The sequence below is a fragment of the Xyrauchen texanus genome, chromosome 19 (genome assembly GCF_025860055.1).
Source record: "Xyrauchen texanus isolate HMW12.3.18 chromosome 19, RBS_HiC_50CHRs, whole genome shotgun sequence".
Classification (NCBI taxonomy): domain Eukaryota; kingdom Metazoa; phylum Chordata; class Actinopteri; order Cypriniformes; family Catostomidae; genus Xyrauchen; species Xyrauchen texanus.
In genome coordinates this window covers 4,652,555-4,796,733 of record NC_068294.1, presented here as the reverse complement: position 1 = coordinate 4,796,733, position 144,179 = coordinate 4,652,555, and the positions used below count along the sequence as shown (strand labels likewise).

Sequence of the window (144,179 nt, the reverse complement as noted above, 5' to 3'; positions counted from 1 at the left end):
CGATGATTGCATAGATAGTTTATGGTTCAGCATACCCTCAAATTTGCCAACGATACTGTACTAGTGAGTTTGTTGAAGGACGATGAAATGACTCATGGTGCTGTTGTAGAGTATTTTTAAAGTGGTGTCAAGATGCTTTCTTGGAGTTGAATGCATTTAAAACCAAAGATATGTGTTTTGATATTAGATGGCAACAATCAGCTCCTGCAAACACCCACATCAATGGTCAATCCATAGATTTAGTAGACAGCTATATAGATCTGGGTACTATAATTTACAGTAAGTTGTCCTTAGAAATGAATACAGAGAGTCTGTGTAAGATGAGTTATCAACACCTCTGCTGTCTGAGGAAACTGCCAAAGCTTCAGATGGATAGGTCATTGATGACTCACAGAACCTATATTGAGTCTTTACTTACTTCTTCTTTGCTTTGTTGGTTTGCATCATTATGTGTAAATCACAAAAATGCATTAAGAATGATTGTTCACACTGAACTGATTGGCAAAGTCAGGACTAGCTAAGTTGTGACAGCACTCGGAGAAGCATCATTCTTTTGACATCAATGTGACATGGAAACTGACAACACAAGTGAGTCAAGACATTACAGTTAATAATATAAACACAAAGCAGACTGTAGAAAAATGACATAATCATTTTAATCTCACTATATTTGTCTATTTTGGTGCATTGTGACATGAATCATAAAATATGACATTTGATGTTTATAACTAATATGACTAAGTGTATTATAAAGCATTTCAAACATGTAAATCAAAAAGTTCACTATTTGGCAAGTATTGCATGAAAGTTGCCCTTTTTATTCATGTTGTTAAAATAACAGTATTATGGATTTTTTATGACTTATTAATCATTAATAAAACTCTTTATAAACCCTTAAGAACATTCATGTAAAGTGTTACCATATGTTGCAGTAATGAATATAAACAGAAAGTGCACTGAAGTAAAATTACATAATCCATCCTTTTAATGTTAATTACTGTAAGAATAAGTGCATTTATTAAGCATTTATAACATGTGAGGTAAAACGGCTCACTATTATTAGTCATTAATGAATCCCTTTATAAACCCTTAACAAAAGGAAGAGATTTACATTTTTGATGTTTCAGTAATTGCTTTGTTTTTTTTTTAGCATATTAATTTATCTTAAAATCCTAAAATACAGGTGAAACTCGAAAAATTAGAATATCATGCAAAAGTTCATTAATTTCAGTAATTCAACTTAAATGGTGAAACTAATATATTATATAGACTCATTACAAGCAAAGTAAGATATTTCAAGCCTTTATTTGATATAATTTTGATGATTATGGCTTACAGCTTATGAAAACCCCAAATTCAGAACTCAGAAAATTAGAATATTGTGAAAAGGTTCAGTATTGTAGCTCAAAGTGTCACACTCTAATCAGCTAAACACCTGCAAAGGGTTCCTGAGCCTTTAAATGGTCTCTCAGTCTGGTTCAGTTGAATTCACAATCATGGGGAAGACTGCTGACCTGACAGTTGTGTAGAAAACCATCATTGACACCCTCCACAAGGAGGGAAAGCCTCAAAAGGTAATTGCAAAAGAAGTTGGATGTTCTCAAAGTGCTGTATCAAAGCACATTAATAGAAAGTTAAGTGGAAGGGAAAAGTGTGGAAGAAAAAGGTGCACAAGCAGCAGGGATGACCGTAGCCTGGAGAGGATTGTCAGGAAAAGGCCATTCAAATGTGTGGGGAGCTTCACAAGGAGTGGACTGAGGCTGGAGTTACTGCATCAAGAGCCACCACACACAGACGGGTCCTGGACATGGGCTTCAAATGTCAAACGTCTTACCTGGGCTAAAGAAAAAAAGAACTGGTCTGTTGCTCAGTGGTCCAAAGTCCTCTTTTCTGATGAGAGCAAATTTTGCATCTCATTTGGAAACCAAGGTCCCAGAGTCTGGAGGAAGAATGGAGAGGCACACAATCCAAGATGCTTGAAGTCCAGTGTGAAGTTTCCACAATCTGTGTTGGTTTGGGGAGCTATGTCATCGGCTGGTGTTGGTCCACTGTGCTTTATTAAGTCCAGAGTCAACGCAGCCGTCTACCGGGACATTTTAGAGCACTTCATGCTTCCTTCAGCAGACAAGCTTTATGGAGATGCTGACTTCATTTTCCAGCAGGACTTGGCACCTGCCCACACTGCCAAAAGTACCAAAACCTGGTTCAATGACCATGGTATTACTGTGCTTGATTGGCCAGCAAACTCGCCTGACCTGAACCCCATAGAGAATCTATGGGGCATTGCCAAGAGAAAGATGAGAGACATGAGACCAAACAATGCAGAAGAGCTGAAGGCCGCTATTGAAGCATCCTGGTCTTCCATAACACCTCAGCAGTGCCACAGGCTGATAGCATCCATGCCACGCCACATTGAGGCAGTAATTAATGCAAAAGGGGCCCAAACCAAGTACTGAGTACATATGCATGATTATACTTTTCAGAGGGCCGACATTTCTGTATTTAAAATCCTTTTTTATTGATTTCGTGTAATATTCTAATTTTCTGAGATTCTGAATTTGGGGTTTTCATAAGCTGTAAGCCATAATCATCAAAATTATATCAAATAAAGGCTTGAAATATCTTACTTTGCTTGTAACGAGTCTATATAATATATTAGTTTCATCTTTTAAGTTGAATTACTGAAATTAATGAACTTTTGCACAATATTCTAATTTTTCGAGTTTCACCTGTAGGTTGTGTAACTGAAGGTTCCATTGTGACAACTTACCCCATAGAGTGTGACAACATGCCATTCTTTTGGAGCATCTTATCGCAAAAGGTCAACTCATTTTTTTTCTGGCAATACTGGATGAAATGTAATATGTGGAATTAAAAAATGTACTTTTCTTTTTTTTTTTGACTACCTTAATTCAAAACCTTAATTAGGAGGGTCGGACCTCTGTAATTTGCATTCTGGTTCCTTTTCATTCAGTTTGCATTTCTGCTTTCCCTATTCCCCTCTCTTTCTTTGCATCTGAATGTGAAGGCACTATAAATCATACTTGATGAATAAAGTGCTCAGATATCAGGCAAATAAATAAAAAGCCACTAACGCAGGTTTCCTGCAGTGTGATGAATGTGCTGAAGTTCAGTGCTGAAAGGTTTTTTGCCTCATTTTATGAAAGTAATGGTTCACCCAAAAATGAAATTGTTTTCTTTTACACCCCCTCATGTTGTTGTAAACCTGTATGACCTTCTTGCTTATTGTGTGACGATTTTGACAGAAATGTAAGTTCTTATTCACTGATAATCTTCCTCTGTGCCAAAATGGACCACAAACATGGTATTGACTTAAAGAGACAGTTCACCCATCCCAGATGTGTATGACTTTCTTTCCTCTGCTGAACACAAAAAAAGATTTTTAAAAGAATAATTCAGCTCTGTAAGTTTGTCCAATGCAAGTTAATGGTGACTGGACATTTCAAGCTCCAGAAATCACATAAAGGAAACATAAAAGTGGTTAAATATCTGTCTTCAGAAGCAATATGATACAGAAACAGATCCTGTTTTACTATAAATTAGATTAATAGTAGAAAAGGATTGAAATATTGATCTGTTTCTTACTCAGAGTGATTGCATGCCTTCAGAAGACATGGATTAAATCACTGGAGTCGTATGGATTACTTTTATGCTGAGATCTGTGTAGCTTGAAAGGTGTAGTCACCATTCACTTCATTTCAAAATCTTCATTTGTGCTCTCCTGAAGAAAGTCATACACATCTGGGATGGCATGAGTGTCAGTAAATGATGAGAGAATTTTCATTTTTGGGTGAACGATTTCTTAAAAAATGTTATGTTCACACCATTTGTCGCCATAAGTTCTTGCAAGTCTTGTGACCAAACATCATATATATTAATGGTGCCACACTTTATTTAAAGCTAACAGCGGAGGTGAAGATTTTCAGTGAATAATGACCTACATTTTGATTTGCTCCTTACACAAAGCTATCATATGGCTTCAATAGACATATAGCACACAAATATGGACTATTTTTATAGTGCTTTAATTTTTTTATTTTTTTCATGTTGAAGATTGACAGACCAAGTCCCCATTCACTTTCATTATGAAAAAGTGGCCAGTGTTGTGAAGTTTTTCTACAAAAGAGCAATTGATTGCATCTCAATCTCTTGCTCTCACACAAACGCAACCATCCACAATGCGTTCACAATAAACATACAAACACACTTAATGAATAATTATAAATTCATATATACATACTAAATACACTCCATAATGAATTCATACATACATTATGGATACTTCCACAAACAGTCCAAATTTACATAACTGTGCTCACAGCTGCAAACACTTTTCATTGCTAATATTAGTGTTGTTCAATAAATATCTTTATGTAAACATTTGATGTTGCAGAAGCATTGAAATTGCGTTGAGGCTGAGAGACTGACAGATGCAAACACAAAGCAGCAGCGAGCCTGACTAGGAGAAATATCAACCAGTGGCTGATTTCAAAACCTGCAAGTCATTTCTCATTTGATTTCTTATTGAAGCAATATTCAGAGGGACCTGCTCACTGTGAGTGGGCTGTTATGTTGCCATGGTAATGATTTTCTTCCCGCTTATTGACTGCTTTGTCAGTTGTGTTTAGGTGACACCATGTGGGAAACAAGAGACAATACACAGCATTAACAGCCATAATAGAATAGATTAGAACACAACAGAAAGTGTTATTTTTGATTATTATGTTCTAATCTTTTCTATTTTATTCTAATCATTCTATTTTTGCCAGAATCATGTTATTATAGAGTATTTATTATATTGTAATCATTCTACTTGGCCCTAAAGGTGTTTTTGAAATGCATTAATGCATAATTAAGGTATATACAAACTGTACCAAGAAGAACTATTAACAAGTGAACTGTAAAACTTTGAAAAAGAACTTTGTATTTATTATGGTTTAAAGGGTGCAGTTTATTCACTTTCATTCTTTACATCTTGTCATTGCAGTCTCTTCCAATAGCGCCATCTAGCATTCTGGACATGGCTGGACTGGTAATCTGGCATACCGGGCATTTTCCCAGTGGGCCGACGCACTTTGGGGCCAATCAGGGGCGGAATGGCCATCGGGAGAACCGATCGGGCCGGTGGGCCGGCCACGAAGCTTGCTGAATGGGCCGCGATAAGCTAAAATGAGCCGTCGCGTTATGCAGAGAGGAACACAAAACAGCGCCGCGATATGCAGAAAAGGACAGCTCAACAAGTTTTGGGCCAGTTGCCATGTAAATTCCCTCGACAAGCGTCAAGCACAAGGAAGTGTAATCGAGCTTGAAGTCATGAACGCAAAGGAGACTGTTGTCAAGATGTACAGTAAAAAAGGAGTTATATTTTGGTCTGTTCTGTATATTTTTATTTTATTTTGCAAAGCAGTGTAATCTTTGATTTATTCTTTTGTTGTCGGAGCAAACGGGTAAGCAAAAATCAAATTTGTTGTGGTCCCCCATTCAAAGCCATTCAAGTTAAGCCAACAATGACGATTTCATCTTCGCGGCACGTGGATGTGTGGAAAGGGTCCGTTGGCTAGCTTCAGAAGACATGGATTAAACCACCGGAGTCGTATGGATTACTTTTATGCTGACTTTAACTCCTTTTTGAAGCTTTTGCAGTTTTGGTCAATGTTCACTTGCACTGAATTGACCTACAGAGCTGAAATGTTCTTCTAAATATCTTTGTTTGTGTTTTACTGAAGAAAGAAAGTCATACACATCTAGGATGACATGAGGGTGAGTAAATGATGAGAGAATTTGTATTTTTGGGTGAACTATCCCTTTAAGAATTCTTATAGGTCAGAATCATTGAGGCAAAGTAATGCCTAAAGAAAATCAAACTTGAGTTTCTGATTTGAGTTTAACTGATGAAAGTTTGCATTAATAAATATAATATTTTACCATAAATATTATCACATTAACTATATATTGGTGGTGTGGTGGTGGCGTAAAACACATAACTGTTAATCAGAAGGTCGCTGGTTCGATCCCCATGGCCACCACCATTGTGTCCTTGAGCAAGGCACTTATATCCATGTTGCTCTGGGGGGATTGTCCCTGTAATAAGGGCACTGTAAGTCACTTTGGATACAAGTGTCTGCCAATTGCATAAACGTAAATGTATATTCTATGCAAGGACTACAAAGACAAAAATAACTAGTTGCATAGCATAGTATTAGGGCAAACTAGTGTCCAGATTTTAAGGCAAAAAATCTTGCTAAATCCCAAAATATTGAACATCTGGATATTTACTGACATTTACTGACTGAAAAGTCACTTCACAGAAATGACCATTCAAATGATCATTTCTGAATTTAGAAACAATATCAATTTTAGGATATACAGTATTTTATGTAAAATGTTAAGGTGTACTTCTCTAAATTCATTGGGGATATAGAATTTGTTTGGTAGAAGCCATGCCTTTTTTTTTTTAATGAACAATTTTATAAGTGAATTACAAAAGTCTGCCCACCTAACTACATTTCCCACAATTCCTAGCGTGACGCGAGATGATGACCAGCTATAGCAGCCCACTGCGGCAATCACACTGAAGCACACAATACTGTTGTACAGTAAAATATTTGCTTTTGAATTAGTCTTATAATCGATAGGTATTTTTAGATGGCAAGAGATGTTCGGCATCCAATCCAAAGTGATAATATTGATTGTTTATAGCGGAATAATATGTTAGAAAACTGCTAGAGATGATCTGTCTCGGTTTAGAAGCAAATGGCTCTTACTGCTCTTAATTAAACGCTGTCCGAGTATTAAATATTCCGCATTAAACGGAGATGAAAGGGAAACATCAGCACATGTGCTGTGATCAGACACAAGTGGATGAAAAGGGCATGTTTGAGCATCAGTCCTGTGAGAGAGTTCCGCACAGTGCAACTGAGGGGGTTGTAATTACCCTGACATGTTAAGGTTTCACGAGATTCGCAGAAATACTCTTTCAGTCGATATTTTAATATACAACTATTTTAATTTTACAGTACCAAAAAGTACGATTTTTAGAAGAATATTTCAGCTCTGTTGGTCCATACAATGCAAGTGAATGGTGACCAAAAATATGAAGCTCCAAAAAGCACAGAAAGTCAGCATAAAAGTAATCTATATAATAGTAAAAAAGTGATCTTAATAACAGATTATATCTGATGAAACCGCATATGAATGCACACAACCCGACTGCAGCCAATGGCGACTTGATTTTTAATTATTGTCGCAATCAAATATTTTTGTTCATATTTGCGACCATTTTTGGCCATCCCAGATACATATGACCGCCTTTCTTCTACAGAACACTAATGAAGATTAGTGTGTAAGATTACAATGCAAGTGAATGGTGACCAAAACTTTGGAGCGCCAAAAAAGCACATAAAAGTAGCTTTAAAGTAATCCATGAGAATCCAGCAGTTAATCTGGTTAGTCGTGATTTCAAGATCGATTACACTTCCTAGCGGCATCTAGCGCTCTTTGTATGCATCAAGCACAAGGAAGTGTAAACGTGCTTGAAATCATGATCGCCAAGGAGACATATTACGATTTATTGTGAAAAAGGAGTCGTATTTTGGCCGGTTCTCACCCAAAACCGATTGGATCGCTTCAGAAAATATGGATTTAACCACTGGAGTCTTATAGATACAGGAGGAGTGTGTCAGGGTAAGCTCTAATAAAATATGTGTTAACATAATCATCTTTTTTGTCTGGATATCTCTCTATTCATCTTTTGATATTATGGCCTGTGATTGTGGTGATACTTGATGTGATGGATTCCCCGGTCACCACAAGAGAGCACTCTTCACACAGTATTCAAGATCAGCACAGCCTGTCTGTCCATGACACCTTTCTAAACAGAATTGTGTAAGCAGTGAGAGGCTGTTAATGTGATAAATCATTCACTATATGTGACACAATTGAGATTTACAAATGTAGAAAATATTTCAAATCTCTTGATATGTGATGTGAAATATTTATGTTAATTTGCACTGAGCTGGTGTCTACTTCTGTACCGTATACATCTGCACTATTATTATATACAGTATATATACATATATATTGCTATATGCACTTCTGGTTAGATGCTAACTATATCTCATTGGCTCTGTACTCTGTACAATTGAATCTAATCTAATGTGGAAAAGAACAGAAGGTTTCGTGACATCCTAATGAGTGTACCGATGTTATCTAGGGTGTATTTGATTACAACATTTTGTAATCTGTTACATTATTTTAATGAAAATGAATCACGTTTTCTCCACAATTTCCAATACAAAAAAGTGATTCTTTAAACTTAAATTAGTCATATTTATCATTTTTTAATGATACATTTTTAATAGTATTACATTAATCAAGTATTTAATACATTTGTTGTACTGCCTTTATGCTACTTTTGTAACTCATTGTATTACAGTAGTAGTTTTATTAGTGAAATGACAGTAATGATAATGTCATGAGAAACAACATTTTAGCTTGTTTTGAAAACTATTATGAAACCTATTTTATATTAAGAACTTCAACTCTGTTACATTAATTTAATTACAATTAATCATATTTTCTTCCCAATTTCTAATTATTGTTATGTGAAAAATAGGATTCTTTAAAAGATTCATTTAGACTTTTTAAATGATCAATTATTTAATAGTATTTAATGCGATCAAGTAGAATGTTGTATTTAATTAATCAAGTATTTAATACATTCTACTGCCTTTATTCAGATTTTTTATTCATTGTATCACAGTTGTCTTTTTTAGGATAATTAGAGTAAAGATAATCTGATGAGAATCACAATTGAAGATTATTTTGTACCCATTATGAATCCTATTTTGTATTAAGAACTTTTATATTGAGACATTTTTAAATAATTTTTAATCATGTTTTCTTCCCAATATTTAATTACAGTAATGTGAAAAAAGGATTCTTTAACTTTTTAAATAAGATTGTTATTTTATGCATGATTTAATAGTATTTAGTAATAAATAGTATTTCCAAAAAATTACTGTATTACAGTAATAAGAAACTAAGGAAAACTGATAATAATGAAAATAAAGTAAAATGTCAGATGCATTATAATAATGATTATTTTAAGAAAAAACTATGCCAGTTTTAATTAAAATAATGTCTAATATACACTTGCGGCCAAAAGTTTGGAATAATGTACAGATTTTGCTCTTGTGGAAAAAATTAGTGCTTTTATTCACCAAAGTTGCATTCAACTGATCACAATGTATAGTCAGAACATTAATAATGTGAAAAATTACTATTACAATTTGAAAAAACAAAAAATCTGAACTTTTTAAACTACTTCAAAGAGTTCTCATCAAAATCCTCCACGTGTGGCAATGACAGCTCTGTAGATCCTTGATATTCTAGCGGTCAAGTTTGTCCAGATACTCAGGTGATATTTCACCCCACACTTCCTGTAGCACTTGTCATAGATGTGATTGTCTTGTCGGGAATTTATAGTCTAGCTGATCCCACAAAAGCTCAATGGGGTTAAGATCCATAACACTCTTTTCCAATTATCTGTTGTCCAATGTCTGTGTTTCTTTGCCCACTCTAAACTTTTCTTTTTGATTTTCTGTTTCAAAAGTGATTTTTTCTTTGCAGTTCTTCCCATAAGGCCTGCACCCCTGAGTCTTTTCTTTACTGTTGTACATGAAACTGGTGTTGAGTGGGTACAATTCAATGAAGCTGTCAGCTGAGGACATGTGAGGTGTCTATTTCTCAAACTAGAGACTCTGATGTACTTATTCTCTTGTTTAGTTGTACATCTGGTCTTCCACATCTCTCTGTCCTTGTTAGAGCCAGTTGTCCTTTGTCTTTGAAGATTGTATTTTTCACCTTTGTATGAAATCTATTTTGACATGTCAGTCTATTGCATACTGTGGCAAATAAAAAACAAACACAAAGACAATGTTAAGCTTCATTTAATGAACCAAATATCTTTCAACTGTGTTTAATATAATGGCAAGTGACAACATTGTTTCCGCCCACCTGGGAAAGACATATGAGGTCAGCTTGGTGTTCTGAGACCCGATGAACACCCGATAGAGACACTGTGTGAACACACACCTACACTGACTTTATAAACAGATCTGTGTGTACAACTATCCACCAGATACATAGCAATGTGAAATCTCAAATCCCGATCTAACAAACTGGTGTAGGCAGACTTCCAAGGCACCTCAACATCACTTTCATTTGGAACATTAACTAACATTAGTACATTTTAAGGGAGACCGAGGCTGGTTGACACACGGGGAAGTTGTCACAAGGGGTATATCGCAGTAAGAGTAAGATTTCGTGACAAAAGTCACATTGTGCAAATGTGTGTTTTCTCTAGCAGAGGTTTTCTATGTTGGTTTCAGACAACTCTTAAATTAGAATAATGTTTGTGAATTCTACCTTGCAAAAGTACATTTTCACTATCATGATATATTTGTAGCTTTTCAGGAAACGAGCGAACATAATCAAACCACACTGGCATACTTAATGAAGACCGATTCTTTCCAAAATACATACGTGTACTTTGGACAAAGGTATTTTTCATGAAAGTCAAATTGGGATATAAGTGTTGGCACATTTGTATCGGTGCAGGTTGTTACACGCTTTAAAAAATTTATTATCAATCAATTTGTACCTTTTCCATTTTTGTTGTTTTGTGAATCATATTGTGCTTCAAAATTGTTTTACTTATTCAATTTGGGTAACAAGAACAAAAAAGCCTTTAATAGGCTGATTAATGCAGGTGTAAATGTAAAGAGATTTTGTTTAGGTTGTTGTGATGGTTGGGACACATTCTCATGGAAAAATGTGCCAATGGTTTAATGGCAGGTTCCATTGTGACAACTTGCCCCATATAGTTTGACAGTTGGTCAAACATGTGTTCAATGAACTGTATCTTTTTTTTCCTATGTTTATTTATTTTTGTTATTGCCAAGACTTCAAGGTATTTGGCTATGCAGAAATTGACTTTCAAAAATAAACCTACCATGAGAAATATTCACTGGAGTAAAACGCATGACAACTAGCCCCGGTCTCCCCTGTAATACTTAAAGATCATTTGTTAGAAATGAGTTCATAGCTATTAACAGTTAGAAATCTCATGACCATTTAAGATAAGTCCATGGTTTATAGACAGTGAGGACCAAAATTTCACATTCAAAATCATGGATTCAAAAAATTTATTATTTTTATTAATATTTAAGATTCTGGGGTGGCATTACAGTAACTTCCTACCTGAATCTTAACTTAAAGGAATATACCGTGTTCAATACAAGTTGAGCTCAATCAACAGCATTTGTGGCAAGATATTGATTACCACAAACATTTATTTTAACTCATCCCTCCTTTTCTTTAAAAACAAAAAACAACAACCATATTTATGACAACATGATTTCAGTGTGATAAAATTGCTTTTTAACCTTCTCTGTGTAAAGTTATAACAACATAACAGCTTAAATCCTAAAACTTTCAATCAACTGTAAAAATCTTTACAACTCATTACATGAATTATTCTGTTAAAACTTGCATATTAAGTCATTAATGCTTCACATATCTGCCCCTACAAAAATTGGCCTCGTTCACTTCCATTGTAAGCACCTCTTAACGGACAAGTCGAAATCATTTTTTGTGGTAATCAACATTATGCGACAAATGCGGTCGATTGAACTCAACTTGTATTGAACCCAGAATATTCCTTTAAGATCTGCCAAGTTAAACGGCATTGTAACTAATGTTAGGATGTTTCTGTAATACGAGCATTGCTCTGTTTCGAGGTCACTCATCAAATACCAAATTTGTGCTATTGATCGTGTTACTCCTTTGTATGGAAGGTCAGATTTCCTTGCTTCTATTGAAGTACACAAGATGCTCTTTGGTACTTTCTAAGTATAATGTATATTTTTTTATTAAACTTTACACTCAAACTGTTTTTCTCATAATATAATACGAAGTGTAAATATTTTAATTTAATTAGAAAAATACTAAATAATACAGGGCTCAACAATAAGGATTTTTGTGGTCTGGGTAGCTCAGCGAGTATTGACGCTGACTACCACACCTGGAGTCACGAGTTTGAATCCAGGGTGTGCGGAGTGACTCCAGCCAGGTCTCCTAAGCAACCAAATTGGCGCGGTTGCTAGGGAGGGTAGAGTCACATGGGGTAACCTCCTCGTGGTCATGATTAGTGGTTCTCGCACTTAATGGGGCGTGTGGTAAATTGTGTGTGGATCGTGGAGAGTAGCATGAGCCTCCACATGCTGTGAGTCTCTGCGGTGTCATGCACAACGAGTCACATGATAAGATGCGCAGATTGACGGTCTCAGAAGCGGAGGCAACTGAGACTTGTCCTCCAACACACAGATTGAGGGGAGTAACTGTGCCACCACGAGGACCTACTAAGTCGTGGGAATTGGGCATTCCCAAATTAGAGAGAAAAGGGGGATAAAAAAAAAGAAATGTAAAAAAACAATAAGGATTTTTTTGTGCTGGCCCATCAAGATATTACTGAGGTTCGGTGGTTGGTGGAAAGAAAAAAAATTGTATTTTGACCTTTTTTTTATTAATTAATTTGTAATTTGCAATAATAGTTTATTAACTTATACAGCTATAATGTAATCCCATGATAACTATGCATCCATAAATCACTTCTACAAATCACTGATTGGTTTATAATTTAATTTAATACATTTTTAAAACATTTTTACTGATCTAACTAAGACTATCACAATTCATTCTTGCAACACTGACAAGACCATAACTAACAAGTTTAGTACAGGTTTTAGGAAAATTTGCTACAACATTGTTCAATATAGCTGCAAGCAGCAATGCCCAACCATAAAGCACATTACAAAGAGCTCCGGCTAAACAGAGTCACACATTTAAACCAGCTGAGGTAGGTATCGAACTGAAGACCAGAGCTCTAATCAATGCCCCACACAATCAACAAACATCAAAGAGACATTGTAGGTTGTTAAAGACAGTTTAAGAAAAGGTTAATTGAAGCAAGAATTATGCAATATAGTACAGTCTGCATTGTATTAAGCACAATATGAAGACTAAGAGATAAACAAAAATACACATTTTAAAACAGCTCTTTCCTGGACTCAAACTCACAACCTTTTGACCTGTACTACAGTCTGTTAACCACTGGTCCATTCAGTTGACACAGCTCAAAAGTGCCAAAGAGACATTCCATGCTAGGAGCAGTAGGTTTTCAATAATAATAATAAAAAAAAATAATAATAAAAAGTTAATTTCCAAAATTTTCTTAAGACTTAGATTTAAGAAGTTTTGTTTGAAGTGGATAAGCAACTTTGTAGTTCATCTCTACAGCTTGCTGGTACAGCGAACTGACTACTAAGCTACACAGACACACATTGTGCGGATGCTAAAGAGATATGCCAAGCTGAAAGTCACCAGGTTTAAAAAAAAAAAAAAAGAAAGAAATGCATCTCCAATTTCAGAAGACTTATTTCAATTTTCTCCAATTTGAGTTTAATGATACATTTAAAGTTTTGTTTAAATTGACTGAGCATTTTAACCACTATATGATGCTGTCTCCAAACCGCTTAGGTACCCTCAGGACATGATTTCGAAGACCCCTTCCAATTTTCATTCAAATCGGACAAAGCATTTAAAATATACATGACTTTTTCTTAAAATAAACAATTGCGGAGAGGTTATATGGCTGATGAAATCCTCATGACCTAAGGAATCCTCAGACACCAACACCATGATTTTTGGATATACAGTTCAAAAATTTTCTTTTGGCCCATTGGTGCCACTCTCACGATACACTACACATGTGCCCTCAGACTAGGGATGCACCGATACCACTTTTTCTCTTCCGATCCGATTCCAATATCGGAAATCTCAGTATCAGCCGATACCAATCCCGATCCGATACGTGTTGTTGTTTTTTTGCATAATCAGTTCATAATATCTTTACATTATTGTGTGGAACTAATTGGGAGAAATCTTTATTATGTAAAGAAACACAAACCTCTAACTACACATTATTTCAATATAAATGTATAGCTTACTAAGAAACACTTTATTATTAACTAGTATAATGGATAATTTAGCAGCAAAATTAACAGTTATTCCAGTATAAGTGTTCAGTAGAAAAGAAGGCAGTTTTTTTTTTTTTTAAGACAAATTGTTGCCGAGATACAGCCTCACATCCATTTTCACATCTACCTTGTTAATTTTGCGTTGGCATAATTTCTCAACGGTAGCACAGATTAAAATGGTTTCTGGTCAGTCCTGTGCGGCTTGGTCTGGAGATTATTTTGACCTATTGTTTGGGCAAATCAGAACAAGTTTAAAGGATGTGAACATTTGAACTGTAAACATCATAATCCAAGATGGCACTGTAATGGGCGGAGTTTTAGTCATTAAGAATTTGAATCATTAAGAGGAGAGTAATAAGAAGAATGGTGTCTCTAGGACAAACTGTTCAAAAGATACACACAAAAGAAACATAAATTTTTAACTGGTGGTGGTGCTGTAGAGTATGACCTAGAGACCCCATATTTGTTATAGGTGCTATTCATGACCACCCCATCAGTGTGCCAAATTTCATCATTCTCCTATGTATAGTTCATAGGGCTGCCATAGACTTAATGGCGGAATAATAATAATAAGAAAATATTATTTTATGTAATATACTACCACCCCTCCAGTGAGGTCTCCGATGCAACTAAATTGGCCCTAGGGAGGGTAGAGTCACATGGGGAAGCTTGAAGTTGGAAGGTTTCACAGGCCCTAGGTGGATGGATGGATGGATGGATGGATGGATTCTGTGATTCTGTAAGTATTGTGATTTGATGTTTTGATATAAAAACATATAAAAAAGTTTTTTCTCAGAAAGAAATGTCTATTTAAGAACAGTTGTGTCTGAAATGACAATTGTTTCACTCTGTATTATATAACTTGCAGGTAAAAGTTTTAAAACTAGCAATTGACCAGTCAGTGCGCTGTATGAGCTTGGCGACTAGTTTGTGCAAAGGAATCCATGTTTAAAGCTGCATTATGTCCAATTTAGGTTCAACAAAAAAAAAATATACACTGCATAATTTTCACTTATCAAACAAATTTTGTTATGTTAGAATATTAAATATAACATTTACTACCACAGGCTATTACAATTATCATAATGATAAGTTTGCAACATACAAATGGAGGCTAAAGAGTAAACTTGTTCAAGAACCATTTCTGGGGCTGTTCTGAATTATGACACACATGACAATTCACCTGTAGACCCAATGTCGTTGCATGATATTTGCATATGCATCCTGAGATAGTCAGAGCTCCTATGCAGCATTCCCATAGACAACGCTATTCTTACAAACTGCTCCCAGATGACTGATGGATGAAAAAAGTGAGAACTCACCATTTGCGCATGTACCGCGAGACACGATAGCATGATGCCAAAGCATAAATGAACTTATGAACGAAAAAAGCAAATCAGACCAGCCCATCACCGATGTGTCGAACTCTGTTTCCCCGTCGGAATCTGTATCCCCCAGCAGATCTGTGTGGGGGAACAGTATCTGACGGTAACATTCTCCACTGTCAGAATACGTGCCCCATGCACAAACCTAAGCCTAACCCTTCTCTACCTTACCGTACCCTACATACCCTAACCCTGACCTACACTACCCTACATACCCTAACCCTGACCTACACTACCCTACATACCCTAACCATAACCCATATCCTATCAAGGCTTGGGGGATACAGATTCCGACGGGGAATGCAATTTGTTAAAACACAAGCATTTCTTTCATCTTTTCTTCAAAATATAATCAGTTGTGATTCCTCAAGCACAAGTCTTTGTGTCTAGTGGCATTTCTTGTCGACAGTGGCAGATAAATGTGCAAAATTACTCACTATTGCACATCAACACCCTGGCTGTTAGATTATAAATACTGCAGAGCCGTGAAAACATTTAGTTTATGTCATTAAACTGCCTTTATACAGCTAAACTATTTATTAAAGCAGAGTCAGACATAATATTCAGACTTCTGACAAATACTCTCCACAACACCTCTCAAATAATCTCGGATTCTACATAATAACAGGAACATTGATCACAGCAGAGGATTTTGATGTCCGTCAGCCAACAAACGCCGCTTGATGGCTGTAGCAGTGGTGCATTCAAGGACTAAACATAAAAACTTAAAAAAAACAAAACAGAGAGAAAACCTGTTAATGTGGATCTCTGCACAAGTACAGCTTCCAGTATTTACCTATTAATCACTGTAGCATTAATATAATCATATTTTCTTTTTTTATTAAATAAAAAAAAAAATTTAATCAGGGAGACAATCTTAAAATTGTTTGGCTTAAGAATCGCGATTTGTAACAGAATCTATTTTTTTCCCCAGCCCTAGTAGAAAGATGGATGGACGGATGGATGGATTGATTGATTAGTGGATTGATGGATTGATTGATGGATGGGTGGGTGGATGGATGGATTGATTGATTAGTGGATGGATGGATTAATGGATGGATGGATGGATGAATGGGTGGGTGGGTGAGTGAGTGAGTATGGATGGACGGATGGGTGGATGGGTGATTGAGTGAGTGAGTGAGTGTGGATGGATGGATGAATTGGTGAATGGATTCATGGATTAATGGATGGATGGGTGGGGTGATTGAGTGAGTGAGTGAGTATGGATGGATGGATTGATGAATGGATTGATGGATTAATGGATGGATGGATGGATTGATGAATGGTTTGATAGATTAATGGATGGATGGTTGGATTGATCGATCGATTAATGGATTGATGGGTGGGTGGGTGAGTGAGTGAGTGAGTGAGTGAGTGAGTATGGATTGATCGATCGATTAATGGATGAATGGGTGAGTGAGTGAGTGTGGATGGATGGATGGTTGTTTGTTTGGCTGGTGTTTAGTTGAATTTTGGAACAACCTTGTGGAATAATGTATGTTGGCTAATTCAAGCAACATAATAACGACTTTTCTACCACTTGTTAACTTGTAATTATGGTAATTCCAACATGATAACACACCGTAAACCCTGGGTTTCTCCAGAGAAGAACAAGGTCAAAGCACATCAGGGAGCATGTTTAGATGCACACCAAATCTGCACACCAAATCAGCTTATTTAAAAACAAATATGACAAAGCAAGTAAACCGTGTTTACATGAGACTTGAAATAATAACGTTATTCTCCGCTTTTGACGTCAAACCGTGAAGAGACATTCACTCAACACTTGCGCACATTGGATAAGCCGGGAGAACACTGGTAAAGGTGTTTACATGCCTCGCAAAATCACTGTAATGGGCAAATATCTACCTGTTTCGTCTGGTTCATTCTTACGCCATTATGGCTTCACACCAATAAAGGATCGCCGTTTATTGCATTTACATGAGCACATGCGCTGTTGGCTTGTTAAGCATAAATAGTTATCCATGATCCAATTCTTTGCTCTTTTGAAGAGCAGCAGGTCTGTTCAGAAGAACATGTTCTACAACAATGATCATTGAGTTATGATGAAGTACGTCTTTCCTCTAAACGATTCATCAAGAAATGCCTGGTAATCTTGATACGACACCAGTATCTCTAGATGAACCAGATGGTTAAAGTCAAGGTAGTTACCTTAGTCATTTTAAAACTTTTGCTTTAGTTTTGATTATATGGATGCTGGTTATGAGGCAGCTGAGCTCATAAGGATCGACTTCTTGCACAATGGGCGGTCCGTGGAGGAACTTGCCACTATCGTTTACAAGTTAGCCTAACACACCTGATAAAACACAATTGTCATGATCTAATTACAGTTTTACTTGTATTTTCAAGGAGATTCTAAAGTTATTTTTTTCAAATAAATATTTTTTATTAAATACTCAGAACTACCATGCTGTGCTGGCTTTACATTTTTACTGAATATTGTGTAACATAAAATCAGATCCTGTTTGGCAGAATATTTTTATGAAAGTAATAACATAACCTCTGATTTGTCTGTGTTGTTCAGAGAGAGAGAGAGCATACAGTGTGGGCAAAGCCATATGTGAGAGGCTGAAGGAGTCCATCCCTAGACAGATGTTTGAGATCACCATTGGAAGCAAATGCATCGCCCAAGATAAAAGTGTTTGTTGGTTGTTGATTTTTGCCTTTATAATTTTTCAAAGCTCTATTTATTGGCTTTTTTTGATTGGCTGCTCTCTTCCCTAGTATGGCGGTGACATTACATGAAAAAGGAAACTGTTGAAGAAGTATGTATCCGATGTGCCGCATCGGAAACATTGACATCCCGAAAGACACGTTCATCATTGTTCTTAAACGGAAGTAGTTTCCTCTGGAACTTAACCCCAAAAAAGTCTAGGGTTTCTGAGATGTGATTTGTTGATATGAGACTTGGAAATGTATGGTGATTGATTTAGATATGCTATTAAAGTTGATAGAACCTAATGATATTATTCTAGGTACTTGAAGCAAGTTGGATTAATGAGTATTCATTTTGCTGAAATGATTCTGCAGTTCTCTCAGGAGTGGAGTCAGACTGCAAGCTAACTGTTTTCATTGGAAATGTTCATTCAGAGTGAATGCAGATGTACTGTATTTGGCAGCTGTAACACAGACTCAGGTAAGTTGGGATCCATCAGCAGTTTCTTTATTGAACTCACAGAGATAAACAGGCAATGGTCAAGCAGTGGGTAAGCAGGGCAATCGTAGACAGGCTGAGTGTGTAGTGAGGCAGGCAGAACGTCAGGGCAGGCAGCAAGTGGCAATATGAAGAGGCAGGCAAGAGTTTCAGGTAGGTAGGTAGCAGTCAATCGTAGTCAGAGGGGTAAGCAAGGTTGGTAGGCAGAGAATGAATCAGGTTTAGTAGTTAGAATGCTCAGTAGTGTAGCCGGAACAAACAAGACTTCGCAATGTGAATGCCACTGCGCGTGGCTTATGTAGAGGGATTTGAATGAGGAACAGCTGTACCTTAATCAAGCCCCGGTATGTGGGTAAGGAGGAGATTAGAACTCAGGTGAACCCGATCTCCGGTGGCCGATCGTGACAGAGCCCCCCTCCTGTGAGCGGCTCCTGAAGCGAGAACCTGATCGACGTCGGGGTCGGCCTCGAGGTCGGGGTGCCGGCCTCTCCGGATGGGTCTGGTGAAATTCAGAGATGAGGTTGGGGTCGAGTATGTCCTCTGCTCTGACCCAGGACCTCTCCTCAGGGCCGTACCCCTCCCAATCCACCAGGTATTGAATACGACCCCGTAGACGTCTGGAGTCTAGCACTGTTCGCACCAGGAAAGCTTCTTCACCGCCCACGGTGATGGGAGGGGGGCCGGGGTTCGGTTCCCTCTCCTCCGACCTCGGGCCACCGGCGGGTTTGAGCAGTGAGACATGGAAGGTGGGAGATATGCGGTAGTTAGTGGGGAGTAGAAGACGGTAGGACACAGCGTTGATTTGTTTGAGAATTTTGAAGGGGCCCACATACCTGGGGTTGAGTTTCTTGCAGGGGAGGCGTAGACGTAGGTCCCTGGTAGAGAGCCAGACCCACTGACCCGGCGAGTAGGTAGGGCCTGGGCGGTGGCGACGATCCGCCTGTCTCTTGGTTCGGTTCATGGCCCGCTGGAGGTGGACGTGAGCTTGGTCCCATACCGCCTCACTGCGTTGGAGCCAGTCGTTGACCGCGGGGACCTCTGATGGCTTGCCGGACCAGGGGAACAGAGGAGGTTGGTACCCTAGGACGCATTGGAATGGGGTTAGGTTAGTTGAGGGTTTCAGGATGGAGTTCTGGGCATACTCGGCCCAGGGGAGGAAGCGGCTCCAATCGGATTGATTGTGGTGGCAGTAGGTGCGGAGGAACTTGGCAATCTCCTGGTTTAACTGCTCCGTCTGCCCGTTGGACCGAGGGTGGTACCCTGAGGTGAGGCTGACGTTGATGTCCAGCAATCGGAAGAAGGCTCGCCACACCCTGGAGGTAAACTGGGGGCCACGGTCCGATACGATGTCTTCGGGCAGACCATAGTAGCGGAACACACTGTGGAGGAGATGCTCAGCGGTTTCGAGGGCTGTGGGGAGCTTGGACAGGGGAATTAGGCGACATGCCTTGGAGAAGCGATCCACAACGGTCAGTATGGTGGTATGACCTCGATCTCTTAGATCGGTAGGTCGGTGATGAAGTCGACGGCAATATGAGACCAGGGGCGTTGGAGTATTGGAAGAGGTTGCAGGAGCCCCGCTGGAGGTTGCCTCGGGTTCTTGGTTGCGTTGCAGGTGGGGCAGCCGTTCACGAAATCGGCGGCATCCTCCTGCAGGGTTCCCCACCAGAAACGATTCTGCAGGAGACGTATGGTGGTGAAGATGCCAGGGTTCCCGGAGTTTGCGGCGTCATGGACCCAGTGAAGCACCCTCTCTCGGAGGCCAGGTGGAACGAACGTCCGGTTGGGCGGACAGTCGGGTGGAGGAGGATCGGCCGCTTGGGTTTGAGCGATCTCTGCCATGATGTCCCATTGAATGGGGGCCAGGATCAATGTGGGAGGTATGATAGGCTCGGCGATGGAATTCGAAGGGATGGCATCGTGTTGACGGGAAAGTGAATCTGCCTTGACGTTTTTGGTTCCCGAGAGGTAAGAGATGGTGAAGTGAAAACAGGTAAAATACAGCGCCCAGCGGGCCCGTCGGGGATTGAGCCTCTTGGCGGAGCGCAAGTACTCCAAGTTGCGGTGGTCGGTGAGAACCTGGAATGGATGTCGAGCTCCTTCCAACCAATGTCGCCACTCCTCCAGTGCAGCTTTCACAGCCAGGAGTTTGCGGTTGCCCACATCATAATTCTGCTCCACCGGCGAGAGTTTTCGGGAGTAGAACGCACAGGGAAATAATATGGGGGGATCGCCCTGGCGTTGGGAGAGTATGGCACCGATACCTGAGCCGGATGCATCCACTTCCACAATGAAGGGGAGGTCTGGGTTAGGATGATGCAGGATGGGAGCAGAAGTGAATCGTTCCTTGAGCTGGCGGAATGCCCGGAGTGCGTCGGAGGACCAGTGCAGTTTGGTTTGCCCCCCCTTTACCATGGCGGTGAGAGGCGAGGCGACGGTACTGAAGTTCCTGATGAAACGTCGATAGAAGTTCGAGAAACCCAGGAATCTTTGGAGCTCCTTCACGGAGTTAGGTTGTGGCCAGTTTAGGACAGCTCGCACCTTGCTTTCGTCCATAGCTACCCCCTCAGGGCTGATGATGTAGCCGAGGAAGGCGACGGTGGTCAAGTGGAATTCGCATTTCTCGGCCTTGGCATACAGTTGATGTTCCGCTAGGCGCTTAAGGACTGCTCAGACCTGTGTAATGTGTTCTTCTAGGGAGTTGGAGTAAATTAGGATGTCGTCGATGTAGACTATGACGCACCGGTTAAGCATGTCCCGGAAGATGTCGTTGATGTATGGCTGGAAAACTGAGGGGCTGTTGGACAGGCCGAACGGCATCACCAAATATTCATAGTGGCCGTTCGTGGTGGAAAAGGCCGTCTTCCACTCGTCCCCCTCTCGTATGTGGATGAGGTTGTAGGCGCAGCGTAAGTCCAGTTTGGTATACACCTTGGCGGACCGTAGTTGTTCAAGGGCCACAGGGATTAAGGGAAGCGGGTAGCAGAAGTTCACAGTGACATCATTGAGGCCACGATAGTCGATACAGGGGCGTAGGGTTCCATCCTTCTTTCCCACGAAGAAGAACCCGGCTGCTGCTGGGGAAGTGGATGGTCGAATGAACCCTTTGGCGAGCTCCTCCTCTATGTACAACTTCGTGGCTTGAGATTCGGGGTCCGACAGAGGGAAGATTCGGCCTCTAGGTGGTGAGGTGCCAGGAATGAGTTCAATCGCGCAGTCGTGCGCGCGGTGTGGCAGAAGTTGTGCGCCTTGGTCTTGATGAATGCTACGCTTAGATCAGCGTATTCAGAAGGTACCAGAGGAGAGTTGTGCGGTGCTGACGAGACTCGGGTTGATCCTACCATGGTAGGTGTGATGGCTTTTAGGCACCTCGCTGGGCAGTCGGCGCCCCACTGTGTGATTTGGTGTTCCCGCCAGGAGATTCGTGGGTTGTGTTCCTGTAGCCAGGGATGGCCGAGGATAACTGGATGATGGGGTGAGGAGATAACAAAGAAGCGAGTGGTCTCAGTGTGTAGTGCCCCCACCTGCAGGATCATGTCGGTGGTGGTGTAGTACATGCGACCGGTCCCCAGGGGGCGTCCGTCTAGCGCCGCCACTGCCAAGGGAGAAGCACAAGAGATCAAGGGAATGTTGACACGTCTGCATAGTGACTCATCAATAAAATTGCCTGCCGCACCCGAATCAACCATAGCGCGGGTGGTGAAATTCATGGAGGCGTGAGTGAGCGTGATGGGTACTTCGAGACAAGAGACAGTGAGGGTAGAGGTAGGTGGTTGACTCACCCCGGATTGTGATGGGCGTGTTGGACAGTTAGCACGTTGGTGCCCTGGTTGACCACAGTAGAGGCAGAGGTAAAGAGAAATGCGGCGTTCTCTTTCCTCCTGGGTGATATGTGTCCGTCTGACCTGCATGGGCTCGGGCTCCTCTTGAAACTGGCGAGTCTGAGGTGCTGGTGCTGACCACCGGTTTGGGCATCTGGAGCGAATGAGATTGTCGAGACGGATCGCCAGGGTGATGAATTGGTCGAGGGAGATTCCTTCGTCGCGGCAAGCCAGTTTGGACTGCAGTTCGGCATTCAGACCCTGTCGGAAGTGGAGCTTGAGGGGGCTTTCTGGCCAGCCGGTCTGTGTGGCGAGGGTGCGGAAGGAAAGCGCGTAGTCCGCTGCCGTGCGATTTCCCTGACGCAGGGCTATCAGTTGTTCGCCTGGGCTCTTACTGCTCTCGGGGTGATCGAAGACGGTGTTCAGGTTACTCATGAAGGATTCGAAGGTCGTCTGAGCGAAACCATGGTTGGTCCAGATCGCGTTAGCCCAATCAAGAGCTCTGCCCGTGAGCACTGTACATACGAAGAGGATCTTGCTTTCGTCGGTGGGGTAAAGTGCCGGTTGTTGAGAGAGGAAGACCGAGCACTGCATGTAGAAGCCTTTGCACTTCGAGGGCGTACCGTCAAACTTCTCGGGGTGTGCGAGTCGTGGGCTGGCGATCGGCTGATAGTGAGGAACGGCGGCGGCCGCTTGACTGGCGTGGGGCACGGCGGGCGCCGGTGCGGGCTGGTGTAGCGCTTGTACTGACCGCATCATCTCTTCCATGGCAGACGTGAGGCGCCCGAGCTGTTGGTGCTGTACTGACAGCTGACTCGCTTGGGCGGTGAGTTCTTTGGCCATGCGTGAGATCACCGCTGGATCGATGTTTGGCGAAGTCTTCTGTAACACAGTCTCAGGTAAGTTTGGATCCATCAGCAGTTTCTTTATTGAACTCACAGAGATAAACAGGCAATGGTCAAGCAGTGGGTAAGCAGGGCAATCGTAGACAGGCTGAGTGCGTAGTGAGGCAGGCAGAATGTCAGGGCAGGCAGCAAGTGGCAATACGAAGAGGCAGGCAAGAGTTTCAGGTAGGTAGGTAGCAGTCAATCGTAGTCAGAGGGGTAAGCAAGGTTGGTAGGCAGAGAATGAATCAGGTTTAGTAGTTAGAATGCTCAGTAGTGTAGCCAGAACAAACAAGACTTTGCAATGTGAATGCCACTGCGCGTGGCTTATGTAGAGGGAGTTGAATGAGGAACAGCTGTACCTTAATCAAGCCCCGGTATGTGGGTAAGGAGGAGATTAGAACTCAGGTGAACCCGATCTCCGGTGGCCGATCGTGACAGCAGCGCTGTGTTCCTTTGAAGAGATTTATTATTCCACTTGCAGCTAGTCACAGAGTTACAATGGTGATGAATATCAGATTAGATTTTTTTTTGCAAGTTGAGTTTGCCGAAGAAAAAATAAATAAATAATGGTGAAAAATAATTTTAAATTTGTAGAAATATAATTTTTGTGAAAAGGTGGTTTAATAATAAAAAGTTTTTTTTTATTTAATTACTAAATGCCAAATGGTTTAACAAGATTAAAAAGTAGTTTTAAATTAAAAACATTTATTAAAAAGTAAAATTTAGTCAAATAAAATACACAAGTATATAAATTAATCATTCATTTCAATAAAGTTTTCAAAAAAATTCAAGGTAAAATATAATTACGTCTTCTAAAATTTATATTATTATTTAAAAAAAGCATTCTCCCTAATGCATTTTTAGTCCACATAGTGGTGTGGTGACTCGCCTCAATCCGGGTGGCGGAGGACAAATCTCATTCAGTGCCTCCGAATCTGAGACTGTCAATCCGCTCATTTTATCACGTGGCTTGTTGAGCGTGTTACTGTGGAGACCTAGCAAGTGTGGAGGCTTCACTCTATTCTCCGCGGCATCCATACACAACTCACCACATGCCCCACCGAGAGTGAGAACCACATTATAGTGACCACGAGGTTGTTACTCGATGTGACTCAACACACTCTAGCAACCAATTTGGCCAATTTGGTTACTTAGGAGACCTGGCTGGAATCACTCCAAAAAATGTCCGACTCCAGGTGTGGTAGTCAGCGTCTTTACTTGCTGAGCTACCCAAAAACTGGCGACAGGGTGTTGGGCGCCCAAGGCTCATCAATGTGCAAGGGCAACAAAGGATATCCCATCTGGTCCGAACCAACAGAAGGTCTACTGTGGCACAAGTCAGAACATTTTAATGATGGTTCCAGGAGGAATGTGACAACACACAGTGCATCACACACTGCTGCGTATGGGGCTGTCTAGCCACAGACCGGTCAGAGTGCCCCCGATGACCCCTGTCCACCTTCGAAAGTGCCTACAATGTGTACGCGAGTGTCAGAACTGGACCTTGGAGCAGTGGAAGGATGGCTGAGTCTTGGTTTTCTTTTAAATCACATGGAAGGCCTTGTATATGTGCAATGTTTACCTGAGGAAGTGATGGGACCAGGATGCACTGTGAGAAGACCACAAGCCAGTGGAGGGAGTGTGATGCTCTGGGCAATGTTCTGCTGGGAAACCCTGTGTCTGGCCATTCATGTGGATGTCAATTTAACATAGGGGTAGAGAAACCTACCTAAACATCGTTCCAGACCAGGTACACCCCTTCATGGCAATGGTATTCCTGATGGCAGCGGCTTCTTTCAGAAGGATAATGCGCCCTGCCACACTGCACACATTGCTCAGGAATGCTTTGAGGAAAATAATGAAGAGTTCAAAGTGTTGCCCTGGCCTCACAAATCATAACATAAATGTTTTTAAGAATTGCAGCTTTTAATAATGAACAGTTTTTATATTTTTCTTTCCAAATGACAATTTGCACCCAAGCGTAAATGGCACCTGCCACACAGCATGGATATTTGCACCCAAATAATCTGTTTGAAATGTTGAAATTTACGGCAAATTACACTATTTGTTTACTATGGTTTTACCACAAATACCATGGTTAAACTATGGTTACTGTAGTAAAACCATGGTTAATTTTCATAGTGGGACTTTCTGTGGGACTCTATATACAATAAGCTCACACAGAAAAACATGTAAATCCATACAAATTTAATATAATATCCCTCTTCCCATGGACATTCTGTACATTACAGAAGATTTGAAATTTGACACACACACACACACACACACACACAAAACTTATTCAGCACAGACTCCTGAGAAATCCACCTTTTCAGTTACTGTAAAACAAATGTTTATTTTTGTTTTAAATGAGTAAAAGGAAAAACTCTTGCCCTGTTGTTTAGAAATGAAACAGCCTCTATTATAGAGTACAGTAAAGAGAATACAGCATGTGCAATGTGTAAAACTTATAAACTTCATAAACATTCACACATTTTTCTACTCAAATGTCAATAGCACATATGCCCTTGTACACTTTAAAACTTGTTGAATGTAAGCATATAAAACGTCCACATTTTCACTGCTTGTACATGGTGCAAGATTCCCAAATTAGATGAAAGATATTTAGCAGTATATGAGCAACAGACTGATTCTGGGTCAAAATTCATAGCAATCCTTGAGGTTTCATATTTAAAGGGCCAGATCTTAAATTTGGAGAATGTATAGACTCTTAAAAAATGCTTCAAAATGTACTTTTGTGAAACCTCAACTGGTGCCAGTACAGGACAGCCTTTATCTATCCAATTTAAGGTTCTGTGTCATTCCATAAAAACAGAAAGCACATTTAAAGTTGCACTCAGTAACTTTTGTCTTTGTGTCATCTTGGACTCACGCTGACATCTAGTGGTTTGGATGCAGCATCACTTAAAATCAATAGTTTCGTTTCAGTCATTGTAGAAATGTATTCAGTCAGTCATGATTAATTTAATCAATGAGTGAAAGTATGAAATAACAGGACGATTACTGAGATTAAGTGAGTAGTATTCAGCTGGTCATGTGATTCTAAAATGGCCGCCCCCATGTGTGGACCCTCTCCATGTAGAATAAAACAGCTTTTATAAGGTTACTGATGTCACTGGAGTCTTCATTTTAATGTGAGTGCTCATGATTTCATACATATCTTGCAAAAGTGCAATTCATGTCTTTAGGAGAAAAATTAATGACTGCACCTTTAAACATGCGAGTCGTAAATAAGTGAACCAATGTAAAGGAGAAATTCTGACCCTCATCTTCAACGGAAGTTAACATTGAATAAACACGAAGGCCAAAATCCACCCTGAACATAGACAAACCACACAAGTAACATCTTTTTCCTTTTGTAAGCCGAATACAGTGAGATAAAAACTTAACAGTAATTCAAATGGATCTCAGTATCATCCATAAACAATTTTTAAGAGTGTTAACATAATGCCTAAACACAGTATCTTCCCAAAGAAGACTTACAGGAGGTCAACTCGGAGTAACATTTCACATTGAAGTCAAGTAGAATGATTTCAAAAATGTACTAATGATGACCATTATTGGTGAACAGTTGAACTTCTTGATAAAGGTTTCCTACGATACAAAATCAAAAGGAATGGATTATAAAAGATGATATATTTTTTATTAGTCATGGAGTGCGATAGTGTTATGCAAACATTGGCTGAAAGAGTAAAGGGAGAATTTTGGTGTAAATTTGCCCTAATCCGAACCCTATATTGCATTTTCTTGTTAATACTGTAGTATACTACAGTACTTTAAAAATACAGTACAAAGACAAGTATGACAATTCTTTTAAATGGAGTGCATGAATATGGCACCGTGGGGAATTTCCATCACAGATAAAGCAGATATTGGTGGTTTGTTACATGTGCAACATCTAAACAGATCCTGTAATGCTGGCATGGACCTTCAAACAATGATCATTACATACTGCTGTGGTCCCTGAGGCCAGTTTCCATTCATTCAAACTGATGCAATCATTTCCAAATGATTCCCATTTTTCCCGGCATTCCAAGTTCCCCGTTCAATCCATGTAGTCTTTCATGCTGAGCGTCGGCTCGACCAGTTGATTGTGGACATGCATCAGGCCTGAAGGATAAAAGATCAGTCAGTATGTTTAGGAAATCCATCCCAGTGATGAAAAGGCAACGATATTAAACCCCCAGGAAAGTTTCAAGCCCTTAAGAACATTTCTTAAGACCATTTCTGTTTCTAAGAAAAGCAATAGTGGTAGACATTCCAGGCAGGTTTAATGCTGATGTTTTAGACTGATATTGACCCTGAAACAAGATCAATTCTAAAAGCAAAATAAGATCAGTGGAGAACAACAACAGATAAAAAGTAGCAACCTGGTCTCATAGAACCACGCTACTATACCTACATTTTTGCTAAATGAGTTTTACGTGCCTAGTTGTATGTATCACGGCAGTTTCCAGGTAAAATAAACACTAGAGGCACAACGGCAACACGTTTTATTCACTTTCACACAGCTCACGAGTAAACCAGCAAATTAACACTTAATAAATACTTGTTTTTTGTCCTGTTATTCACACAATGCTATCTTACGACATCTAAGAACTTTTACTATGACGCATTTTGATTTGAAAGACGATACATTTTAACATTTGCATCATGTAACCAACTTATGTTGCTTATTCAAGCATGACGAAGTATGGGAATGAACTCATAGAGCATTGGTCTTTGAACGCAGAAGACCCGGGTCGAGACCAGCAAAGCATGCGAGCTGAAAGAATCATAGAAGTGCCACGTGGTTGCTTTAGCTAGCTATTGTGTTTTTCATCTCAAATTGCTTTAATGACACTATTGGTTAGGTTTGTATTTAGGGTAGGGACGTTAGTTTTGTTTACTTAAAACGTTTCAGACGGTCCCTTGCCACACCCTCCACAGTTTTTGCACAATGTGAGGACTTTTCAGATGGTCCCTTACACGACGTAGGTACAAATTCCAATGAATATCAAGGTTAAATTAATGATCTTGAACGATTTTGCGGTGACGCCATCGGACCAGCTTAAATATGGGACAAATCACGTCCCATATTGATTCGATACAGGATGCATTTTATCTTTAAATATGGGACAATCCCCTATTTTACGGGATGGGTGGTAACCCTATTTGGGACTGCTGTTCTGAAATGATGATGTCCAGATGTTGGATTTCATTCAGACTACCATGATAATGCATGGAGCTAGCGCATGCAATGCTACGTAAAGAGACCATCTTTACGTAGCAAAGACTACGATCTTGAAATGGAGCCATTGGTGTGTGAATGGGTGTATGAGTCACAGTGTAAAGCGCTTTGAATACCGTTAAGGTTAAAAAGGCGCTATATAAGTGCAGACCATTTACCATTTACTATTTACTATTCAAATTTGCTTCCACTGCGGCCCGACATTTACAGAATTGTCTAAAGTTCATCAATTTAGTCAATTTGTCATATCTGTCTTTCCTCTTCTAGGAATTAGTTTCCACAGAAAATAAAACCATTCCATGTAGATTCTCTGTACATACATGACATGTCAAAGATCTGTTCCTCAGTCCTCAGATACGTACCTTTAAAATACTTGACGGTTTTGACCCTGAGCTCCAGTGTCGCGTCTTCATCGCAAATGAAAATAGTTCGTGGATGCTGCTGGAAGGCAGATACTGTCCACATGTGGTTCACTCCCTCCTCGATGGCTTTATACAAAGCAAATGCCTTATGAGCCCCCGTGATCAGAATCATTACCTAGAAATGAAGAAAACATGCTTTCAATATTGTCTGAACTGCATCATATTTAGAAGTGTGGCACTCACTGTTGTTTTGGAGGTAAAAACATAACTTTTGAGGGTTAATTTAATTTTAAGTCTTGCATAAAAGTATTGCCACAAGATTTAAACAGCTGCTTGACCAACAAGTCTGATCCATGGCGGCTCCATATCGCAATTTACTGGACTTGAAGGATCTGCTGCTTAAGTCTTGGTGCCAGATAGCACAGTACTCCTTCAGGGGTCTTGTAGAGTCCGTGCCTTGATGGGTCGGAGCTATTTTGGTGGCATGCCAGAACCGAGCTGGTAGAAACTTAAATGTAGGGGAATAAGACTTGTGTTCATTCGAAGTGTGTCTTCCTCTTAGCTTTATAAGCACAGACTGATCACCTCTTTTGTGAGAACTGCAGAACAGCCTCTCTGGTTACACTCAGTGTGATGGAATATTGGGTGTATTTAGTCTCGCAGAGCCAGAGTTTTTGACAGGTCTGGTCCACATGTTGATCCTACAATGATAGACCAGTTGTTAATATTATGGGTCAACAGTCTCTGCGAACAGTTGTATAGTCCACACTGGAGAAATGGTACACTGGTTGCGCGGCAGATTCAAAAGAACCAACTTTTAAGAGATATTTGTTGGGGAATCAAACTACACTGGTCGCACTGTATGTGTCGCACAATAGATTTTAAAGAACAGGTTCTTTAGAGCCATTTTCTCTGGAATCAAACTACACTGGTCTTGCTGTAGATTCAAAAGAACTGCTTATAAGAGTCATATCTTTGGGAATCGGACTGCACTGATTGTGGTGTATGTTTCATGCTGTAGATTCAAAAGAACCAGCTCATAAGAGTCACTTGTCCGGGAATCAAGCTGCGTTGGTCATGCTGTAGATTCAAAAGAACCGATTCATAGGAGTCATTTATTCAGTAATCTGACTGCACTGATCATGCTATGGATTTGAAAGAATCAACTCATAAGAGTAATTTGTTCGAGAATCAGATTACACTGGTCGCACAGCTTGTTTTGCACTGTATATTCAATATAAAAGCTCAAAGAGTCATTTGTTTGGGAATCAGTCCACACTGGTCACGCTGTATGTTTCATGCTGGAAGTGTTTTTAGTCTGCAGAAGAACGCAGCACCGCTCAAGAACCACTAACAAAACCGAAAGTTATGAACATCATGACTTTCAGCAGTTTTGGCACTTTAAAAAACAAAATGGCCCCCAATTCTGCTTGTGGTTATCTAAATTACTTCACTCAATAAAAAAAAAAGATTTGACGTTTGGAAAATCCAGTTATTAGTTCTTCCTCAAAAGAGTATTAATCAGGTACATTTAAAGCACAATGTTGTGTTTCCCAGCCACAAAAAAAAAGCACAAAATATCCTTTATTTACCTCTCTTGCATCCATCACTGTTCCCACGCCAACTGTAAGAGTCATGGTGGGCACTTTTAAAAGGTTGTTCCCAAAGAACCGGGCATTGGCCACTATGGTGTCTTTGGCCAGGGTCTTTACTCTAGTTCTGGACACGAGACTGGAGCCCGGCTCATTAAAGGCAATGTGCCCATCTGGACCAATGCCTGAAAAAACAACATAGAGGAGAGAGAGGATAAAGAAAGGTCAATAAATTATGATTGGAACACAAATGAGGACATGTATTTGATGTTTGTTGGTGCTCATCAGACCTGATATTGTTGGTTTTTGCTTAATTTCAATACAGGATATACACTCACCTAAAGGATTATTAGGAACACCTGTTCAATTTCTCATTAATGCAATTATCTAATCAACCAATCACATGGCAGTTGCTTCAATGCATTTAGGGGTGTGGTCCTGGTCAAGACAATCTCCTGAACTCCAAACTGAATGTCAGAATGGGAAAGAAAGGTGATTTAAGCAATTTTGAGCGTGGCATGGTTGTTGGTGCCAGACGGGCCGGTCTGAGTATTTCACAATCTGCTCAGTTACTGGGATTTTCACGCACAACCATTTCTTGGGTTTACAAAGAATGGTGTGGAAAGGGAAAAACATCCAGTATGCGGCAGTCCTGTGGGCGAAAATGCCTTGTTGATGCTAGAGGTCAGAGGAGAATGGGCCGACTGATTCAAACTGATAGAAGAGCAACTTTGCCTGAAATAACCACTCATTACAACCGAGGTATGCAGCAAAGCATTTGTGAAGCCCCAACACGCACAACCTTGAGGCGGATGGGCTACAACAGCAGAAGACCCCACCGGGTACCACTCATCTCCACTACAAATAGGAAAAAGAGGCTACAATTTGCAAGAGCTCACCAAAATTGGACAGTTGAAGACTGGAAAAATGTTGCCTGGTCTGATGAGTCTCGATTTCTGTTGAGACATTCAGATGGTAGAGTCAGAATTTGGCGTAAACAGAATGAGAACATGGATCCATCATGCCTTGTTACCACTGTGCAGGCTGGTGGTGGTGGTGTAATGGTGTGGGGGATGTTTTCTTGGCACACTTTAGGCCCCTTAGTGCCAATTGGGCATCGTTTAAATGCCACGGCCTACCTGAGCATTGTTTCTGACCATGTCCATCCCTTTATGGCCACCATGTACCCATCCTCTGATGGCTACTTCCAGCAGGATAATGCACCATGTCACAAAGCTTGAATCATTTCAAATTGGTTTCTTGAACATGACAATGAGTTCACTGTACTAAAATGGCCCCCACAGTCACCAGATCTCAACCCAATAGAGCATCTTTGGGATGTGGTGGAACGGGAGCTTCGTGCCCTGGATGTGCATCCCACAAATCTCCATCAACTGCAAGATGCTATCCTATCAATATGGACCAACATTTCTAAAGAATGCTTTCAGCACCTTGATGAATCAATGCCACGTAGAATTAAGGCAGTTCTGAAGGCGAAAGGGGGTCAAACACAGTATTAGTATGGTGTTCCTAATAATCATTTAGGTGAGTGTATATATATATATATGATCTCACAAAGAATGTATTGACAATAAGTCAAAAACACGGGTAATATTTCACCACTAAATAAAAAGAATAGTGCTATAATATCATTAGTGTCATTCATACTATCAGTTATATAAATAGTGTGAAGTATGCTTACAAAATAATAAAATATGAAAATATATTTTGTTTAACAAAAATGATGGTCGGATGAAGAAACATTACCAATGTGGGATTATATTACATTTACTGCTTGGAACTGTTGCGTGTCGACTTTTCTCTTTAAAATGTTTGCTTGAGCACCTACACTGACTGGATGTGTGTGCTTTTCACCCTTAAAGAAAATGCAGAATCTTTAGGTATATATGATTTTTTTTTAATTGTGACACTGTTTTCGTTACAAATACCTGCCCCCAATTCTCAGTACTGTATCATATTACAGTAAATAAATATTGTTTTACAGTAATGCACAGCTAATGAAAATCAACATTGGAAATAATGTGAATTCCAAAAATATTAATTCAACTGTAAAAAGTCAAGTTTAACCAGTTATGTTAATAAGTTGGGAAGATAAATGAATTTAAATGGCTTTTGAGATTCGTTCGTGAGAGGTTTTGTAAGATTCAAGATCGAGTCATTCATAACAGTAATGTTACTGGTGTCTCTATTAATGTGTTTGACAAACCGAAGTATTGGTCTGATATATTTAACATACCTCCGACAAACAGCTCAATCCCTCCAGCCGCTGTAATCTTCTCCTCATAGGCATCACACTCGGTCTGCAGGTTGCTGGCGTTGCCGTCCAGTATGTGTGTATTCTGAGGTTCAATGTCAATGTGTTTGAAGAAGTTGTTCCACATGTAGGAGTGATAGCTCTCTGGATGATCCCTGGGCAGACCTAAACACACAGAGATCCATAAACTTTAGGATGAAGAACCGGTTCCCTTTAAAAAATGTTTTACCAAAATAGTATAATTTTTACGAGTTTTCTTTCCACTAACGGTTCTCGAATGAGCATTGCGGATTCAACACTTCTACAACACTCCTTCCTGCTCTACCTTTCAGCGGCACTGTAACACCATTATTGAATCAGCAGTGCGAAACATTCAGCGCGACCAGTGTAGACTGATTCCCGAACAAATGACTCTTTTGAGCGGTTCTTTTGAATCTACCATGTGAAACACCGTGCAACAAATGTAGTCTGATTCCCAAACAAATGCAATGACTCTTGAGTCCATTCTTTTGAATATACAACACTAAACACAGTGCTCACAGTGTAGCCTGATTCCCAAACAAATTACTCTTTTGAGTCAGTTCTTTTGAATCTACACTGCAACTAACCAGTTTAGATCTATTAAAGAACGAATGACTCTAATGAGTCGGTTCTTTTGAATCGTATAATACTTCTTACCAAACTAATAACTTTAATCAGCCAGTTCTATTTAGTAAATCAAAAACTTCATTGTGAACCACAATTCATTCATTTCATCATGTCCGACTTCAAATAAAATTGAGTAAGAATTGTATTTAGTTATTTCAAATATTTCTTCCTTAAAAGAAATATTTTAAAAGAATCATTTATGGCACTGTTAAGAGGCATCAGAATTGGAACTGGAAATTTAAATCCATTTTTATTTTTATTATTTTATTTGAATAGTTCTTTTCAATACACATCGTTTCAAAGCAGTTTCATGGTCTTGAGTGGTGTATTACTTTTATGAAATGACGTTCACCACAATTTGATAAAAGTCAAGTAATTCAAGGTGATGTCATTTTTTCAATGTTGCAATACTTCCTTATATCAAAGTTTAACAGATTTTAAAGCTGATAATAATTTTATATTGTTTTTTGTACTTCATGCTGGCTAGATCAGAGAATAGGAGACCAGCGTGCAAACACTCTTTATGGTTGTTTAATGCATTGCTCCATCCTCTGCTGCATTGGCAGCTCTTGTTCTGCAGTGTTTTGAGCAAGTTTGTAGAGTTCCTCATGAGGAACGATCTGTGCGGTTTACACTCACCCACATACTCATCCATGTTAAAGGTCTTCACATATTTGAAGGACAGGTCGCCGCTCTTGTGATACTCGATCAGCTTCTTATAGCAGCCGAGGGGTGTGCTGCCTGCAATCAATGAGATCATACTTCAAAATCGTTCTAATGAAAATTAGAGGACAAAAAAGCACTAAATCCAATCTACACCATAGACACCATGATTTGATTTGAGAGCTGCATAATGTTTTGCAATTTCACAAACCTATTGTATGGCTTCAGAAGAGTCATACTGACTACTTGGGCTTCGTCCACATTAATCCAGATAAGTTTGAAAACACTGCTTTTGTTTAAGAAACACTGCCGTTTTCAAAAATTTCCCAAAAGTTTCTCGTCCACACTGAAACGTCCAAAAACGCTTAAATCCCCCAAAACGTAAGACGTGTGGCTCTCCATCACTTCCATGTACGGGCTGAAACGCAACTGTCGGACAGCAATTCCAAGTAAACTTCCCATCACCTTTAAAGGAATGAAATGTGAAGGTGTAAAAAGTAACATTTATCTGAGAGAGTATTGCGCTGACTACTAGGAGTGGTGGTGGCGTAGTGGTCTAAGCACATAACTGGTAATCTGGTAATCAGAAGGTTGCTGGTTCGATCCCCACAGCCACCACCATTGTGTCCTTGAGCAAGGCACTTAACTCCAGGTTGTTCTGGGGGATTGTCCCTGTAATACGTGCTCTGTAAGTCGCTTTGGATCAAAGCATCTGCCAAATGCATAAATGTAAATGTAAATGACTACCACACCTGGAGTCGCGAGTTTGAATCCAGGGCGTGCTAAATGACTCCAGTCAGGTCTCCAAAGCAACCAAATTGGCCCGGTTGCTAGGGTGGATTGAGTCACATAGGGTAACCTCCTCGTGGTCGCTATAATATTGTTTTCGCTCTCAGTGGGGTGCTTGGTGAGTTGGAGAATAGCATGAAGCCTCCACACGCGCTATGTCTCTGCAGTAACGCGCTCAACATATATTTGCATAAACAAATAAGCGAATTTTTGAAAAATAATAATAATTCAGAACCTACACTTTTATAAGTTAAACATGAAGAACATATGAGAATGTGATATAAATTGGAGGCAGACAGCTGCAATCTGGTGAATAAAATGTAATAATACGACTTGAAAGTGTCATGCCAGTAACAGCCAGCAGGTGACTGTAGACACACACTGTGTAGTCTGATGGATTGATGTAACCTAATTTTATATTTGAATACAAGATATGCATTTGGATATATAATTAGACATTATCAAACTATTATTTGTCAAGGTTTAGCATTTTATAATGAATTTGAAGTGTCAGTTTTTGCAGTTTATATCATAATGCTTGTCATCAAACCTGACCTTGGTGTTACAAAGAGAAGACACAAAATAAGCATTTTTCTACCAATAATTTATTTCAAATGTAAAAATGTAATATCTCAAAGTAAATGCATAATAATGTCAAGAAAATGAACATCAAGAAACAGAAATGAACTGCAAAATTCTGAAAAGTAAATTGAAGTAAACATTTCTATAGTAAACATTTATTTTGCAAATGTGTGTGTGTGTGTGAGTGTGTGTGTGTTTCACTTGTGGATGTTTTAGAGTCACACTCTAAAACATCCACAGATGTTTTTTTCTGCATTGTGGCTGAATTTATTGTATTTTACAGTACAAAAACAAATTGTTCTGATTTTGTATCTTTCCCATTCATTTTCAACGGTCAGAAAAACCAAAGATGTCACTTTCTTTTCTTCACATACTCTTATTGAATCAAGTCTGAGTTATTATTTTTTTTTTCTAAGTTCAGATGGCAAACGGAGCAAAAGTCACTAAGTCTTGTACTGCTCAGATAAAGGAAACTATTTGTATTAACTGTAAAAAAAAAAAATATTTTGGTAAAAAATGACTGAATACCATAAAGGAATAGTTCACCCAAAAATGAAAATTTGCTGATAATTTATTCACCCTCTGGCCATCCAGGATGTCTGACTGTATCCCAGGTTTTTAACTTCAACCAATGCAAGTGAATGGACACCAGTTTTTGACTAATCACACTTAGTCAACATCAAAGTAATCCACACGACTCCAGTCGATCAAGTAATGTCTTCTGAAGTGAATCGATACATTTGTGTGAGAAATTGAATTGACCTAACTCTCGCATGAAGTACGTTCCTCTGAGGTAAACAAAGCAGAACTTCTGAATTCTCGCACGACATCGACGAGAGGCATTCAGTGTTTACAAGAAATAATAAAGTTTGAACTTTCTATTCACTTGCATTTGTTGAAGCTAAAAACCTGGGATACCATTTTACTTGCGTAATCTGGCCTATTTCTGAGTCAAACAGGATTTTCAATTAGAAAATATATTTTTTTCATTGTCCAAGAGCCACGTAAAGAGAACTGACTGGATCTTGACACGTGTAGATTTCATATCAAAATAGGGGCGGCAGTTAATAATTCTAATATTAAAAAACAATATTAAATAAAATAAAATTGCAGACGTCAAACCGAAAAGGAAATTCGAGGCGGAGCCAGTTATTACATTTTGATGAAACATTATAAAGTATAACATTGTATTCTTTTAAATAATGTGCATAATGTGATGAAACATTTACAATAAGACCAGGGAATATATTACAGGACAGTAAACAGGGTTCATTCTGATTTCATGTTGACTGTTAAGGACCTTGTCTGTCCCACTATGAACCAATCTGTAAGCGTAAGGAAAAATTGTAACCAAATTCTTTTGCAACTCTACACTATTACCTGTTGGAAGTCCTAAAGTGAAGTACCGGTCAGCACTGGGCTTAAACTGGATGATCCGGTTGCAGATGTACTTGGCAGCCCACTCGCTGGCCAGATCATAGTCATCCAGAATCACCAGTCTCATGACTGACCACAGACAGCAGGTCAATGCAATCCTTAAGGAGTCTAAATACAGGGACAGATCAATACTTTATTGACCAGCACTGATCAATCCACATAATCAAGCAAAACCTTATGCTGCAAACACAGCCGATGAGAAACAACACAACCAAGATGCACTTTTGTATTGAGAAATCTGTAAAACTATCATGCAGAGTATCAATAATCTCACTAATATCACTATATCATTGCACTTGTCTCATATATTGCTTTTGAAGTTTCGTTACTGACACAAAACCCCTGGTTTTTGCAAGAAAACTGCATTTATATATATATTTATACATTTATGTTTTGATAATTGAATAATGATTGTAGATATATACTTGTGATCTAATAGACGATGAAATCATTGACTTACAGTAATAAAGTATAAAGAGTAGGATCTCAGGAACTCCGGGTGAATGGACACAAGTTTTCTTTAAAAACACTGAACATGTGACCGAGTTCCGGTCATGTGCGCTGACGTCACTTTTCCGGAACGAAACAGTTGCCTATATATGGAAACCGACAAGAATCACATTTAAAAGACATATTTACGATGTCATTGAAAACGGACATTTTTGGAATTTACACGAGTCTTAATAGAGTACAAGAAGAATCATTTATTTTAACAGGGTCTATTTATTTATTTGGATCTATCTATCTATCTATCTATCTATCTATCTATCTATCTATCTATCTATCTATCTGTCTGTCTGTCTGTCTGTCTGTCTGTCTGTCTGTCTGTCTCTCTATATCTATCTATCTATCTATCTATCTATCTATCTATCTATCTATCTATCTATCTATCTGTCTGTCTGTCTGTCTGTCTCTCTCTCTATATCTATCTATCTATCTATCTATCTATCTATCTATCTATCTATCTATCTATCTATCTATCTATCTATGTATCTATCTATCTATCTATCTATCTATCTATCTATCTATCTATCTATCTATCTGTCTGTCTGTCTGTCTGTCTGTCTCTCTCTCTATATCTATCTATCTATCTATCTATCTATCTATCTATCTATCTATCTATCTATCTATCTGTCTGTCTGTCTGTCTGTCTGTCTGTCTGTCTGTCTGTCTGTCTCTATATCTATCTATCTATCTATCTATCTATCTATCTATCTATCTGTCTGTCTGTCTGTCTGTCTCTCTCTCTATATCTATCTATCTATCTATCGATCTATCTATCTATCTATCTATCTATCTATCTATCTATCTATCTATCTATCTATCTATCTATCTATCTATCAAATTCAAATTCAAAAATGCTTTATTGGCATGACTGTACATAATACAATATTGCCAAAGCTTGGAACACATAGATTATACATAGAGAATAATTATAAAGACATCAAAATAATAAAGTATATAACTTAAATTTAAATGTACAAATTAAATTCATTGTACAAATTAACAGAGTAACAGATTACAATATCTGTGAACATTCGATACCACAGTGTTTTAACACATATATACATACACACACATACATTACGGAGGGTCACTGTGGTGGACAGTAGGGAAACACACTGAGGTCAGACACACACACACGCATACATTCACCTGCTGTCTATCAGGCTGTGGCACACACACACACGTATCTGGCAGCCAGTGCTGCTGTCTGTCCCTCTCCTAGTAAGGTCTTTATCTGATCTATTTCAGTCATGGCTGTAAAGTCCTGTATTAAATCAGTGAGTTTGTTGAAGTACAGTTCTCTGACTGAGCTGTATTTGTGACAGTGAAGGAGGAAGTGTGTCTCTGTCTCGATCTCTCCTGTCCTACACTGAACACACACCCTTTGCTCTCGGTAACCAGCTCTTTCTGTGTCTGCCGGTCTCGATGGCTAGGCTGTGTTCACTCAGCCTGTACTTGCTCAGGATCCGTCTCTGCTTTGTGTCTCTCACACTCTGGAGATATTCTGCCAATTCATAATTTGATTTCAAAGTTCGATAGAATTGTAATTTACTTTGTGTTTTAGTTTCCTGATCCCAATGTTCCAGATATGTATTTTTAGACTGTTTGATAATTTGGTTTATTCTGATGTGTGTGTGAGAAGCAGTGCTGGTCTGAGACTGGTTAGAGTTAGTCGGGTTAGTGAGTCTCAGGACCAGCTGACTGAGGAGACTGTTTTCGGGTTCAGTTCTTGGGTTTGTAGTGCTTTAAAATGTAAGCGTTTCTGTGGGACTTGATTTTAGATGCATCCAGAATTTGAGGGATCTTTTTGCATATTAACAATCAATGGGAATCGGCCTAATTCTGCCCTACATGCATTATTGGGTGTTTTCCTTTGTACTTTTAGGATCATTTTGCAGAACTCTGTGTGTAGGGCTTCTGTTGGATGTCTGTCCCATCTAGTGTAGCTCTGATCACTGAGTGGACCCCAAACCTCACTTCCAATCAGCGCTATGGGCTGAATTACACTATCAAAGATCTTACACCAGATTGGAATCGGTAATTCAGTGTTTTGGAATTTCTTCTTAATTGCATATAGAGCTCTTCGAGCTTTATCTCTTAGAGCATTCATATAATCTCTCTCTCTGTCTGTCTGTCTGTCTGTCTCTCTATATCTATCTATCTATCTGTACATCCATCTGTCTGTCTGTCTGTCTTTCCGTCCATCTATCTATCTATCTATCTATCTATCTATCTATCTGTCTGTCTGTCTGTCTGTCTGTCCGTCCGTCCGTCCGTCCGTCCGTCCGTCCGTCCGTCCGTCTGTCTCTCTATTGGTCTGTCTGTCTGTCGGTCTGCAAATGGAATAATCAGTTAATATTAAAATTAAATAAAACTGTGTAAAATAAAACAATAACAGATAATAACATATATTATGGAATATAATTATCTATGCAACCACTGCGGCAGAAATCAAATGGAGACAATTAAGAACATGAACAACAGAACGTGGAAATATTAGTTTGTTCTGCACTCCTTTTATTAGTTTTGTCCAACTTTCTTTCCAGACGTTTAATTTCCGTCTTTATCACCATGACTGACCTTGCAGGAGGACCGTCAGGGGGCAGACGGATGAGAGAGCAGAAGCGATGAATGGAGGAGGGACGATAGCGTTAAGAAGTCCGATTCTTTTTTTTTTTTTTTGCGAATCGGTTCTTTCGGACAATTAGTTTCAATGATCCGCTTCAAACACTAATTATTCGATTCGTTTGAGTCTTCCCTCATACTGTGTTCGCAATAGTCTGTTTTTTTTTAAAAAAATTTTATGTAATTAAATGTTTCGTTATATTAGCTTGACAAAGCTAAAACCTTTATTGAACGTGTATACGGTTAGTGCTATAGCATATATTGTGAAAAATAAAAAATAAACTATTTCGTATATTTATTTAATTTTTATAGTATTACTCAATTCAATTTGATGGAATTTTTTTATGAAATTGAAATGTGTAAAAATATGTATTAATTTATTTATTGTCTGAGTACAGGTTTAAAATAGTATTTACTTATTCTGGCCCTAAGCAGTTTTTTTTTTTTTTTTTTTAGTTTATGGTTCACACTGATTATTTAAATGTTTTAAAATGTATACATCTGTAAAAAGTATAAAATAATGTATACAGTTAAAAAAATACATTCATACATTTAAACCAAAGGAAATCAAATAAATGCACATAAACCTTTACTCAATTTCAATTTCATAACAAATGTCCATCAAATTGAGTTGAATAAACTTGAACTACATTATGTAAAAAAAGTCTTAGATATTTAAAGTTTTACTAATTTAAATGTTAAAGATCACAAAATTCTAATTGATGGAAATTTGTTATGAAATTGAAATGCATTCATCTAAAATTATTTTGAGTATTATGAACCTAAAAAAATCTTACACTAAAAGGAAGGTCTTTCCATTTTCTGACAAGTTTTCCAGAACAAGCATTATAGTAAGTAAATAGACTAACGTTTAAAGGACTATTCACACAAAAGTGATCTGAAATCATCCAAGAAATGTCAATCATCCAAACAACCAGTTCACTCAAATGAATCAGATTTTCTTATGATTAATGTAAGAATGCGTTTGATTCTCCTCCTTGCATAGTGTGCTAATATGTGTGAACATCTTGGGAAAATACAGAAATACCAGGACATAAGCATCCAGGAATGGAATTACATTTTTTCAGGACAGATGGACAAAAACAAGGACGATCCTGGAAAATCCTGGATGGGTGGCAAGACTAAGGAAAACCCTAGCAACTGCCTTGCAACCACTCAGAACACATTAACAACCAACTAGTAACTATGTACAGTATGCTTCCTAGATGAGCGGAGTCCCAAATGACGCACTATACACTATAATTTTACAATATACAGTATGCACTCAGCCATTTAGTGTATGAATTTTCAAAGTGTAGTATCATCCCAAATGGACGACTTAACGTTGTTTTTTTTACTACACGGAAGCATTAGCCTTTAACAGCGAATGGAAGTGACGTTTCACATGCTTGCAGTATGATGCTGTTTTTTTTTAGCACACCACAACGCTTGAATCTCAAACAACATACACATTCTCACAGAGTGGGGTGACAGTAAAACATTCAACATACATTTGTAAGGTCTTTACTCAGGTTTCACTAGATGCTATATTCTCCATTAATTACAATTGTTTTTTTTATTAATTTTTTTATCAACGCTTCACACTCCAGTCCAGTTGGTGGCAGTAATACACCACATGTTGGCTTGTCAAACGCCATTAAACAACACAAGAAGAAGAAGACCAGCGACATAGCCAGGTAACTCCGCCCCTTCCACTTCGTATAGCAAGCCCCAAGCACTGAGTGGATGAAGTGTCCAACATTCCACACTCAGTTTTGATGGTTAATGAAGTGCATTATCCGGGTACTCAAAGTACACTTCTTTTTATTGCATTTTCAATGTAAACGTACTACTCCCACTATACTACAACAGCTAACAATTTTTGGTTCCCAGATTGTTCTGGGAATGTTAGCTCCTGGTTCACAGAACAGATAATCTAATGTTCCCTGTTGGTTAGCCAGGAACGTTTTCTTTACGTAAATAGAACTTTCCCTTTAGGTTAGGAGAATGTTCCCAGAACATTAAGGGAACGTTATTTGTTTGCTAGGATGCTACTATATTTTATTATTACATTACATAGCCTATGATTGTCATGGTTTTATATGTTTTTGTTCATGTCTTTTATTTGTATAAAGTAGTTCCATGCCATGTTTGTTCCTGTTTCATTGTCATGTGATCTTGTCATGTGTTTCCCATGTTCTTGTGGCTTGTCCTCATTGGTTCATTGTTTCATTAGCTTGTTAGCAGTCTGGTTATCTTGTTTAGAGTTCTGTGTGTTCATTGGTTATCACTGTCATGTGGTCTCCCATGTCCAAGTATTTCGCCCTCATGTTTGCCATTGTCGAGTATTGTGTGTTGTAACGTTGTTTGCTAGTCAAGTCCATGTTTATGATTTGTTTTATGGTCAAGCGAAGTCAATTTCATGTTTATGTTTTGTAGTCACGTTTTTGGTTTTCATGCTTCTAGTAATAAACTGTAGGGTTCTACACTTAATCACCATCATCGTATGCCTGTCATTGCCAGCATCATAACATGTCTAATTCCTCCTAGTCTAGTGATTCGCAAACGCTTTGCGAATCGGCTCATCCGACTCACTCCAAAGAACCGCTTCAAAAGAACGATTCGTTCGCGAATCGGACATCACTAAAGAAAGGGGGTGGAGAGACCGAAGAGAGGCTGGCTGACTTCAGATGGAGGATTAACGGCTTGAGATGAAAGCTGGTACCTATCCTGACAGCATCCATCCAGACACGCACCCCCAACATCACCCTGCGTCTATCCATCCATACCGGTGGAATCAGGCGGATCTACCGGCGTGTTTCATCCTGTGTATCGGTCCACATCCCCCGACCGGACCGGACCGGACCGGTGCCCTTTCAAACCACGAGGTGGGTGCAGCCAAATGTCTCCGTTGTTCTTCTGCATGTTCACTGGACGCGTGTGAGTGGAGCTGATCCACATCTTTTCAGAGAACCAATTTGTTATTTTAAGGGTTTAATTTTAGACGCCTATCATTCATCCACGGCTGTTCGGACGGGAAGAGGAAGAGATTCAAATCGGATTAAGATTAAACGATGAAACCAATAAGAGACTGACCATTTTATGTCTTTGTTTGCAAGCTTGCTCTGTCTGAAGTCACAGATGGATTAGAAAAATATGATCAACACTTGGGATCGAGCAAAACCCGTCTGTTTGGAGTATGTTTACATGCATTGACGGGTATGGTCAGATGTTGGCTATTTGCTTTTGTCTCTCTGATCGTGATTGTTTTGAGACTGATCGAGATCATGGTTGTGTGTTTTAGTGTCCGATTCGCAAAAGTCAGTTCCTTTAAATGATTGTGCGTTGTGAATTAGCTGAATTGTGGCTAATGTAAATAAAAAAGAACGAGTTACTAAAGACACAAATATCATATTTGGTTGTTGTGGTTCTGAAAGGCCTATATAGGATATATTAGGTAAATCTGTGGGTTAAATGGTTTATGTGTTGCGTTTGGTCTATATATGGCTCAGATTGCACATATGTTGTGTTGACTTTGGAGTAGTAAATCTCGCAGACCATGTGATTGTGTCGTACAATACTGGGAGAGCTGGGGCCAATTGGGAACACTGCTGTACTTTGAATTAGTGAGGTGTGGCTGTGGCACAGTCTCTCTCTCTCTCTCTCTCTCTCCCCATCCATCCATCATCTGTCTAGCTGTCAATTCAATTCAGCTTTATTGGCATGACAATCAGAATATAGTATTGCCAAAGCATTTTAAGGTTATGTAACTACAAACTGTTAAAATAAGATAAAACTACATTAATAATACAATAATAAATACAACAAGTAGTAGTAATAAAAAAAGACAATTTAAACATTAACATACCCAAGAATGATTAAGTACAATAAAAAGGTGGTCTGAAGATGATGTACTTGGAACCGTCATATCCTTCCGGAGATGGGAGGCGAGGAGCCTCAAGGGGACTCTACTGGTGGTGGTGGGGTGGTGGAGGTTGCCGTGTCAGCACACTGAAAAAGCAATGTGATTGTGAGCAGACTTATTAAGCAACGGCTTACATGTGATTGGCTGGGAATTACCCAGCTAATGGTGCGATGATGTACAGATGCTAGTCTTCCCGCTAGAACTACGCTGAGCTTTCATTTCTTGGGACAGATGAGAAGAAGGTGTTTCTCATTCTCTATTTGCTTTAGCGCGCTGTGTCTGCATATTCTCTGCTCTCTCAGTGTCCAGGATTTCTTATGTCTTTCTCTCTACTTCTACATCATGATCACTTAATCTGTATTTGGAGAGGATTTTTCTCTCTTTAAATTGTTTCATTGATAAGTAGTTTTTTGTTAATTTTGTGGTTCTAAATAGGGCAGAATAACATTGGGGTTTGTTTTGGAGGTCAAATTGAGTTTTTAACGTTTTATCATGAGTATCATTGAGATTTTTCTCAATGTCTTTAATAATGATTTTAGAGTTGTACCTGGAGTCAATCACGGGTTGAGTTTCATTAACTAGTTTAAGAGCCAGTGCATTTAGAGGATGAGGTGGGATCTCATTGAAATGGAGGGCATTATATTTTACAGAGTGGGATCTGACAGATGGATGTGATGCCAGAATGGAACGGATCTTTACTCTATTTCAAGGTATTGGGGATATAAGCCTAATTCAGTCCTGCAGCCGGAAGTGGAAGTGCCTCTGTGTACCCCCAAAATATTCTTTGCCAATTCCAACTGATTTATTTTTCTGCTGGAGTTTTATGCTCCCAAATTTCAAATAGAATTGCTTTAATGATTGAGTTATAATTTAATCCATGTTTTAATTGGTAATTTAATATGGCCGAATCGAGATTTAATTGCATAAAATGCCCTCCGAACCTTTTCACTCAATGCTTTTACAGTCAGACTGAAACCCCAGATGCTGTGCTGTAGGACCTCTCCTCTGTAGGTGAACTGGGATTTGTTTCCCTGAGATCTGGCCTTCTTCTTGAATACCATGATGACTCCACTCCTCACTGGTTTTGTCCACTCCTGACAGTACTCCTCCAGAAGGGACAAGCTCTGCTGAAGACCCTTTGCTGACATTTGACCTCAGGGTCATGTAGAGCGAGGCCAGGGATACTGCTGCAAAATGATTTATATATATATATATGTGTGTGTGTTAAATAGAGTTAGACTCGAACTGCATCCCTGTCTTAAGCTGCTTACTCACTGCCAGTGACATCATGCGTGACAGCGACTCCATCCCATTCATTTTTAATGAGAGCACAGCGACTTCCGGCGACACGAGCTGTCACGACCGTTGGCGACTAGATGTGGGCGTGTCCAGCGACGTGACAAAGTTGAGACAAGTTCAACTTTATTCAAATGAAGAGCGACTAACGGAAGCGACAGCCAATAGGAGAGAAGACGGGAGAGCTCACGTGATCCTTCTCTCTCTCTCTCTCTCTCTCTCTCTCTCTCTCTCTCTCTCTCAGCTCCTGCAGTAACGGAAAGATGGATGAAAGGCTAATTCTTGCTGTTAGCAATTTTCCAGTGCTCTATGATATGGATATGGTATATCCAGCCACAGCTCTTGCACCAGCCGGTGGTACTCGCCGTGCTGACTCCGAGATTTAATGGTTTTGTGGACCCAGACAGACCGGCGTTTGCGTTTTTCCGCAGATGCAAACAGCACGCCTTGTTTCTCATTCATCTTTGATATAAAGCATTTTATGTACTGATTCCATTTATATTTAGTCTTTTCCCTCCAAAATGTTTGTTTTTAGCAGCAAGAAAAGCGATTCGCTGTCAACAGCAATGGAATGACATCCGTGAATGTCATTTATAAACGTTACTAGGCAACCAGTAGTGGGAACGCCCACTAGCGACTTCACCGCCAGCCACTGGCGACCTGCAGCGACAAAGTCTCTGGCAGTGTGAACGCAGCTTCACTCCACATCCCTGCTGGAAAAATACCGTTCTGTGATTTCTCATTTTGATGCACATTTATTGTTTGCATACAGGGATTGTATAATATATAATGCTAATTTAAAGAAGTTTGTAAAATAAGCCATTGTGCCAATTGAGTCAAATGCTTTTTTTTAAATCTATAAAATATGCAAATATTTTGCTTTGTTTGTCATTGATGCTTTTGTTAGAGTATGACGAGAATAAATGTGGTCAGATGTGCCCTGTTTTTTGTGATTTATTTAGTATATTGTGTTTTGAAATGAATGTGACTCTGCGGCTATTTATTATGCTGCAGAATAACTTCCGTAGGGCACTGCCCACGCAAATGCCACTGTAATTATTGGGGTCAAATTTATCTCCTTTTTTAAATATAGGGGTCAACTGTCCTTCAGACCAGATCTCAGGGAAGATACCGCACCAAAAAAACAGATTGAATATTGTGACTAAAGCTTTGATTATGTTGGGGCTGCTGAGTTTAAGCATTTTGTTGCTAATGTTGTCTTGTCCACATGCTTTCTTTAATTTAAGATCTTTTATATGCTCTATTATTTCTGACATTGTTATAAATGTAACCAATGGATTTTGATCATTTTAATTGTTTAATTGTTACATGCCACACGTAAGTCTCTCTCTCTCTCTCGTGTGTGTGTGTGTGTGTGTGTGTGTGTGTGTGTGTGTGTGTGTGTGTGTGTGTGTGTGTGTGTGTGTGTGTGTGTGTTTGGACCACTGAGCACAGCATGTACATTGAATTGGACTGGATATATTTTTAGCTTTATATTTAGGGACTAGATTGCAGTTTTGTGTAAGCACACCACCATAAAATTTACTAGACAGATGATCTCAATATATCAGGAAGTGCAGAACAAATTGTGTTGTAATAATTTTGATAAAATAAAGTGAGAATCAGATGAAATGGTCCATTTGCATTTAGAACATTCTAGTGAAGTGTAAATGTTGCTATTTGCTAAATGTTGCGTATACCGGTGCTAACGAAATATCGCGATACCAAAAAAATGTAACCGGTACGACATCATCTTGTTCATTTCTGTACCATATTAAAGTATGCAGCCATTAGCAAAACGTACTGTAATGTGAGTTTTGAGAAGCACAATTTATATCTGTAAGATTTTATGCAGGTCTTTTTGTCAATAATATTCTGTAATAATTTTCTAGAGTCACATGGGATAACCTCCTTGTGGTCGCTATAATTTGGTTCTCGGTGGGGCGCGTGGTGTGTTGTTCGTGGATGCCGCAAAGAATAGTGTGAGCCTCCACACGCAACGTCTCAACGGTAATGCGCTCAACAAGCCACTTGATAAGATGCGCGGTTTGGCGGTCTGAGACGTGGAGGCAACTGAGATTCATCTTCTGCCACCCGGATTGAGGCGAGTCACTACGCCACCACGAGGACTTAGAGCACATTGGGAATTGGGGAGAAAATGTGATGAGAAAAAAAAAAAGACATGTTCTTCACTGACACTTTGACTTGGTTAAAGGTGCTGTATGTCATATTTTTACTGTACTAAATCATAAATGACCATAATATGTCACTAGAAACTTAGGAAACATTGAAATTCTGGCTTCTCCGAAAACAATGCTACAGTCAGTATATTCTACTTTGAAGTTTCCATTCTGGCCTGAATTTCTGTTTGTGTTTTGGCCTGTGTGATCCCGCCCACTGCCCACTCACCACTAGTATTTCGACACCACCGGGTTGCCAGATTTGAAGAAGTTTGCAGGCAAACACAGCGCTCTGCAGCCATGGAAGCCAGTAATACATCTAGCCAACACTGACAGAGTTATTAAAAAATCCACATGAGCTGATTTATAATTTAAAAACAATAAAAACATCGCAAACATATATATTAGCTGATACACTTACAGTGTAAGGCTTGCTTGCCATAGTCAGTTTGCTCGTTCCTGTTGCGTGTCCTCAACCTGGCAACCCGCGTGAGCTTCATTTGAGGAGGAGGGGGCGGGGGAGATAACTCTCTCCAATATTTAGAATTTGGACCGCAGTACCCATTTTAAACTCTTGATGTCAATGTTACATATTGTTCCTTTAAATAAACTTGGTCAAATTTAAATGAATATTTTGAACTTTTCTTATAAACACCTTAAACCTTGAACCGCATGAAATAAGATGCCTTCCACGGCAAAGCAACATCATCTTGCATTACTGGTGATAGAATCATGATACTGAGCTGCACACTCACACCTCAACACTTGGTGCACAAAACATGATGCCGGTAACAATGAGGAGATTGTTCATGACCGGGCGATTTTGAGTAGAAAATTAACCTCGGACTTCACAAAACAAGAAGTTACCAAACGTAACAACAAAAGCAGGAATAAAAATAGTGTGAATAATCTTGCAAATAGTATAATCAGGGATTTCAGTCAACTTGTCATATCCCGAGACATTACGTTCATTAATTGCCAGATGCAAGTAATTAATAAGTTCAAATAAGGAGGATTAATCTCCAAATGGAAGCTAGATTTAACAGCATGCTGGGAACTGAAAGTCCTCGGTCACCAATGGAATTGAATTGAGAGGTTGCACAAAAGGTTCATTCTTTTATTATGCTAATGGCTGGCTTTGACAGGCGGAACGGAGCAGAGAAGGCCGATTTAATTAGTGCAAAAGAGGAAACGTGAAATCATTTTCAACCCACAACAAACTTCTCAATGGGACAAACTAAGCAAAGGAAACCGCATTATACTGGGAATAAACCATTTATTTGGCTGTTAGTTAATGGGTGTATAGGTTGAAACAGATCTGACCTAGTTACATGCTGAAACTGAACTGCAGTGTGTCTCTGCCTGGTGCATTTGTGAGTCCCCAAGTAATGAAAAAGTAATACTTTCCAGCACTGAGCCACGTTTTGAGAACATATGCCACATGTTATTGCATTGGTGCATCAGAGAATGGCCAATAGATTGAGAAATGACTTATTACTTTAGACATGCGTTTGCTCTCTTTTCCCACAATGTGAAATGTAAGAAATCTCAGTGGAATCTCTCAAATTCAGTGGCATTTAGACCTGGAGGGCTTACGGTTAATAGGTTCTTTCTTGTCTGGATTTTTACACTTCTACCACTGCTCATGCACAAAAGCCACTATTGTAAAGAGTCATGTATTGTATCCATACTTCCCTTGAAAAAGGCTTTCTAAGTACTGTATCTTTGTTCAGGCTGGTTTGGAAATGAGAACTTGTTCATGTGTGACCTGATTGGATAGATAAAGATTCAATAAATAAATAAATAGAAATAAAATCATAATTATACTTAATAGAATTAACCCTGTAAAGCCTGACATATTAAAGAATTGTCAAACAATTGACTTTTTTTTTTTTTTTACATTAAACTGTTTTTGCACAAACTATTATAATCATAATTCTTTTTATTAATTTTTTTATAATATCTGGTACATTAGGCTTTAAATTTCATTCTCCTCCTGAGGCTCAGCAATTCATATTTCTGTTCGACATTTGTTATTTAAGTTTCTCTTAATCCATACATGCTACAGTGGTAAATATTGGGGTATTATCAGAGGACTCCCTGGGCTTTTCAGACATACCAAATGTTTGAGAGTTTGGCCTTGACAACTTTTCTCCTTGCTCTATAAATGTGGACTGAAATGTATCACAGTTTCAGCACATTCAGCACATGAAATACAATCTGAATAAAATGTTTAAAAAAAATAATAAGCCATTTTTATCATATGTATTTTATGCACCAAACACTATATTGACATTTATTTTAAAAAGGCAAACTTTTTACTTATGGTAAGATAATATCTTGTAATGTAAAATAATGAGATTTTTATGATAGAGCAGGCTACATATGAAAATACACTGATATATTTGTTCACACTTAAAATATAACATATGTATTTTGCTGTGGGCATGAATTGAAGGGAATGGTGATTGAGAGATATAATGCAAAATGTGCCTAGGAGCGACCACGCACTCCCATGATCGAGACGGTGTCCCTCCACCCTTAAACTACTTTATATTTGTACATATCGGAATATTTTGCAATAAACGTAAAATATATTGTTTCTATACTAATAATCAACAACTTAAAATCAAGTTTTATATATTCCCATAGCTTTGGGTCCTTCATGGGATAGAAGTTTGGGCCCTCAGTAAAGATGCTAAGTACACAGTCTTGTACCTTTTGTCTTTAAGTCCAATTTTTAAATACTTTTTTGCCTCTGTGATGTTGTGATTCACCTCAGAGCTGGTTGTTTTGCTTCATGGTTTAAAACTCTTTTATGTATGATTTTATTAAAAATCCATGGAAGAAATTAATGGGAAAAAACCTCAGGAACCCAGATGGCTGAAAAAGTGGGCAAGGTCGCTGTTCCGCTATATTTTCTTATGTCTTGAGACTTGTGACGTTAGCTTCCTTGGGTTATGCCAAGTACGATGATACTATATTTGTTATATACATTGTCGGCCATACTTCTTGTCCTCCATTCTGAATTAGATTGAAAAACTACTTTTTTCAACTCCTCCTAGGCTGTATGTCCAATTTGCATGAAATTTGTAGTATATCATCAAGGGACACAAAAATGTATTTTTTAAAGCTTTACGATAGACCAAAAGGTTCTCAAATACACATCAACTAAATAGATGGCAAGGCTCCTTATAGAATCTGAGGCTGTATCTTGGCAACCATTTGGCGTATTTACATGGAACTTTGTATGAGTTATTGCCCCTGCACCCTGACTGCACTGTATACATTTGGTGACAGAGCCACCAATTGATCAAAAGTTATAATGAAATGTATTTAGTATAAGCAATTCTACTTCTGTTTTCTATACTGCTTTTCGTGAAATCATAATCAGTGATGTCCAATCATACATCCTTCCGTGCCGTAGGTATGCTTGGCCCTAGTAATTGCTGCTTGCAGTTATATTTTCAGAAAGTTATTCAGAAAAACAAGTGGTGAAATTTGGCTTTTATTATTTAAATGCATTCTGCCCATGTTAGGAGATTTTAACGCACGTACACACATTCTGGTCTGATAAGCTTCAGAGTTTCTCGTGCCGCTTTACAGTTTCTTTCCACCATAAAATTTAGATCCTCTTCCGTTGGTTTACATGCTGCAAGTGTTGCTAGTGCAATGCTAGGCTTTGCTTTCAGTAGCACAGATGCCATCCCATGCAATTCTAGTGCCCCCCCAGTGGACTCAATTGTAACTGGGAGGGAAAGTACAGTATTCAGTGGTGCCTGCAGCAGGCAAATGCGCAACGAAAAATCGATTTGCAATATTTGAGTAGTGTTTTGAATAGTCGCCCATCTGGTGAACATCTCTATTCCAAACCCATATGACCTACTTTCTTCAGTGGAACACAATAGAAATATGGAAGAAAGAAAGTCATATGGGTTTGGAACGACATGAGGATGAGTTTACGATTACGGGATTTTCATTTTTGGCTGGGCTATCCCTTTAAGCTCTCAGATATGTGGAAATAATTGTGTAAGTATTATGGGAAAGCCAGACTGATGATGTAACTTCGTGTTGCAGGTCTAACTCTTGCCTGTTTATTTGCTCATCGACTGCTTGCTGATGAATTTGTTGCTGAGCAGGAATTTTGCTGTATTGCGGCTCTGCTTTGCAACGCTCAGCTCTTTCTCACAGTTATTCTTTAACTTTTTACACCTTTCACACACCTTCTTTTTATATCATTCTCACCCCATCTGTTCTGCATGCTCTTTCGTTGTTTATCTTCTCTTCAATTTCCTGTGTGCACTATATCAAGTCGTCCCTTTTTACTGTAATAATAAATAAATAATAACATTTTATTGCTCAGAGGAGATGTAATGATCACATATACGATTGCCCCAAAAAAACAAATATTTTGACACCTTTACGTCAAGTGTCCAATAAAAGGAATCTGACGATTTGGAAGAATTTGATGAGAATTGTTGGAGTTCATGTTGACATCTCTGACTTTTGATTCCAGAATTGCTATCTTGATAAACATTGTTGAGATCTATTCTGAAGAGACACATGTGAGATTAGTGGAGACTTTTTCTTTTGAGAAACATCTGAGAAACGGGAACATGTAACAAAAGGTTTAAAGAGATGTCGTTTGTAATATTTGTTTCCTATGGGAAAGCTCCATGTTTGTTCCGATTCTTTCTATCTTTCTCTTTCTCACGCCTTTCTCTGGCATTGGCTGTAAAGTGTGAACCGCAGGAGTCTTGCTCAAGAACACTTCTGCATTATTGCAATTCATTATTCACGAGTCTTGCAGTCAGCATGAGCTAGTTACCCAGGTGCACGGCTTGTAAAAGAGGGGTAAGTCTTCAGTGGAGGACGATACACTGCCAAAACAAAATGAGAAAAAAAATCTGAATCAGTCAATCTGATTTTTTTTCTTCTGTAAATCAAATATAACATCCTTAAGACAAGATAAATCTACTTGAGAGGCAAAATTGCATAAGATAATAACTCTTGTTTTCAGAGAATATACTGTTTAATGAAGTTTATTTTTCTTACCCCATTTTTCCCCCCAATTTTTTTTTAAGAGTACATCTGACAAAATTGAATGAGGTTTACGCTTGAAACAATGGAGTAAGAAAACTGACTTAATTCAAGATATATTCTCTGAAAACAAGTCTTAAAGGAATAAAAAAAAATAATAATTATTTATGCGTTTAGCAGGTGTTCATCTTTTACTTGCCTTCATGTAGTTCCAAAAAACCACCTTGTCGCTATTTTTCCTTTAGTTACAATGAATGTAGATTACAGCTTTCAAGCTTATCCCATATGTTGTGTTGCGGTCATTTGTAAATATATATTTTATAATTTTTTTTTTTTTTACTGAATCCAATTGCAATTAAATATGGTGTCTGAAAACACACACACACAAACAATTGGACCGTTTTTATTTTTTTATTATTTCACTTTGTTACTCCTGTTGTGTTTCCGGTCAAAAATAACCGGCCATTGGAAATTAATGGATTAGACTACATTATACAGAAATATTACGTGTTCAGGAGCATCACAGTCCTTTAGATGAGCACATATGTGGATGTGAGTTTACACACACAAAGTCCTCGGACATTTGCGCACACACACACACACACACACACACACACACACACACACACACACACACGTTGTGTTTCCATGTTTTATGGGGACTTTCCATAGACATAATGGTTTTTATACTGTACAATCTTTATATTCTATCCCCTAAACCTAACCCTACCCCTAAACCTAACCCTCACAGAAAACTTTCTGCATTTTTACATTTTCAAAAAACATAATTTAGTATGATTTATAAACTGTTTTCCTCATGGGGACCGACAAAATGTCCCCACAAGGTCAAAAATTTCGGGTTTTACTATCCTTATGGGGACATTTGGTCCCCACAAAGTGATAAATACACGCTCACACACACACACACACACACACACACACAAAGTGTGGGTTGAGCGCCCCTTTTGTGCATTGTCTTTCCAAGTCTTTGAGGAATTTTTCAAGATCTGCTCATCATATTACTGTATTTAAAAATATGTTCAAAAAAGGAGTACAAAAAATAATTGGAAAAAATATAATTCGCTTGAATGTTATATTTCTGACAAAATATTTCATTTAATTCTCCTGTTATAAAAGTCAGTTTAGATGTTTTACTGAAAAACAAGACAAAAATACTGATTAAGAAAAGGAACTTGGAGGCAGGACCTCCATAGGGGCATGATTAAAATGGAGGCGACCCCCAGGCCAGACCTCATACAGGGGGACATTCGGAAATAAAGTCACAGCCAAGGGTTAGAGATATATGTTTGCTAACATCACAAGGCCTACAGATCGCTTGAGAAAGATAGAGCAGGACAAACATGATGCACACTGAATGAGACAAAGCCTGAGGAGTGAGCAGATCTCGTGACTGTTGCATGACTGCATCGTTCGCATGATTTCATGCGCACTGGAGTGAAAGTCACCGAGATACACGCCCTGATATGCTAATAAAGCGTGCCCAATAGACAAGCATTGCGCACTACTGCACTGAAAATATATGGATCGATTTATTTGCTGATTATGTACTTACATTAAAATACACACAATACAATGTATTTATTGTGTAACTACATGTTCTGCAAGATTCACATGAAGGTTTAGGAGTAGGGTCAGGGTAAGGTTAACAGTTTAACTACAAATGTAATTCAATTCTGGTACTTTAAATGTCAGTAAAATGCAACAACACGTATGCACATAATAAGTACATTAAATCAAATGCTTAAGTACACGTAGTATAATACAGGGCTCCAGACTAACTTCTTTTACGAAGAGCACTGTAGCCCCTAGCTGAAAATTTCAGGGGCACAGGCAGAAAATTTAGGGGCGCACACCTTAAATTGACCTGCAACGCTATTATTCACATTTTCCCCATTTAAACTATATTACTGATAAATACTTTGGTAGTAAATACAGAAACTACAATGTACTGTATTATTTTAGTTCACAGTCACATGGTGCTTAACAAATGCACATTCAGAAATGTAAACTAAGTATTATTACTTCATTACAGTGCAAAAACCTAAACAAATACATTCAATGTAAACATGAGGTAAGTGATCTTTACTGTCATTACAGCATCAGAATAAATAAACAACTTGTCAGATGGGCTGGTTTGAGTATTTCTGGGATTTTCACACACAACAGTTTCTAGAATTTACTCTGAATGGTGTCAAAAACAAAAACATCCAGTGAGCAGCAGTTCTGTGGATGGAAATGTGTTGTTGATGAGAGAGGTCAACAGAGAATGACCAGACTGGTTCAAAATGACAGAGTCTATGGTAACTCAGATAACCACTCTGTACAATTTTGGTGAGAAGAATATACCGTAATTTCCGGACTATTGAGCGCACCTGAATATAAGCCGCACCCACTGAATTTAAAAAAAATTATTATTTTGAACATAAATAAGCCGCACCTGTCTATAAGCCGCAGGTGCCTACCGGTACATTGAAACAAATGAACTTTACACAGGCTTTAACGAAACACGGCTTGTAACAAAAATAAATAGGCTTTAACGAAACACGGTGTGGCAGCGGGGGCGTGGTCAAGCGCCCGTCCGGGAGAGAAAAGCGGTAAGGGCGCTTACATCAAGTGCTGAAGGGCACTTGACGTTCCAGGTAAGGCTTTTAATGGCCACAGCAATGTTTACAATCAATTTTATAACGTTTCGCAATTCTTGGTCTTCTATGCGCCAACACTAGACTGACGTGTGTCTGTATGTCACTCACTCACTCTCTCTCTCTCTCTCTCTCTGCTGCCTTTTTATGCCGCTCTCCCCACGCTTACTGAAATTAGACACAGGTGTTAGACATAATTTAGCACAGGTGTAAGCGCCCTTACCACTTTTCTCTCCCGGACGGGCGCTTGACCACACCCCCGCTGCCACACACGGCTTGTAACAAAAAATAAAAAATGACCAGTAAACAGTAGCCTAGCAAGAAAGTAATTGGTCACTATCTTCCTCCTCTTGTGCACATGAAACCACTGAAGTCATCTCCTTCGGTGTCGGAGTTGAATAGCCTCAGATTTAGTTGTCTTTTTGCACTGAGTCAATTCCTCACGCTGCTGTTTCCAACGTCTCCTGTGCAGCAGGTCTATTTCCTTTTCCAACAGCCAGATCAATCGCCTTCAACTTGAAAGCTGCATCATATGCGTTTCTCCATGTCTTGAGGGTGACAAAATGACTACCGTAATCAGAATGATGGGAAGTTTGAGCGCGCTCGATTTAATCTAAACAGTAAACAAAAAAAGTTGTTTGACCTTAACCCGTTCGGCAATTTCATTGGTCTAATGAAAGCTTCACGCCGCCAAAAAAACTGAGCACGTCACAGAATGTTTTTTTTTTTTTTTTTTTTATAAAATTTTAAAGTGGGAAAAATCCATATATTAGCCGCGTCATTGTTTAAGCCGCGAGGTTCAAAGCGTGGGAAAAAAGTTGCGGCTTATAGTCCGGAATTTACGGTAATCCCAGAATGCAGAATGCAGTGTTGACGATGCGTTCTTGCGTTCAAAACAGCTTGATGCGACGCTAATCCGATCTTGCGGATTTCAAGAGGTGTTTTTCTAAGTATTAAACGATGTTTAACTTGACATAGCAACCTAAAAATTTATCGGGACCCTCCATAATAGTTAAGGGACCTCCCATAAGGCCAAAACATTTTACTTGGGGGGGTCCCCCGGTGTTTCTTCAAAACTAGAATACTAGAACCATAAAAAAAAAAAAAAGATTGCTGTGTCAACATTGACAATTTTGTGTCCCAGTTTTCATAAATTATACAAATTCGATTTTTTTTTTTATGTCATAAAATTTAAATCACGCTCGAGTGCGCCTCACGCTGTTTTCTTACAGACAGTGACTGAGTGAAATTGAGTAGATTTTCACCTCACAATAATGTGAGATATAATTCTTCTTTGATTTATGATTGTTGGTACACCTACCTTTCTCACATAAAATAATGTTCAATCTTAGAACTAAACCTTAATTAGCTTCATTAAAATGCACATAGTTAATATGCATGTCGTTTTGCAGATATTTCTCCAACATTACATGTTAGCTCACTTTCAAACAGTTGTAAAGTTATTACATGGATGCTTTGTCGAGAAATAGCTTTGGCTATTTATTGTGCTGTGCCCATGATTAGTGCCCTCCCTCAATAACTTTAAAAACATAAGCCATGTTGATAAACAATAGCGATAGGAGAGAAAGAAATGAATTAAGGCATAAAACAATATATTAAAATGAGCAACATCTTATTTATAGCTCTAGATACACTATGCATCTCAGCCTGTAGATTTTTGGAAGTGATTCTTGGCGAGTTGTATTTGCGTCTGACGTAATTATTCGGTTTAAATGCGGTAAACAGTCCCCTGCTTTTGTGGCTACCAGCATTATTTCTCTAACCATGACACCATCATCTCTCCCCTCATTAATGTTATTAATACATTAGAGTTGATGAGTGCCAATGCAGTGACATGATCAGAGATGTAGTAATGAACAACTGTAGTGTTGAGCAGAGACATCATAGCGAGTTACAGCAGAGAACTGAGCTGAGAAAGAACATGAGGCAACAGTTAAAATATTTCAAGCGTTGGGCACATACAGTTGAAGTCAGAAGTTTACATACACCGTAGCCAAATACATTTAAACTCATAGAAATCATTCCCTATCTTAGGTCAGTTAGGATCACAACTTTATTTAAGAAAGAGAAATGTCAGAATAATAGTAGAGAGAATGATTTATTTAAGCTTTTATTTCTTTCATCACATTCCTAGTTGGTCAGAAGTTTACATACACTTTGATAGTATTTGGTAGCATTGCCTTTATATTGTTTAACTTGGGTCAAACGATTTGGGCAGCCTTACCCAAGCTCCTCAATAGAAGTTGCTGGAATTTTGGTCCATTCCTCCAGACAGAACTGCTGTAACTGAGTCAGGTTTGTAGACCTCCTTGCTCGCACACGCTTTTGCAGTTCTGCCCACAAATTTTCTATCAGATTGAGGTCAGGGCTTTGTGATGGCCACTCCGATATTTTGACTTTTTTGTCCTTAATCCATTTTGCTACAACTTTGGAGGTATGCTTGGGGTCATTGTCCATTTGAAAGACCCATTTGCAACTGAGCTTTAATGTCTTGAGATGTTGCTTCAATATATCCACATCATTTTACTTCCTCATGATGCCATCTATTTTGTGAAGTGCGTCAGTCCCTCCTGCAGCAAAGCACCCCCACAACATGATGCTGCCCCCCCCCCCCCCCCCCAATGCTTCACGGTTGGGGTGGTGTTCTTCATCTTGCAAGCCTCATCCTATTGCCTCCAAACATACTGATGGTCATTATGGCCAAATAGTTTCATTTTTGTTTCATTAGACCAGAGGAGATTTCTCCAAAAAGTAAGATCTTTGTCCCCATGTGCTCTTGCAAACTGTAGTCTGGCTAATTTATGGCTGTTTTGGAGCAGTGGCTTCTTCCTTGCTGAGCAGCCTTTCAGGTTATGTCGATATAGGACTCGTTTTACTGTGGATATAGATACCTATCTACCTGTTTCCTCCAGGAGTCCACTGAGTTTGAAGGTAGGCCTTAAAATACATCCACAGGTACACCTCCAATTGATTACAATTAGCACCAGAATCTAATTGCTTAAAGGCTTGACATCATTTTCTGGAATTTTCTAAGCTGTTTAAAGTCACAGTTAACTTAATGTATGTAAACTTCTGACCCAATGGACTTGTGATATAGTCAATTAAAAGTGAAACAATCTGTCTGTAAACAATTGTTGGAAATATACTTGTTTCATGCACAAAGTATGTAGATTTTCTAAACAACTTGCCAAATCTATATTTTGCTAAAATGAAATCTGTGGAGTGGTTAAAATGAGTTTTAAAGAAATAAGTGTATCTAAACTTCTGACCTCAACTGTATATGTATTAATAATTTTTCACATGATTTAATTGTACATTTATTTCAGACTCAAATGCAGTGTTCCGTTCAAATAGGATGTGGGATATTACTACTTGATATCTCCGATTATCAACCATTAATGCATACCATTGCCAGATGCTTGGAAGATGCAGTATAAGTAAACAAAACTGTAACGCTCCAATTAGCTTAGCAGGTGTTTGACTGTCACCTGAGACATCTCCTAGAAACCCAATTCATAAACAGTTCCATAATTTACCATGTTTTGAACACCTGCTACTCTGCTAACGTTTGTTAAACACAGTTTAATATCATGTAATGTAGGAACTTTGACTCATTTATCAATAATATTTAATACAAGTGAATGTTTGTCACTTCTTGGGTGCCGATATGATTGTGTGACGTCATGCACCAGCTTCTCAGCGATATCGGAGTTTGAAATTTCCGCACAACTTTCCAAGTTGGAATTGCGACTTCAAGTGGCGTTCCATTGCAATTATCCCAGTAGGAAGCTGGAAAATCTGACATTCCGAGTTGATCGGAACGTAGCATAATTATGATTATGATTTCATCTTCAGCAGATCAATTCTCATTGGTCCCGATGGTTGTGAGGGCCCGCCTTCGCCATCTCGCAAACAATCCGCACAAGAGAGATGTGACATCCAATCACATGCTGCTATTTCTGCCTTCTGGAGCTTTTAGGACACAAGCCACACCCAGGTGAGTAACACTCAAGGCAACATGCTACTCAGGTGATAAGGTTTCTATTGCATACAGCATACCTGCCAACATCAGATTGTGAAAAATAAGGAGATTTTGTATAAAATAAAATATCCACTTTTGTAGCTTAATGTGTGGACTTTTCAAACGGTCCCTTACCACACCCTTCACAGGATTAGCACATTTCAACACAATGTGTGGATTATTCAGACGACCCCTTACTCACCATATGAACGATTTCTGACTTATATCAATGTTAAAATAACTGGAACAATTTCGCCGTGGTGCTATCTGACCAGCTTATGGGACAAATCCAATATGGGATGCATCATTTCATATTTAAATACAGGTCGATCATGTATTTTACGGGAGAGGTGGCAACCAACCCTACCTGGAGGTCACACAATCTCATGAACAAATGTGTGGATTCAGAAAATTGTGAGTTTATCGGGAGCCATTGTAAATCGGGAGTACATCTGGAGGAGGGGTGGAAAAACGGGAGAAACCTGGTAAAATCGGGAGTGTCTGAGCACTGGTATGGCATACAGATGTGACATTAAACAAACATATGTATCTAGTTATAACAGAGCATATTTTTCATTGCAAACATCCAAGCTTTTATTTTTGAAAAGATCCCCAGTTTTCATTCCCTCGGGAACTTTGTCTGCTGTGTCTTTGTTTCTGAATTCGAATGAAGGTTAGTTCACCCAAAAAGGAAAGTTCTGTCAGCATTTAGTCCCTCTAATGTAGTTCAAAATGCCCTTTCTTCGGTGGAACACAAAAGAAAATGTTTTGAGGAATGTTGATGCTGACAATTTGAAATAATTTGAACAAGATGGTGAAATATACGGTACAACTTGGCTCGCATGAAATGGTAAACTTTTTATTCCCATTGAGACTAACCAATAAATTGATACAATACAGGCATCAAATTTTAGGCCTCCTATTCAACTCTTCTTTAGGATAGGAAATGTCTGTGAACTAATCTTTGGCACCAGTAAACAGTTTGCTGGAAAGCTCATTTGCGTGTTAATAATAAGTGCTGAATTTACGCAATATTTGCGGTATTGTTTGTGAATAACTGGTAATACGTGATGTTTTCTTCCGTGGTTCACTAAAGTTATTTTACTATTAAAATCATGGTTATTTAAGGTTTGTGTAAGGGGTTAAACTTTGGAAAAATAATTATAACATTGCCTGTTGGTCCGTTTATTTTTCTCAATGGGATTAAATGTCGCACTTTTTTGCGCAAGCCAACTCGATTTTTTTTAAGAATTTCACCATCTCGTACTATTATTACGACTAGTCATGATTAGGGCTGAAAAGATTAGTCGACGTTATCGACAATGTCAACAATAAAAATTGTCAACAAAAATGTTCATTTTCAAATAGTCGTTTGATCGCATTTAATGTAAAACGTGATCACATTAAACTCTAATGATTACGCGGGAGAGCGTCACTGCAGCTCAGGCCTGACTGAGGGGAGGAAGAATTACACAGATCAGTCCAGATGCACTCAGAACTTTCCAAACAGCTTCAGGTGATGTAGAGCGCAAAATATGCAAAAATAAAAAATAAGTAAAATAGAAGCACTCTTGTTGTGGAATAAGTGGAGTTAATAAGCTGAATATTCGGTTAAGAGCTAATGATCAATAGTTGCAATAATCGCCCGAATAGTCGAATAATCTTTCTAATAGTCGTTAGATTAATCGCTTATCATAATAATCGTTAGTTGCAGCCCTAGTCATGATACCGGGGTGGATAATGCTCTTTTCCATGCTATTAAAGCATACAGCGTCTGAAGGCTGACAAGGTCCAAAAATGACAAAAAGCACAATAAAAGTTCATACGATGTTCTGTACGGTATTCCAAATCTGAATTTTCATTTTTACAGGAATGATTCAAGAAAACGTCTGTTGCTATGAAGTCATCGTGCATTTAGGTCAACTTCAGAGTGCAGTGGTTCAACATCTCATTGCATGACTGTTCATGGCCAGTGCAGTCAACCAGCAATGTGATGCACTCAAGCAAGACTAATAAATCCTAATGCAGACAGGCCTCGAACAGATTAACATCTAGAGTCAGTGCTGTATGAGGGAGCCTTTCAGAAGTGTGTCTCAAACATATTGAACCTGTGAACAAGCTCAAGGGAAGTTTACAGTTACAGTAATGGTTCCTTCATTGAATTTAGAGGAAGTAGAACTAAGACATCAAGTGGTCTTCCTTAGCAGCATGCATGGTGCTTATTATAGGCATCTGCTTTTGTGCCTGAGATGTTCCGTAGCTCAAGGCGATGGGGGTTGGGTCAGACAGGGAAGGGAGGGTGTAGAGTTACAGTAGGTAGCATTAATAGACGGTTTGGTGTGGCACACAGCTAAAAGCAGGTTTCTGGTGTGGTTCCACATGATTTGGACCAGACGGTCATAAACAGGGTGGTGATCATAAAGCTGTATGCTTAGAAACTTTGAGAATCACTGAGCTAAGAGCCCTGATTATGGAATTATAACATTAGGATACTTTTTGTCGTGAGTATTATTAAGTGCTAAATGCTTTGAGTGATGGCAGTAATTCACTGCAGTTAGTGGACCAGCTGCTAAAGCTACAATGTAGAGTGCTATCCCTAGGATTAACCCTTGTGCGAACTTCTGAAAATTTTTTCTTTTTCTCTATCATTTTGGATCTGTTAATGCCAATGACAATGTGTGTAATTTGGGGGGAATTTTTAGATTTCAACCTCAGTTCCTAAAATGCATCTATAATACACTGTGTACACAAAATAGTTACACTCAGGAACTTCAGGACAAAAATGTTCCCATTGAAACTGCAGTATTTTATTCCAGTGCCATTAAAGCATAAAATCATGAATTTTATGATATTATGTTTTCATTCCTATGGAGCAAATACATGCTTTTCCTCTATTTTCTGTTTGCTGTATTATAGAGCAATGCAGGCCAATTGAATAAGTGATGCAGCTAAAATTGTGTGGGGGTGTGTTTCAATTTTCCTTGAAATTGTGACGTTCAGAACTTAAAACTTAATCCCAAATGCAATAAATGCAGTTATTGAAATCAAGCTGCAAAAACACCTCATTCTCTATTTCCGTGACTTCCCTACGTAACTAGGGGCCCCATTAATTCATGACTGTGTTTACAGCAACACCATCGACGCCTACTTTACATCATTGCACACTTGGCCCCACCCACTGGTGCTTAGTTAGTAAACGGAGAGAGAGTAGGATAGACAGGACTGGTGTGGCCTACTAACTATTCCCAAGTAGGTATAGCTGTAGGCCAGAGACCTCCAAATGAGGTTGGAATCTCCAAAAGAGGGAAGGAGTGGGGTTACTCCAAAAGGGGGTTGTGCCAACTCCAAAAGTGAGCGTCACTTCCACTCACAGTTAAGGTTAGTGAAATGGTTAGGTAAGGGGCTGTCTACATCTTTAATGGTGGTTAGGAGCTCCCACCCTTTTTTTGAAAACTGCCTGCTGCTATATCTTTCTCACTATTCCTGAACACCAAAGGGGACCCATCTGGACTATTTAGAATTATTTTTGTATATAAACATGCACTACAGAAGTCTTTGACCGTTGACAAGTTACCCTTTCAGTTAAAAGTGGCGCGAGGTACAAGTTAAAACTCTGAAAAGGAGAGCTTATTGTGTTTCATCAGCTGCTCTTGGTCTTGCTGTCTTGAGCACAAATGTGTCCTGGATACGTTCTATTGCTCATTTGCACTATTTATAATTGTTGGTGTTTGTAAACATGCACTAGATGAATGTCTTTGACTGTTTTGATGCTTTTCCAGCCATTTGATACTGTATGTGTGTGCGTGCGTGCGTGCGTGCGTGCGTGTGCGTGTGTGTGTGCGTGTGTGTGTTTCTATTCACCGTGCAATTTTTTATTTTATTTTTTTCGGCTTATATCAGCATGGATTGCTTGCGAACCTGTCACAATACAATTCAAGCTTTGCGAATGAACTGTTATTGAAGGATGGGGCCAATAAAAGCACTTGGACCCAATTGCAAAACTGTAAACAGTAACCAGTTTCAGTCATGATTGTTTGATAATTTTTAGTGCTTAGTGTTACCAGTTGTGCTTGAGATGAACAGTGTAATATATTCAGATGCATTGTGTTGGATGTGCGTTATGTATAAACCCTAAAATGTAGTTTTATAACGTTGTGGAGCTTTTTCATTCTCTTCCGATTGAGTTTTGAATATGGCTGTATTTGAGGGGCTGCATGATGTTCTAAAATTGGATATAACTTTACACAGAAAAGATTAATAAGCAATTTCATGACACCAAAATCATATTATCGACCATGTTTTTTATGTTTTTTCATTATGGCTATGCTTTTGAAACAGTGGGTATTTTAAAGTTTACACACCTAAATTGGTTATGAATCCCAGTTTCATATTGACTTTAAGACCGAATAGCCATTAATACAACCTAGACAACTACTTGATTTTAATTATTAAAAAGTTAAGTCAAATGTGTTAATTGAATGTGAAGACTACTTAAGACATTATTAGTTGAACATGAATGTGAACGAATGATTGCAATAAGGCAAGATCAGTTGGGCATGAATTTGGCCGAATGATTACATAAGGCAGAATTAGTGGAATGAGAATGTCAGAGACTTCAGAGAATGCCAGTATTTACAGAAATCACTAAGAGTAACAGCAGCGCTGAGTGATCATGGAGGGGAACAGCTGAGTGTGTAAATCACAGCGGCTTTACTCTTCCACTGAAGACTGATGACTGCAGTGTCATTATGATGCTGATGCTGAATACTCTGGCCTGACTGTAGTCTCACAGAGCCAGACTTCTGACTATCAGCATAAATCTGGTCCACATTGTAGCTTATTCTAGCTAAGAACCACCTGACCTACAGAATATCGCTTAGTGATCAACCACAATTTGCTATTTGATGTGACGTTTAGGGACAGATAAATCTCAAATGGGACATAACTCTCAACAAAACTACATGTTGCAATGTGACAGCACTAGAAAGCACATTGGTGTGGATGTTACAGGATTGAGCTGTGCTTTAATGGCTGTAGATGTGAGTGGTATTGAGTCTTGCAGAAAATGAAGAAGGTGGAGAGAGAGAGAGAGAAGACAGCTCATGCATTTATGGATGAATCGCTGCAGTTGTGAACTGTCACCACTGACATCTTAATGACTCCACAAGGGCAGTGGCTCTCACCTGAGTCAGCACACACACAAACACACACACAGAGGCACACAGCATGCAGTATGCAGTATGATGTATACTTCGCATAAATTGTCCAATACAGATAAAGGTTATGTTTGGAAAAGCAAACAGTACTACCATACTACAACTATTTAAAAAATATATATTTTTAAATGTATGCACATTACGGTTGTGTGGTTTAACGGTACTAACGAAGTATCGAGACACCTAAAAAAATGTAAATGGTATAAAATCATCTTGTTGCTAATTTCAGTACCATAAACTGATCAGCCACAACATTAAAACCACATGCCTGATATTGTGTAGGTCCCCCTCGTGCCACCAAATCAGTGCCAGCGAGCATCTCGGAATAGCATACTGACAGTGGTCCAAGGAGGGACAAACCACAAACCTGTGACAGGGTGTTGGGCGCTGAATGCTAATCGATGCTCGTGGGCAGCAAAGGCTATCCCATCTGGTCTGAACCGACAGAAGGTGTACTGTGGCACAAGTCACAGAAAATGTTAATGATGGTTACTGGAGGAACGTGTCACAACACATAGTGCATCACACCCTGCTGCTGGTAGGGCTGCGTAGCCACATTCAAGTCAGAGTGCCTGTGATGATCCCTGTCCACCGTAGAAAGCACCTGCAAGAGTGTCGGAACTGGACCTTGGAGCAGCGGAAGAGGGTTGCCTGGTCCGATGAGTCTTTTTATTTTTTCACATCACGTGGACAGCCATGTACAGTAAGTGTGCTCCATTTACCTGGGGAAGTGATCGCACCAGGATGCACTGTGAGAAGACAACAAGCCGAGGAGGGAGTGTGATGCTCTGGGCAATGTTCTGCTGGGAAACCCTGAGTCCAGCCATTCATCTGGAGATCAATTTGACACTTGCCACCTACCTAAACATCGTTGCAGACCAGGTACATCCCTTCATGGCAATGGTATTTCCTGATGGAAGTGGCCTCTTTCAACAGGATAATGCACCCTGCCACACTGCACACATTGTTTGGGAATGGTTTGAGGAACATAATGAAGAGTACAAGTTGTTGGCCTGGCCTCCAAATTGACCAATGCTCCGATTGAGCATCTGTGGGATTTGCTGGACCAACAAGTCTGATCCACGGCGTCTCCACCTTACAATTTACAGGACTTGAAGGATCTTCTGCTAATGTCTTGGTGCCAGAAACCACAGGTCTTGTAGAGTCCATGCCTCGGCAGGTTGAAGCTGGTTTGCCTGCGTGCGGTGGACCAACAGCATATTAGGCAGGTGATCATAAAGTTTTGGCTCAGTGTAAAGGAACTGTCTACTGCATTTGGCAAAATGTATATACAACATACAACAGAGCGCACTGCATGGAAAACTGGATCCCACAATGCATTTTGACTTTCCATTTCCAGTGTGACGATTGAACAGGTAAAACCAGACTTTACTATCTATTACTTGACTCATTTTATCTGACTGCTGAAAGTTAAGACATTTTTACTCAAACTTGGACTTTAAATGCAAAATAACCTTTTTTAGCACTCATTGTACTACATATGACAACTTGATAAGGTTAAGTAACAAGTCTAGTGCAGTCATGTGATGATGTAACATACAACTGACTGAAAAGGGTACCATTGCAAATTTATCACCCCCGCTCTAATTTGATCTAAAAAATAAATCATGTTTCAAGTTTGGCTGTCATTTGATTTAAAATCTTTTATGCAATTAATTACATGATATGCTGATTAATTAATGGAATTAAACACAATTAATCAAATATATAAATATTAATAGCATTTTTGTGTTGCTTTGTCAAGTTAAACGTAGTTTGAAACTTAGGAAACACATCTCGAGATCCCTTCATTAGCTCCATCAGCTGTGTTTGTATGCAATAACATGTTCTCATTTTGTGCTACTGCTAGTGTCAAACAGGCCTCAGTTTGGTTTGTTCTGCATGTTGCCTATGTAGCTGGAGTTTTGCTTACTGCCCCCTGCTGAAAACAGGTGGTACCTCAAGCTTGAATTGCTCTGCTTGTAGGAATATTCCTTATTACGGTCCAGAGAATTGACTAATTGTGTTATTTTTTATAATTAATCACACTGAATGAATGTGTTAAATCAACAGCCCTACTTTTTAAACATTAACTGTGATTGCTTTCAGCTTCATGTCATGAATATTTTTTTATTAAAAAAATACAATGAAACCTGAATGCGTTCTTGTTGAAAAGTTACACTCTTCATTTAAAAAATAAAATAAAATAGAATCAGAATGACTTTTGGTCACAAGGTCTACATTGTTCTGTTATTTACTGTATACTCTCTATGTTGCAGAAACACATAAAACATTTGAAATAGGCATTCTTATAAAGCATCCAAAAGTAGAAGAAGTGAAAAGTGATACTCCTTGCAGGAGCTATGTTAATATGTAATAGTTCATAGTCATAATTTACTCACCCTCGTCCTTTTAAACCAGTATGACTTGTTCCATTTTGGATGAAAGCATCGTAATTGAGACTGCCAAGTTCCAGAAATACATAAAAATGACCATAAAAGTCATCCACATCACTTGTGCACCATATTTCAAGTCTTTTAAAGCCACAGGACAGTGTTGTATGAAGAACAGACCGAAATTGAAGTGTTAAATCATTGAAATCTTCATCTTCACCATTTGTTTCAAGAACGTCTTTGTTCACATAATCACAGTGAGCGCACAGGGTTGGGGAGTAACAGAATACATGTAACAGGATTACATATTTAAAGTACAAAATATAAGTAACTGTATTTCACTACAGTTACAATTTAAATAATTGTAATTAGAATACAGTTACATTAAAAACGTATTTTGATTACTGATGAGATTACTTTGCATTTTATTGTCATTTGTTTCATTTAATATTTAGTTCTTTCAGATGGAAAACATTTCTACATATAAATGATGTGATCTAAAGTGCATTTGAACAGCGGTGAAACACTTTCTTATGATGTGTTCATTCATACGAGCAGACAGAGAAGTACGTTTGTAGTAAGTTTGGAGCAGATGAAATAGAAATAAATCTTGTGTAAATTGTTAGCTTTACGCTAAGCTAAAATGCTATTTCTAGACATTTTACATACACATGTTACCAGCACGATCATATTTTTTATCAAGAAAATTCACATTAGATCATAATTTCTTTTTTCTAGTAAGACCTTTGATATTAGGGTAAAGTCATATTCTTGTTGATCATTTTTGTATTATTTTCCTGTAAAAATATCTAAAAATCCTTAAAACAAGATCAGTTCGATTGCGCTTGTTTTAGAAACAACACTGCATAAGATATTTATGTTTTTCAGAGAATGTATTTTTAACATGCGTATTTTGTCTTACTGTTCTGGCAGAGTTTTTATTTTTATACAATATAAGTAAACTATATATCCTGTGCTGTATACAGTAAAGCTAATATTCCATTCTGAACACAGGCAAAAACAAAACCCTGCTGGTTCTTTCTCCACAGTGACTTTACTTTTATCCAATTAACTTTTGCTATCGAGTTTGAAATATCAGTAGCATCTTCTGCTCACAAACACACACACACACACACCCCGCGAGTGATGAGTGTGTGATGATGTACTGGCAGCTGCCCGTCTCAGTTCTGTAGATCTGGATCAGCACGATTGATGAAGTGACACTCTTACTATGTGGGTGTACTAATCCCCTAATACCTCACAAACACGTTGAGTTCAGTGATTGCACAGTGGATTAATCATGTTTGCCACAGTCCCCCCACGAGTGCCACAAATGTAGCTGCGCTGAGAATACTTGGAGGTCAAGATATCATTGTAAGCTGGGTTTACACTCATATGATAACTGTGTCCCAAATGACGCACCATACATTATACTCTCAGCAGTGTAGTGTAGTATCATCCCAAATGGAACACTTAACGTTTTTTTTTCTACATGGAAGTATTAGCCTTCAACAGCTGATGGAAGTGACGTTTTCACATGGATGCAAAACTGTGTTGCCTACAGTTTAAGCGCACTAGCCTTAACACTTCTGTCTTAAACAATGTGCATATTCACACAGCTTGGGGTGACAGTAAAGCATTCAACTCACATTTGTAACAAGCTGTCTTCTATGAAGTTTCGCTAGTTGCTACATCCTCCATTATTTACAAGTGTTTTGTCAGACCAGTGACACAGCCAGGTAACTCCGCCCCTTCTGCTACACATGCCAAGCCTGAGTTCATGAAGTGTCCAACATCTGGGTACTCTTAGTACACTTACTTTTGTTGCATTTTAATGTTACATACCTAATGTTTACTGCACACTACATGAAAATAAGACCAGAGACTTTTATTAAGAGAGTACAGATGTGATGTTGCCACTGTAAGTCCCATAAAAGCTCAAACACTGGAATTCAGTTTTGGAATGACTATTATTACGAGATGACAACTCAGAGATACGGTGGCCGAGAAGTGCACAACACAACCAAATTAGCAAAGCAAATAAAAGCTAACAGCAGGACGAAATTAAGCCACATCACAGTGAAGTGTACTGAAAATAATGATTGTGGCTGTCTGACTCAATGCATGAGAGATTATGAGGCTGCTCGTCCCACTGCAAGTCACTAAAGTGTTTCCTGATGAATGGCTCACAAGAGAGCATTGAGTGCTTTGCCATCTGAGCGGGTCATACAGTGCATTTTTGCAGGGGACAGGACAACTTTTAAGAGCTGCAGGTACACAAGAATAGCTACAAATACTTTGACGTCATTTTCGCATCATTGCTCTGATTTGAGAAAATGTTGTTGAAGTTATGTTCATTAAGAGTTCTGTCATAAACACAACCAAGTATAGGCCAGAGCACTTAAAAAATAAGTACAGCGTTTGTTTTTATAATCTTGTGTTGTATCGTATTCGTCATGTTGTGGCTTCATTTAGTTGTGTTGTAGCTTACTTCCGTTGTGTTTTCAGCTTTTATTTGCTTTGCTAATTTGGTTGTGCACCCTTCGGCCACCATACAGAAATTCTACTCTTGCTTTGTTTTTGAAGACAGCTAAATATTTAATCACAACATGAATTCATACATTGACCTCTATGGGCCCTATTTTAAGAGTGCAAGTGTTAAGCACAGGGCAATGCCTTAAGTCATAAGCACAAAGTTTTGATATTTTCATGCAAGTATGTACTAAGTCTAGGCAAAGGTGGGTTTGGCGAAATCGCGAGTGCAACGTGCAAAAGGCTGGACAAAGTGCAATTTGGTTCTAAGATTCTTTTCTGGTTATGCCAGTATCTGCGTCCTGTTCTGTAGTCCATTCCCTCAAGCACCAATAATTTAAGTAAGACAGCACATTCATAAGAAGTCAGTAGTGTGAATGGACTGTATGACAGACTTATGTTCTTATGTGCATTAACTGCATCCTTGATGAATGTCAGACATATGTCTATGTCTTTTATGTCTAAATAAACCATGACCTCTAGAAAGAAAACACTTTTTTTGTTTCAATAAACAGCTTCAACATTCATTGAAGGGACATCATTTGATGTTCTGTACTTTCAGAATTTGGAGGTCTACAATACTAAAATGACGTGAACACATCATTAATTTTGATTAGTTATTTTAATCGATTGTTTCTGTTAATAAAAAAGTTTGAAAACAAGCAGCTTTGTTATCATTACAGCAGACGAAAATCTAGACAACTTTCCAGACAAAATATCTTACACCCTGTCTACCCCAGACGTGAGTGGTGAATGGCGTCTAAAGCATACCTTTCCCATTCTAATCAATGATGCTTTCACGCTGGAAGTGTAAGTTGTGGCACGTCGTGTAGTGTCAAAAGTAAACGAATGCCCAGTTCTGTTGCTGAAGTACTGCAGAGCTACTCTAGCCACTTTATTACTCGAGCACACAGCTTTCAGTGTAGACAGACTTAAGCCGTTGGATCTCTTAACGTCATGTCAATGGACGTGTCCGTGTCCGGTTGTTACCTTCATGTGGTTTCTTTGAATATAGTGTTGGACAATGGGGGGCCTTGGAGTCAAAAAGTTTGAGAACATGTTCCAACCAAGTATGTGAAAGCAAATGCTTCTAGCTACATGATCCTGATTTCACAAAATGTGCCAGAATGTGATTCATAGAGCAACGCTTGCATGGCCTTTAGCGTAAACTGTTTTCTATGGTCAGTTTCTCTCTTAGGTCAACTACTGTCATGAGTGAACAACAGTTTTAAAAGAATCTTGTTGAGCAAATTAGTTAAAGATAGTTAAACTATTGACATGTTTATAGCTAGACCTGAATAATAAAAATCATTCAATAGTCATTTTATTATATTTAATCAATATTGCACATCTGTAATGCTCTGTTATGCAGCCTCCAATGTTGTATTTTGGATTGTGCTGTGTGGTTCTGTATAAAAGCACTCCATTTGATAAAAATAAAACAATATTATATTGAAAATGAATTGTTCTATTTTCATTTCATATAAATTTGAATTCATTTATTTAGACACCATTTTGATGGGAACATTTTTAATAATTGTTGATATTGAATTTAAGAAAAAAAACTTGTATCGGTGCGTACTGAAGAGTAAGTATCGTTACCAGGCCTGGTTCTACGGGGGTGCCTGAGGGTACCAAGCACCCCCGATGAGTGGTACTCTACATGAGTGATATCCAAAAACGTGAATCCAAAACAGAACAAACATAAACGACTTGACTTGACTTGACACAACGGTACAATTACACAATACTTGACCATTGACAATGGCAAACACGAGGGCTTAAATACATGAACATGGGTAACTACAAGACAGAGACAACCAATGCCAAGACTAAACTAATGAACATGCAAAACAAGGCAATAAAACTTGCGTCTCATTGCAGAGTATGCATGTGTGTTTGTACCAGCAAATGCCCATAGAAACAATAGAAGGCATTAAGGTGATTAGATATTTAAATGTATTTATTTGGCAGAAACGTATTCAATGTGACTTACAGTGCAATCAAGGTGTACAGTTTGAATGTTGCATGGGAATGAAACCTGTGACATTTAATGAAAATGTAAAAATGCAGAAAGTTTTGTGTGAAGGTTAGGGTTAGGCGACAGAAAATATAATTAAACTCAGAGTGAAAATAATAGAAGTTCACCATGAGACCAAAACAAATGTGTGTTATGACATAGAATGTCCTCAAAAGGTCTGATCATGTGAAAGTGTTGTCCTGAGAATAGGAATGAAGAAGCTGCGTCTGTGTGTTGGTTTCATTCTAGTGTGCTGCTATTAATGAAGTTTCATAAGTAAGTCCCAGAGGAGCTTGTTCATCTAGACCTGCCAATCATATCCCAAGGATATATAAGTGGCTGCGTCCCTCACACTAATGACAATTCTTCAGTCATTCCTCCACCTCCCCATCTCCAAATTCCTCCATTATGGACAATACAGCAAATCTGTATACCTTAACCCTCTGGGGTCTGAGGGTATTTTGGGCCCTGGAGAAGTTTTGACATGCCTTGACATTTGTGCTTTTTTCAGTTGCTTAAAAACTCATTAATGGCTAAAGTCTGATAACACTGTATTCAGCACAAACTGGGCAACAATAATATGTGAGCAACATGTATGTACAGGTTTGTATTTTTGAGAAAATAACCTTTATGCAAGGGTTTTGAAAAAACAAAAATTTTAAGTCACTGAAATAAGGCTATATAACACACACTAAACATTTGTCCACAAGCCTTTTGAGAACTGGATCTTGTAGCCTAGATTTCTTGCTACAAAATGATGTGAAAACCATCCTGATCACTCATTCATACAAAACAATATAGTAATTTAACTTTTGTAAGACACTTTTAGTGCTATAAAGGTCATATGCGAGGAGGCGTGAACTATCATGAATATTGATGTAATTCACACCTGAGGAGACAAAAGACCCCTCCCCTGGGCCTATCAATTAGGAATGTGAGGAGACTTAATTATGAAAATCAAGTTTTAAGTTAAAATAAGTAATCTGACATATTTTCTTTACATAAAACTTTCTAGACTACCGTTTAAAAGAAGTCTCTTCTGCTCACCAAGGCTGCATTTATTTGATCCAAAATACAGAAACAACACTGATATTCTGAACTATTTTTACAATTTAAAAGAACAGTTTTCTATTTGAATATATTGTAAAATGCATTTGTGATCAAAGCTGAATTTTCAGCATCATTACTGCAGTCTTCAGTGTCACATGATCCTTCAGAAATCATTATAATATGCTGATTTTCTAATATGGGCATATATAAAGTTTATTTTACTCATTTAACCTGAACACATATTTGCAAGCACAAGCTTTGTTGATGATAATGAGGCATTATAAACACTAGATAAAATATAATCTAAACATTCATATTATTTTTATATCATATTGCATATCATATTTATATCATACAGCATAAAATTTAAATACCTGCTTTAGCAGAAACAGCATTTAAATGTAACTAAAACTTGCTTATTAGGACATATTTCAAATTTCAATACTCTGAATCCTGGCTGGCAAGTCTGGAAACAGTCCCACTAGTAAAATATGTACATGTTTATATAAAATAGCATGTCAACTAATGAAAACGAAATGACTTACTCGTCTGAAATTGTATCCTCATCTGGATCAAATCTCTCTTCAAAATACAAACGTTCATCGGAGTCCCGCTCTTCTTCTGAGGAAAATGTTAACTCTTCCCTAATATCCTGGAGCTTTCTCATCTGTGTATCATTGCAAACGCGCAGAAACATTTATGAAAAGTGTTTACAACCTCACAGCGTGTACATTTCCGTTGATCACGTCACTACATTAGCGTATGAATGGCGCGCTCTGCTGGTGGGTGGGATCACATTACAGATAATTAGATAGAGTAGTAAAAACTGTACATCCCTTTGTTTCATACAGATTACATTGCAGGAGAATATTTGTTTTAAATTTAAATTGTTTTATTTAAAAGTAGACATTTTAAGCTTTCTTTAGACATATGTTCCATGTTTGTGTGATAAGTATTCGTGGAGTTTAGTTCAATTTGTGACGTGTTTCTGAAATATGCTCGTGAACACAGAGACTGCTGAAAGCTCACACTTTTTATTTTCTTTATTTTACAAAAGCACAAGATTTTGTTGTTATTGTGAGTGTACACAAATAAAAGTAGACCCTTTATAGTCTCTAATGATGTCTTACACTTATCTGTATGCCCCAAAATGACAGAGTATTTTAATTAAGTTGTTTCTGCTGTAATGAGGAAAATATCCAGCAGGACGCGCCGGCACGTCCGTCAATCCCAGATTGTTAAAGGGGTCATGACATGCATTTATTTTTTATTTTTTATATTTTCCTTGAGGTTCACTTATAATATTAGTAAAGTTTTTTGCACAATAAACAGGTCTTATATTTGTAAAACATGATCATTTTACACCCTCATTCTGACCCTTTGTCAGAAACAGTCGTTTTGGTGCTGGTTCTATGACAGTAAACACCCACTGTTATGATTGGCTCTCTGCTCTTGACTGGCATGCTCTCTTCACTGCTAACCACTACTGGGTAGGCTACTGAGGTGATAAGGTAAAGTAGGCGTTGATGTGTTGTTGTGGAGGTGGTCCGATTCAAATGTCTACCGCAGTGTGACATCACAATGTGGAGGAAGTAGAGAACAAATTTTTGTTTCTACAAACCATCTTTTTGTAGTGAAGAGGAAGTTTTCAATTCTGAAACTTACAATATTTTTTATAATACAATGACCTCTTCTATGTCAGAAGATGAAGGACAATTTCATTCCTCATGTTATGACCCCTTTAATGCACTCCGGGATAATATGAACCAATACACAATATGACATTAGTATGACATGGGATTCACAACCAATTTTTACCTCTGTAATGGGATGTATTCTTGATTTTAAAACAGATAGTTGTGACCCTGTATTCTGATTAGTCAAAATAGCATTTCAGCCTAGCTACAATCCATGACACAAAAAACTTCATCTTCATCTTCACTACATATAACTCCTGTGTATATCACAGTTATATATCTTAAAGATGCTGCAAGCAATTTTAGCCAATCTTCTTCCACGAGACTGAGCCTTTGGATTAGCCATGCCACCTCTTTCAAAATACCTGCCCTTCAAAGATACCAAATTAGCTTTATTGAAACCGACATCAAGCAATAACGGTTGTCAAAGACAACAGCAGCAAAATAGTGCCTATTACTATTATGATCAACATGGCTTAAAGGAGTCATGTTTTATTATCTTACCTGAGGTCCACTGATAATGTTACAGTTTTTTTTTTGCATTAAAACATTCATAATTTAGTAATATATGACCATTTTGCACCCTGTCTCTGGCCCTTTGTCTGAAACACTCGGTTTTGGCATAAGCGCCTCTTCAGCGGAAACGGCCAGTGCTCTGATTAGCTAACATCATGCAGCCCCTCAAATAGAGCCATATTCCGAACTCAATCGGAAGAGAATAAGCACCAAAACATTATAAAGCTAAATGTCAGGATTTACACACAACTCACATCCAACACATTGCAACTGAATATATTACACTGTTCATCTCAAGCACAAACGTTAACACTCATACCCTGTCTACACCAGACACGAGAGTCGTATCGCATCAAAAGCAATAGAACCCATTATAACCAATGAGGCGGTCTACCATGGAAGCGTCCGTTGCGGCATGTCGCGTTGCGCTGACAGTAAACAGATGTCTTGTTCCATTTTGCGCTGCACACAGTAGCGCTACTACTGCCAACAACGCAAATAAGCTGTTGTCGACACACCCGGTGTGGACACCCTCAAGCCGTTGCATCACGTCAACATACGGGCCCCGGGTAAACAGGGTGTTAGCACCATAAACTAACAAACAGTCATGACATATGAAATATTCATGAATGAAACAGTTTATTCACGTCATGTGTTTTTAACTGCCCCATCCTTCAATAACAGTTCCTTTGCAAAGCCTAAATCATACCAACAACTTAAAATAGCGCAGATGGGCGAAAGAAAGCGTCTGTGACGTGTTTGTGAAATTTCCTTTATCATGTTAAAGTCATCAATTATTTAAGCAAAAACTGATCGACACAGGTAAATCCACTGAAAGCACTGAGTTTAGGCAATCATTAATAGTTAAATGTCATATGTATGCGAAGTACGCAATCAAATTACTACTGAAATAACTATTGAAAACTGAAGAGTGTCGGAAACACTGTTGCTCACGCATACAGGCATACAGGATTTGGTAATTCAATAATGGTATATAAAGCTGAGAACAGTGAAAATAGTCCAGACACAAGCTGTAAATGTGAAGGGAGAATAAATCTGTATCCAGCTGTAATGGACGGTTAGCTTGGGTTTTCACCAACGATCCTCACTGGATATTGTGTGAGTACGTAGAGGTATCTCTGAAACTTTTTGGCTCCCCTTTCACTGTGGGTAAGGTGGGTGAGGACATTGAACCACCTCCCATAGTAAATGCCCCTAAGCCTTCCACAGCCTCTTTCTTCAAGCCTTCCACGGCCCCTTCCAGGGCCAACAAGCCAGCACCCATGCCCGCCACGGTTAACGAGCCAGAGCCAGTGACTGTAGCCTCGACCGTCCCAGACCCAATGCCAGAAGCCTTGTCCATCCCAGAGCCAGCTCTCGCTTAGCTAATAGACGAGTTGATCCCTGCCTGTGTGCCCATCCTGTGTACCCTTCCTCCTCCGCTGGTTCCATCCAGCATCATAGAATTGCTGGTTCCATCCAGCACCCTAGCCCTTCCTCCACTGCTGGTTCCATCTAGCACGATGGCCTCTACTCCTCCGTTGCCTCCAACCAGGATATTAGCTCCTCCTCCTCCTCCTTCTGATCAGCCAGTTACCCCCAAGTCACTGGCTTGACCATTGCCTCCGGTGACTTCCCAGACAAGGGGATCTGTCGACCCTCCTACTCCGCCTTGGCCCTATCCCTCATCATCACCTCGGCTCTACGTCCCTTCGTCTCCACCGTGGTCCTCTAGCCTATCGGCATCACCGGGGTCCTCGTTCCCCCAGCTTCACCTTGGTCTATCTGTCACCTGGCTCCATCTTGGCTCTCTGTCCCACCGGCTCCACCTTCCATGGCTACGCCCCTCCAGCCTCTCAAGGCTCCTCCTCCAACGACTGCACCCAATCCATCTCCGGACCCATCTCCTGCTCCCGCCCCATCGTGATCTCAAGTCCCTACTCCTGCTGCTCTGCCACTGGATTCGCCCTCTAAGTTTCGACCTCCTGCAGCCAGACCTCCTGACCCTGTCCCTTCTCTGTGGCCGCCTCCCAGGCCTCCCGACCCTATCCCTGCCCTATGGCCGCCTCCCATGCCCCCTGACCCAATCCCTTCCCTGTGGTCACCTTCCTGGCCTCCTGATCATCCCCAGACTCCTCCCTGGCTACCGGATCGTCCGCCAATTCCTCCTGGACTCCACTATCATCCCCTGGATCCTTCTGCATCATCAGCGTCTTCCTGCTCTCCTCTTCCGTCTGCATTTAATTTTAATTAAATTTTTTTATTTTAATTGATCAATTGTCACACATTATACATACATTTCTGCATATACATGGTGAAATTATTTATTTTTCACATATCCCAGCTAAGCTAAGCTAAGCTAAGCTAAGCTGGGGTCAGAGTGCAGGGTCAGCCATGATACGGCGCCCCTGGAGCAGATAGGTTTAAGGGCCTTGCTCAAGGGCCCAACAGTGGTGTCTTGGTGGTGCTCCAATATCAGTTTTACTTTCTTCTTTTGAAGACTTTACATTTACATTTCAGCTTAATTTCCTGTTACAGTATAATTATGTAAAGATGTGTGTTGTTAAATGTGCTTTACAAAAAAAATTAAAACTCGACTGTTTTTGCTAATTCGCATTCTCTGTGCATAACATTTTGGGGTGAACTCTCGCTTTATTTGATCTCAAAAGACTTTTTAGAGAAATGTGCCAAACAAATCATATACCGGTAATCCCACATTGACGCAGTCAAGAACTTTGTTAAAAAAATTAACTTTAACCACTCTTTCCTAATGTTGTCATCCTTCAGAAGGCTATGCAGAGATGCTGAATTTCCATAGCCAGGAACGGTAAAATGTTTTCGAATCCTCCCCGCATCTCAATCTCTTTGTTAGTTAAATAACAACTAGATGTTCCCTCTAAGTGTGTAGGAATGATTGTACCTGTCCAGCTCTCATCATTTACTCTGACTGCACACCAGTGGGCGGACCAAAGAGATAATGATGTAAAAAGAGGCATTGATTTGCTGTGGGGGTGGTCCTTAATGAAGGCCCCCAAGGGATGCAGAGAAGTTGTGGAAGTAGAGAACGAGCCGTTTTGCAGCTTGGGGTCAATAAATGCTCTTTTTTTGAAAAAGTATGAATTCTGAAACTTACTATGTTTTTATAGTACAATAAACTCAATTTCATCTTGATTCTTCATGACATGACTCCTTTAAAATACTTATTTTGTTCTGTGGCATCTGAAATGCCATAATTTGTATATTGCCTAATCATCCAAAACAAGCTAAGAACTGTGTTTTTTCATTGCTTTATTGCTGTTTTATATATCAGTAAATCAAGACATTGCCAAATTGGTCAAGTTTACACTGGCCGTCTTAGTAGTGTGAAAACAAAACTGTTAATATACATTCAATTATTTTACAAATAGGATACATTTTGATTTCATGGTGACTTTAAATGTAGTGTTTGATAAAAGACATGATTCATGCTAATTTGCTGTTCACTTAAGTCTCTATCTCTATCTCTCACTCTCAGATAGATGGAGGAGAGAGAGCGGAGCAGGAGTCGATCTCCGCGGAGGGTGGGTCGGGTGGAGCAGGTGGTGGGAAAATGGCTGCGGCGCTCCCGGGACTCGCTCAGCAGGTGGAGTACCTCTCCACACACACACACACACACACACACACACACACACACACATATACTGCAACACGGAGTTCAAGGAGAGAGCAGGTAGACAATCGATGTGCAGTTTTTTATTCAGTAAAGCAAAAATAACAGAATCGATGAACTTGACATGATAGAGCACAACAGTCTGTTTCCGGAAGTAAAAATCACATTCATTTATCCCATAGACTAAATGATTTTCAACAATAACTTATAACTTATAAACCTTTAAAGACAGACCTACCTTGAGCTATGTTGTTGATCATCAATTATATATCCTTCCGTTGAAGACGTCTGTCTGCGTTGTCTCAACTTCGTTGTTTAAAAATCGTGTTTGATTGCGGAATTCATGGTAAACAACTACATTACCCATGGTACAGCAGAGAAAGATCCACCAATTAGAGAACTGCGTCCAAGAAACCGGCAAAATGTGATTCGGCGTGACCGCACACTCCCATGGCACACTGTGAATGACGTAATCGAGACGGCCTCCCGTTACCCTTAAAATACTTATACATTTGTACATATCAGAATATTTAGCAATAAACTTGCCAATTTTCTCCCCAATAACCAATGCACACTGAGTCCTCGTAGTGGTGTAGTGACTCGCCTCAATCCGGGTGGCGGAATCTCAGTTGCCTCCGTGTCTGAGACCGTCAATCCTCGCATATTATCACATGGTTGGTTGAGCGCGTTACTGCGGATATATAGCGCGTGTGGAGGCTTCACGCTATTCTCTGCGGCATCCATGCACAACTCACCACACGCCCCTCCGAGAGCGAGAACAACACATTATAGCGAGAACCCGAGGAGTTTACCCCATGTGACTGTACCTTCCCTAACAACCGGGCCAATTGGTTGCTTAGGAAGCCTAACTGGAGTCACTCAGCACACCCTGGATTTGAACTTGGTAGTCAGCATCTTTACTTGCAATAAACTTAAAATATATTGTTTCTATACTTATAATCAATAGTTTTATATATTCCCATAATTTTTTATTCAATGATGTCATTTGCAATGCTTTATGGGATTTTAGTTTGTGCCCTCATTAAAGACAAAACAGTTTGTGATGTTGTGATTCACCTCAGAGCTGGTTGGTTTGGTTCATGGCTTACAAATCTTTTATAATGGATTTAACAAAAGCTGTGTAGAAGAAATGAATGGGGAAAATACTTCCAGGTCTCTATAAACAAGATAAACCCAAAGCACATCGAGAATCAAGAACACTCACTAATGTTACAGCCTTCAAAGGACAAAAGCTGATGAAACTTGAGAAAACAGTGTTGTGCATTTAACAGTTAAGGCAGTCCCACAATTTTACTGCAATTTAATGGGTTTCATGTGTGAAAGAGGCAAATAAACTAGAAACAGCCAGAGCAGGTCAAACTGATGAGGACGGTAATACTAAAACAAGAACTCCAACCAAGTTAAGACACAACCATGAAACAGAACTTCACAAATGGAAGGCAGAGATATAAAAGCATAAATACATGCACATACTGTACTGGATACAGACACAGATTCATATGCACTAACACATGTAAAGGCTGAATATAAAGTAGACTGAACAACACACCATTTTCAACAGATCAGATCTCTGACTGTTCTCCAAATCCATCCCGATGTCGGGAATAGAGTTAAAAGTAAACTCATCAGATCATATAACTATTTTCCATTACTTAGGTGAACAGGTTTTATAGTCCTTATACACAGTTTCACATAATTGCGCATTGGCCTTCATTTCCAAATGGACACTGCTATAATTCCAGCTTTGTAAAGCTCAGGACATTCAGTTGTTGTTGAGGCTTGATCACAGGAGTGCTTCGATCCTGTGGTCAGTGTTTTCATATAAACAAATCCTGAAGTATTTAACTCTGGTGTGTAACTCATCCACAGGATAAGCGGTTGACGATGGATGGATGGATGGATGGTGTAACTCATCCTGCACATTTGTGCTACATAGATGAATGATATCTCAAATCATGAAGCTTGTTGAGGAGAGGACTGCTGTTACTTTTCTAAGAGAACAGACTTAAGCTTTTTATCTGGTAGATGGTAAAACTCGCAAAACATCCCCGTAGACTTATACTGAAGGAGAGACCTGAAGCCGTATGTGAGACCAGGATAACATAGAGGCGTTATTGACTTGAATGCATCCAACTTTGCATAAACATTTGGCTGGTAAATAATTTGTCGTTTTCTTTCACTGAAACAAACACTGTGCCGAAATGATTTCTTCACCAGCATTGATCTTTTCAGTTTCATCAGCTGGAGGTTCATATGTCTTTCAACCACTGTTGTACTGTAAACACAGTTTGTTCTGCCACATAACCACACACTCATCAATTATCAGACAATTACCATTGCCTTGTTTTTTTGTGTATGTTGGTATGTATACGTGTAGAAAATGAAGTTATGCTGTACACTCAAAAAAGGATTTTTGCTGTTTGTTCAGTTTACGTAATGATAACTAAAGCAACACAATTCAAGCACATTTTGTCACAACTTGATTTTATTGCGTTCTATCCATCGAAATTTGTAAAATTGATGTTTACTTGATCCATTTGAGTTGGGACTACATGAAAACTTTTGTGGTGGTAATGTAGCATTAATAAAACTGGGCTGGCGATTTCCATTTCTCAGCATGCTTTGAAAGGACAGGATAGGTAGAACAAGTGTTGAAATTAAGTGTTATTTGATGCTGTAAAGCGGTTCAATGGAAAGGAGGCGGCGAGAATCGGTCTGGCGATATAAACAATATTTTAATTATTAACATAAACAAAAGACAATGGATGAGGGAGGGGACAAGGGGAGAGAAACAGAAATATTAGAAATGGGGAGTACTTCCTGTAACAGTGTAGTACCCCCCCCCAAAAAAAAACACTGTAAAAACAAGAGGGAAAAGGCCAACGTGGATCGGCAGTGAGAGAGAGAGAGGAGAGAGAGATGGGGGAAAAAAACACTTACTCACCAGTTCTCCGATACGCTGTAGCTTGTTCCTCGGCCACTCCTCCACGCTCTAACAGACGACAGCCGTGCCTCTCCGGGCGGATCGGAGGCAGTCCTCCAGCCCATGGCAGACGGAATGCCCCGTCGCATTCTCGGGGGAACAGAAGTTTCAGCGGCCGGTAGGGGACTCCTCCGCCCCTGGCAGCGGCCCTGACCCTTCCAGACGGTCAGTTAGGAGCCCCTTCTCCCCACGCAGTCGGCGGCCGTTCCTCCACTTCCAGGCGGCCGGGCTCCTCCGTCCCCCTGCAGACAGCCACGGCTGCTCCGTTGGGGTGGATGGTAGTGGCGAGAACTCTACTACGGCGTATCCCTCCTCCTTTCCGGGTTTCGGCACCAGTGTAAAGCAGTTCAATGGAAAGGAGGAGGCGAGAACCGGCCTGGCGATATAAACAATATTTAAATTATTAACATAAACAAAAGACAAACACACACACATGACGGACATGTTCGTAAACGATCTCTCTCTCCTCGCACCACCATCCGCAATCGGCCTTTATCCCTCTCTGAGGCTTAATTAGCATGATAAGGGACTGAGTGTGTATAATCACGACCCGGCCCCGCCCTCCGCACTGTCAAAGATGCATTTTTAAGCAAGATAAGAATATGAGGAGAGTAAAAATGTTTCATGTTCTGTTATAATGGTATTTAAAAAGAGAGTCTGTTAATCTGGAGTTTTGGGTGCTACCATTGTGGAGAAGAATGGTGCTCGTGCTGCGCTTGAGGATGGACTTTCAATTGATAATTGATTTGAGTGCTGCTCGGTTCTATAAGCAGATGCAACTAAATTAACAGTGCAACTATTTCACTGTCCTAACACTTGCTCACCTGCCATATTCTAATGATTACTCAATTTAATTTTGGCCAATATAAGAAAATTAACTGAATAAAATCTAATGAAGTTGAGTTAAAACTACTAAAGTACATTTATTTGTACATTATGAATGTAATGACTTCATTTTTTGATTTATTTATTAAAGGTTATCAATGAAATTCACTTGACCCACTTATTTTGGAATGTCATAGTACCTACTATTGTTGTAAGAAAGCAATGTGCTGTATGTACAAATGTATGCAAGTTTTATGCAAATGGAAACATAGACCTATTTGGCATCGTAGGGCGTGAGATAATATATTGCACAATGCAGTTTGCTTGACTTGACCTTCCATTTCCAATGTGACTTATGGACCAGACGTAACATCAGCCACGGTTTTTAACATTTCCTTCTTAATTCAATGTCTCACATGTTTATTGTCTATCCAAAATTTGATTAAAAAAATGCTAAATAACTAAATGAATTTCATGGACCATAACTGGATTTCACTCACTTAAATTAAAAAAAAAAACTGCAATTAAATATGCAACATATGCCATGTGACAGCAACGCCACTTTTTGAAATGCTTGTTCATTTCATACTGCATACTGTTTCACATACTATTTGAAAAATAATAGGCAGTATACTGCAAAAAATGATTTTCTAGACTAGTATTTTTGTCTTGTTTTCCTCTCAAATCATCTACACTTTCTTAAAACATGATTTATTTACTTGTCAAGCAAAATGGGATAAGATATTAAGTCTTGTTTTAAGATAAATCTGACTAAATTTAGTGAACTTTAGACTCAAAGCAAGAAAAAAAAATCTGCCAATGGGGTAAGCAAAATAAACTTAATTTAAAGAGAAAACAAGTTTATTTTGCTTACCCCATTGGCAGATTCACTAAATTTAGTCAGATTTATTTTAAAACAAGACTTAATATGTTATCCCATTTTGCTTGACAAATAAATAAATCATGTTTTAAGAAAGTTTAGATGATTTGACAGGAAAACAAGACAAAATACTAGTCTAGAAAATCATTTTTTACAGTGTATACAGTAAATAATATTCAGTATGTAGTGAGAAGTATGCTAGTAATCTATAGCATGCAACTCTCTGGTTCCAGAAATAAAAATCCTGTGCATTTTCTCCATAGAGGAATAGATTTTAAACGATAAACCTTTAAAGATAATATGGTATAAACCTCTATTGAAGCCATCAGTCTGCATTATTTCAATTTCATTGTTTAAAAATCATGTTAAGTAGCAGAAGTCCTGGTGTAGAACTACACTACCTATGATCCTGAAGGGAAGTAATCCTACAATCAGAGAATTGCAGTGAACAACGTGCGCCAAAAGAGCCCTGCAGTGACCGCCCACTCCATTGGCGCACTGTGAATGATGCAGTCAAATCATGCTTCCTATACTCTCAAACTACTTATGTATCTGTATATACACTCACTGAGCATTTTTTTAGGAACACTATACTAATACTAGGTCCCTTTGCTTTCAAAACAGCCTAAATTCTTTGTGGCTTGGATTCTACAAGATGTTGGATGCATTCCTTGGAGATTCTGGTCCATATTGACATGATTGCATTACGTAATCACTGCAGATTTGTCTGCTTCACATTCATGCTGCAAATCTCCCATTCTACCACATCACAAATGTGTTCTATTGGATTCAGATCCTGTGACTGAGAAGGCAAATAAAGAACAGTGAACTCATTGTCGACTTTTGCTTTGTGACATGGTGCATTATCATGCTGGAAGTAGCCATTAGAAGATGGGTACATTTTGGCCATGAAGGAATGCACATGGTCAGCAACAATACTCAAATAGTCTGTGGCATTCAAGTGATGACTGATTGGTATTAACGGGCCCAAAATTTGCCAAGAAAACATTCACCCACACCATTACACCACCGCCACCAGCCTGGACTTTTGACACTAGGTAGGTTGGGTCCATGGATTTTATGCTGTTGGTGCAATATTCTGACCCTAAATCGAGATTCATCAGACCAGGCTGTTTTTCCAGTCTTCAAATGTCCAGTTTTGGTGAGCCTGTGCCCAGTGCAGCCTCATTTTTCTGTTCTTGGCTGACAGAAGTGGAACCCAACGTGATCTTCTGATGTTGTAGCCCATCCACCTCAAGGTTTCACATGTTGTGCATTCTGAGATGCTATTCTGCTCACTACAATTGTATAGAGTGGTTATCTGAGTTACCATAGCCTTTCTGTCAGCTCGAACCAATCTGGCCATTCTCTGTTGACTTCTATTATCAACAAGGCGTTTCAATCCACAGAACTGCCACTCACTGGATCTTTTTCGTTTTTGGAACCATTCTGATTAAATTGTAGAGACTGTTGTGCGTGAATATTCCAGGAGATCAGCAGTTACAGAAATACTCAAACCAGCCCATCTGGCACTAACAGTCGAAATCACTGAGATCAAATGTTTTCTCCAATCTGATGGTTGATGTGAACATTAACTGAAGCTCCTGACCCATATCTGAATGATTTTATGTATTTCACTGCTGCTACACAATTGGCTGATTAGATAATCACATGAATAAGTAGGTGTATAGTACTCAGAGTGCTCAGCGAGTGTACATCTTTATATCAATAGTTTTATTTGTTTTTAATTCAAATACGTCATTCACAATGCTTCATGGGACTAGAATCATTCCCTCATGAAAGACGTCAAGTACACAGTTCTGTACCTTTTTCTTTTTGTCCGATTTTCAAATACTTTTTCGCTTCAAATCAAACATTGCAATGTTGTTATTCACATCGGAGCTGGTTGGATTGGTTCAGGGTTTACAACTCTTTTATGAAAGATTTTATGAAATTCCAATTGAAATAATGAATGGGAAAAAATACTAAAATATTGCGCAGGCGCCATTTAATATTTTTACGCATACATTATTTTACCCAAAAACTGATTAAAAATGCAAAATAATCTTTATGAATTTCCATAATGATAACTGGATGAATCTCGCTGAATTAAACTCGCAACATAAGTAATGTGACAGCAATGCTACTGTTTGAAATGCTTGTTTGCTGCATGTTTGACATACTGTTTTAAAGCCAGTACACAGTATTTACTATGCAAAATGCAGCGCTAGTATTCTATTCCACACACACAACCCTTATGTGTTTTTCTCTATGAGATGTGTTTGTTTGATCTGTACTGTCTCTCTGTCCAGTAGAGAGCGTATTCTGGGGGTCATTAGGGCGCGCTCAAGGGAGGCGGGACAGCAGAACTTCCCTGTGAAGGTGACCGTGAAGTTGATCAGAGATGATTTACTGGACTCCCATGGTTTTACTCTCTCTGCACAGCACCCCCTGCTGGTCAGGGACATCACTCCAGGTACATACACCCTTCACGTGGAGTCAGGCTTACAGGACTTGCTGGAGCAATCTGCTACTTACCTGTTTTCAAAGTAACACAGATTATGATCTAAGCATGGCACGTTTGGGTGCCTCGTGTGAGAGTGTGTGTCTATAGGAAATTAAAATCACAAATGAGATCTCTTGAAAATGTCAGTTGACTGTGCTCAGATATGCCAAGACAACAGAATCTGCAATCAAGAGTCAAAGCTTTCAATATATGAACTCAAACATATGTCATGACATTTTTCCAAGACTTGTCAGGACAGTTCATGGGGTCTTTTTTAAACAAACATACTCTACTGAGCAATAAAACTTGCTTTTGGGTGTGTGAGTGTCGCTGGAAGTCTCTATAAATTGTAAAACTGTGAGAAAGGACTTGACGGGGTGTGTGTGTGTGTGTGTGTGTGTGTGTGTGTGTGTGTGGTGGCCACCTGCTCCTGTCATTTGTTTATTAAATTATGATGCAGGTGTGCATGCTCTTTCAGCCATAATCTGTCTCACACACACGCAAATACACACTGACACAAGCTGATTACATTTATTTTTGCTTTGAACTGACCGGTACTGACACACAATCTCACACACATGCAAACATTATCTTGCTTTCAACTAGTGAGCTGCCTACCTAGACAGCATTTTAAGAACTCATACAGTATGTGTACTCCTGACATAAAGTCTGCTCCAAAATGTAGGCAGCATTATTACGCTACCTTCTAAGATACCTTATTTTGTCTAAAATATACAGCAGCATCACACGTATCCTTTGCGTACAGTATAAGGCAATTTCAGAATACTTATTGACGAGCTCAGTGTTTCAAATCAGTCGGTTATGTAGTTCCATTTCAACTAGGATGCTGTCTTAGAAGGCAGCTGCCTATGTAGGCAGTAGACAGCAAGGACGCTCGGTAGGTTTTGGAATAGAGCTAATGTGTACAGACACAGTGTTATCACAGAATCACACTCTCTCTCTTTGCAGCTGTGCTGACTTCTATCTTTTTGAGGCAGAAACAGCTGATAAAAGCCCAGAGGAGAAATCTTCCAACCCATAATTATGAGCGAGAGAGAGAGAGAGCGAGAGAGAGAGAGAGAGAGAGAGAGAGAGACTGTTGGCTGTTGGATCTGGCAGTGCAGAGAGTCAACAGGGACTGAGAGGATGTTGTCAGGCCAGGAGGGCGGATCATCACTATGAATATTAATCATACTTAGAGTTAGGGATTTGACCACACCCCTAACACTCAACTCATCCCGCACTGATACTGGACCTCAGATCATGCAGCATGTTGAGGAGAGCTGTGTGTTTACTATTCTAAGCAGTCAGACTTACAGTTTTTCCATATTGGATGATTTGATGGGTGAAAAATTGAAGGAGCACTCAAGACATGTTTGTGTGTGTGTGTGTGTGTGTGTGTGTGTGTGTGTGTGTGTGTGTGTGTGTGTGTGTGTGTGTGTGTGTGTGTGTGTGTAGGAGGTCCAGCAGATGGTCAGCTCTTACCTGGAGACCAGATCCTTAAAGTGAACAATAAAGCTATAGAGGATCTTTCTCCAGAAAATGCAGAACAAATGATTAGGTACCTTTTTCTCTTCCTCTTCCTTTCTTTAATTTGATGATCTACAAGACAAAAAAAATGGGTAGATGAGCGTTTGTCTTACACACATTGGAAATGGCCATTTATATATATATTATTGTTTTTCTAAGACTTTATTTGTATTTGCACCAGTAACAATATGTAGTATGAAAAAGCAAATACAGAATACATCAGTCTAAGGAATATTAAATAATAAAAATTAAATATATAATTTTTAATTTTATTTTTTAAAGTAGGGATGTCGGGTCCGATACCACCTTGTTCTTGTGCTTGTAAAAATGTTCGGGTACCAAAAATCAATATCATCTTGTCATTCCTTAATCATTCAGCACACAAATGAAAAGGCTGCAATTTAATGAGAAATGTACACTCACCTAAAGGATTATTAGGAACACCTGTTCAATTTCTCATTAATGCAATTATCTAATCAACCAATCACATGTCAGTTGCTTCAATGCATTTAGGGGTGTGGTCCTGGTCAAGACAATCTCCTGAACTCCAAACTGAATGTCAGAATGGGAAAGAAAGGTGATTTAAGCAATTTTGAGCGTGGCATGGTTGTTGGTGCCAGACGGGCCGGTCTGAGTATTTCACAATCTGCTCAGTTACTGGGATTTTCACGCACAACCATTTCTAGGGTTTACAAAGAATGGTGTGAAAAGGGAAAAACATCCAGTATGCGGCAGTCCTGTGGGCTGAAAATGCCTTGTTGATGCTAGAGGTCAGAGGAGAATGGGCCGACTGATTCAAGCTGATAGAAGAGCAACTTTGCCTGAAATAACCACTCGTTACAACCGAGGTATGCAGCAAAGCATTTGTGAAGCCACAACACGCACAACCTTGAGGCGGATGGGCTACAACAGCAGAAGACCCCACCGGGTACCACTCATCTCCACTACAAATAGGAAAAAGAGGCTACAATTTGCAAGAGCTCACCAAAATTGAATACTGGAAAAATGTTGCCTGGTCTGATGAGTTTCGATTTCTGTTGAGACATTCAGATGGTAGAGTCAGAATTTGGCGTAAACAGAATGAGAACATGGATCCATCATGCCTTGTTACCACTGTGCAGGCTGGGGGTTGTGGTGTAATGGTGTGGGGGATGTTTTCTTGGCACACTTTAGGCCCCTTAGTGCCAATTGGGCATCGTTTAAATGCCACGGCCTACCTGAGCATTGTTTCTGACCATGTCCATCCCTTTATGGCCACCATGTACCCATCCTCTGATGGCTACTTCCAGCAGGATAATGCACCATGTCACAAAGCTCGAATCATTTCAAATTGGTTTCTTGAACATGACAATGAGTTCACTGTACTAAAATGGCCCCCACAGTCACCAGATCTCAACCCAATAGAGCATCTTTGGGATGTGGTGGAACGGGAGCTTCGTGCCCTGGATGTGCATCCCACAAATCTCCATCAACTGCAAGATGCTATCCTATCAATATGGGCCAACATTTCTAAAGAATGCTTTCAGCACCTTGTTGAATCAATGCCACGTAGAATTAAGGCAGTTCTGAAGGCGAAAGGGGGTCAAACACAGTATTAGTATGGTGTTCCTAATAATCCTTTAGGTGAGTGTATATAGTTTGCATGTGCTGCACACTTCAAAGTGAATGTGTGGAGCTGGAGATGGAGATGTGCTCATATACTGAAAACACCATCATGAGCATTGCACGCTCTGTTTATTGCAGATGTCTGCTAGTAAAGTGCTTATTCACTTTGTAGTGCAAGGCACATACATATAACATATTGATTTAATTAAACAGCAGCCTTTTGTGGTTTAATAATCAAATTGGGTCACACAGTGACCTGCTTTTCCAGAGGTGAGAAGCTACTGTCAAAAATACAAAAACGGGAAAGAGCTTCACTCCAAAATAAAAGCAATCAATTTAAATGGGAAAAAATATGACAGAAATATATCACTACTGTATAGTTATGTAATATTAACTGTACATTTACATTTATGGATTTGGCAGACGCTTTTATCCAAAGCGACTTACAGAGCCCTTATTACAGGGACAATCCCCCCGGAGCAACCTGGAGTTAAGTGCCTTGCACAAGGACACAATGGTGGTGGCTGTGGGGGTCAAACCAGTGACCTTCTGATTAACAGTTATGTGTTTTAGCCCACTACGCCACCACCACTCCAAAGTGGAACTGTAGAACTATGATTACAAATAAAATATTAATAATAATGATCATATATCAAGTGACTGTAGTATAGGTGCATCTCAAAAAAATTTGAATATCGAGGAAAAGTTCATTTTATTCGGTAATTTAATTCAAAAAGTAGAACTTTCATATATTCTAGATTCATTACACATTAAGTGAAATATTTGCTTATAGAGCCTTTTTTTGTTGATATTCTAATTTTTTTAGATGCTATATTTCATCAGTATCGCACATCTGTGATGCTCTGATATGCAGCACTTTATTTGACAAAAATAACTCCAATGTTGTGGATTGTGCTGTGAGGTTCTGTATAAAAGTATGGGTTCCATGTTTTCATATTTGAAAATATCAACCTTAAGATTTTCAATCAATCAACTATCAATCGATATTACAAAATGTAATATACAGAGTAGAGGTCGACCGATAGTGGATTTTGCCGATACCGATAACTAAGGTGGTTGAATATTCCAATAACCGATTAATCGGCCGATAGTCTTAAAAATGGATTTATAGAATGTTTAAAAAATCGTAGTCTTACCATAATATGATGGGCACAGACAGTCCAAATTGAAAAAGAATTTAATCTGTAGTGCAGCCAAGGCCCAAAAATAACTCAGAAAAGAGTTATAGACATTTAACTATAAACAATCTCGAAATACACATACTTATTTCAGCACTCTTATTTTGAAACGATGGAGAAATGGCTCTATTTGTGTATTTACCAAATTATAGCATATATTCACCAGATTTAAGATTGCATATATCACCAGGTGAAGTTTTCTTTTTAATTATTACTCAAAAGAGTTTCTGTATAGTCACATTTTTCTTTGCATGCTCTCACTTCAATTCAGAACACTTGATTTATTTAATCAAAATAATAAAAATATGCATTGAAATGAGGATAAAAATATGGATGAATAAAAAATGTTTTTATAAACTATCGGCAACTATCAGCATAGATTTTTACAGATAACTGATAGTTCCAAAGAGCAACTATCGGCACCGATTAATCGGTAAAACCGATATATTGGTCTATCTCTAATACAGAGGCCTTTTCTGCTTTTTCCTTAGTTACTGCACTGTTGTTATTTCCTTCATCCTAATGTATTATAATTTATATGTGTAAACAGTTTCAAAAATGAGAAGACTAAACAGAAACAATAAGAAAGTGCTATGTACCATCTAAAACAAACAAACAAACTCTTATTTTATAAAGATTTTTAAGAAGTTTTTAAAGAAGTTTTATGTAAAAGTTTAGAGAATAAATATAATGATAAAAAAGTGAATTCCTTTTTTAACAGATTTAGTAAATGTCATTTAATATTTAATTAAATGTTGTGATATATGTCCCTGTCGGCCACCCTGCTCTCTAGATATCATTTTACCTTTAAAACACTCATATTGGTCAATTTGAGCTAATGAGCTCTTACATTCGTTAAGCCAGATCATCACAGACCAAATCAGACCAGAAAATGGCATGAAAACCTTTTAAACTTGTATGAGAGATATTTACGGTGATGTACCGTTCAGAGATCAGACTCGCCAGTCTCTGGCAATGAATTGTGGATAAAATATATTTAAATGTCCAGGAAAGCCAAATAGTATGAGTAGCATGATAGTATGCTATTCTGAACATAGCCCTGTCGATTTGTCTTTAGCTCTGCTGCTGGTCAAAGTTCAGAGGTCACTGTGTTTTTCACATGTTTGTTTTTATGATCCGCCCTTAGTGAGTGCCAGGACTCTGTAACCATGACCATCCTCAGACACGTGTCGGTACGTATTGGACCCATTTCCATCAGTACTTCCAATTATTTCCTGTTACTTGGACTTTATAGTTAAATCTTGTATCTTGAAAGTTCATAAAATGATCAGAGTCAGCAAAATGTATTTTTTTCCTGCAGAATCCTAAGTCATCATTCATGTCAGCAGAGAAGAGAGCTCGTCTGAGAAGAAATCCTGTTAAAGTGCGCTTCGCAGAAGAGGTTGTCGTCAACGGACACACTCAGGTAAGGACAAAACACTCAAACACATTCAACTCTCATGCATGCCCTGGTCAGGCTTACAATGTGTCCTAACCAGGTCACAACCATTTAACGGGGGGCACCAGAAACTCCACCGGCTGCCCTTACTCGCATGTTATATGTTATTCAAGGACCCGGAAGCAGTCGCGGAACACAGACAATCACCTTGCGCATTCACTAAGCCTTGCACAAGGCTTGTGGGGTTCTCCCAGTCAGCAGTGGTGAGAACCTACGGACAGTGGTACGAGGAGGGTCAAACCACAAACCTTAGAGCAGTGAAAGAAGGTTGCTTGGTTTTCTTTTACATCTCATGGATGGCCGTTTACGTGTGTGTCGTTTACCTGGGGAAGTGATGGGACCAGGATGCACTGTGGGAAGACGACAAGTCGGTTGAGGGAGTGATGCTCTGAGCAATGTTCTGCTGGGAAACCCTGGGTCCGGCCATTCATGTGGACATCAATTTGACACGGGCCAGCTACCTAAACATTGTTGCAGACCAGGTACACCCCTTCATGGCAATGGTATTCCCTGATGTCAGTGGCCTCTTTCAGCAGGATAATGCGCCCTGCCACACTGCACACATTGTTATGGAATGTTTTGAGGAACATAATGAAGATTTCAAAGTGTTGCACTGGCCTCTAAATTCCCCAGTTCTCAATTCGATTGAGCATCTTTTTGTATTGCTGGAACAAGTCCGATCCACATCGGCTCCTCCTCGCAACTTACAGGACTTTAAGGATCTGCTGCTAATGTCTTGGTGCAAGATACTACAGGACACCTTCAGGGGATTTGTAGAGTCCATGCCTCTGCGGCTCTGAGCTGTTTTGGCAGCACGCGTAGGACCAAAATCATATTAGGCAGGTGGTTATAATGTTTTAGCTCTTCAGCGTATTTATTAGTGCTGTCAGTTGATTCAAATATTTAATCGTGATTAATCACATGATTTTTCGCTATTAAATGCAGAATTTGAAAGTGCTGAAATTTGACTTTATATAGATTACTTTTCATGTCAAAACTGGTACGTAACAATAATGTTTTATTACCATTTTCAAAAAAAAGCATTTTATAGTATAAAGACAGAAATACACTACAATAGCACCAACTCAAGTAATATTAGATTTTACCCAAAGTCTAAGTGGGAAGTTAACTACTTGAAATATATAGTCATATAGATTGCATTTTCTTTGCAATGGGCTTTAATCTCTTAAACCCTCATCCTTCACAATATTAATAGGGGTTATCCACTTTGCTACAGCAATCGTGAAGCTGCATTTACATGATTTGCCACTTTGAACTCCACATGAAAAGCGCTTGCGATCCATTCGAATTGTCTGGAACACTACGCCAGGGGAAATGTTGATGCTTTTGCAGGTCATGTGAATGCGGCGTATCACAAGTCCCACCTAGGATTTTGTTCAAATGGAATCACTGTTGTGTGTGTGTTTGAGGTGTGTGTGTCAGTGAGATGACCCCGAACACAGCACAAAGGTTCACAGAGCTGAATAAAATGTCAGAATGTAATGTGAAAATTGGTAAATCCATTAATCACGATTAAGAAAAAGTTATGCATTAAACATTTTAAATTAATCGCATGCATAAATGTGTTAATTTTGACAGCTCTAATATTTATATTTACATAAATAAGCAATTAAGGTAACAAGCAAGCAGAGCAAAATAAGTGATATATGATTCAAATACATTTACCAACAATTATTTAATGGTACACGATAACGGTACACCGCTATTATTGTCATCATAGTGCGATATATTCCCATATCACACTATCTCTACATTATACTGCTGCTTTACAATTAATGACAATCCCTTTATTGACAAAACAGTATGATGAATCTCCTAAGCAATGTTTCTTTCATTGTTTACAGGGAAACTCTCTTCTCTTCCTGCCCAACGTTCTGAAGGTTTACCTGGAGAACGGCCAGACCAAAGCCTTCAAATTTCACAAGACCACCACTGTCAAGGTCTCACTCTATGTTTTTTACTGTACTTTACACTGACCCCCAAAGTCCAATATGACTTATTGTGGTTGTATTGTATCTTTCTCATCATGCATGACCATACACAGAGGTAAAGTTGTGTGGATGTTGTATTTATTTTACTGTATCTCTATGTCCAGGATGTAGTGTTGACTCTAAAAGAGAAGCTTTCCATTCGCTCAATTGAGCATTTCTCACTGGTGCTGGAACAGCAATATAACAACACCAAACTACTGTTACTGCACGAGGAAGAGCTTATACAGAAGGTAAAACACACTGTATTACACACGAGTGAGCAATAATCAAACACACTCACCTGACATGTCTTGCTCTCAAGTAGCATTTAAATGCAGTTATAGTTCAGTATGTGTTATTGTTAAACTGGCAGTTATCTTGGATTTATTTAACACCGATACCTAATCCAGTAGTTTTTGTTTAGCTATGCAATATTATGAAAGTGTCCAATAATATGGGGGTTACCGAGCTAAAATATATTTGGCTGGTCATGTGATCCCAACAATGGCGGCTCCCATTGTTCAGATCAGTTGGTGGCGGCAAAGTCATTGTGATTATAATTCGATATATTGCCCAGCCCTATAGACACTACTTGCCCTGCCCACTGGACTCGCCGGCAGGTCTGCGCTGTGCAAGGGGTTAATCACATTTGATTTTATACATATTTTCAAAAGTTATATTAATTTATTTAAGGGTAAAACTGTTAAAAAGAAAAATGACTGAGTGCACCTTTAAGTAAGTAACATCACTACTTTTGAGTTTGTTTCTCCCCAACACTGATAACGTTTATACTATGCTGTTACAGGTGGTGCAGAAGAAGGATTCTTATGACTACAGATGTCTGTTTAGAGTCTGTTTTATTCCCAGAGACGCAGTGGACCTCATGCAGGATGACCCGGTGGCTTTTGAGTACCTCTTCCAACAGGTAACACACTTACATCAACAAAGATAAAGCAATGATATAAAGGAACAATTTACCCAAAAAAAGAACACTGTCATCATTTATTGACCCTCATGTTTCAAACCCATATGGGTTTCTTTTTACCATGGAACACAAACGGAGATAAAAAGAAAGTCATACGGGTTTGAAACAACATGAGGGTCGATTAATTATGACAATGTTCTTTTTTGAGTGAAATACACTATTTAAAACCACTGTGTGTGCTTGTGCGTGCTTGTAGAGTGTGGGAGATGTGTTACAGGAGCGGTACGCCATTGAGATGAAATGTAACACAGCGCTGAGACTCGCCACACTACACATGCACGAGAAACTGGCAAGCTGCGGACAGACCACAAGAGCATCTGTAAAGGCTGTTGTGTAAGAGCAGACACACACAACACACACACACACACACACGAAAACACTTGTAGTTAGTCCAGAAAAGATATCCACAGTCTAAAGCGTGTGTATCTGTGTATCTCAGTAAGGAGTTTGGTTTAGAGAGTTTCATCTCTCCCACATTACTGAGGAACATGAGAGAGAAAGACCTGCGCAAAGCTCTCAACCACCACATGAAGAAGATCCAATCACTGCTGGAACCACAACAGAAGGTGTGTTATTGTTACTTATCTATTATGTGTTTTAATCTCATTCCTTAAAACTGTGCCCTGCACAATAACAGCATAATGGCAAAATAAAAGCCAAAACTATAAAGACAAAAGAGCTGATTTTATATCAGTGCCATGTAAAGGTTGTTAGCAAAAGACTTCACAACAATAATAACAGCATAATAAGCTTCATAGGTCAACTCTAATTAGTATGCAATGATGACATACTTACATGAAACATAGGATTGTCAGCTTTGTGTTCATATTTTAGCTCTACATTTTATCCGGCATTTGAATTTATCTGACATTGGGATTCTATGCTCTGTACGTCCATACAATGCAAGTGAATGGTGACCAGAACTTTGAAGCACTGAACAGCATATAACGGCAGCATAAACGTAATCCATACAGTGGTTTAATCCATGTCTTCAGAAGCGATCTAATCAGTTTAGGGTCAGAACAGACTCCATTTTTTTGTATAAATCTTGACATCAGCAGTCTCTTTGACGATCATGATTTCAAGCTCGATTACTCTTCCTAGCGCCATCTAGCGCTCTGCACATGCGTCAAGCACTAGGAAGAGTAATCGCTACTGCAGTGGCAAGATGTAAAGTGAAAAAAACAAGTTGTGTCCCTCACTTCTTTTGGTCTTTTTTTCCCATCCTTTCTTTCACGCGATTAATTAAAAATGTTTAACGTGTCATTTTTCTTTAGCGCGATTAACACATTTACCAATTTTCACATTTGATTCTGACATTTTATTCAGCTCTGTGTGTGTGCTGAACACTGGTTAGAATAGAACCTTTACACCACCAACATTCTGAAGTGCCATGTAGCGCAACTTGCATAGTTTTCATTAAATTCGACCCAAATCATTATCAAAGGACAAACATTATTTACTCTAGCCATCACTGGATGATACATTGTGAACATGTACTGTATCTTTCATAGAGCCTACACATGTGTTTTAAGTAACAAGTATGTCGTTTTGCGGTTTGACAGCTTGAATTAAAGACCAATTCATGGCACATATAGAGAAATTGCATAATAAACATCGGCATTACTAAATGTTCAGTTTGCGCAGTTAAAAAAGTTTCACTAACCTGCCAATTTATCAACATCACTTCAGCCGCTTCAGCTCGTCCTGTGTGTGTGTGTGTGTGTGTGTGTTTATGTGCTTCAGTAAATGGTATATCGCCCTCTTGTGGTCTCCTAATGCTATTATGCCAGACAAGGGTCAACTGAGTGAATTGGAAAGCATGCAAATTGGGCTTCTAATTTAAATGTTGGCTAATTTTATTATATCGATGACTCAAAAATGTATCTATAAAATATCATAGCAATCGATAATCGATATGACATCCCTACTATTTATGCATGAGATTAATCACTATATCCACAACATATACTGTGTATAAAATTACAACTTATATCTGCACAGACAATGAAGCGAATGAACACGTGAACTTGAACTAAATTACGCGTTAGTCTTAATAACTTGTGTTGCGTAACTTGTGTTGTAAACAGGCTGTTTCTGTTAAAAAGCACGCTACATGCAATGCGATATACTAAACTGGCTAATCACAGAAAATGAATAACGTTCTCTAAATCTAAAACAAATTCAGAATAAAGTAGGCTAACTTCTAAAGAGTTGCCAATACATTACATTATACATTATTTCAGGAGCTCAAGTTTTCACAACAATGACAGTTTTAAAGTATTTTGTATTCAGCCTATCTTTTATATGATTCATGCATGATTAAATAAAAAAGGGATGCACTTTATAACAGGTGACCTTAACCAATATGTAATTAACATTTGATACAATGTACATATGATGTACATATATGTTGTTGCATTGTAATTTCATTTAAAATACTTGCATTGAATTAGGGCCCAAGCACTGAAAGTGCGGAGTCGCCATGGCGAAGCAATACATTTGTGGCACAAAATGGAAAACAGGAAGTTCCTTATATCTTCTGTGAGCATTGTGTGATTTTGATGAAAATTCAGCTGTATGTTTGGTAATGGGGGCTGATCACATTTATGTGGCTATTATGGGTCACGGTCATAGCGCCACCAACTACACTAATAAGGTACATGCACCAACATAAAGTGCACTTCAAACTCATCTCAACATATATTCAATATACGGAAGCTGTACATCACTACAAAAGGAATAACCTTGCTATTAAAATGGATACGAGAAGGGATGTTGTGATAATGCTGCTTGAGTATTTTAATCATACATGGAAATCCCTCATGAACACCCCAAGTGCTTTAGTTATTGTTTCATGTCTATCTGGATTAGCACTGAGTGCCTGCTTCAACATGGAAGGGAGTGTGTGCAGTTTCGGCTCATCGGCTCTTTCCTTGAGTGATGTCGGTGTAAATGATAAATCACGTATCAATGTATTACTATAACGGCATCTTAATGCCTTTAATCAAAGCACATTATTGACGCTCGCAATAGATTACAGCCGCACGAGGAAACAGGAAGAACTTGCGTGCGTGTTTTAAATAAACCCTCAAGTGCATTATGTCCATATATTTCCAGTACACAGCACTCGTGTCGAGCGATGTCTGCAAACAGTGACTGTTTTGTAAACGTCTTTTGACCATCACTGTTGTAACTGACTGCAAAAAGGAATTGTTCCCAGAAAGGAGAAACGCAAGAGCGGGTCCCTATCAGCGTTTCGTTTTCTGCACTTGCCATTTAAAACGACACACAACTTTTGCAGAACTGTGATGTCATCAAGTTGACCCACATGCAACACAGGCGGAGTGTCTCCATCTACAGAGCCATTCAGGTGCATTAGCGGAGGTTGTAACTGTGCCTCTCTGTTTGACGCTTTGTTTTCTTGACCAAAAGTTGTGCTTCAGGTGCATCATTGAACATGAGGTGAACCGAACGGTATGTTTTTTTACCGAAAACTGTTACACCCCCAGTAAAAATGTAACACTGGCGCTCAGAGCAAAACCATTTCAAAATGGTGCAAATCATGTAAATGTGACTTGCGAATAGCCACGATTTATAGTGTTTAAGATGAGGGGGGAACCTGTGGTGAATTGTTCTTTCAATTAATCATCCTCTCATTAGACTTTGAGAAACGTTTAATCTTAATTCTATTGGTGATATTTTAGTGCATTTCATGTCATGTGTTTCTATTCATGTGATATCCGGTTTTCCCTCCATGTTCATGTGTCTTGTTTTCATTGGTTTATTGTTGAATTATCTTGTTTAGAGTTCTGTTTGTTCAGTGGTTTATGTTCCCCCATGTCATGCATTTAAGCCCTCATGTGTACCTTTGTCCTTTGTCAAGTATTGTATGTGAGTATAGCTGTTTATGTTAAGATACGTTTATTTTAAGCCATGTTTTAGTCAAGTCATATTCATGTTTATGTCTAGTTTAGTTCACAATTATCGTAAGGATTTTGGATTTCACATTTATTTAATAACTTGCACTTGGGATCTCACTTCATTGTCATCGCCTATGCCAGCAGCAGCTACGTTAATGAATACTTGACCTAATATGAACCCAGCAATCCAGCTCCTCCATCTACATCAGGGGAAGCGTCCTCTGGAGGATTACGCAGAGGATTTTTGCGATCTGGCCTGCCAGGTGGACTTTTATAAGGTGGCCCTCAAGTACTTTTTCCAAGTTGGACTGAATGAACCCATCTCCTCCTGAGTCTGCTCCATGACATGTCACAGCAACGCCTCAGCTTGCTACATGCCACGTCCCAACCACGCTGTTCCACGCCATGTCATGACCACTTCTGAGCTGTTGGACCTGGAGATGGTTCCCACTCTTGTACCCATTGACTCTGCCCTGGTCCCATGCCCCACAAAATTATCCGAAATGCCTCCATATTTGTCTTGCAGAAGAAAGTTATATAGGTTTGGAATGGCAGGGGCTTTAGTAAATGATATAATGTTTTTTGGGTGACTCATCCTTTAAAAAAGCTTTTTCAACACCCCTCTCTCTCTATATCTCAGGTGATCTCTGTGTCTCAGGCCCGGTTGGCTTATCTGACACAGATGGCAGAGCTGATGTCATACAGTGGGAGAAGCTACAACGCCACCATGCTGGTGAGAGAGTTCGGTCCATCTGCCACATTCAGCTCGAATAACAAACTAAATCTGCACAGCCCAGATATGTTCCCTTGCTTCTGTAATGGTTTTGTTAAATAATGTTTTGTTGGATAAAATCTTGTCATGCATCCCCCCATTTTTAGGGGGATTTAAAAGTACTTTATATAAGCCGGTTGTTCTAGCTAGCCAAGGATTTGGATCAAATTGCAACATTTCTTGAAATGACATACAAAACAGACATGTATTCATTAGAAAATTGGGATAGGAATCATTTGGAATTTATGGATTCTGGTTATTGTACTAAAACAGTGAAATGTAGGCTATTTGATACGCTGTGTTGATAATGTTTGTGTTACAGCTACAGGACAGAGAGTCGTTGGTGAGTTTGCTGGTGGGAGCAAGATACGGGATCAGCCAGATCCTAAACCACCAGCTCAACATGATTTCCACCATCATAGATTTTCACTACATCACCAGAATAGAGGTGCTGGCAGAGTCTGACAGAGTCAGCATGGTCAAGATTTACCTACAGGACATCCAGGTGTGTAAACATCTACTGACTGATTCAGATAGCTCTACCAGTGACACATGGGTGTGGATAAATTCCCGGCCACAGAAACGAGAGGGAACAGTTTTTCACCTCTAGCATATTTGTGATTAAATAACCAATATTGTTTTGTTTTTTACATACGAAACTAATTCTTTTTGTTAAAGTGTCCGATAACTGATATACAGAACCGATTTTTTTAATTATTTTACATTTTATTTCTTCTTTTGACACAATGGTAAATAAAACATTATTAGACTACAACAATAAAAACATAATATGCATTTATTTTCACTAATTATAATATTGTGCCATTATATTTATGCAAAATTATTCTTTTGTTTCTCACTTCAGAATGAGTAGCTGTTAATTATTAAGTTTATTTCTGTGAAAAGTGAATTGACTTTACCAGGGCTGGACTGGGAATAGAAATAGGCCCAGGTTTTTACATAGGGTGGGGGGTTCTGTCCTTTTCTGCATAATGCAGCGGCTCATTTTAGCTTATCGCGGCCCATTCGGCCCGTTTCACGGCCCGCTCGGTTCTCCCGATGGCCATTGCGCCCCTGATCGGCCCCAAAGTGCGTCGCCCCTGGGAAAATGCCCAGTATGCCAGATTAAAAGTCCTGCCCTGGACTTCACCCGTGAATATCCTTGTTTTCTGTTGAACACATTTCTTTAGAGACCCACCAGATGGCATTTATCAGTAGACCTGATATTGAGAAAGTATGAGGACAAGGAGGGAATTTATTTTCTGAAAATTAACCATGGTTTTACTATAGTAACTATAGCTCTAGTATTTGTAGTAAACCATAGTAACCATAGTAAGTTTTACTATAGTAACACCATGGTTAATTTGTGGTACAAGTATGTTTTTTTTAAACTATGGTTTCCACACAAAAAAAAATGCCCTTGTACCATGGTTTCACTATAGTTAACCTCCAGTAACCACGTAACCATTTTTGTGGTAAGTTTAAAAACCATGGTACATGTGCCACAAATTAACCATGTTTTTTTGGCAGAATGACTATTGTTTTTATTACCAAACAATATTACCAGGTGTGGTATTCCTGTATTATTACATTTATTTATCTGGCAGACGCTTTTATCCAAAGTGACTTACAAAAATTAAAAGATAAGCAAATCGTTTTAAGGAGACAGTGGTATAAAAGTGCCATATTACAAAGTTTCACTAGCATCAGAATAGTAGTATTCAAGACAGATTAAAGTGCAACAAGATGTTTTTTTTTTTAGTGACTGGTTAAGTGCTCATGGAAAATATGTACAGTATTTTAAGTAGTTTTTTGAAGACAGAGTGAGTCTGCTTCACTGATGGAGTTGTGAAGGTCATTCCACCAACGTGGTATGATGAAACTGAAAGTCCGGGAAAGTGTTTTGATGCCTCTGTGTTGGTACGACAAGGCGACATTCCTTAGCCGACCGCAGGCTTCTTGTGGGCGTGTAGCTCTGCAGAAATTATTTTAGGTATGCTGAAGCAGACAGAGTGACTGTTTTGTATGCCAGCATCACAGTCTTGAATTTGATACGTGCATCAACCGGCAGCCAGTGGAGCCACAAGGAGTGGTGTAACATGTGCTCTCTTTGGACGTGCTGCTGCATTCTGGATCATTTGCAGAGGTCTAATTGCACATGTTGGAAGGCTTGCAATGAGAGCATTACAGTAGTCCAGTCTAGTTATGACAAGTGACTGAACAAGCAGTTGTGTGGCATGTTCAGATAGGAAGGGTCTTATCTTCCTGATATTGTAGAGTGTAAATCTACATGATCTTGCGGTCTTTGAGATGTGGTCTGTGAAATGTAGCTTGTTATCGAAGGTTACCCCTAGATTTCTGTCCGTTTTGGAAGGCGAAACTGTAGTTGAATCCAGCTGTACAGTGATGTTGTGTTCAACAGCAGGGTTGGCTGGAATGACAAGGAGTTCGGTCTTGGCAGGGTTGAGTTGAAGGTGGTGTTCCTTCATCCAGACCGAGATGTCTGCCAGACAGGCAGTGATTTGAGCAGTCACTATGGTGTCGTTGGTCTGTAAAGACAAGTAGAGTTGCGTGTCATCAGCTTAGCAGTGGTAAGAGAAACCATGTGACTGAATGATGGGTCCCAGTGATGTTGTGTATATAGAGAAGATAAGTGGCCCAAGCACTGATCCCTGAGGTACCCCAGTAAGTAGCTGATGTGGCTTGGATACCTCACCTCTCCAGGCTACCTTGAAGGACCTACCTGAGAGATTTTTACTATGGTTTTACAATGAAAATCATGGTTACAATATTTTTACTGTAGTAAAACCATGGTAATTTTTGTTGTTAATTTTGGTTTTACTACAAATGCCTTAGTTCAGCTATGGTTAATATAGTAAAACCTTGATTAATTTTCATAAGCAATAAAGGTATTTTTAGGAAAACCAAAATAATTGCAGGATTGAGGGAATACAAAACATTTTGCAAAAGTGTGCAAATCTATTGTGAGGGAACACAAATCTATTTCAGAAAATAAATTCTCCCTCTGTCCTATAAGAGGCTCTGTAAAAAAACTAAAACATGACCAAAGTAGAACAGTGTGAAAATCTGTAAAAATATCCGTCTATTTCAGTCAAATGTCTATTTAGGATTCTAACATACAAGATCATACAAACTATCATACCATCTCTCTTTTTCTCTCTCTCTCTTATAATGTCTAGCCTATAGCTGTATTAATGGAATCTGTAGCAGCTAAAGATTTGGCCTGTCTGCTGGCTGGATACTGCAAATTGCTAGTGGATCCCAACATCAACGTGTTCCGCTGGAGACCGAGACCTAAAATGCGACGCATTCTGGTGGAGGAAGGTACGTCTGTTCCCTTAACACTATCCCCATTGCAAGCGAATGATGTTGCATCAGGTTGCATTAAGGAGAGTAACTGAAGACGCATGGCACTGAGTTGCGTCATGCCGCATTGTTCGCTTGTTGTGTTGACAGCTTCGTTCAGGCGTGCAAATACCCATTTATGGAGGGTTATACAATATCAACTTTGTATACATTGCATATATTGTAGTTGTGCCCCTAATTATGTTTTCACATTGTGTTGTATTGCTTGCTTACACAGTGTCTTCACCAGACATGCCACATTAGGCTGTCTGTCCAGACTAAAAGCGAAAATGCTGCCTAATACAACGCAATCACTTCAGAGCATATCTAATGACAATGTAGTCATGCACTTAAGAAAACAGTTTATTCCAGGGTTTTTGCAGAAACCGGTATTCTGAAATGAGTCAGATGTGTCAAATAGGAAGTTTGTAGTATCTATTGGAGATGATATGTCCTCCTCTTCAACAATAAATTGTGGTGTTCCGCAAGGTTCCCTGTTAGGGCCAGTTTAGTTTTCTCTATAAATGTTACCTCTTGGTTCTGTGATTCGAAAATACAACATACATTTTCATTGCTATGCAGATGACCTTGTTGTGGCAAAACAATAATTAAACAAAATAGCATCACAGAATAAGAGACACCAGGATCCAAATTACATTTTAAAAGATAGTTTATTCTTTTAAAAGAGGTTTGTTCACAAAAATATCATGACAGCTACCTCGCAATAGGAACAAAAACCTAACTCACACAGAAAACACATGTCCTATTTATACAAAGCCTTTTTTCTGACCATCTACCGTGTGTTTGTTCCTGCCAGGTGAATAGGAAAATACCAGAGGAGAGAAACACATGATTGAATCGAAAGAAAATCCACATAATGTCTTAAGAAAGAAAGTAAAATATTAATTTTTCCACAACAACCTACAGTTATATTTGTCATTGAATCTCATTGATCTGTCTAGTTTAAATGTTCTTCAAGTGTCTATAGCAGATACAAAAAATTGGATGGCATGTCATTTTCTAAAGTTAAATAGTCATAAAACATAATCAGTCATGGTTTTTAAAAAAAAAAGTCAGTCAGCAATTAATTAGATTAATCAGCAGGTGGTGAAAATGTATTCAGTTAAGGAACTTTTCCAAGGTGTGAAAGGTTTTGAGTTTTAGGAATAAAGAGAAGCTTATTCATACTTTATATTTATTCTTGCCTAGATTATAGTAATGCACTGTTTTCAATTTAAATCATTTGTATAAACTTGCTTTTACTATGTAAATTTTTTTGTTTTACTGAGTGTGTTTTGATTTTATATTTTGTGAAGCACTTTGTGCTAAATTGCTAAAAGATGCTATATAAAAAAAAGGTTTTTAGAGTTTTTTTTCATTCATAAAGTTTTGAATATAATGGACTCTTTTTACATTCTATAGTTTACTTGTACATTTAAAATACTTTGTATTGTACTAAACGAAATGTTTGTTTGGTATTTCCAGGGTACATATCTCGATGTGGCAGTGATTCAGAAGACAGTTCAGAGGACGACTACGCCATGGAGGGTCTGCTGGACACTCAGCTGTCAGAGGACACCATGTCTAATCAAACCAATGATGGCACGGAAGATGGTGAGGAAACCGAGGGGAAAACTGAAGCTGAAACAGAGAGGGTGAGAGTGATTGTAACGCATCCCTATTTAGAGGATGAAGGAAGCGAGGCGGGCAAGAGCGAGTCTGTCGGGGATGAGGATTATACAACATCAATGGAAGCATTTTTGGAAACGGGTTGGTACACTGACCCTCGAGTCAATAGCAGCTTCTCTAGCTTGTCTAGTAACTCGTTGAATGCACTGGAGGAAAGTATCAAAGCAGCCATTGGTGGGCTTGGCAAAAAGGATGACCCTCAGGAAGGGAAGCCCAGTTCTGGTACCACGAGTCTGGATGTCCATCATCCATACCTGCAGGAGGTGCCTAAGCGTTTCGTTCAAAAGGGCAATTTAAACAAATCTGTACGACTTTCTGACCTGTCCAATGATAATCACTTAGATCTACTCTACACTGACCTCTCCCAATTGTCCGACAACATGTTAAGTCCACCTGTGGCCAGCGATGACGCATTGAGTGATAATGAGGAGGACGATGAAGAAGAAGTTGAAAGTGGGAAATATGGTCGCATTTCCAGCATGTCAGCAGAATTTGAGGCTGTGTTAGCCTCTTGTAGCACCAACAGCATCAATGCAAAACTAGCAGGTGTGAATTTTCAAGCACTCTTCGCAAGGATTCACAACCATCCAGCATGTCGACAAGAGGGAAACATCGTTCCACACAACCAGACAAATGCAAATGAAGTTAAACGACAGGGACCGTCTTCAAAGATAGCAGCACAGGCTGGGCTGAGGAAAATGGTGCCCTCAAATCTCCTTCAAAAAGCAAAAGACACTAGAGACAGTGGCACAGAATCTGAGGAGGAATTTTTTGATGCTCAAGATCGATTTACCCCTCCCATTAAAGAGCAACGTCCCACAGGTCAGTGAACATTGTACTACCACTAAACATTTGTGTATTGCTAAAAGGAATGTTCCGGGTTCAATACAAATTATGCTTTATCGACAACATATGTGACATAATGATTATTACAGAAAATCATTTTGACTCTTAAAATAGTGCTTACAGTCATGCACTTACAATGGAAGTAATCAGGCCCATGGGCTGAGCAAAAATACAAAGCTTGTATTTTTTATTTTTTAAAGCACTGTAAAAAAAAAAAATTGCGTAAAATTGTTTTAATCAGTAGTGGTGGGAATCAGAGGTTGGGCTAGAAAAAATATTTTTCAGTCACTCTGACAGACTAAGTTGTAAAATTTCCATCATGGTCTATTTATATCCATCACACAAGTTTTAATTTCATAGTAGGCCTAAATGAAGAGTTTTAGAAGAATATGATTAGCACTGTTGGTCTTCAAAATGCAAGTGAATGAGTACAAAAAAGCTTATAAAGAAAGCATAAAAGTAAACCATGAGACTCCAGTGGATCACATATATTATTGTCAGTCCTGTATTTTAATGTATTTAATTCTCTCTTTAACATTTTCTTCCAACGACATGCAACAAAAAAACTGTGCTCGTGTTTTATTACAGGCTCTGTCGCTTTCCATTTTAGCTTGCAGACTCTTCTCGGTTTGACTTTATTTAGAAAATTGGTGATTCCCCAGAGGGTTGCCGTTTTGAATGATCCATGGTCAATGTCGCTCATTTGTTGTGGCTACAAGCTTTCAGCTTCAAACTACTGCCACACATGTCAGCGGATATACTGTATATGCGCTGTAGTAACTGGATCTTATTTTACTTTTATTTATGGAGATGACGTAAACACGTACGGACGAATAACGGAAGAATGCAATTTTCCGCCAAATCCGTCCCAATAGCATTAAAATATAAATCATTATTATACGCTTACCGTAGTGAATCGGGTTAAGGAAAAAATGGTTTGGAAGACGGATTGTTATTGTACTTGCTCATTAATTAAATTTTGTTCATTTCTAACAAAACAAATCGCACATTGTGTAGCTTTAATTACGCTGTATCAATTGTGATAAGACATTCCGATGTTATGTACGTCGCTATCTTTGATATTTATTTTAGTCATTAGCACTAGTACAGCTGTTGCAATACGGGCTTGACTTCTGTTGTTCAACTTCAGTTGTTTGTTCATACAGACAGTATCCAAGCCACTACTATAAGCTGTTGTATGAACTGGACATTTCAAGACTCACACCTGTAAGTAAATGCGGTTGTAAATCCCAAACACTGACTGTGTGAGCATAGCCACTGTAACTTTTTCTTTTTTTAAATTATTGTTAATATTTTTTAACAAATTTAAAAACATGGACACAAGTTTTTTTGTTGTAATCAACATTATGTCACAATGTTTATAGAGCTGAACTTGGATTAAACCCATACATTTTTTTATTTAATACCTTGGATTTATTGATGTGTTTTCATCATCTATATAAGTCACACACATACATGTTTCTCATCCATTGCAGAAAATGGTTCTGATTCAAAGAACATCCAACCTGCTCGAAGTGACATCAAGGTTTGTGTGGAAAATACAAAGGATCATGAATCCAAAGACAGCAGAAAGGAGGAAAAGAGAGTGGACAGCACCTCACTTAATATAGAGAACCACAAAGAGAAACCTTCTCTTGCTAACCATATCACCCATATAGGGTCTAAAAACACTGAATTGGAGATTTATCAGCCCCCACTTATTTTACCTCTCAAACCTACACCTGGGGAGCCTAAGCCTTTCACTGCTAACCACACCTCGATTCAGAAAGCCCAGCACTCCAAGCTTCTGGAGATGGAGCCAGACACTATGGAGTTTAAACCAGTCATTGGGCATGGACCACCACTGTCATCGTCACTAATTACAGCAGTATGGCAAGCTACAATTCCACCACAGACCGTAGTAGACACAAAGACCCAAAATTTACCCAGATCGAAAAATGAAATATCTGACCATGCCCCAGTCTGTCTGGAAAAAAAGACTCCCCCAAATCATGTGCATCCAAAAGGAATTGACACTCAAGACATTAAGCTAACTCAGAAAGAGACAATGAATACCAAAGGAATGAATGAACCTTGGAAAATAAAATCAGACAGCAGTGGTTCTCTACAGTCTCTTGAAAGTAGAAAACCAGAAAATAAACCACCCCAGCTACAAACAAAGCCTCCAATACCTCCCAAGCCTTCATCCATTATTTTACAACAATCCACAATTACAGTTGATGCCCTGGTGCATAAACCTGAAGCCAAGAAAAAATGTCCTCCTAATGGTCTTTCCCTACACCCCTGGTCTCAGAGAAATGGTACAACCCCACACACAACACTGAGTAAGGGTGTCTCTCTTAGTCACGAAAACCTAAAGACTGAACTAAAGGCTGAAAGCTCAACCATCAAAATTTTGAGTGCATCAAACACGCCTACCCCTTCATCCTTACCTTCCCCATCTGTTCAATCCATAAGCACCCTTCCTGAAGATCTAGCTCAAACTGGGACTAGTTTCCCCAAAAGAAAAGGCTCATCTGGACGTCTGTCTGCCACAGCCTTGCGTGGGAAAATTCAGGAAATGCCCTGGTATCTCACCCGTTCTCAAGAGATCTTGGGGACAGTAGCACTCAGCAACACTATGTCATCAACAGACAACAAAGCAACCAATGGAACAGATGGGAATCATGAACCCAAGGAATTATCCCCCAAGGCCACTTCAGTGCCGTCTTTGAATGACTGGAAAGAGAAAGATGCTGAAGTTGTCATTGTGAAGCTCAAAGATGGACCAGAGGAAGTGACCCCAATTCCTGTGAGAGACACCAATGGAAAACCAGCATTATCATCAAGCCATTCTGACCTGCAGCAGATATTGTCTACAGAAGCCACGGAGTTGCACAGGCAATTTGGAACCTGCAAGTCCGAACAACCTCAGTCTCAGAAAGGCAACCCTCCAGAGATTAGACCTGAGAATACATCCTCTCTATCCTCTACAAGTCCTTCTCATCGTGATGTATGTGGTTGCCATACAGTCTATGCCAACTGTTTCAGTGGTGATACGGAGGATAATTGTGGCTTTGATGATCTCACTGTGTATGAGTTCTCCTGTCGAAACCAGATCAGTAAACCACCTCAACCCAACCCGGTTCCCTCCCATTCTACTATGTCTGCTCCCTCTTCAAATATCCTGTCCCTACTTAGAGATTCACCTCGTCCTCTGTCCATGTCCTCAGAACTCAGTCCACTCCTGATCCCACCCAGGCCTCTCGAATCTCTACCTCTGGACAACGGCCCCATAGATAATCCACTCTGCACCCTGCAGGGCCGCCGTTATGTTACCGGTCAAAAGGGTGCAAGGCTCAAAGATGGCTATGTCTCTTTGCAGCAAGACATTAATGAACTTCTTTTGTTGTTGAAGAAAGGACCCTCCAATATATACCCTCCAAGTAACAAGGGGCAGTGTGAAAATGGCAATGGGGTGGATGGGTACTCACTTTCAGAGATGGAGCGATGCCTGGTTCAAGCCGAGGCCCGGAGGCTGGCGTCAGGATGTCAGAGGGCTACACGGGTAGGCTGGGCGCCTGACGATGCTCTTTTGTCACTCTGTAACAGCTTTGGAGCACTGGTGCAGCTGGCCTCCACTTGCATGCGAGTTCCCTGTTCGGACTGTGGATGTTCTCATGGTGACATTGATGCGGATGAGGCCCTTGGGAAGCTTGAGGAGATTGTGGACCTGTATAAGGAGTTTGTGGCCGCTGTAGAAACAGCGAGAGAGGGCGAGGGTGTCAGGCTGTTGGCAAAGCAGTGTACGGTTCTTATTTCTACAGTCTTCTCCCTCACTCAACTATTTAGAACAAGGACGCCAGACATAGATAATGGAAATGTACCTCTGAACTTTTAAGCTTTACCTTCCAGCTTGCTCTCAAATGGAAACTGGACCATCGCGTGGGATCACTGACTTGTATTTTCAAAACTGGCAATGATTTTCGAGTATCTAAAAACTGATTGTGTGCTGGCACACAAGAATAATAGTAAGTGCCGTGAGCATACACAAGTTAAAAAAATAACTAGAGAGAATTGCTATGCGTTGATCTGTTTGTCTTGCCAAGTCCCCCTATAACCGTACTGGAATAATGCATTCAAACATCTCCATTTTCTAACTGTTCTTTAATTCCCAATGTATGTACAGTCTGTAGTATGTATGTATGTATGTATTTATTTTTTACTTACAGTATATGCACCGTGGTTTCTAACCTACCTGCATTTTGTTTTGTGTTTTAATTTTGTGTATGCAAATCCCTAACTCTTACTCTAATAACCATGAGACCCGAGTTAAACAGTGTTATGTACCTTCACTCGTTTTCACATTTAGTTTAGTTGCTCTTTACAGATTGAATTGATATTGAATGGAAATCTTACAGACACTTATTTAAGGGCGCTTACACACAAGATAAGATTCATTTTGAGGCTGTTAAAAGACCTGGGTCAGTTTGACGTCAATTAGACAGCGAATTCAATTTCCGAAAATACAACTGGACTTGCCTCTGAAATTCTTATTGTTCAATGGCGAAGCAATTATTCCTGTATCAGAAAAAGTTAAAATTTTAGGAACTTTTGGTTGCTGTTATGTCCTTGTGCTACACCATCCTCCATGAAATCTATGGGTTGGCAGCATTCTCTATAGCGCAGCGTAAATTCTAGTGTGTAGGTGCCCTAACCCATAACAATGTGTACAACCAAATAGATGCTTGGAATGACTTGGAGAAAACGAAATAACCCAAATACTTATGCAGTAACTTTTCACCAGAGTATGCAAAGGACTTGTTTATAATTTTGTTTGCAATATGTCTGTAGAATGAGAGATGGCAATAGAAGTGTGGACGTTTAAATTATTTTTTTTTTAACCTGTATGTCACTGTCAAGTTTGGCATTTGATGCAAGTTTTTATATTGGCTGACTGTTATCCACAGAGATCGGTGTGGTCCAAAGAGGTAATAGCACATTTAAGGTGTGTTTACTCAACAACTCACCATGTAACTGTAGCACCCTTTATCTTAACCCAGTGATAGCCAAACCACACAATTTCTCACTTCTCTTTCATGTTTGACTATGCAAGTGTCACAGTTTGTATTGGAAATTTTCCACATATACTTTCTTACATTTTATACATATGACCAATTTTGTTGTTGTTGAGGATAGATGATTTCCCTGACAAGCCTGCGCCTTATCATTTATCTTGGAGGACCTTTTGTTAAATTGCATATTTATGCAAATGCAGCATATATTTCTCGTAATTTGTCTACTGTATTTCAGAGAAAAATGGTTTGGTTGAAAAGGTTTTCCTTTAACTTCTGTAAATGGTGTACAACACCAATGTTCTAATACTCTAAATGCTCTAGTCATTAGTGTAAATCGTATTTGAGTATGGCCCATTGAACCATGAGCATTCTGAAATGTGTCAACGCAATTCTAGCGTAAGTACACGTTGCTACAAGAGACATTGTAGAGGTAATTTTTATAAACTGTCTTCTACTGTCTGTTTTCTCTATCAGGTAAACTTCTGTCATAGTAGAGAAACAGTTTGAAGCAAATTTTGTTTATATCTGTAGCAACCTGAATTTGAAGGTAACTCTATCGCCCCCTTGGGTATGGAGTTTTGTTACCATCATACCAACGCAAGAATGCACATGGTTTTTACAGTGCAACAGAACTGCATGCTTGCAATGCATTGGTCAAGCATACTTGCATAGGACATGCTTCTGGACTAAGAATGCTATTTTCGGATTTGGCTATCATACAATGGTTTATAGATCTACACTCTCATTTGGAACACTCGAGCTGTAGTGTTTCATGTTTTAAATCAGATTTAGCAAGTATATGTTTGAAATAAGCTCCCCTCTGCTCCTGATCTGAGACCAGTGTTTTGCTTTTTCTGGTCAAAAGACAGATTTTACCCAGAACATGTAATTCATTAAATCGTCCAGATCACATGACCGATTTGAGGTCAGTAGATGATGACATCCAGATGTGATGTTCCATTCTGAGTAACTCGACATTAAATAATTACTTCCGTATGGCAGCAATATTAGACACACACCCCACAAACACACACACACTGCCAGATTGTGTTTATCATCAAGTCAGTCAGATGGCAAGTTTAAATCAAGAAAAAATAAATAAAGCTACATTTTGTGCAAAATGTGCAAATAAAAAAAGGGTTTTAAAGCTAACATAAAAGTCTAAGAACTAGACCTGTTTTAGGTACTAAAAGCCAGTACCCATTCCCCTCTCTAAACATTAGGGGCCAGAGTTTTGTTGCAATCGAGCAGTGCTAGCAACCTTGTCCCATGTGCTTCAAATGCTTGTCGTCCATCTTGTCTTCCCCCCTTTAATGCAGCTGGCTTAAATACACGATTTTCTCACCCCAACTAATTATCTAAAATAAAATTAACCCTCACCTCACTCTTAAATACAATATAATTGATAAAATACATAAGAACAAAATGAGAATTAAACCATACAGTAGCATGGATAAAACATTTGCACAATAAAACCTCAATAAATATTGTACATTATGAGTAAAACAAGAAAAAAGTCCTTTAGACACATTCAAATCCTGTGATGGAGACCGACTCGCAGGCTCTCCATTACATATTTACAGCCCGGGAACTTGTGGATGGAATCTATTATTCAGTTATTTAGTAGCACACCATAAATGATTACAACAGACTCAAACTATCAGAGAACAAACATGTTTCTTTATGAAAACATCCTGTAAAATGAAGGTTCAAAGAATGAGATCAAATGAAGTGCCATGGCAACTGTAGCAAATATGAAGCAAAAAACAAACGGCTTGTATGGACCATGTGTATTAAGACAATGTATGGAGGCATTTGAAGGTGCACAGACGGCACGATAAAAGCTTACCTGTGGCTGAATGTGAATATGAAGGCAAACATCTCTTAAGGATAAAATGAGAAGGGACAATCAAGAATGTTTTGCATTCCCTCTACTGTGTTCATGATAATAAAAGTTTGATTTTGAATGACAAATGCTGTGGAACTGATGCATTATATAGCCTCTGCATATCTGCATTCAAAAGCAGGTCACATTTCACCCCAAAATCAAAAGCAAAGAATTTCCCCCCAAAACGATCTTAACCATAATTAGTTATTTCCCATTATTCTCCATGATTCTTTTTAGATTCTCATTATTGTATTACACTACTTTTTAATTGCATGAAAACTGCAGTATAATCCTTTTTTTAATATTTAAATACTTACATTTTTTTCATGTCTTTCACAGTAATAAGTTTTATTTTGCATTACTGTAATGAGAATATAGGAAATAAATGTAATAAAATTCAAGAAATTAAGTTTCATTTTCTTCTAGCAAAATATAATTAAAGAAAAATGTATTTTGATTTTGGGGTGAAATATTACTTGGACAGTGTAGAGCGGAGGAGGGCGAGGCCGGGCTGGAACAATGCACGCCTGGTGCCCAATCAGTCTGATGGGTGCGCGCGTGGGATAAATGCTGCCGGTGACGACGGTAAGAGAGAGAGAGAGAGAGAGAATTACAGGCAGCTGCTCTGCGTTTATGTTCGCGTGTTTTCGCTTAACTCCATTAAACTATTATTTATATTGTCAAGCCGGATCTCGCCTCCTTTCCCATTAACCCCCTTACAGACATGTTCTTGGAATGATTTGTATGATTGACCCTCACAGATTCTAGATATTGTTTTTTGAGATCTATATACTGCTCACACTCAAGAGTGTTTTCAAATTATTATCTCACAATTCACCATGTTTTTGTAATTTCCCTTAAACAACACCTAAATAGTAGTTCGACCTGCATTTGCCTTTGAAATTTGCTGGAGATTACAGATTAGGCCTTGGATTAAACTCGGTTAAAGTCTTCTACAGTTCAAATTGAGGGAATGATGGGATTGTGTTGAAGCTGTTTACTGGCGCGCACACACACACACACGCTCTAATCTGTGGCTTTTGAACCGAGGCAGTGACCAAGATTGAATCTGTGGTAAAGCCAAATGTTTTTTTATATGGGCTTATCTCTCCTAAATTATTGACTTAACACCGGATAATTTAGTGCACACAGAGAAGAATGAAGAATTTAACAATTATTCCCAATGTTCTGTACAAGTGAATTGGTTCATTAGCATTTTGGCTGAAAAGATGTTATACTTTGACCAAAGAAAAGTAATGCTTTTATTATAAGAAAAACAATGAGATGAAAACAAGATCTTTAGTGTCAATAATGGTCCTTTCCTATTACGGTTGCCAAATGTCCTGTATTAGCTGAGATGTCCCGTGTTATGGCCGAAATGTGCAAATTTTCCTGAATTTTGCAGCAAAACATATACAGATGATCCAAAATTTTGTGACCACCTGCCTAATATGCTGTTGGCCCTCCGCATGCCGCCAAAACAGCTCCAACCCACAGATGCACGGACTCTACACAACCCCTGAAGTTGTCCTGTGGTATCTGGCACCAAGACATTAGCGGCAGATCCTTCAAGTCCTGTAAGTTGCAAGGTGGAGCCGCCCTGGATAGGAATTTTTGGTCCAGCATATCCCACAGATGCTCAATCAGATTGAGATCTGGGGAATTCAGAGGCCAGGGCAACACTTTTAAATCTTCATCATGTTCCTCAAACCATTCACAAACAATGTGTGCAGTGTGGCAGGGTGCATTATCCTGCTGAAAGAGGCCACTTCCATCAGGGAATACCATTGCCATGAAGGGGTGTACCTGGTCTGCAACGATGATTAAGTGAATGGCCAGAAACTGGGTTTCTGACCAGAATATTGCCCAGAGCATCACACTCCCTCCACTGGCTTGTCATCTTCCCACAGTGCATCCTGGTACCATCACTTCCCCAGGTAAACTGCACACATGTACACAGTCATCCATGTAAAATAGGCCTCGATGGACCAGGCGACCTTCTTCCACTGCTCCAAGGTCCGGTTCTGAAGTTTGTGTGCCCATTGTTGCCACTTTCGATGGTGAACAAGGGTAATCATGGGCACTCTGACTGGTCTGTGGCTACGCAGCCCTATATTTGTGGTTTGTCCCTCAACGGACCACTGTCGGTAGGTCCTCAACACTGCTGACAGGGAGTACCCCACAAGCCTTGCAGTCTTCTGGCCAAAACAATTTGGCCCTTGTCAAAGTCACTCAGGTCTTTAATTCTGCCCATTTCTCCTGCATTCAACACGTTGACCATATGAACTGATTGTTCGGTTACCATCTTAGCTACCCAGACCTTGACATGTGGCCTTGTTAGGAGACGATCAACGTTATCGCTTCATCTGTGAGTGGTCATAATATTTTCTCTCATAAGTGTAAAGAATTTGTTTATAAGCAGGAGTCAGTGTTTTCCTCAAATTTGAGTGATGATACAGGAAACAGTTCTTTCAAATTAAACTAACATCTTCCAGGCAACTGGGGGTCCTCCCCAAATCCACCTCCCCTATGTAAAGGGGATTCCACATTGGAGTTTATGGAGAAAAGTGCCAGCATTGTCCCACACACTTTGACCTTCATTTAAGTGTTGTAACAGAGCTCGACCCCATTGCCACTGATTACCAGACAATTTGCTTATATGTTGTAAGTCTTTTACCTTGTGCAACCCTGCGTCCACATGCGTGGACATTGTATTTTGGATCCGTGCCTCTAGTAAGAAAAGTTTTTTTGAAACCTGATTGAGTGTAAAGTGTAGAATCTCTAGTTTAGTTTGATATGGCGTTTGCATGTCAGCATGCTGATAAATGTCCACATTTGTGAATTTTGGGACATTGTTCCCTCAAAAGTAAAAAAAAAAAAACATGCCATTTTGAATAACTTTCAGCTTTAACACCTCTGTGGGTCATTTTGCTGCATTTAAATATTAATTGTCATTTTATTTTGTAATCACTGTACAATACTGTGAATATACTTTCTATATTCACTGTGCATTTTCACACTGACAATCAATGGGTTCATCCAAATGCTGAACATTTTTGCTTTCAGAGGAGTTTGGATGCAAATAAGGTGGATTTCTAACTGTTCTGAGACCAATGCAGACAGACAGCACACTAGCTGTCAAGTCATTCACTATATAGGGAGCAAGGGAGCAGAGGTGGGAGCAAGTCACACATGTTCAAGTCACAAGCACGTCTCAACCATCAAGTCAAGTCTCAAGTGCAGTGCAGACAAATCAAGTAAGTCAAGTCAGAAACTCCAAAGTTTCAGGCTCCTGATGAAGTTTGGATCACTCAACATGTCTGGGAGACATAGGACAAAGATAATCAGTAAATAGATTCAGAATTTATCATGTATCATTTTATTTTAATATGGTTGGCAGTGATTGGATGATGCTGGACATTGCTTAGAATTAATTATGCTACTTTCTGATGTACTGTAACGTCTCAAAAACACGAATAACCAACTCTCCTGGAAACAAACAATTGAGGAAAAAAAAAAATCTGACTTTCTATAGCTTGGTATTATAAAAAATTTCACAACGTTGTCAAGCTGTCCACATATGTGGACATACATTTTTAAGAAAACGATTTGATCTTGATTATTTTTTTTGCTTGTTTATTATATCAAAAAGTTAAATGGAAAACGTACACAGCAATGACGTTCGCGTCTCAGGAGGTTAAGTATCAGGTCCAGTATCAGTGGATTTCGAACACATTTTTGCCTCACTAAGTATATCTTTTTGAATACAAAGCAATAAGAAATATTTAAATAAGAGTAACCGCATAAAATGTCCCCTCCATGATGATATCTGCAACTCATGTAGTGTAGAGGGCAAAGTGGCAATTGATGCTCACGTTGAGTGTTGCGTTGACGCTGCATTGCAAGCCTTTTGGAAGACACTTAATGCTATCAGTGTGTGTGTGATTATATTTCTTGACATTTCTAACACTCCAGATTCTCTTTAAAAGCATGCAGTTGCTAATAGATTGTCTCTGGCATTAAATGAAGATTAGGGCTGTCCATTTAACACGTAAATTTTGTGCCATATGTACATAGACAAATAAAAATACAGAATGCAAACAGAGCGCTTCAAATTCATCAATTCAGCCCTATACTGAAGATATAATTATCCATAATAATATTAACATAATATGGCACTTTGTTTAATGTGTACCAGTTAAACCATGTATACATTTACATTTAATAACGTGGTGTCAATCGTTCAACTTACAAAAAACCATTATTGAGCTAGTACATAAAATCTGTGTTCTTGCTTGGGTTTGTTACAATAAAGATTTCTATTACATTGCTTTCTGGAATACTCAATTCTGATTGGTCAATCGTGCCATCAAGCAACCTGATATTTCTGAATAGCAGCCGCATACTCTGGGATAAAGTATTTCACCAGTGATTCGGGTATTACCTACCTCTAATTTCACTCTGTGATTTTTTTCAAGCAAGCAAATAAATAATTTCAACTCAATATTTCAGGTCATTTATTAACTTTTTTGGCAAGTAGTCTTGTAATAACTGGAATAATGAGCAGCCATTTTCACGATATACTGTAAACACCTTACAGAACAGAAACTGAACTGTTTCTGGAAGCTATGTGATTACAAGAGACTCAGATAATAATGTTATTTCAAGTCAAAGTATTTTTTAAATATCCATTTAATTATTTATTTCATAGGGACCCATGTAATAACATGGGATAATGTAGTCAGCCGGACATGATCACAAAATAAACCCTTTCAGTGTGATACAAGCCCCCTTTGGGATTCCCATCAGGGTCCTGACAACTATGTCAGAGTTTATTTTGCGATAATGATTGGTAGACTGTAGATAATTATTTACATAAAATAGCATTTCATACAAATGTTCACACATCTATGAAATAAATACATCTGGATATTTTTGATTGGCAGAAAAATATATAACAATACCATGGGCTTGAAAAACTTCTCTCTCTTCATGTGGTCCACAAATGCCATCATTACGCTCAGTTATGCCCGTTTATGAATGATCAGCCAAACTGCACTTAACACTCAAGAAACGCAAATGCATGTCCTGTTCCAGTCCAAAGATTGTGCATCTCATTATTAAACAATGGATATCTAAAAAAAAAAAAAAAAAAAGGACTGAAACTTTACACATATCCAATAAGTACAAACTGTAGTAGTGCAAATTGCTTTTTTTCCCCATTGGTGTACACCACACTCCCAAACTCCCCCCTAGAAAGTGAAAAAAAAATAAATAAATATTTGTACTAGAGCCACTATAGGAGGCATTACACTTCACAATATATAGTAGCCAAGTAATATGGGTGGACTTTATATTTAGGCATCAGTACATGAATGGGTTCCATCCACCATTCAGATCTTTACTCTTAAAGAGCAACATGCAGGTTGAATTTATAACTGAATTAATACTTTATATTGTCTGCAGAGGTGTTTTAAAAACACATATGTAGAAATTACTAATGAAATCTCATTTGATGTAGAGATTTTGATGAAAATGTGCTAGGCTCTGGAATACGCCTTTCCCGCTATCAACGCGTCATATGACGTAGGGCTGAGGCAAACAAAAGAGCTTCATGGTTAGCTCTCATTGTGGGTGTTGATGTAGTTAGAGCAGTAGTGAGAGACAGAAAGTTTTAGAGAAGCCATAATGGTAAATTATTGTGTTTGTGCTGGTTGCACGAATTCCAGCCTGTCAGGACATCGTGTCCATCATTTTCCTTCTAGAAAAAACAAGGCTTTTCGGTCTTGGGTGCGTTTTGTGCAGGTGAAGAGAGCAGACTTCACTGCCGCGTCTGTTACCACACACTCGGTCGTTTGTGGCGCACATTTCACTCCGGAGAATTATCGACCTGGAGATTTGTTGGAGTCTCAGATGGGATTTCGGAGTAAGGACCACGTGAGGCTGATTACTGATGCTTTTCCCTCGGTGCACTCGATGGAATCAAGTCCACCGTCAAAGTTTACACCGGATTTTGGCACGGGCTGGACTGGAGGACAAAGTGCTAACGTTAGCAGACATTCTGTGCAACGAAAACGAGGACTTAGCAGAGTAAATCTTACTTTTAATTATTTTAACTCTTAATTTGCTCATAATTATAGGCCTGTGGGCCATCATAGGCATGTTCGGCCACACCGGAGAACTCGGTTTCTTCATTCGCATCCATTGTAACCTGAGCTTGAACTTGACCAGACTCCTCAGCCCATCGTCACTTCCGGTTAGTGCTTTATAGACGCGGAAGTTATTTTATCACAATTTATCTCAAAATATCGTTAATGGCTAAATATAGATTACTCCAGTTCAGAAAATCTAGTTGTTTTATCATCAACATACACTATGCTATATAGGGGTGTCCAGCCTGCATGTTGCTCTTTAAGTGCACAAGGGGAACTGGCAGTGTCCATACCTCTTTAAACAGTGCCGGCTTGTCAAAATCGAACACTTAATTGCACTATTGCCCCTCCTCTCCCTCAGAAAACTTTCAGAAAGAGCTCATAAGTTGCATTGATGATGCCCCATGACAGCAGAGATCGGTGGTAGTTGAGCGTGGCTCCGCGGAACAACAGAATGATACTGCCCCCTCTTTCCCGCCACACAGTCATCAGCACCTGACCACAGGACACAAACTCGCCCCCTACCTGTGCCTGGGCTCGAGATTTAACTACGTTAAGTGGGTAGAACATGATGCCCAGTGCTGCCCCCAGTAGCCCGCCACAAACAAAGTCATTGACCATGTGACCCATCCGGGTTCGAGCCTCGGGCAGCTGTTGCTTAATTGGCCCACGAAGTCCAAAAAACATAACATTACTGGGCCCATTACGCATCAAAATTGGGACCAGCCCACGGTAGCACTCCTTAACACCATAGTCTTGCAGAAGTGTCCGGAAGGTGTGGGCGGTGTTATGGAAACGGCCGTTATGGCGGTGGTCCTGAAGGAGCGTTTGCACTCGTTCGAAAGGTGTGAGTGCGGCTTCCGCCATACCAGCCAGTGCGGCAGCGACGCTCCGTGTAACAAGCTCGGGCGAGCCACTACTGCGAGCATGTCGCAACAGCAATCTGGAAAAATCCTCGTAAAGGCCGAACATGATGGCCACTGTGGTGCTTTTCTGTAAAAGGGGAGGCAGAAGCCCACGGTACAAGTTTCGTAACCCCTCCCTTTGGAGCTGATGGACGGCTTCGGTCACGCGAACTCCGTGCAACTGCTGGCGAAAGAGAACTTTCTGAATGGGAAATGTTACAATGATGTTGGTGAAAGCAGCCAACGAGCCGCACACATAGTGCTTTCCTCGAGGCCCAGGCCCCGCCCCAAGGCCAGCCCCTAGTAGGGCATGTCCACTTTTACTCAATCTGCCCTGCTGTAGGGACGGGGCCTGATGTTGCCGGGACGAATCTGGGTCCATAGTAGTAATCACCCCCATAGGAAACTAAGCATCGGACTTGGCAGCAGAAGTTAAGTAAACACCCACCAACTGCATTTCAGCCTGTAAATAAAAGAATACAGTTACTACGAACCAGAATTATTCATTATTGTACATTTTTATTATAATTTAATACACTAAAACAAGGACAAATGCTCTTGATTGAACAGTTTTGTAAACCGAAAACATTGGATAATACAAACTAAAATCAATGGTTGAAATGAAATGATCAAAAACAAGAAAGAATGTTCTGACAAAAACAATTTTTATAAACCTGTTAAGAAAATGTTCTGGTCGTATTTTACCACAAATCAATACAAATAAAATATTAAATAGTCCCCCCATCAAGAAAATAAAGCTTTTTAATAATGATTTTTTTGCATTGTGACATTTTCAGGACACTTAAGCACATTTTACCCACAACTTTCATTACCGTAACACGTCCAAATTTTTTACTTTTACTATTTCCATTGTTTTCAATTATGATTCTCATTACAGAAACAGGCAAGCTTATTCTGTATTAGTCAAAAGAAAAAAAATATAATATTGTACAGTGATTTTAAACTTAAATTCAGCACAAATGTTAGGAAGTATCAATGGAGTACTACTATTACGTATAAATATTGATCTGTCAAAGTTAACGTCTGCGATTAATTAAAAAAGTATAATGTGCACATTTTTCTTGATCGCGATTAAGGCATTAATTCAGCATAGTGCATCTGGAAAGTATTCACAGCACTTCACTGTTTCCACATTTTGTTATGTTACAGCCTTATACCAAAATTGATTAAATTCATTATTTTTCTCAATTCTACAAACAATACCCCATAATGACAACGTGAAAGAAGTTTGTTTGAAATCTTTGCAAATTTATTACAAATAAAAAACAAAATAAATCACATGTACATAAGTATTCACAGCCTTTGCCATGACACTCAGAATTGAGCTCAGGTTCATACTGTTTCCACTGATCATCCTTGAGATGTTTCTACAACTTGATTGGAGTCCACCTGTGATAAATTCAGTTGATTGGACATGATTTGGAAAGGCACACACCTGTCTATATAAGGTCCCACAGTTAACAGTGCATGTCAGAGCACAAACCAAGCCATGAAGTCCAAGGAATTGTCTGTAGACCTCCGAGACAGAATTGTATTGAGGCACAGATCTGGGGAAGGTTACAGAAACATGTCTACAGCACTGAAGGTCCCAATGAGCACAGTGGCCTCCATCATCCATAAATGGAAGTTTGGAACCACCGGGACTCTTCCTAGAGCTGGCCGCCCGGCCAAACTGAGCGATCAGGGGAGAAGGGCCCTAGTCAGAGAGGTGACCAAGAACCTGATGGTCACTCTGTCAGAGCTCCAGCATTTCTCTGTGGAGAGAGGAGAACCTTCCAGAAGAACAACCATCTCTGCAGCACTCCAACAATCAGGCCTGTGTGGTAGAGTGACCAGACGGAAGCCACTCCTCAGTAAAAGGCACATGACAGCCCAACTGGAGTTTGCCAAAAGGCCCCTGAAGGACTCTCAGACCATGAAAAACTAAATGCTCTGGTCTGATGAAACAAAGATTGATCTCTTTGGCCTGAATGGCAAACGTTATGTCTGGAGGAAACCTCATCACCTGGCCAATACCATCCCTACAGTGAAGCATGGTGGTGGCAGCATCATGCTGTGGGGATGTTTTTCAGCGGCAGGAACTGGGAGACTAATCTAGATCGAGAAAAGATGAATGCAGCAATGTACAGAGACATCCTTGATGAAAACCTGCTCCAGAGCACTCTGGACCTCAGACTGGGGTGATGGTTCATCTTCCAACAGGACAATGACACTAAGCACACAGCCAAGATAACGAAGGAGTGGCTACGGGACAACTCTGTGAATGTCCTTGAGTGGCCCAGCCAGAGCCCAGACTTGAACCCGATTGAACATCTCTGGAGAGATCTGAAAATGGCTGTGCACCGACACTCCCCATCCAACCTGAAGGAGCTTAGAGGTCCTGCAAAGAAGAATGGGAGAAACTGCCCAAAAATTGGTGTGCCAAGCTTGTAGCATCATACACAAAAAGACTTGAGGCTGTAATTGGTGCCAAAGGTGCTTAAAGTATTGAGCAAAGGCTGTGAATACTTATGTACATGTCAATGTTTTTTTTTCTTCATTTTTTTATAAATTTGTAAAGATTTCAAAACAAACTTCTTTCACATTGTCATTATGGGGTGTTGTTTGTAGAATTTTGAGGAAAATAACTTAATTTAATCTATTTTGGAATAAGGCTGTAACATAACAAAATGTGGAAAAAGTGAAGCACTGTGAATACTTTCCGGATGCGTTGAAGCCCTGATGCGAATCATGAATGCAGCTTCACAATTGCTGTAGGAAAGCGGATAGCCACAGTCTGTCGGCAGATTAGCATAATATTGTGGAGGATGACATTGCATTCAATATGCAACCTATGGGGGGGGGACTAGTTCTTTCCCCAACCTCCTAGTTAGACTTCTTGAAACGTTTAATGTTACTTGAATTGGTGATATTTTAGATTCTGCCCCGCAACAGAAATCCCCTTAGTGCATTTCCATCTATATATTGTGGAAAGCTTTGTTTGGAAAAAGTTAAAGCATTATTATTACATATCGTTTAATTTTCTTTCCCAAGAACGAAATTAGTGCATTTTGACAGGAAAAGTAGTATATGTGGAGTCAGCAATTCCAAAATCTGCAATTAACTATTAAACATTTTAATTAACTGACAGCACTAATAAACACTTTGCATAAAATACAAATGTATTTAAATTGTATTGACGTTATGAGTAATGCCTGTTACATTGAACTAATGTAACAATGTATACAAATCTTAATGGGCTTAATTTACTAGGCTAGTTGCAAAATATTTCTTAGCTTTTGGAGTAAAACAGGACTGAGACATTTTATTGACAGGTTTAGTGAGAATCACCCATTTATCGAGCACACAATTTAATGAGAGATGCAAGTACAGCAACTGAAAACAAAAATACAGATGTGACCTCTGGCCACAAGGTAGCTTAATACTTATTATACATGTAGATTAGACTTATTTTACATGTTTACATCTAAACTCTGGCAATTTTCTGTAGGTTCATAAACTGACTTGTTAATTATTTGGCTAAAAAAAAAGGAACCAAAATATATACATTTAAAATACTACATGTCCATAAGATAAGAAATCAAAACAAAAGAAATGTATTAAAAATTAAACAAATGCAAAACTAAAATATTCTTGCAACAAATATAAGGATCTTCATTTAGAGGATTTTGAAGATCTTGCATGCGCCTATAAGTAGACAATCCAAACCAAACACGTTTCATTGGCCAGTGCAGGTTTCAGGTGAGTCTAATCTTTTGAAACTATTATGCGTCACTAAACTGCTGAGATAAGACATGTTACCTAACCAAAGATCAAGTGTCCCAGACAGTGCAAGGGCATGAGTGAATTACTCATTTTCGAAATCAACATTTCCATATTACCCCAATAGAACCTTTATATTGTTCTTTCCTAGGACGTTTTAAAGGGGGAAATGTATGTTCCAGATTTGAGCTACAGCAGCTGGAAAGATTGTCAGTAAATGACTTAAATGCATGTCTGTTCCTCACATAAGGCATATAGACCACTTCTTTGGTGCTTTTATTGTCCTTTATATAGTCTGACATCCACTGGACTCTGCAACACTTTTCCATGCAATAGAAGTCATACATCAACGTCATACTCAACTTTTGCTTTTTGTTTTCCACAGGATATCCAGAGGAGAAGTTGTTATACGGGTTTGCAATGACATGAAATTGAGTAAATGTTGAATTAACATTAAATGGACAAACTAACCCTTTAAAAGTAGCCATTCTATACCTGGGTCAATGACGTAACACTGTTTTGTGTGAAATTAAAATAAAAAAAAATAAAAAATGTAAACCGCTTATGATGTACACATTTTCAATAAGTCAGTCTATATTTTTTTCTGAAGCTTATAAAGTCAAAAATGTCAGGGAGTAACAAACCACACAGCTGATTATTAGATGACGATAATTATTATTTCTTTAAAAAAAAAAAAAATAATAATAATAATTCTCTTTTAAAATACAATATAATTTTAAATGTAATATTTGAAAAACTTTTGTCCACTAAATCAAAGTCTTTTTTCCATATATTTTTAGATGTATAAGATTTTTTTTCTCTCTCCAATTTGGAATACCAATGCACTCTAAGTGGGCTTTCACACTGGGCATGTGTAACACGCACAAGAAGAGTCACAATTAGGGATGCACCGAAATGAAAATTCTGGGCCGAAACCAAAAATCCAGGATGCACTTGGCCGAAAACTGAAACCGAAATTGTTACCTATTTAAAAAAAAATAAATAAATGTTGTGTATAATTGTATTCATTTTATACTTTTTCATTAATTTCATGAATTTAATTAATCTGAATTGAAAAACTACAAACCAATAAAATAAAATCACACTTTTATTGAAAGTAGCACAACAAAATTGGACAAAAAATATATTAAAACTATATTAAATATTATTCTTCTTTCAGTTCTGTAAAAATCTAATTTTACAGATTTTATTAACAATTATCCAAATAATGTAAAGTTTTAGAAAACTATTATATGCACAACAACAGTCAAGTAATGAACTTAGCTAGCATCTTTCAAAAAGTTTAAATATGCAACAGAAATTTTAATTAAAACAACAGGCAGAACACAGAATGGCAGAGGGCCTCTATTCCACTGATCTATATATATCTATAATATATAATTATATATATATAGATCAGTGCTCTATTCTGTTTATGTAAACGTATGTACACTTTAAGTGAAAATGATTGTGCAAAACAGCAGTAATTGAACTAAATCCAACCTCAACAGTAAACGACAGATGTATCCTCAAGTGAAGAACAAGTGTAATGTAATTGCTATACACATCAAATTGGACCGCTTTCTATTTAAGTACAAGTGACAGGTTTCTCTTCAAGAACAAAAGTTGCTAAACTCTCTGACAGTCTCTCCTGTCAGAAAGCTCATCAAGAACATGAGATGCTGCACTGAACACTCTCACTCTCTGTGCTGGTGCTTGGGCAGATAATACATGTGCGCAATCCGCGCAAGCAAAGGAAAGCGGTCTTTGTTTATGCGCCCGTAGTCAAGGGGATTGTCGCTTCTGGCGTAGTTCAGATAAATACGTCTCAAGTTGTGGTGTAGCTGCGCTAGTTGTGACATTTTCCTGTAGAATCACTTGCTGTATTCTGTATATATATATATATATATATATATATATATATATATATATATATATATATATATATATATATATATATCTTGAATGTTCTGCTGAATAAAACACTGCAGATCGCAAATTTGATGTCCTTATCAGAAACTTTGAAGAATTTCCACACCGCTGACATGATCGGCCTTTGTTTGGTAGCGCCATGATAAGGGCTACATCGATCCAGATTGAAATCGGAGCACTGAGGGGCGGGGCGAGGAGGTATATATTTTCGGCTCATATTTTCGGCCTTTTTTCTCTTTCGGCCGAAAACCGAAAGTGCCGAAAGTGCCATTTTCGGCCAAAAATTTTCGGCGGCCGAAATTTCGGTGCATCCCTAGTCACAATGTCGGGTAAAACTGCTTTATTGGCAGAATGGCAAAAGTACACAGGGGCAAATCCAGACAAGCGTAGTCAAGGGGAGCGTAAGGTCGAAGCCGGGAAATCAGAATATGGCAAAAGGGGCAAATCCAAAGAAGCGTAATACAGGGAAGCGTAAGGTCGAAGCAGGAAGATCAGAAATATAACAAAGACAAGACAAGCGAGTAGTTTAAACAGGGGAAGCTAGCGAAACACTAGAGCTGGCAAAGTGAAGGGGAAACTAAACAATAACCAACAAACGTGGGGAGAGAGGGCAGAGTATATATAGAGGAAATGAACCGTGCAGGTGAAACTAATACTCTGGTGATTGGGAGCGAGCGTGAGAGCTAGAGGGGGCGGGGTGAACTTGAGGATCAGAGTTCGTTACAGCATGTTTGCTGCGGTCCGTTTCACAGTGTGATTGTTCCCAGTGTCCCCCGCTGGGTTGGTCTAGTTTCACACTCACTTGATTCTATTGAACCCCGGTCCATTTGCATTCATCTTATATCATCACAAACACACATGGTGAACACAACGAGACTCATCATACTTTTAGTTTTTTTTTGGTGCCATTATGCACAGCAGAGTGAAGGACAACCGTTTATATGTGCGCTTCATGGCGTAACTCATCAGATGTCCAGGGGAAGGCGGATTGCTGCTGCTCGCAAAAGACTGATTGAGCTGATTGCAAGGAATTAATTTGCATCTTTGTTTACACTGCACGCTTACTCACGCTCGTGTCCAAGGTGAAGTTATCGCCACTTGTCATCTCCCGTTATACCCTATATTTATAACATGTAATAGTATATAATTTTTGTAAGGTATATAGGTAGACAGACAGTATTTATAGTGTTGATTGTACTTGTATGTCAATGTGGTGTCATTACTTTTTTTGGGACTTTCAGGAATGTGTGGATCCTCGTGTGCTGTCGAAACTAATAATGTCGTCATCGGCTAAAACGCATGGGCAGGTTACTTTACTTCCTGAATGAGTGCGCGCCAGAGTCTGAGTTGCTTTCACATTCACGCGACTCGTGCTACAGTTCCATTGCAACCAAACTCAGACCACCTCCTACAGGTAGTCTCGGGTTCGGTACCACAGTGCTCTCCCTGGTCCGCATGACATTTTCATGTGAACCGTGCTCTGTTTCGAACTAAACTGCCAGTGTGAAAGCACCCCAAATGGTGGTGTAGTGACTTGCTTCAATGCGGGTAGCGGTGGACGAATCCCAGTTGCCTCAAGTGTCTGAGACCATCAATCCACGCATCTCATCACGTGGCATGTTGAGTGCGTTACCGCGGAGACCTTGTGGAGGCTTCACATTTTTCTCCACAGCATCCACGCACAACTCACCACATGCCCCACCGAGAGCGAGAACCACACATAGCGACCACGTGGAGGTTAACCCAACGTGACTCTACCCACCCTAGCAACCTGGCAAATATGGTTGCTTAGGAGACCTGGCTGCAGTCACTCAGCAAACATGTATTCAAACTTGCGACTCCAGGGGTGGTAGTCAGCGTCTTTACTTGCTGAGGTGCCCCCAATATTGAATATTAACAATATAATAAAGATCATTTTGTTGATGATGTCAAATTTATCAATATCTTGAATATGATAATGATTCTAAGGTGGTTTAATTTGGCCATTAAGTTTCATAAAGAGCGCATCATTAGACTAATTTCACAATCCTTCAGGGCTGCACAATTAATCAAAATAACAGGAGAATTGGCGAGTTGGTCAAAAGCTGTGATTTAAAGACAAATAAACACAGTCTGTGTGCGATTCAGAACAAATCATTGATGCGCTGAACAGTGTGCACGCGCATGGCGGCGCTCTCAGATCCGTTCACGTGCATTGTGAAATCAAAGTTATGCAGGTTAAAGCATTCGTGCAATTCCATACATTAGTAACAGTTACTTACAACTTTGTATACAAATCTACAAACGTGGCACAGAAGAGCAAGAGATTATAGTGTTTCAGGAAATGCGGAACATTGCAAACGGTCAAATACTCGCTGTCAAAAGGGCAGTGGTGGCTCAGCGGTTAAGGCTCTGGGTTACTGACCAGAAGGTCAGGGGTTCAAGCCCCAACACCACCAAGACACCACTGTTGGGCCCTTGAGCCTATCTGCTCCAGGGGTGCCGTATCATGGCTGACCCTGCACTCTGACACATATCCCAGCAAAGCTGGGATATGTGAAAAATAAATAATTTCACCATGTACACTCACCTAAAGGATTATTAGGAACACCTGTTCAATTTCTCATTAATGCAATTATCTAAATCAACCAATCACATGGCAGTTGCTTCAATGCATTTAGGGGTGTGGTCCTGGTCAAGACAATCTCCTGAACTCCAAACTGAATGTCAGAATGGGAAAGAAAGGTGATTTAAGCAATTTTGAGCGTGGCATGGTTGTTGGTGCCAGACGGGCCGGTCTGAGTATTTCACAATCTGCTCAGTTACTGGGATTTTCACGCATAACCATTTCTAGGGTTTACAAAGAATGGTGTGAAAAGGGAAAAACATCCAGTATGCGGCAGTCCTGTGGGCGAAAATGCCTTGTTGATGCTAGAGGTCAGAGCAGAATGGGCCGACTGATTCAAGCTGATAGAAGAGCAACTTTGCCTGAAATAACCACTCGTTACATCCTATTATTGGGTACGAGGAAATAACTTGATCCCTTACGTAGAATGTAATATGCTGCTTTTAAAAAGGTATAAATCACAGGGCATATTGTGCTTGCATAACATTGTATTAGTTCAGCTGAGTGTTTTTTGGTATCAACCCCTCTTTGTGTCATTTTATTGTTTGTGTCTGCATTTAACAGTGTTCCAGTAGTATCAAAAAAACGAAGAAAGCTGCCTCAATGGCATGTGTGAACTGTGAATATAATGACGTGCGTATAGTCAGTCTCTCAGTTTCAGTGATGAAGCAGATTTTAATCTCTTTAGTTAGATTACTTCAGCATTCTAACAGTTTATGTAGATCATTAACTAGTCAGTAACCATGATCTTGGAAGCCGGTCTGATATAAATTGGGCTTTAATAAATTTGCAATATTGACTGCGGAATGTTGTTGTGATGACGTATGACATCACAACTAGCCCAGTTTGCTGACTCCCACTTCAAAACTCGTTCCAGTGCTGGTGCACTGGACCTCATTTAAGTTTAAAAATCCCATTATAAAAACCATCGGAAAATCCAGAGGGAACCCATGCAGAATCCACTTTTGGATTTTTGACTACAACCTGAACATCTTTATTTTGAGTAACCCTGAGAAAAAAGAAAAAAATAATAATAATAATAATAATACACTGGCGGCCAAAAGTTTGTAATGTATAGATTTTGCTGGTTCGGAAGGAAATTGGTAATTTAATTCACCAAAGTGACATTCAACTGAACACAAAGTATATTCACACATCACTGATGTAAAAAAAACAGCATCATCACTATTTGAAAAAAGTCATTTTTGATCAAATCTAGACAGGCCCCATTTCCAGCAGCACTCACTCAACACCTTATCCTTGAGTAATCATGCTAAATTGATCATTTGGTACTAGAAAAATCACTTGCCATTATATCAAACATGGCAGAAAGCTATTTGGTTAGTTAAATTAAGCTTAACGTTGTCTGTGTTAGTTTTTGAGTTGCCACAGTATGTAATAGACTGGCACATCTTAAGGTCAATAATGACAAAAAAGAAACTCTTCAGTCAATCATTGTTTTGAGGAATGAAGGCTTTACAATGCATGAAATTGCCAAAAACCTGAAGATTTCATACAAAAGGTGTACACTACAGTAAAAAAGTTTGGGAAATTTGCAGTCTTCCATTCAAGCGGCCTTTTATCGATAAAAATGGTGTGTGTGATGACGTCACACATAAAAAAAAAATTATATCGCAAAAGAAATCTTCCCTTAAGCCATTTCCATACAGAAATGTGTGTATATCGCCTCCCAGATGTTTTTTCCTCCAAAGTCTTGGTAAAATGGGAAGAGTATTGACACAATTCATTTAAATTACTGTGGAATAATTAAGGCTTCTCAACAACTTCTCTGGTGATGTAATGTGGAATAATGAAGGCCTCTTTTAAACTTCTTTTGTTGGGTAGCTGCAGCCCCCTGTTCTAAAGATGTTCTAAGGAATCTGTTTCTTGTCTCTCACGTTTCACACATAGTTCAAACATGTATGTCACCCCCATATAAGGTAAAGAACTATTTCAATGGTGGGGGTCCAGTGGAATGTGGTTTTTCTGGACCATAAAACCGAATGCTGAAACAATAAACTTTGAAGAAGGGATTTGATACCATTGAGTCTGAGCCGTATCGAGACGGGGATTGCAGATCAACAAATAAATTAAATACATTGGATGACAAAATTATCTAACAATTAGTCAGCTTACTGTCATTTTAATTTCACAAATGCAATCAGTAGACGGAATTGCAATAAAAAGGGAGCTCTTGCCCTTCTGATATTGCGTCTATCGCAGGTTGCCACCGGTTCTGACTCGAAAGTGAATCGTGTGAACCTGTTCAAGCTGGCAAACTGCACCAAGTAGTGGGGCAAACTTTCGGTCTTAGTAAAAGGACCATCCATCGATGTGTATATGTTAAAGAAAAACTGACGCTGTGTAATATGGGTTTAATTCCTGATATTCAATAGGCTATTTAGATCAATAATCTAATCTAAAGCATTGCCATCACAACTAAATTATGTCTCGCAACTTTTAATGACCAACTGAACTTGAATAATCTTAAATTATGCATAATGCAATTTACATTTTCTGAACAAGCTCAGCAAATGTGATCAGATGGTGGGATTGGTGGTGGCGTAGTGGACTAAAGCACATAACTGGCTGATGGTCGCTGGTTCGAACCCCACCGCCACCACCATTGTGTCCTTGAGCAAGACACTTAATCCAGGTTGCTCCGGGGGGATTGTCCCTGTAATAAGTGCACTGTAAGTCGCTTTGGATAAAAGCGTCTGCCAAATGCATAAATGTAAATGTAAATCTAAAGAGGGTAGATTTAAATGATATGAGATGAGATATGTGTTGGATGTAGAGATGCACCAATCGACCGGCAAGGGACCGGAATTAGCCGATTTTAAATATTAAAAATTTATAGGGCCATTTAACCACCCCGATTGAAGTGAGTAACCACGACAACACGAGGACCCTATAAGTATTGGGAATTCCAAATTGGGAGAAAAGGACGGCTCACCACTTATCAATAGCTCTAGGCATGCATGTTACATATGTAGCCATGAAATGTCCTTGATTTGATCTGACTTCATGTACTATTTCAGTCAACACCAGATCCTCTGAACACATACAGGTGAAACTCGAAAAATTAGAATATCGTGCAAAAGTTCATTAATTTCAGTAATTCAACTTAAAAGGTGAAACTAATATATTATATAGACTCATTACAAGCAAAGTAAGATATTTCAAGCCTTTATTTGATATAATTTTGATGATTATGGCTTACAGCTTATGAAAACCCCAAATTCAGAATCTCAGAAAATTAGAATATTGTGAAAAGGTTCAGTATTGTAGGCTCAAAGTGTCACACTCTAATCAGCTAAACACCTGCAAAGGGTTCCTGAGCCTTTAAATGGTCTCTCAGTCTGGTTCAGTTGAATTCACAATCATGGGGAAGACTGCTGACCTGACAGTTGTGCAGAAAACCATCATTGACACCCTCCACAAGGAGGGAAAGCCTCAAAATGTAATTGCAAAAGAAGTTGGATGTTCTCAAAGTGCTGTATCAAAGCACATTAATAGAAAGTTAAGTGGAAGGGAAAAGTGTGGAAGAAAAAGGTGCACAAGCAGCAGGGATGACCGTAGCCTGGAGAGAATTGTCAGGAAAAGGCCATTCAAATGTGTGGGGAGCTTCACAAGGAGTGGACTGAGGCTGGAGTTACTGCATCAAGAGCCACCACACACAGACGGGTCCTGGACATGGGCTTCAAATGTCAAACGTCTTACCTGGGCTAAAGAAAAAAAGAACTGGTCTGTTGCTCAGTGGTCCAAAGTCCTCTTTTCTGATGAGAGCAAATTTTGCATCTCATTTGGAAACCAAGGTCCCAGAGTCTGGAGGAAGAATGGAGAGGCACACAATCCAAGATGCTTGAAGTCCAGTGTGAAGTTTCCACAGTCTGTGTTGGTTTGGGGAGCCATGTCATCGGCTGGTGTTGGTCCACTGTGCTTTATTAAGTCCAGAGTCAACGCAGCCATCTACCGGGACATTTTAGAGCACTTCATGCTTCCTTCAGCAGACAAGCTTTATGGAGATGCTGACTTCATTTTCCAGCAGGACTTGGCACCTGCCCACACTGCCAAAAGTACCAAAACCTGGTTCAATGACCATGGTATTACTGTGCTTGATTGGCCAGCAAACTCGCCTGACCTGAACCCCATAGAGAATCTATGGGGCATTGCCAAGAGAAAGATGAGAGGCATGAGACCAAACAATGCAGAAGAGCTGAAGGCCGCTATTGAAGCATCTTGGTCTTCCATAACACCTCAGCAGTGCCACAGGCTGATAGCATCCATGCCACGCCGCATTGAGGCAGTAATTAATGCAAAAGGGGCCCAAACCAAGTACTGAGTACATATGCATGATTATACTTTTCAGAGGGCCGACATTTCTGTATTTAAAATCCTTTTTTTTATTGATTTCGTGTAATATTCTAATTTTCTGAGATTCTGAATTTGGGGTTTTCATAAGCTGTAAGCCATAATCATAAAAATTATATCAAATAAAGGCTTGAAATATCTTACTTTGCTTGTAATGAGTCTATATAATATATTAGTTTCACCTTTTAAGTTGAATTACTGAAATTAATGAACTTTTGCACGATATTCTAATTTTTCGAGTTTCACCTGTACACACGTAAACTGCATGCACACTGTTCACAAACTTGTGTCATATGAAGATGAGTTTGATTTTGAATCCATATATATTTTATTTTACACTACATGTACTGCATACAGCTAACAAGCTACTGCTAACACTAGTGGCAAAAACAGTGCTTAGACAAATACATAAATACCATCAATATACGAGTTTTAAAAACTCAGAAGCGGAAGTATATTTAATATTCATTTTATCTCTATATAAAAGTACATTAGACAAGGTGTGGTTCATTTTTGCTAGAGCATATCGCAACAACCCATGTTTTTCTGATCACATAGTATATCAACAATACTTAGAAATCAATTAAATACAAATATATATACTCTGTATTACCTACCATATGCTTTAAGAGCTTAAATGGCTTTTTACATCACTTAATTATGATCCCAAAAACACACAAATCGAGCTAATGCTACTCCAGTGACAGCTGAAGTTCATTACAACTCTTAATATTGCTAAGTATTTCAATTTGAGCAGTCAGAATTGATGTGTTTGTGATATATTACCTTCTCGTTGTGGTTCGGTGAAAGTGCCAGTATGCAGGGCTGATTTGGGTCAGAGAGGCGGTACCGAGTTCGACTCACTACGTCTCGAGTTTCTTCATTTATGGTTTATTGGCGGTTGGCAAACCCGCTTACAGGTGCATTACCGCCAACTACTGGACTGGAGTGTGGATCAGGCGATTAGCCGATTCAGAACCTCCCAATTCTTCTTCTTCTTCTTCTTCTTTACTGGCGGATTGCAAACAACTTTTAGGTGCATACCGCCACCTACTGTACTGGAGTGTGTATCATCATGTCACTTAATAATTAGTTAAATTCTATTCCACAACCTTGTGTCTTTTAAAAATTTAAATAGTGCCTCCCTGGTAATTCTTATATCCTCTCTCTCTCCTTCTGATCCCAGAATCCCTACCAGATTCCACTCCCGCCCTGTCTGCTGGACCTTATCTTTAAATACCCGTCTTTCCACCTCATTCAATGTACAGTACAATATTATGTGTTCAGCATCTTCTTTAACACCACAGTTCTCACATTTCTCACTTTGCCTTTTGCCCATTAAAAATAAAGTGCCATTTAGCCCTGTGTGATCCACCCTTAGCCTTGTCATTATAATTTCCTCTCTCCTGATTTTTTCCATGTCATTTTTAATACTGACAGATTTTTGTAATTTATAATATTTCCTTCCTTTCCTATCTTCTTCCCACCATTTCTGCCATATTTCAAGTCCTTTCCTCTTAACCACCGCTTTTCCTTCACCTTTCCCTAATGGAATTGTAACTGTTATTACCTTTAGTAATGCCTCTTTTGCCAGTTTATCTGCAATCTCATTCCCTTTTATCCCCTCATGTGCTGGTACCCAACAAAACTGAACATCTATACCACCCCAATGCAATCTTAACAAACTGTGATAGAGTTCTATTAGTAGATCTTCTCTGACCGATATCATTGACTGAATACTTTTTATGATAGCTAAAGAGTCTGTGCATATTACCACCCTGTCTGGTCTAACCTCTTCAACCCACTGTAATGCAATAATGACTGCTACTATTTCTGCTGTATATACAGATAACCGGTCAGTTAGTCTTTTGGATAATTTTATTTTAAAATCTGGAATATGAATACCAACTCCCACACATTCCTGTTTATTCTTGGCTCCGTCTGTATAAATCTTTAAATAATCAAAATAACTGTTTCTCATGTAATTGCTTGTATTAATTCCCACTTCCTCCATTCTCCATTCTCTTTTCTTTTCCATGATATTAACATCAATCTTTACTTCTGGGAAAAGCCATGGTGGTATATTACTTACTGGATTGGCCGTGGTGAAATCTAAGGTTTCCATTTCATATTCCCTCACTCTTTCTTCCCTTGTCCATCCAAACCCAAACCCCCGATATTTTGCATACTCCCAACATTCCTGAATTGTATCTTTGGTTGGGTTGTCATTCCCACTTCCTTTAAGTCTGATCCAATATGTCATCGCAAGTTTCTCTCTTCTTAACTCCAATGGTATCTCTTCTGCTTCTATTAGTATAGCATTAGTGGGGTTGTCTTAACAGCACCGATACATACACGTAATGCTCTGTACTGTAATCTTTTAATTTTTTCCAATGTTGTTTTTGCCGCTGCTCCATAAACTACACAACCATAATCAATTGCTGACCTCATGCATGCCCTATAGATGTTAATTAAAGACTGTCTATCTGCACCCCAGTCACATCCAGCCACAGCTCTCAGAAGATTTATAACTTTTTTGCATTTAGTTTCTAAATGCTTAATGTGTATTTTCCATGTACACCTATTATCAAACCATAGACCCAAATATTTGAATTCATTTACTTTCACCATTTGTTGTTCATATAATGTTAACTTGTCAGCATATTGCTTACGCATCTTTGTGATCATCATATAACAAGATTTGCTCGTCGACATCTTAAACCCCCACTTATATGACCACATCTCTACTTTATTAATTGCTTTCCTTATATTTCCTAATACATATGGCACATTCCTTCCTCTCATCCAAATGGCACCATCATCCGCATATAGTGCAGATTTGATACATCCATCAAAGTTTGAAAAATATCATTTATCATTATGTTAAATAGTATTGGACTAATTGCACTCCCCTGGGGAATACCATTATCTACATCCAATTCCATTGACATCTCCGATCCAACCTTAACTTTAATTTTCCTACCTGTTAAAAAGTCCATAATCCAATTATATAACCTTCCTCCAATACCCATTCTATTTAATTTAATAAGCAGTCCTTCCCTCCACATGGTATCAAATGCCTTTTCTATGTCAAAATACACTATTGTCATTAGTTCTTTCATTTTCAATGCCTTTTCCACATCATTACTTACTCTAACTAATGCATCTATTGTAGATCGTCCTTTCCGAAATCCACTTTGTATATTTGTCAGCAATCCTCTCTGTTCCAATATATGTGATAATCTGCGAACTATTATCCTCTCCATCCATTTACATAAATGTGATGTCAAAGCTATAGGCCTATAGTTGTCAGGGTTAGCTGGATCCTTACCAGGCTTATTAAATGGTAATATTACTGCACTTTTCCAACTATGCGGCAGTATTCCTTCCCTCCATATCTTATTAAAAGTCTTAATACTAATTTGGATGATTCAACTGGTATCTGCCGGAACATGGCATAACACAATTGATCTTGCCCAGGAGCTGTATATCCAGTGCCTATCAAAGCTATGTTGAGTTCCGACATTGTAAAATCCATATCTAGCGTTGACACCCCATCCTCCCTTTTCATCTTCACTTCCTTGTTCTCTCTAAGTGCAAGTTCTTTCTGCTGCTTATGGATTTCACTCAGGTGATTACAACTGTGTACTGCCACAAATACCCTACCTAACACTTCTGCCTTTTCTTTATCTGTCACTACCATCTTCTCTCTATCTATCAAAGCTGGGATTTTAACCGACGTCCTTTTTCCATTCATTCTCTTGAACATAGACCATATATCCCCTAACTCTACTCCTCTACCTATATTGGAACAGAATTCTCTCCAATTTCTCTTTTTGCTGTTTTTAATTATCCTACGTGCCACAGCCCTTTTCCTTTGATAATCTATAACATTCTCATGTACCAGATTCCTCTTTAATATTCTTAATGCCTTGTTTCGTTCTTTTACAGCTCTACTACATTCCTCGTTCCACCAAGGTACCACTTTGTTCCTTCCCTTTGTTGTTTTTTGTGGAATACTGGACTTTGCTGCATTAATAATGTGTTCTGTAATTTGCTTTGTGCATTCTTCTATGTTTCCATCTAATGTAACCCGATTGACTGACTTCTCACAACATGTCCTAAATTTTCCCCATTCTGCTTTCTCAAAACACCATCTGTTAATTGTAGTCCCTTCTTGAATACAAATGTTCAGTATTAACTGTCGTGAGAACTGGGAAATGATCACTTCCTATGGTCGATTCACCCTTAACATGCCAATCACATTTATTTACCAAACTTTCTGACACCAGTGTAATATCCAAGCACGATGTATTGCCCCTATTCACATCTATTCTTGTACCTTTTCCGTTATTAAGGCATACCAATAATCTTTCTTCCATAATTTCTTCAATTATTTCCCCATTATTATCTGTAATTTTACTACCCCATAGGCTGTTGTAGCATTAAAATCTCCACACCATATTTCTTTCCTGTATACATTCCCTGCCATTTCATTTATTCTGTCGATACTTAATTTTTTGCATGGGTTATAAAAATTAATCAGTTTAATATGTTCCTCTTTTTTTGGACTACAGATTTCTACCATTATACACTCCATATCCTCAGGACAAGGGAGTTTTCTATATGCCAACCCATCCTTCAGAAAGGTAGCACAACCTCCCCTGTTTGATTGTTAGGCCTATCATACCTTACAGAACTGAACCCTGGTATGACATAATCTAGTTGGGGTCGTAACCATGTTTCCTGTACGCATACCACATCTGGAACTACATCTAATTCATGAATATATTTTTTCAATTCTTGACCATTTGCTATTAGGCTTCTGGCATTCCACTGTAGTATATGGATTACCATAACTAGCGTTCTAACCCTCAGCTTGTGTATGTTCCCCATTTCCAGTTGCTGTCAGCATTTCATGTATCTGATCTGCTTTAACATCTCTTATATCAAGTAATCTTTCTGCTACCTCCACAATAGCCTTGATTCTGTCACTTTTCTTTTTAACTGTACTGCAACATTGATAGTGTGACAAATGAAGGCTACAAAGTTTACCTTCTTCACTACTAATGTATCATCATTAACTTCACACTTGTGATCACATTTAACCTGAGTTTGGACTGGCGTCTGCCTTTGTTCTTGATTATCTGATATTACTGTTTTTGAACAATTCCACTGGGGCTTTTATTTGATCCTGTTTCTCTCACTGTTTTTAATGCTTCTGCATAGGATACTTTACTTAGAATCTTAACCCTCTGGGCTTCTCTGGCTTCTCTTTGAACTTCACAACCACCAAATGCAGCACTATGCTCCCTCCACAGTTACAGCATTTCATTTTAGCATCCTTTTCACATTTACCATATTCATGTTGACCACTACATCTAGCACACCTTATTTTCCCTTTGCATTGCTGTGCTGTATGTCCCATTCTTTGACATTTGTAACATCGAATTGGTTTGGGAATGTACTCTCTCACTCTATATTTTATGTACCCCATTTGTACTGATTCAGGGAGAGTTTTCTCAAATTGTACTACCACGGATAGAGTTTCCTTTAGTGATCCATCTCGTTTACTTATAAGACGCAGTAGCTCCAGTCACTTTACCTCCCTGTATCTCATTTATGACATCTTCCATTGACATACTTATTGGAACTCCTGAGATGACTCCTCTCATTTTTGCCATTGTTCCTGGTATATGTGCTTTCATCCTTTCCCTTGAAGTGAGGACATTTTGAGTATTTTTCCTTGCTGTTGTTTGCTGCTTGCATGTATCAGTATTCTTTTATTGCTCATAAACCTAGCGTAATTTAATTTTACCAATTTCTTTCTCTATCGCCTTGGTAAGTTTGATCGGGTGGTAATGTCCACCATCCTGATTAAACTCAATAATAACTTTCCATATGTTTTCTTGATCACTCTCCCTCTTATCAGTTTTCTGTTTCTCAAACTGATTAATGTTCGCTCTCAGTTTTTTGCTCGTATTCCCTTCACCAGTCTCGCTATGTTCCGACCAACTTTTCTCTCTATTCCTCTCTCTTAAAGCCCTTTTTAATCTCGCTGTTTTGGGTATCGTCCAATCCATTTCTTCCCCATCTGAACTAGTTGACATGATGTACAGTCACAGTACAGTTTATGCAAATCCGCCAAACAAAAATGCTCAAACCAACGATCCTACCTACACGACACGTCAACCCCACTCTTCTTCCTTTAGCAACCGGAAGTCCGTTCCAGCTGTCGCCCCTAGCATCGTCAACCTCCCAATTCAGTTGGGTGACTACCTATTATATAAAGTGTCTTCTTGAGTCCTGTATGCCATATTCTGAGATGAGTAATTGTAATTCCCTTTGGTTTCTCTCTTCCAACACGGTTTTGAATATTATGTATTCCTGTATCATTGATATCCCAATACTCCTGCCATACTTTTGGAATTGAATCATTTATGCTTGCTTTAGCCTCTACTTTACTTAATGAAGTCTGCAAATCAGCTGTTTGTGATCTAAGAGATTGTTTAGCTAATATATCCACTTCCTCATTTCATTCCACACCAACATGTGCAGGAACCCAAGTGAAGCAGACATTGAAACCCTTGTTATGAAGCCTGTATATCATTTGATATATTTCATATAGAATATCATGTCTGCATGACTTCCCTGACTTGATACTTCTGAGTGCTGACAAACTATCAGATGCAAATAATACATTATTTTGATTGTTTTCTTCTATCCCTTGTAGGCATAACATTATGGCCACAAGCTCAAATGTATACATTGTTCGCTCAGGGTCCTTTGGACCATCTGTGAATACCATCATCTTATCTGAAAAGTGCTCTTCTAGATAGTTTTGAAGCAGGGACCTGTTTTAATTGATCTTGTATTTCCTCTTGTAAACTGTGCAGATCAATGGATGGCATCACAAACAACCAAGGAGGGATATCTGAATATGAGACAGTAGGACAATACTGTACACTGTGTAGATCTACATTTCCTGCTTTCACGATTTCCCAATCCATCCAAAACTTGTACTCCCAGCACTCCTGCAAGATGGCCTTTGAAGGGTCCGATTCACTATGCCCCTACAGGTTAATATGAAAGCGTATGTTTTATTTTTCTAGTGCACAATGTCATCTCTATCATTTCAACCTGCATTGCTGCTACTGGAGATGTTTTAAATGCCCCACTGCATATTCTTAGGGCTTGGGCTTGTTCTGTATCTAGTTTTTAAGGTTACTCTCAGTTGCTCCCCAGCCCCGTCCTGACAGGCAGCGCAAAAGATTGTTAATCTTCTTTAAAAAAAAATTATTCTATCTACAGTCATGGGAAAAAGAAAGTACACCCTCCTTGATTTCTATGGTTTTACATATCAGGACCTAATAAAAATTATCTGGGTCTTAGCAGATCTTAAAATTAGGTAAATACAACCTCAGATAAACAACAACACATGACGTATTACACTGTGTCATGATTTATTTAACAAAAATAAAGCCAAAATGGAGAAACCGTGTGTGAAAAACTAAGTACACCCTTACTGCTTGCATAGGAATTAAGAGGCTAAGAAGTAGCCAGGTGCTGCTAATCAAATGCCCTTGATTAATTGATCATCAGCAAGTGTGACCACGTCTATTAAAGCTGAAGTTTTAGCAGTTTGCTTGTTTGGAGCATTCAGGTGTGTGTTAACACAATGCCGAGGAGGAATGACATCAGCAATGGTCTTAGAAAAGGAATTGTTGCTGCCCAGCAATCTGGGAAGGGTTATAGGGCCATTTACAAACAATTTAAAGTCCATCATTCAACAGTGAGAAATATTACTCACAAGTGGAAAACATTCAAGACCATTGCCAATCTTCCCAGGAGTGGACGTCCCAGCAATTTCACCCTGAGGTCAGACCGTGCAATGCTCAGAGAAATTGCAAAAAAGAGTTACATTTCAGACTCTACAGGCCTCAGTTAGCATGCTAAATGTAAAGTTCATGACAGTACAATTAGAGAAAGACTGAACAAGTATGGTTTGTTTGAAAGGGTTGCCAGGAGAAAGCCTCTTCTCTCTAAAAAGAACAGGGCAGCACGGCTTAGGTATGCAAAGTTGCATCTGAACAAACCACAAGACTTCTGGAACAATGTCCTTTTGGACAGACGAGACCAAAGTGGAGATGTTTGGCCATAATGGACAGTGCCACGTTTGGCGAAAAACAAACGCAGCACAAACACCTCATACCAACTGTCAAGCACTGTGGTGGAGGGGTGATGATTTGGGCTTGTTTTGCTGCCACGGGACCTGGGCACCTTGCAGTCATTGAGTTGACCATGAACTCCTGTATACCAATGTATTCTAGAGTCAAATGTGAGGCCATCTGTCAATTGGGTCATGCAACAGGACAATGATCCCAAGCACACCAGCAAATCTACAACAGAATCTTTTTTCCATTACAGTATGTGCTGTCTTCATGTGAGCTTATCATCAAATAAAACCCAAAGGAACCTAATCACCCTTACTTGCTCAAGTGTTTGACCATATAACTTCAATGAAAGTGGTTTATGCCATTTAGAGAAACATATCATCTGGGACTTTACATTTGATAATTTAAAACCCCATTTACATCTCGAGTTTCTAGTGTTTCCACTCAATACATAAAGAGTGACAGACCGGAAGCAGTCAGGAAAGAATCTTTTCAGTCTAGAAATTTGTCCACTCTACATTGAGACAGCAGCAGAAATTGACACTGGAGGGCGACAGAATGGGCCAATACTTTTGGTTCTAATGTAATAGAATTTATCTTGAAAATATAGAGGCTATGATAAAAGGAGAAGTACATTTGAAATATATTGATTATTTTAGACAAGTTCTACATTAACAAAATGTGAATCCTCCTGGCTTTTATGGAACTATGATGTCTTTATCCCACCAATGAATTATTGTACAAACAACACAACACAAATGACAGAACTTGATACAGTGCTAAACATTCAAATGCGTTCATCAACTCAACACCACTTGATATTTTAAGAGACGCACCGTACCAGTATTTAATGCTCTCCATCATTAAAGGTGTACTCAGGGTGCACTCAGTCATTTTTTCCTCATTTAAAAATGTTACTTAAATGAATTATAATTTTGAAACATACTGAACATCTAAAATCATGACAACTTACATGAGATAATCTGTTTTATTCTACATGTACTGTCCACACAGGTTATGATCACTTTAATGATTTTATAGCCTATTGTGACCAGACTTCCAGATTAAATAGGGACATTCCTGATTTTATAAGCCATGTCACGCCACTTATCCCGCTAATTAGCCTTAGCGTGTTTAGTTTGATTGTCATAAACATTTTAAATGGACACTGCTGTTATTGACGCTTTTTCTAATCCGAGAAACAAGCAGCAGTATAACATTTTAAAACATGACTAAATTAAATAAATAAGGGAATAAACACATGTTTCTTTCATATTTAAAATGTGTATGCCATAGGGGTTTGGGGAAATATTATTTATCTGATGCATCGTGATTCTTGGATCAACGATTCTGAATCGATTCTCAAAAATACATAATTGATGCAGTCATGCTGCGTGCAATGCTTCAAACATGGATGAATTGCAGGATGAATTTACAGCAACAGCAACATGAAAAACAAGATGTAATTCCACTAAGAAAGCAGTCATACAGACCCAAGGAAAAAAAGTGTCACCAATTTTTATTTTTTTTTTTTTTTGTGATGTCCTACTTATTTGGGGTAAAAAAAAAAAAAAACATTTTACAATTTAGAGTTTTTAAATTTTATTTTAATTTTCAATTTTACACCATGTCCACTGTAGTGGACCACAGGACCAATTTAGTTTGAAAAGACAGCCGAACTCAGAAAACAAAAACATTTACAGAATATGGCTGTAGAGTGATATTAATCCAACAATACAAAACAAAACAAAAGCAAATTATCATTCTGGATTGTTTCACTTGCTTAGCAGTGATAGTCCTGGAACAGTTTAGTTATAAAAGACAGCCGAACTCAGAAAAAAAAAAAAACATTAACAGAATATGGCTATAGAGTGAAATAAATCCAAGAATAAATTCAACATAAAAAAATCTAAAGTAATTATTATTCTGGATGGTTTCACTTGCTTAGTGGTGATACTCTTGGAAGCATTTTCTCTTCTTGGTAATGCAGAGAAACATCTTGCATTTGGTACACCTCATGTACGTCTTGCTTTTGCAGCCCTTATTTCTGCACCTTTCTGCATGGTTGATTTCTACCATCTCTGACATGTGGGTGGCTTCTAGTCTGCGCACAGATGGTTCGGGTTGTGGGATCCTCATTTTAGTTGGTGGCTCATCCTCTTCTTCACTTGTTTCACTGCTGTCATCAAGTTCTGGACATTCCAACAACAACTCAGCCAGGTGCAATTTGAAGTCCAGGTACTGTTTGGTGTTCTTCGCTGGTCTGTTAATTGCTTTACTGTCAGACTTGTATTGGATCCACGAGTTTGTGATGGCAACAGCAAAGAAGTGAGTAATTACACGCAATGTCCATTTCTTGGACCTACTTGACATGCGATAAAAGCTCAGCATGCGGTCACACAGGTCCACGCCACTCATGTTGTCATTATACTCCCTGATAACTGCTGGTCTTCTCACTGGGACATGGACTTTTTCTTTTTTGGACCATCTGTTGCAGACATCTTCAGGATCTTTCCCATGAACTGTGGAGGCCATTAGCACTGGTTTGTTGTCATACCATTTTGTGATTGCCAGCTCAGGACTCTTTCTGACCATGGACACTGATGCTCCTCTCCCCTCTTTTTTCATCACCTTGACGCTTGGCAGTTTACTCTGCTTTGGGACTCGGTTCTTCATTATGGTTCCTGTTGCTGGAAGGCCCTTTGCCAGCAATGCATCCATGAGATTGATTGTTGTGAAGTATCGGTCGAAGAATAGGTGACTTCCAGTGGGAACAGACTCAACCATGCGTAGGACTGCTGCTTGTCCAACTCCCAGTCTTTGGCCATTGAATGTATTCTTCCCTTGGTACACTTCAAAATCCAGCATCAGACCATTTGGAGAAGCAAGGACAAAGACCTTTAGGCCAGTAGGGTTTGGCTTGCCTGGAACATATTGTCTGACTGGACAGCGGCCTGTGAAAGGGATGATTTGCTCATCAATGCAGACCTTCTCTGTCTTTGGGAGGTTGAGGCAGCCTTGCCTCACGTGGTCAAGTAATGGCCTGACTTTCCAAAGAATGTCTGCCTTTGTTTCCTCTGTTATAGCCAGGTCATCCACAATATTGAGTGAGCTTCTCAGCTTGAAAAACCTATCCCTTGTCATTTTGCTGCTTATAACTGGCACTTTTGTTTTTTTAACCCAAAACATTTTAATTCTGGGATATCCTAGGCAGGCCATGTGGATCGAAATGCCAAAGAAAATCTTAATTTCTTGTGGAGTAGTATTTAGAGACACTCCTCTAGTATGTAGCTATCTTTGATTTGTAAATTCAGCCAAATTCTCGAAAATTTTGTTGTCAATGTACTGGGAAAATTACCGAATTGGACTCCAGTCTGCATGGGCAGTAGGGTCATCTTTACAGTCAGGAAGCCCAGGTAGCACAGGTGTGAATCATTATGATGGGAACAAAACACAATAAATGAAAGTTAATAGGAATAATAATTAAACCTCAAACAAATATATTTGAATTTCAGTGGTATGGATGTGATATGGTCTCCTATTGACCACTCGTAAGTAAAAACTTTGCATTGTTTAGTCAATTTGCATATTTCATGATACCACGTGGATAATCTCACTGATAAATTATTTTTATTACTGATGATTTATCACAGGTTGTAGTGAAGTGTGTGTGTGTCTAACTACTAGAACTGAATAAATTATCCTAGAACTAAATAATTCATAATTAATTAATACGTGTTACTCCTGGTCCACAGAGGGCGACGTCTTTCCTGCTCATCCCTTTCTGTCTCTGTGTCTGATTCTGTCTGCTCATCTGAGTCTCTTGCATTTTCTTCCTCTTCTTGTACATCAGGTTCAAATTCATCCTCATCTCTCTCTCCTCATCTGACAGGTCTAAGTCTGAATCTCCCTCAACTATCTTATAAAGAATCCTCTCTGCTTCAGTTCTGTCTCCTACAACATGGAGTCATTAAGTACATTTAGATGGTCCTGGTGTCCACTATAATTGACATTCATAAAAAGGATAATATTTTTAAACACAAACAATTTAATTGCTTTCAGAACTAAATTAATTATTCCTGACACTTTAATAAACAAATATATATATGATAATAATAGTAAAAAAAACATTAAAAAAGCAGTATTATACATACCTCTCTCCTTTCCATAAAATGTGCTTGTTGTTATGGCGGCCATTTTTGATGCAGTGTAAGAAGTAGTTTATTGCATTCCAGCCAATCAAATGACATATCAATAGAAAGCCCAGGATGTCCTCTGTGCAGTACAGCAGCAATTGATAGAGTAGATAAAAAAATTCAAAGAACATTCATGAAAACAAAAGGTCCACTACAGTGGACACAAGTCAATGGGCG

General features: G+C 39.0%; 3 protein-coding genes across 4 annotated transcripts; 1 reads left to right on the top strand and 2 right to left on the bottom strand.

Annotated features, from left to right (window-relative positions):
• Positions 1-25,613: 25,613 nt before the first annotated feature.
• LOC127659857 (glucosamine-6-phosphate isomerase 2-like) lies at positions 25,614-37,589 on the bottom strand. The gene is made up of 7 exons (XM_052149815.1): positions 37,448-37,589; positions 36,931-37,095; positions 34,156-34,257; positions 32,851-33,033; positions 30,594-30,778; positions 29,002-29,176; positions 25,614-27,519 (listed from the first exon to the last, which is right to left on the bottom strand). Exons 2-7 carry the CDS (start codon positions 37,052-37,054, stop codon positions 27,455-27,457), a joined length of 834 nt encoding a protein of 277 aa, XP_052005775.1. The 5' UTR covers positions 37,055-37,095; positions 37,448-37,589; the 3' UTR covers positions 25,614-27,454.
• A 5,263-nt stretch (positions 37,590-42,852) lies between these two features.
• Positions 42,853-111,961, top strand: LOC127659974 (FERM and PDZ domain-containing protein 4-like). Its single transcript, XM_052149992.1, has 17 exons — positions 42,853-43,007; positions 59,097-59,238; positions 78,201-78,308; positions 85,360-85,520; positions 87,009-87,111; positions 91,032-91,077; positions 91,206-91,310; positions 93,209-93,304; positions 93,460-93,585; positions 94,140-94,259; positions 94,516-94,652; positions 94,759-94,885; positions 98,883-98,975; positions 99,337-99,519; positions 102,215-102,359; positions 103,866-104,891; positions 106,412-111,961. Exons 3-17 carry the CDS (start codon positions 78,205-78,207, stop codon positions 108,814-108,816), a joined length of 4,977 nt encoding a protein of 1,658 aa, XP_052005952.1. The 5' UTR covers positions 42,853-43,007; positions 59,097-59,238; positions 78,201-78,204; the 3' UTR covers positions 108,817-111,961.
• Positions 111,962-116,376: 4,415 nt separating this feature from the next.
• Positions 116,377-132,514, bottom strand: LOC127659975 (mitochondrial nicotinamide adenine dinucleotide transporter SLC25A51-like). Of its 2 annotated transcripts, XR_007972582.1 has the most exons (3): positions 132,419-132,514; positions 118,327-119,401; positions 116,377-117,133 (listed from the first exon to the last, which is right to left on the bottom strand). XR_007972582.1 is itself a non-coding variant. In XM_052149993.1 (2 exons), the coding sequence occupies exon 2, from the start codon at positions 119,336-119,338 to the stop codon at positions 118,391-118,393; it is 948 nt and encodes a 315-aa protein (XP_052005953.1). In that variant the 5' UTR covers positions 119,339-119,401; positions 132,419-132,514; the 3' UTR covers positions 117,511-118,390. The 2 variants fall into 2 exon arrangements, 1 of the variants encoding a protein (XP_052005953.1); XM_052149993.1 differs by lacking the exon at positions 116,377-117,133 and having other exon boundaries at positions 117,511-119,401.
• Positions 132,515-144,179: the final 11,665 nt, after the last annotated feature.

Excerpts from the sequence above, each read along its gene's own strand:
- LOC127659857 (XM_052149815.1), bottom strand. The coding sequence starts at position 37,054 with ATGAGACTGGTGATTCTGGATGACTATGATCTGGCCAGCGAGTGGGCT. Across the intron at positions 34,258-36,930 it reads CACTTTAGGACTTCCAACAG|GCAGCACACCCCTCGGCTGC; the intron begins GTAATAGTGTAG and ends CATTGATTGCAG. Across the intron at positions 27,520-29,001 it reads AACCGTCAAGTATTTTAAAG|GCCTGATGCATGTCCACAAT; the intron begins GTACGTATCTGA and ends TTTATCCTTCAG.
- LOC127659974 (XM_052149992.1), top strand. The coding sequence starts at position 78,205 with ATGGAGGAGAGAGAGCGGAGCAGGAGTCGATCTCCGCGGAGGGTGGGT. Across the intron at positions 85,521-87,008 it reads GGTCAGGGACATCACTCCAG|GAGGTCCAGCAGATGGTCAG; the intron begins GTACATACACCC and ends GTGTGTGTGTAG. Across the intron at positions 104,892-106,411 it reads TAAAGAGCAACGTCCCACAG|AAAATGGTTCTGATTCAAAG; the intron begins GTCAGTGAACAT and ends CATCCATTGCAG.
- LOC127659975 (XM_052149993.1), bottom strand. The coding sequence starts at position 119,338 with ATGGGGGTGATTACTACTATGGACCCAGATTCGTCCCGGCAACATCAG.